The sequence below is a fragment of the Oryzias latipes genome, chromosome 1, assembly GCF_002234675.1.
Source record: "Oryzias latipes chromosome 1, ASM223467v1".
Lineage (NCBI taxonomy): Eukaryota > Metazoa > Chordata > Actinopteri > Beloniformes > Adrianichthyidae > Oryzias > Oryzias latipes.
The window spans coordinates 15,344,609-15,488,787 of record NC_019859.2 but is presented as its reverse complement, the minus strand read 5'-3'; the positions used below and the strand labels follow the sequence as shown (position 1 = coordinate 15,488,787).

The 144,179-nt window shown below is 38.8% G+C and overlaps 5 protein-coding genes and 1 long non-coding RNA gene across 8 annotated transcripts; 4 read left to right on the top strand and 2 right to left on the bottom strand.

Moving 5' to 3' along the window:
* The first annotated feature begins 5,273 nt into the window (after positions 1–5,273).
* Positions 5,274–19,872, top strand: LOC101164703 (programmed cell death protein 4). Its single transcript, XM_023957232.1, has 11 exons — positions 5,274–5,621; positions 12,252–12,536; positions 12,749–12,846; positions 14,215–14,328; positions 14,410–14,631; positions 15,479–15,576; positions 15,685–15,799; positions 17,246–17,353; positions 18,253–18,363; positions 18,457–18,596; positions 18,835–19,872. Exons 1-11 carry the CDS (start codon positions 5,576–5,578, stop codon positions 18,884–18,886), a joined length of 1,389 nt encoding a protein of 462 aa, XP_023813000.1. The 5' UTR covers positions 5,274–5,575; the 3' UTR covers positions 18,887–19,872.
* An 889-nt stretch (positions 19,873–20,761) lies between these two features.
* mogs (mannosyl-oligosaccharide glucosidase) lies at positions 20,762–26,908 on the top strand. 2 transcript variants are annotated; one of them, XM_004065889.4, is made up of 5 exons: positions 20,762–20,872; positions 22,409–22,766; positions 23,355–23,578; positions 23,807–24,000; positions 24,633–26,403. In XM_004065889.4, the coding sequence occupies exons 2-5, from the start codon at positions 22,418–22,420 to the stop codon at positions 26,401–26,403; spliced, it is 2,538 nt and encodes an 845-aa protein (XP_004065937.1). In that variant the 5' UTR covers positions 20,762–20,872; positions 22,409–22,417. The 2 variants fall into 2 exon arrangements, with proteins under 2 accessions (XP_004065937.1, XP_023812992.1); XM_023957224.1 differs by lacking the exon at positions 20,762–20,872 and having other exon boundaries at positions 22,418–22,766; positions 24,633–26,908.
* An 11,060-nt stretch (positions 26,909–37,968) lies between these two features.
* On the top strand, positions 37,969–41,166 carry LOC101169519 (early growth response protein 1-B). The gene is made up of 2 exons (XM_004065908.4): positions 37,969–38,361; positions 38,595–41,166. The coding sequence occupies exons 1-2, from the start codon at positions 38,208–38,210 to the stop codon at positions 39,920–39,922; spliced, it is 1,482 nt and encodes a 493-aa protein (XP_004065956.2). The 5' UTR covers positions 37,969–38,207; the 3' UTR covers positions 39,923–41,166.
* A 16,594-nt stretch (positions 41,167–57,760) lies between these two features.
* LOC110015156 lies at positions 57,761–58,662 on the bottom strand. Its single transcript, XR_002290279.2, has 2 exons — positions 58,408–58,662; positions 57,761–58,298 (listed from the first exon to the last, which is right to left on the bottom strand). It is a non-coding gene; the product is annotated as an uncharacterized LOC110015156 (long non-coding RNA).
* fbxo41 (F-box protein 41) lies at positions 58,272–105,128 on the top strand. Of its 2 annotated transcripts, none has more exons than XM_020703410.2 (14): positions 58,272–58,390; positions 68,229–69,018; positions 69,142–69,371; positions 84,447–84,654; positions 90,974–91,047; positions 94,669–95,048; positions 96,301–96,539; positions 96,626–96,741; positions 97,177–97,329; positions 98,638–98,733; positions 98,837–98,955; positions 99,866–100,024; positions 100,228–100,343; positions 101,859–105,128. In XM_020703410.2, the coding sequence occupies exons 2-14, from the start codon at positions 68,470–68,472 to the stop codon at positions 101,919–101,921; spliced, it is 2,502 nt and encodes an 833-aa protein (XP_020559069.1). In that variant the 5' UTR covers positions 58,272–58,390; positions 68,229–68,469; the 3' UTR covers positions 101,922–105,128. The 2 variants fall into 2 exon arrangements, with proteins under 2 accessions (XP_020559069.1, XP_023812963.1); XM_023957195.1 differs by lacking the exon at positions 58,272–58,390 and adding an exon at positions 58,822–58,939.
* Positions 105,129–114,327: 9,199 nt separating this feature from the next.
* Positions 114,328–126,889, bottom strand: smox (spermine oxidase). Its single transcript, XM_004065888.4, has 7 exons — positions 126,685–126,889; positions 120,708–120,942; positions 119,718–119,944; positions 119,132–119,305; positions 117,645–118,377; positions 115,973–116,133; positions 114,328–114,899 (listed from the first exon to the last, which is right to left on the bottom strand). The coding sequence occupies exons 2-7, from the start codon at positions 120,913–120,915 to the stop codon at positions 114,747–114,749; spliced, it is 1,656 nt and encodes a 551-aa protein (XP_004065936.1). The 5' UTR covers positions 120,916–120,942; positions 126,685–126,889; the 3' UTR covers positions 114,328–114,746.
* Positions 126,890–144,179: the final 17,290 nt, after the last annotated feature.

The window sequence follows — 144,179 nt, the reverse complement described above, 5'->3', positions numbered from 1 at the left end:
AGCTTTATTGGAACAGATCTATTATTTCAGTATCAGGTTTTTACCTGTTATGACTGAATTACACGAGAAAAAAGTCTTTTAGGTGCAAACAAATTAATAAAACTACGTTTCCTCTTGTTTTAGTGCAAAACAGCAATGAAACAAATCTGTTTTTATTTAAAACAGTTACATGAAATTAATGAGAGGATTCTGTATTTTCTGCATTTCCACAGAATGATCCAGATCATGTCACATCCTCTCTATTTAGGTAATTCTTCAAAAATATTGAGTCTTGTTATCCTAAAAATCAGTGTTTTCTTGGACTTCTCTGCCTTTTGCTCATGACTACAAAAGTGGGAAACTACTACTTTTACTGATTTGTTGTTTGAGAGAATCATTTATTCCTTTTTCTGTTTGTTTTCTATTGAAATGTGTGTAAACAGGTGGTTTACAGAGTTTTGGAGTGGTATTAGAGCAGCTCTGATGTCCTTGTTTTATACTCCTACATACCCGGTTATCACATTACCGCTTAACCAAGGACTGAATGTGTTTTAACAGGCGCCTGGCTGTTTGTTTTAGTCACGAAGAAGAAGGCGGGTCGTTTTCCTCCATAGATGAGCTATGGTTTCTGCCAGGTAGTCACTTTAAGCTCGTTATAAAAGATGAGTACCAGTATATAATGAATGTTATGTGTAGCAAAAAACAATTATAGACTTGTACTGTTTATTGAGATTTTTCTCCTCTGCTTGACGTTGGGCCAAAGAAACCTCCTCAGCTTAAAGACCCACTCCGATAAAAAAATTGTGTTTTTGCCTTTCTGAGTATTTCTTTATTCAAATCACAGGAGCAGACAAAAAGATGCTGTTGAAAAAAGCTTGTAAGTGTGACGCAGAACTTGCAACGGTGAGCCACAAGCTCCCTGCTTTACTCCGTTCTGATGAATCCACTTGTAGACAGATAGATCCACGCACGTCTTTATTTTCCTCGTCTGACCTGGGAACTGGCTTAATACTGTACGCCTGGATAGCTCCAATATTGCTTGCCATTGTTGTTGCACTGTTAACGTTTTGTTGGGGTGTGAGGGCCTGTAAGCTAGCAGAAGAGCATGTATACAGATAGATGATGGGAAGTAGGGGTAGACTTACTCGGCACCAACAGTCCCGCCCACAACTCAGAGGCAAATTTCTCATGAATTGCTGGGACTCTGTAGAAACTATATCCTAGAAAACGAAACAGGTTTACTGATTTTGGCTAAGAATGGCATTGTCGTAAGAACGCTTTGAAAATAAATCAAAAGATAATCTGAGTGGGACTTTAATGTGAGTCTGGGGCGAGACAGGTATGTTGGATGCTGCTGGGGGCTTGGAAGGAAAGTGTTTGGTCTTTGTACTGTGAGGAATGCTAAGTAACGATAAGATTTATAGTTTTATTGGTTCTGATCATTTGAATTAAATGTGTCTCTGGAGATTGACTGTTGTCTTCTTGATCCAGACCTGGTTTTGAGGCACATGCAGAATGCACTGCATCTTCTCTGTAGAGAAAACTCTTTGATTGTGGATTAGTATCTTGTACAGTTGAAAATGTCTCAAAGCCCTTTTTGTAGAACATTGTCAACCACATTCATTGTTTAGAGATCTTCAATGAAAATTCGACGTAATTACCTACTTGAAGCTCTTGACAGAAAACTTGGCCATGCTTTGCCGTGTGCCATTCGTTTTCCATTTGGCTTCATAAGTCGAAGGTTTATTCTTTGGTTTTGTGAAGGTCATACTCTAAGGTCATGCTCTAAGTTTTGTGCAATGGCTTACAATTACTGTGGATATTTCATCCACATTTGAACATAATTTGCCTCTGGCAACTATGTGTAATTAGCTCTAAATGTGTTTTCGTTGGTTCCCACTTGTCTGTGATGTTTTTCAAGGTGCCTAGATAAATGCAGACACTCTGTGAGGCATTCTGAAATATGTTTGCCAACATTCTTTGAGTGTACATGTAAGCGGTTCTATATGTTTTAATTCAAACAGTGCTTATCAGTAAAGAAAGCATACATGAGGGTTTAAACTGTTGTCTTTAGCAATAGTACTTTTTCCTTGTTTTCATTAACGCTGGTTTAATGAAAAAAGAAACTGTTGTGCAATAAACATTTACCTCTTTCTAACTCATCCATTAGCTGTGGTGGGTGGAGGCTCCTGATTGTACAAACACAGCACTGTAAATATGTTTGTCTTATGTCTTCTCTCAAGTCCACACTTAGACGATCTGGTTTAGCCTCAGCTCCAGTTTGAACCATGCGTTTTTCAAAAAGCCAAACTTCACTATTTCTGAAGATTTTGTCCCGATGGACAAAAAAAACAAGAGGCCTTTGGGACTTTGACTGTGTCGTCCAAATAAATAGAAGATTATGGAAAAGAAAAGCACTCGTCCTTACATAAGTCTGCATGAGCATAATAAAGTAGTAAAAGCACAAACTGGAGCCAGGTCTATCCAAACGCTGCTCTAAATTTCAAGCCAGTGTTTTTTTTTGTGGAGAAAGAAAATGTAAAATTGTTTTTCTGCAGCTACTGTGTACAGATGAAACGCCTAATCTGAAGACCAAGGCCTGAAGACTGTTACCTTGCTGGAGTTTTGACGTAGGACTGTTTATTTCTTCCTGTAAAGAAATTGTTCACTTTAGATTTTTACTGTTTTATATTGTAATGCAAATAGTTTAAAAAGGTCCTGTATAGACTGTTGGGTGTTTCACTGTATCTCCGAACCCCAGAGCCTTTCAGTCATTTGAGTTTTATTTCAATGTAAAAAAATAAAAGAAAAAATTAGTAATATACGTACATCTTAGACTTAGACCAACTAAAAAGTGTTTCTTATGGTTTGATTTGAAGTGATAAACCTTTCTTCAAGCTGCTACAAGGCAACAGGACAGAATATTTAAATGAGATCATATGTAAGGTCAATATTTGTGCAACATGTTGTGCTTTTTAAAGAGTATCTTTGTGCAATGCTCCCTGCAGCTCCTCAGTGTCGTCTGCATGTGTGAAAGATACTGTCAGCTTTGTTGGTAAAGTCATTGTTGCTTATAGTGAAGCCAAAGTTGAATGTTGACATACTGATCGTAGTTAATATTCAAACACGTCATTGAATTTTTTATTTTTTTTATTATTTTTCCCTCGCTGTAATTCTGTTGGAAAAATGTATGCTTCCTAACTTTAAAAAAGCAAAAGCTTTGAAATTTGTTACACAATAAATGTGCATTCAAGTAAATGTCTTTGTTTGGTCAACATGATGTATAATTGCAGTTTTGGTAAATGTAAACTGTTTCTTCCTTCGAAATGTGGAAAGAAGTTAAACTATTTAATATCATGACATTTACATCTGACCTTCAAGCCTATGTCACTTAAAATGGAATATATGTATACAAAAAAACACCCCTCTCACACTTCCGCGGGTGGTTTCTCACACAAGCTCGGGTCCTCTACCAGAGGCCTGGGAGCTTGAGGCTCCTGCACAGTGTCTTAGCTGTTCTTAGCACTGCGCCACTGGTGTGGATTGTTGATCTTTTACCAAAACTGTAAAATATGTAAAAAAAAAAAAAAAAACAAAGTAAAAATGCATAATCATCTTGTCCACATATTAAACTGTTTAAATAAAGAACGTAACAACTGAACAGGTTCATAACCTTCTGAGCTTCAGGGCTGTTGAATCAAATGGAAAAATTGTAAACATGACTTTCACATTAGTTGAGGACTGAAATTTGTGTGCAAATAATTTTTCATTAGATGTCACTTTATATTGGATTCACTTTTGCTTTGCTTTTTGAATAAATTATTAGCTTGTCTACATTTAACCCTTATTTGTTTTTTTTTATTAAACAACTTTTCGTTTTATGCTTTAGAGATTAATTTAATTTGCAAATGTTCTTTGCTACTTTTAAGAATAAACAAGATTGTTTGTCAATGCCAATTGTTAATTTACCTATAACACATTTTTTTAAATCCCAATTTACTCCTGACAAAAACAGAAACTGGAGAAATTTGAGCAACGCCAGAACTTTTTACTAATAAATTGCTATAACTTTCAGGTTCAGATTCTTAAGTATTTCATTATCAGAGTGAGAATTCTCACAAAACAAATATTTATCACTACTGCACCACAAAATAAAAAATTAGGCATATAAGGTAAATATAAAATAAAAATGTATTTTTTTATTAATTATTAATCCCTAATATCTTTTTATATGTTTTCAAGATTTATTTTTTACGTGTAAATGATATTTTTGACTAATTTACACTTAAAACATTTCCACATCTCTGCAAGTTGTCTATGTTGTGGGAAATTATGTTTTTTTGTCTGATAAACATAAAACATTTAGTTTGACAACATTTCTGGGTTTTAAAGTTTTGAGGCATCGATGCATTCCTTATTTAATTCTATTATTTCAGTATGTATTTAGTAAGTTGAAAAAGTTATTTTAGAATGAAGATCAATTGTTGTTTAAGCCTCAATGCTCATGTAGTTTATGCAGAACTGTATTTTAAAAAATGAAAATGTACCACTCCAACTAACTTCCTAGTAAATTAACTTTGAAACACAATAATACACTCTGCTGTTGAATATAAAATATAAAAGCATTTATGTCATCTCAGTGGTGGTGGATTCCTTAAAACCCTTGTGCTGTCTTAGATGACCCCACCCTTACATTGACGTGTTCTCCCTACCATGACAAAGGTGGATAAAGGTGGAAAGATTTCATGTAATCCATGGACACCAGTGAGGTTCACAAATCATTAAAGAAAAAAGGTTCAGCGCACTGTCTAGTGGGTCTAGATGACTCCCAATGTTAAAGTGCCTAGGATAGCACAAGGGGTTACAGGCAGTTTGCAGTAAAGTGTGTACAGAACTTGCGCCTTTAGCCCCACCAACTGGTTAAAATTGGAATGACATAAACATTTTTTTAAACATTGCGTGAATCTGATCTTCTTCAATGGTTCTTGAAATTAATATTGTGAAAAAAATTTACCTTACAATAATTCACAACCAAAAAACACTACACCCGTTTTTTTGTTTTTTTAAGTACATTTTTAACTGGGCTGTGACAAGCAACCCCTGAACGTTCCTCTGATAAAAGAAATGTACCATTTTATTTATTTTATATTTTCAATGTGATTTCATTCATTCTATTGTTAATCTGAGATAATTTACAGAACTAACGGCATTTTCAGTGTGACATGGACGTGCCACGCTTCTGATTGGTTCCTGCTGACCACTCCCCTCCCACATTTCTGACCACGTGACTCCTCTGCGAACGCTCTGGCAAAGTTAAAAACAGACTTTGTTTATCTTGCAAGCCCTTTGCTGAAATCCAATTCGACCAGCAAAATCGTCGAATTCGTAATTTGTAATCTCCCCAGCTCCTGGGATTGAGGAAAGTTCTGACAATATCTTCTATGCTCTTAAGGAATTAAAAGGATTATACGGGTCTATATATATTTTTTAAAAACCCACACCTTTTTAACAGTTTTCGAAGGGAACCTACTGCAACTGACAGCAGCCTGACGTGAGGAGGGGTTTATTCAATTGAACTGAGCACTTGAAGAGAGCCATGGCTAACGAAGTTGACGTGTGGTCAACGGCTGCTCCGGCGGACGGTGAGTTTGTGGTTGCAGCCATGCGTTGTGCGGCTTTATCGGGGCCCGCAGACGTGCACCGAGATGGCTATTGTGTGTGCAGGGGATGGTCTGCAGCGCCAGCCACGCTCCACCATGTGGCCCGTGGAAAGCCCACACAAACACTGAGCACACAATACAAACGCCGTGTTTTGACGCACATTTGCATTGCTAATAAGTGTGCGCGTTGTGCGAATTCAGGCTGAGTTGTTGTGTTTTGTTTTGTTTTTTCCTCTCACGGAGTAACCATTTTGACACGAGTGTGGTTTAGCTTGTCCACATTTAACCCTTTCGTGCTTTTGATTGGTGGAGGCCACACTTCCGCTTTAACGAGGCGGTCGTGTGCTGCTCCGACTGCAGATTTTTGTTTTTCTGTCGGTCTTGGACGTTAAACATTTAAAGGGATCCGTTTTTTCTTGAAGTCCGTCGTTTACGCATGCATTAATCGATCACAACGTATTTATTTTCACGCCCCCCTGCAGCAATTTTGAATTTATTGGCAAAAATGTCACCTCTTTAGCTGTCTACAACTGTATTTTCACTTTACCTGCAAACGCATTTGACCTCAAACTTTATCTCATACGTGTAACCGTGTAGAAATACTGGTTTTAATGTGTACACTCATGCAAGATCCATGTATGCGTTACGTGCTCTGCTTTTAGGCTGCTGGTGACGTCAGCACGTAAAGCCCTAAACCAGAAGCTAGCAAGAATATTTTTGCATTACACGTACCATTAAAATAGCCATTATCTTAAAGGTTTTCAGTATTTTCTTGCTATAAACTCAATATTTTCCCCCACATACATGTGTTGGTTTGTTACCGTACTTGAACAATGTATCTTGAGTTTGTGTTGAAGGAATTCCGTGTTTTTAGCACACCACGTGGTGTGTTGTGCTATGCATAATAATAATAATTATTAAAGCACTTTATTTTAATGTTACTGTAAAATTAATCAAAACCTTTTCACTTGTTTCCCTGTCATTTTGGCCCACTTTTGTCTGATTGCTAGACGTGGGTCATTTCAAACTTCGAGCTCATAATGCTTCAGTTTTTTTTTTAACCTCTAAACATTTTTGATTCGGTGTATGCTGGGTAATACAGAAGGTCACAATCTTGTGCATTTGGGGGGGCTTATTAATTATGACAGAATTGCTGTCTTCTTGGTGGGTTTAGGGTCTTTAGTTCTGACCAATGCAGTGTTTGCATCCAGTGCATGCAAACACTTATCTGACCAAACTGCAGCGCTTATGCATTTTTGCACCAAACTGCAATTTATAAATGAAATTGCTCACAAATTCATGTAAAACTGGCATCTAAAGGAGAAAAATCACACTTTACAAACCCTTTTTCAACCGTTTAGGATAATTTAGAGTTATAGATATATAAGTGTTTGCTAACATTGACATTTTGTAAGTTCCAACACCCAAAGTTGGTCAAAAACCTCAAATTGGCATCATGTTCTTGATTGTAAAAATTCAGTGTGACCTAATTTTTGCCACCTTCTAATAGCATCACAATTATATTTAATTGCACATATATCTGCACTACAGCAGTCAAGGCTGGAATAGCCTAGCAGCAGCAGTAGTAGTAGTAACTGCATGCATTTGTAGCTCTCTTGTGCATGTGCCTGGTCTGTTTTTAAGAGGCTGTGTCAGCAGTTTTGCAGTTCTCCACACATTTATTATCTTAAGGCCTGCAAATGCATCAAAACAAAATCTTTTCCCTGTGAAAAACTTTTTTTTCACATATCAGAAAACTGTAATATTCTAATATTTCATCTTTATGTGAATGAACTGATGATTTGCTATGACTGGAGTTGACATAAGCAGGGGTTTATTTAATTTTTCTTACAAGTAGAATTTTATTGTGATTTTCAACTGAAATTGGTAGAAAATATTCTGAATAAGCATTGCTCATTTACATCCTCTTTCCTAATTTGGGTTTTTTATGTCTAATGTTTAAGGAGCTTGCAGGAATGATGTATTTTTTGAGCTGATGATCAACTGCTAAGTGGTTCTGATGTCTTAGCGCACACGATTTAGTTTTCGTGCAAGCTTTAACCACAAACGTTCCATAGGTTCTGCATGTTTTCAAAGCAAAGCAGAGCAGGTCTTGAGCACGTTGATCCACATGCTTTTACAATGCTGTACCGGTGCACACGTTACACTATCATTAGGCTGCACGCAGTTATGGATTCAAACCCACCATCCATGCAAAGCGGTTCTTAGTGCTGCAGTATTGGATGTTAGCTGTTGATAAACATGTCATCCACTAAACTGCTTATCTGTGGGGGTTTTTTGTCCTGAACTTTGCCAGTGCTTCTGCTGAGTGTAGTTCTAGAAACTCTGGCAAGCCCATGAAGCTTTTATCTGTGTCACACGTGTGGTCCACAAATTCTACTGTTGTGTATTCAGAGAAGAAGAAAAAAGCAATCCACCACTTATCCCAAAGTTATGGCTGTTTATCTGCAACATGCATTTAAGCAGAATTCTTTTAAGAGTCTCCTTTCATTTAGCATAGTGACATTTCAGATCCCCCAAAAACCTCAACTCCCATTGCAGATGACCATGAAAGGGACCAAACATGGAGACTCTTGCTCTATACAAGGCCTATTTTCAGCCTTTGCTCTGAGGTGAAGTTAAGGAAGGATGATTTTTTTTAGGTGATGTTTGTGAACTTGATCAACTTTCTACAATGCTGGCTAAAGGAAAAAACAAGTTTTACAAATACAAAGCTAATATAAAATAAATGAAAGTACAACAAAGTGAAATTATTGCACCCCCCTCACATAGACCACCAATTGGTCCATGTGATCTTTAGAAGGATCTGCAAATATGTCAGTTTTTTTATTTCCTTGGCAACTGAGGTTTGTTTGTTAACTACACCCCCATATATTATTATATTATTTTGTTCAGCCTGAGCCAAGGATTGATGTATTACATTAAGACAATGTTCCAAAAAAAAAAAGGTGCAAGCAACAGGAGAACGCCACCTTTGCAAGCTCTCCTCGGCAAATCTCCATACTTAACCTCGTGGCATGCAGGTACAATTTTGTGAACATCACTCAGACATACGTTTTTATTCTCATACTTTGGGACAATGTCGAAATTTCACACTGTCATAAAATTGTCACCAAGCCGTAGGTCATATGGCCATACCATAATACCGTAATAATAATAAACTTCTTTCGGAAATCCCCCCGACATGTGATTTAGTTTCATTAATTTATCTATTTTTTTGAACCCCATTAGAAATCTTGGCCATATTCATTTGTTTTCATGGTTTCGCCTTTTGTGATGTCATCAGGTTTTATGTGTGTGTGTGTGTGTGTGTGGGGGGGGGGGGGGGGGGGGGCTTCATTTTTACCAAGTACTAGTTGAATACAAATTTTAATGAGTTTTTGAGTAGGTGGCAGGGATGACAGTTTTGCTGGAGGAGGAACAATTTCGAAATAATTTTGATCTTTGCAGTTCAGGACTGCTGTAGGACATCATGAAAAGTGTGCACAATAACTGTTTTTAAAGCAATTGAATGTACAGTTTTTAGGTTTTTATGTAGCATTTATTTGTGCATGCAAAGTAAACACAATTTACTGACTTCAAACACCCTATTAAGCTGTTAAATAATGTTTTCTTGGGTGGATACATTCTACCTTATTTACTTTACTCAATAGTCTAAATGCTTTATAGACCTTATAAAGTGTGTCCGCCTGACATTGATTAGGCCAGATATGTAAGGTCATTTATGTTCGCCGTAAAGGTGTCTAGAGGCACGACCGTCTTCATTTGGTAAGAGCGGACTTTAAAGATGGTCCGGATACTACAGGTTTAAATTTAGAAGTTTGAAACCTGTCTCTGCCCCCCATGTGAACCATGAGAAGCCTGGCCCACTGACCTGCTTCCTCACATATATGGATACCCAAAGTAAAGCCTTAATGCACCATCTTTTACTTTCAGCTTGCACATGCAACACTGGCAGAGTTAAACTTGTTAACTTTTGGCAACTTAGGATTTGTGTTTTGTTATTAGCGCAGTGGCACACCTCTACCGTTTCTTGCACAATCGGCCTCCACAGTCACAAAGCTCACACTATCTTTATTTGTGGATTTACTGCTTTTTGTTCAGCTTGTTTTACTAGTTTTGTCTTTGGGATAGAGCTTTTCCTTTTCTGCCCTGCGTCCCTCCTTATGTTATTCTGCTTTTGCCGTGCTGCCATTGGTTAGCTCCTTATTTTATGACCTTGGCAGGCTTACATTGAGGAAGGAGGGGGAGTTGAAGGAGAACATGACACACGGTCAGCTGTTTACAGATTTTTGAAAGCCACGGGTGTGGCACAGCCTTTTCTGTATTAAGTCAAGCCAGTAAGTTTACTTTTATTCTCCTTAGTTTTTTTCTTTTCTTTACAGAAGTTTTGTATTTTTGAGCAACATTTTAAAAGCTCTTGTATCAAACCACATTTATGCTTCATTTGTTAGTTATTTTGATTTTTACTTTTTTGGTTTTTCCAGCAGGCTCTTTGAGAGTCCTGTAAGCCAAAACGGACAAAAGTCGCATCCAAATCCTTTACTACTTCTTACTTAGTGCACTATATAGTTTGTTTGAGCTATTTGAATCAAATGTTCCAAAATCAAGTGGCCTAGAAATTTCCTAGAAGTCACTGCGAAAAAGCAGTGTGCGTCCATGCTCACAAGATGGGAAAATACAGACCACAATGCACTGCGTCTGAGCAATTTTTTAATTTATTTTTTATAAACCATCTACGATCTAATAACATAGTGGATTCATAAATAGTCTTTGTCAAATCGCCATATTTATCAATTTTTACTTCAAGAATTTAATGATGTCATATTTGCCGTTTAAAAAAAATAAAAGTAGTGAGCATTGTGTCTGAATTGTTGAAAATCCAGAACACTAAATAGTCCCACACTATATATATATATATATATATATATATATATATATATATATATATATATATATATATATATATATATATATATATATATATATATATATATAATTTTTTTCTTAAAGGAGGGCTTTTCTGTTTTCCCCCTCTATCATAGGTCCAGCCACATTCCATAAAAAAAATCCACTCAGCATGTTTTCCAGCATGTGCCCCCCTCTCCTCTTTCCCTTATGGCAGCTCCTGCATTCCACTTCCCTCCCATTGGTTGTGTTGTTGTCTTTTTATGCACACTTTTAACCTGGTTGCCCAAAATAGTCTGTTTTACCCTCATAGGAAGGTAAAATATTAAGTTCAACGTTTTATATTGGTTACTAGAATGAAGCACTAGACATGGAGTGAAAGTTTTATTTCAGTCAAAACCCGAATTTCTCTAAGTTTTGTCCATTCCTGCTAACACTGCATTAGTTGGTTAAATAATAGGATTTAAAAAACATATATGATTATATTAAAATTTCTGAAAGTTAAGACAAACTGTCATCCTGTTAATGGGACATACTCAAATATCTGTAATATGGAACAGCTGGGCTGAGAGTGGAATTTTTACTTTTTACTCAACTAACAACCTTTTTATGTTCAAGTTCGACGCTCCTTTAAAAATAAGATACTGTAGCTTGATGCTGTTCCTTATGCAACCACTAGAGGTTGGTACCAGAAAGACTTGGCTCAAATAAGCCTGGTTTCATGAACTGTGCAAGAAGACGATTGTTAACCTCTTCTGACTTCCAGACGGCGTCTGCTCACACGCTGATGATCTGGCTCTAATAGGAGATGCACTCTTTTTGTCGGGATCAAAGGCCTCATAAATACTTAAGTTTTAGCCTTTAAATAGGAAACATGCAGTTTGTTCTGAACACATAAGCACGTGTTTTATTCTAACTCTGCAGCCTGTCTTGTATAGACTCTTGCTGGTTGCAGATCTGTTGTGGATCGTATGCCAGGCATCCATTTTTTAGCGCTAAAATTTGTTTATAATTACTTGCATGGGTAGGGTTTGATTGACAGCCAGATGGACCTAAAGGTAAACTCAACAAATCCTAAAAATATACTTTGACCTGACCTTTTGCACTCTCCAGTCAATGTGCCCATCTATTTCAGGCTACCTTTGCACCAAGAAGAGTCCACCCCAAAGGGATGTCAGTGATTATTAGTTCAGTAAATTTATGTTTCATGCTGAGTTACTTAAAATTTTCCACGTAACCCTTGTGCTATCCTAGGCACTTTAACATTGGATAGTTCGGTCATCTAGACCCACTAAACGGTGCACTGAACCTTTTTCCTTCAATGATTTGTGATCTTCACTGGTGTCCATGGATTACATGAAATCTTTCCACCTTTATCCACCTTTGTCATGGTAGGGAGAACATGTCAATGTAAGGGTGGGGTCATCTAAGATAGCACAAGGGTTAATAGGGATTCTTAGCCCTACAGCAGCTGTACTTTACATATTTTTTTTAACTAATTGTTCAGTTTGTTTCTATTTGTTGGCATATTTTTAGAAAGGCCAGTGTTTGGTGGTGTCATATCCTGTTAGAAATATCATTGATATTGTTGGATGGTATTTGGAGCAGCTTTTTCCCAGAGCAATGAATCATAGCAGCACATTGACTGGTCTATTATACAAATGCAAAACTGCTCTCTTTTAGGAGGAAACCTAGGAGATGTCAACGGCCCTTATAGTGATGATGAAGATGGTCTGGATGAGGCAGAGGTCAATGGTAACTGGACGCCCCAGGAGAAAGCCCTCCACGAGGCTCGTCTCAAAGCCAAAGCCAAACGCCGCCTGCGCAGGTCCTCGTCGCGCAACTCCGCCAGCGAGTCCTCCGAGTCTAAAGACTTGGCGGGGGCAGACCCACACAGTCCGAAGGGCAAGGTCGTCACCAACGACCGCAAATCCAGAATGGGCAAAGGCAGAGGCCTCCCGAAAAAAGGTCCAGTTTACTCTAACAACACATAACAAACCAGCTGACACTACATATGTCAGCAACGTACAGTTAGTTGTTGTGTAATGTATATGATCATATTTTGTGCTAAAAATTCTTTTTTAAAATTTAAGATCCATGCATACAAAAAGTCTTTAAGAGAAATAGTGATGGTTATTAATTGTTTGTGTATTTCTACAAATGTTTTTGATCATCTTTAGGTGGGGCTGGTGGAAAGGGAGTTTGGGGGGCTGCTGGAATGGTGTATGAAGATGAAGAACCAGATGTGAAGGACCCCAACTACGATGAGTCTGCTCAGGTGACTGTGTGTCTTCACATAAGACAGATAAATGTGATGTTTTAAGACTAAAAAGTGAAACATTTCCTATTTGATGGGAACCAGACGTTTGGAGGTTCGTTTCCTTAAAAACACGTTTTACTGAGCAGATGGCTTTATCCCATCACAATCAACACAATTTTACAATCTTTAACCCTGTTATCATCTAAGTGCTCCTGGTGATGCTGAAGACCAGGCCTACTTGTGCTTGGTTGTCGTCACATGACCGGGTGGGAACGGAGCTTATGTCTATAAAAGGCAGATAACGGTTTAGAAACTGCTCAGAAGAAAGTGTCATTCGGCCTCGACGCGCAAAATCGGTGCAAATATGTCAGGCATTGAGAGGAAAGTGGGTCAGAGTGCCACAGAAGAAGAGGTGGGACATGTGCAGACGGTGACCTTTGAATCACTCAGTAGATCAAGGACCTCTGAACTGTACAGGTCATCCCGTGCTTGGGAAAATGTCAGTTTGAGAACATTTAAAATAAAGATGACTCATGGTAACACATGCTTTTCTCTTGGTATTTTATGTTGAGATGGATTTAATTTTAAAAGCTTTTAAGTTGAAAGCAAATTCTTCTTGCAGGAGTTCTCGCAAAAATGCTAAATACACACAAGTTACTTTGCCTAAATTTGGCATTCATTTTTTAAAGACCCACTCTGATAAAAATCCTGTTTTGGGTATTTTTAAAATGTTCTCGTAGCTCTTTTCTGATGATGGAGGACATTTATAAAGCAAATAGAGCCTAAAATTGCATTTCTGAGTATTTCTTCTTACAAATTGTTGTGAGCGTGTAGACAGATGGATGACGGGGAGTAGGGGGGGGCCTACTTCGCCCCCACGACTCAGGTGAATTTCTAATGAGTTACTGCCGATCTGCAGAAATCATGTCTTAAAAAGAGGACTTTTTTATTTTTGCTAAAAACCATATAATAACTTAAAAACCACTGAGATTGTTTTTAAATAGATTAAAAGATGATCAGACATGGTCTTTAATGTTTTCTAAAATAAAAAAAATAAAAAAAGACTCAAATCTTACCGATTAGTGGTTCGATATTCTTTTAAAAATATGCATAATTTTTCATTTTTGACTTGCAAATTTCCCAAAGGATTGTTTTAAAATTGTATTTGTAAGGAAGTTTGGTAGCCTCAACTTTATTGGCAGTGAAAGGGAAAACATAGCAAAAGCTTCTGGTGGCAGGATGCTAGCCTCTTCTGCAGGACACTAATGCATAGGAACCAAAGAGTTTGATACATATTTAGTGCTAGAATGTTATTTTTCGTTAGTTCATGCACATTTGTGGATGTCAATAAACCACTTTTCTTATAATGGGTGCGTCTTTTTCCAGGGTGACACTGTTTATGAGACAGTCATGCCAGAAGTGGAAGAGCGGGAAATGGAGAAAATGGTCAACCCAATTGTACAGGAGTACTTTGAACATGGAGACACCAAAGAGGTCCAGGTAAATGACTTTAAAACAACAACAAAAACTTTTTTTTAGGGCTAATGAACTCACTCAAAAAGAACTTTTCCCACTTGTCAGATGTTACTGAAGGAGCTCAACCTGGGCCCCCATAAATATGAGGTGTCCTCCTTGGCTGTGTCCTTGTCCCTGGAAGGAAAAGCCAGTCACAGAGAGCTGACCTCGCTCCTGCTGTCGGATCTGTCGGGCAAAATGTTGTCACAGGGCGACATGTCTCGCGCTTTCGACAAGATGCTAAAAGATCTTCCAGATCTCATCCTGGACACGCCGGAGGCTCCTCAGGTAGATCTCACTCATGCACAGGCGTAGACGAGTGTTTAAGAGGGTGGAGAAGCACTGCAGGACTCGACAGATTTAAAAGATTAAGTATGAGCTTATTTTAGGCTGTATTTATTTGTTTTTCCATGCCTCCATTTCTGAAGCAGATTACATGTTGATTCTACTTTGCGTTTTGGAGAGTTTTCCATCATCAGTGCCTGGTGTTCCCTAGAAAAGACCCCTTTAACCTAACTTTAGCATAAAACAAACTTTTTTTTTTGTCAAGTAGTTCATTATATATTCATACAAATTTAGATATTTATATATGCATGGATATATTTTACTGTTGTGGCTGAAGGATTTTCAAACGATGTTAGTTCTTTGGGTCCTTTTAACAACAAAACACAAATAGTTAATGCAGATACATTTTTGGTTTTAAATTAGAATGGTAACCCATGCATTATGATATGAGATGAAAGAATGATAAATAGTAATGCAGCAAGTGTATCGTAGGTCTGGATTTAGCTCCATTGTCGTTTTCCAGATGTAACAGCAGATTTGACCAAATATATATCACATGTCCTATTTTGATGGAAAACAGTTTGTTGGCTCTATCGTCATTTATATTTTAAGATAGGGTTGTTGGTTCTTCAGCTTTACTCTGTGAAGCGGTACTTTTGTTTCAAGTTGTAACAGCCTGTTTCAAAGTGTTTTTCTATTGTCTGAATGTATCCAAATGATCCAAATGTTAGAGCAGGCGGTTGGCTTTTGATATAGAGTTTGGTTTGATGCCTCTTGTAAAATCGTCAAGTGTTCCTATGTGTTACGGATATTAACTGTGTTATTAAATATCGCTGCTTTTGTGTCTCAGATGTTGGGCCAGTTTATAGCCAGAGCCATAGCGGACCACGTCCTCCCAATGGACTTCCTGGACTGTCATAAAGGCAAAGTGGACTGCGAGCACGCCAGGTGACCCAGAACCAGCAGATTCTCAGTCGCAGACCCGTGCCTTCGTTTGCCTATCATTCAAAAAGTTTGCAGAGTCGGTCGTTTAACCGCCTTTGTTGTTCTTTCCAGAGTGGCTTTGGACCGTGCTGCAGTGCTGCTGTCCATGAAGAGGGAGATGGTTCGTCTGGATAATGTGTGGGGTGTCGGTGGAGGCCTGAGACCCGTCAAACATCTTGTCAAAGAGGTCAGCTCAGGCCTTTTTCTTAAGCCTTAAAAATGTTTTGCTTTTTTTTTGTTTAATTGATTTAAATGCTGGGTTAGATCGTTTTTAAGTAGTTTAAGTCAGGAGGTTTGTATTGACGAGCTCTGCAGGGTTTTTTCCCCTCCTTTATAAATCATTATGTAACATCAACAGAAGGCACAGAAGGCAAAAATGCATTCTGGACTGCTGCACTGCTGTGTCAGCAGGAAATGAACAGCACACATAGCCAACGTTTTTTTTTCTTCCAACAATTACTGCTTTAAAATCATTTTTGTTCAAAAATATCTTGGTTTAATTTAGTAAAAATGTGTTGTTGTTCATGCATCAATGCCAGTGGTCACGCTCCAGAATGAGAATAGTTCCACTGTATACTTCAGATTAACCAGTCAGACCTTCTGGACTCTCCTCTGATTGACTGGCTGGTGCAGCCTGAGGGAAACCTTGAGTCGGGGTTTGTTACAGGATTTTAAGATTTGATTTAGGAACTTGTTGCATTTTTGGTCGGTGCAGAAGTTCGGAATCGGCCCAGCTTAACTTGAATTGTGAGGATGGATCAGATTTTCACTCTATCTCTGGAATCAGTATCTGAGCAACGTGTTCAACATGTTCCTTTTTTGTTTAGATCTTCTCTCTAATCACATCATGTAGGAGTAGTTGCTTCCTCTTGTACTATAAATCATGAAATATGAGTCGACTCCAACGTTGTGTCTTTTAAGTCATCAGTACCATCAGAAAGTCTGTTACAAGCATCATCCCCCGAGCTCAGCATCATCTACACATCTTCTCTCATGTGTTAAGGATGTTGGCCCTCCTTCCTTATTGTGCTGCATATTCTCCAGTTCTGTCTATCCTCTAACAAGCACGCATTCTTGTATCCCCTCGACTTGTACCCAGAGGCAGAGCACCAGCTCAAATGATTTGGAGCACATTGCTTGAAAGAGCCAGTTAGTTCTTAGTTTTCAAAAGGAGCATCAGATGTTTGCATGAAGTAAAGAAGCTGCTGTTTTGGTGGTCAGCAGTGAGGGAAAACATCACCAAGGTTTTAAAAAAAATGAAGCTAAAAAATAATAGAAATGGAAAAAAATGTATTGGTTAGATTTAAAGTGTGCCAGTGTGAATAAATTAGAGGTTTAATATTTTTTTATTTCTTTTTGCAGTCGAGCTATTTTACCTAACAGCATAATTCACAGTGTGAAGCCCTGTGTTGTGATAAGTAAAATTGAATTACTACAGTATTGTTATATTACGATGTAACAGACATCATCCATGCATTTATCTGTTTAACATACAATAGAAGTAATGTCAAATATCAGCCTGTGTGCTTTTACGTACTGTGAATATGAGAGATGTTTATTTGATAGTCTGCTACCAACAATCTTTTTTACATATTCATCTAAAATTCCTTTTGTTGCACTTTGTTTTCCACAGATGAACCTTCTGCTCAAAGAGTACCTGATATCAGGAGATGTGGCCGAGGCCGAGCACTGCCTGCGAGACCTGGAAGTCCCCCACTTCCACCACGAGCTGGTCTATGAGGTGTTCTGCAGTGCATTCTGGGAGATCTAAAGTGTTTTCCCTATGAAGCAATTTTCTGCTACCACATTGCGAACAAAAGTCGGAGTTCTGAGATCCAAATTTTCTAAATTGCAAACAAAATGTTCAGTTTTCTAAACAAAACTTTCAAAGTTTTAAATAGAAATATTCAATGTTTGCTTTCAAAATCTTTTTCTTTGCTTCAAAATCCCTTTTTTTTGTGTTTGCAACACAAAGGTTTTCAGATGCGCTCTCTCTCATCTTGCTTTTGCTTTAATAACAAACAGATCTTAAAGAAAATCAATCTTTTTACCAATATTTTGCTCCAGGGGAATTAAAGATCACACAGGCCTGTTTAGTGTAATGCCAGCAGATAAACTTTACACAATTTATTATAGTTAGATAGATAGATAGATAGATAGATAGATAGATAGATAGATAGATAGATAGATAGATAGATAGATAGATAGATAGATAGATAGATAGATAGATAGATAGATAGATAGATAGATTGAAAGCAAAGAAAAACATTTCAAAAGCAAGAATTTAACATTTTTCTTTGAAAGTTTTGTTTTAAAAAATGAACATTTTGTTTGCAATTAAGTAAAATTTGATCCCAAAACTGTGACTTTTGTTCGCAATGTGGTGGCAGAAATATCACTTCATATTTTTCACATACGTATGACTGCAAGAGAAAAATACGAGTTAAACATCAAGTCCTCCCCTTTGTCCCACTGTAGTAGAATGTGTATGTTTTCCATTATATTTGATGTTCCTGTGCTTCTATAAACATTAGAATAGAATTTAACTTTATTGATCCCATAAAGTTGGACTAAACTAAAACGACATATTCTTCTAGTTATTACTGATTCCACTTTGCTGGTGTGTTTTTATTTTTGTAGGCTGTAGTGATGGTGCTGGAGTCAAACGGAGACACTGCCGGTCACATGATGATGAAGCTCCTTCAGTCCCTCTGGAAAACCGGTCTCATCACTGTGGATCAGATGAACAGGGTTCGTTCTTTTCATTAGTTCACAACCCTCCTATTCTCCAGACAGCGGCGAGAAAACGTTGTGCAGCTTTTGATATTTCACCTTTCTCCACAGGGTTTCGAGCGCGTCTACAACGAACTTCCTGAAATATGTCTGGATGTTCCACACGCCCACTCCATTATGGAAAACTTTGTGGATCTCTGCTACCAGGAGTCTGTAATTACCAAACAGCTGAGGGACACCTGTCCTTCCAGGTGAGGGCTGTATAGCTGTGCAGGGTCACTGTCAGCAACAAAGCTTTTTGTCACAAAGTAATTTTTCTGCTATGCTTTAACTTTTTTAGTATCATAAATGAACATTTCTGTAGCTAATATTCAACACAATTATTTTGGCATTCATTTTGTTCATTTCACATAAACCAGTGCTGAATAGCAATTATTGGAAGAAAAATTAAATGGTTCTGATTATTTCTTTCCCCATTTTTACCACTAGAGGGCGGAAGCGTTTCGTAAGTGAAGGAGATGGTGGGATGATCAAGAACTAATTTCCAAGAGGACAAGCAACAAGCGAGGGATAATGAGGAAGGGGGTGATCACCGTTTCTTGCACCCCGTGTTATGCCTCCCGATGCTTCCCCAAACCGGGGGATGTTCCTGTCTTGAGAATATCAAAACACAAACCAGCATTTCCGTTCAGAGTTACCTGAAGAGTGGCCTGGGCGTTCATCTAGTTAATCGGTTTTGACCATTTTTTTTTTTTTTGAAGAATATTCGTCGGGGTTGACGTGACCTTTTTGCCTCAGTCCTCATACTTGTTAAGAATAATTTAAGTTAGAACGGTTTGGGGACAGGTGAACAGGCTGGCTTTGTGTTTTCTTTTTCTTGTTTTTTTTTTTTTTTGGTCACTCTCTTTGTTCTGGCCTTTTGCCATTTTGCTTTTTCATACTGTGCGCTTTGAATGGGGGGGGGGGAACACTTACAGAACAGGGCATACTGTACCGCCAGCAAGCACTTGGCAATTTAGTGGAACAGCAAAGATCTGAACCCTTTATAGCTTTCTACCACAAAAGATTTGAAGTCACTTCAGACATCTCTGTATGTAAATTCTTATTCGAGCGGCTGACTTTATGACGGAGCATTTTATTGTCTTTTTCTTTGCATCCCGGTCATAAACGTTTTCTTTGTAAAACAGTTGTGATTCAGAGGCAGTTTCTCAAAAGAACAAATTGTGATGAATAATTGTGTGATAATTGACTTTGCTGGTAGTTGAACTAGTGTAGCTAAACCCCAAGGTAAGTGAATTCTGAGCAGGTTATTGAAATAAAAGCAGACATGGAGAGCAAAGTTGCCTTCATATTTCAGTTGTGATTGATTTTCATGTCTGATCAATCTCATTTAAAGTTTCATACCTTGGAAAACAGTTTGTTAATAAGACATTTCTACCCCTGTCAAACTGTTTTACATGTTGTCCAAAGGTTGTACTAAAAATTTTTTCTCATTGTCTTTCATTCAATAAAAAGGCAACAAACTGAGTGAGTAGTGTTTTTTTTTTTTTTTTTGTAAATGTTTTTTTTGCACCAGTTGCTTTGTGGCTACAAAATGGCGTGCAATATTGGAGCCATCCAGTCGTACAGTTTTAAGCCAGATCCCAGCTTAGACGAGGAAAACAAAGACATGCATGGATCTGTTTGTCTGCAAGGATGCATCAGAATGGAGCAGAACAGGAAGCCTCTACGTCATACCTAAAAGCTCTTTCTAATGGCATTTTTTGCGTCTGCTCTTGAATCACGACTTCTTAAATAAAGAAAGACTTTATTAAAGCTTAACGTTTTGCTTTAAATATGTCCTCCATCAAGAGAAAAATGTCACACTAGCACATTAAAACATTATTTTCATTAGTGGGTCTTAAAACTGTGACAAAGAGGATTCAGAGCCCAGCATTAAAAAGTAGCTTTAAAAGCAGGAATAATAATAAAAACAAAAGTGTATTCCTTATGGAAAATACATGAAGTATTATTTTATGGTAATAATCAGTTTATTACCAGATTGTAAATGATGGAAAAATAAAGCAAATGTTTTTATTTTAAATCTTATGTTAAAATGTATCTACATCATACTTTAGGTTTCTGTATTTTATATACGACCTTTGGCCCTGGGCATCCGTTGACATGTTTTAAGACTTATTATTTTTTTAACCCTTTAGCACACTAACAGGGCATTGAAAATCCAATTTTAATCAACTCTAATGTGAGAAAACAGTGCAATGTGACCATGTGTCAACGTTTACGACAATAATTTGGAAAAAAACAAACAAACAATAACGCTGTTCCTACTTAGGGCTGATTTATTTAATTATTTATTTTCACATCAGCATTTTTAAAGCGTTTTGGGACCACGGAGGCAGTGACGTAATCACGCGACGCCACGCAGCGAGGTACACGTCAGATGAAATCAGAAGGAACCCGGAAGTGGCTAGCGAGCGTAGCTAGCTAAGAGCAGACCATGAACAGCTGAGGCTGGTTCTTTGGACAGGTCAGTGACTATTTGCTCAATGAACACGAAGCGGGAAACGTAAAGCGGACCCGCTCCTCACGAACTGCCGAACTATCCAGAAGCAAATGTCGCCAACGGCGCTGGCGCGTGTCTGAGCTACCATTAGCATAGCAGCCTGACAGGACAGGTGGATCATTGGCGAGGCGTTCAGCCACTCACCAACTGAAAGTGTAACCTGGCTCTCAGTGCTTGATCTGCAAACATCTGGCATTAAAAAAAAAGATTAATGCGGAGGCAGTGTTTATTCATTTTGCGCAACCAGAGACTGCAGAAGTTTAATGTTGCCTTCTTTCTTAGCTTAGGACGTGAAATCATAACAAACTCATTGCTGTTTCAGGTGGCTCCATTGTATTTTTTTACTTTATTCCCCAGAACATGTATACAAAATGGCATCAATGCAACCTTTAGCAGCCTTTTTGTTTTTCTACATAAGCATTTTTATTAAAATTAGTATTGTATTGTATTCATAGAGGAAGTGATAACAGTAGCCTACATTAGACTTGAATTGCAGCTTTGTAAAAATGTGATCAAGGAAGCAAATGGAAAGATGTAGCCTGTCAGTATTTTCAGAATAAAAGTCAACACCAGTGATTTAAAAAAAAAATTCAGAATGTCCTTATTGTTGAAATAATATTTTTTCAATTAAGCTTTAACCGTTTGGCACATTAAAAATGATGTAATAGCTACATTAGATATAGAGACATGCAATACAGGAGTAACATTAAAACATCAGCAAGACAGTGGAGAAAAGAAAATTATTTTTTTAGAATTAGCGGCTTTAAAACACTTTAAAGAGACAATAGAACTCCCAAGACATTTGTGAAAAAGCAAATAAACAAGATAATTCAAAGTTTACTATCACATTGTGCCATCTGTATTTAACGTCCTATTATTTGTGTGTTATTTGGAATGTTTGTCTTCTAATAAATGAAAGAGGACCATCCATAAGCTGTGTAATCAAATGGATAAGAATCTGGGATCTAAAATGAAATGAAAATACAGTATTATACTATAACATGTCAGTGGATGTGTGGCGTGTCTTTAAACGAGATTAGTGAATATTTAATGGATTTTTAAAATTACAGAAAGATATTTAAAAAAGGCTCTTAATTAGAACATTAATTTTTGTTTGAATATTTAGCTAAATAGAGAAAAAAATGCATTAATCAGCTGCATTTCATAAAATGTGTAGTTTTATTTCACAAGAAACATTTTCATAATATTATAAAGTGCTTTTCTTACTAAAAGGAAGGAAATTAAGGAAAAGTTGATTCTATTGAAAAACATTTTTTTTCAATCACCTAATTTTTGAAAAAAATGTAATTACCAAGAAAAGAGTTGAAAGGCTGACAAACGGTGCTACATCACTAATTTCTTTTATTTAATTTCAATATTCAGATTTGCTTGTCTAATTCCAAATGGCAATTGAGTAATTATGTTTATGTTTGTGGCACAATATTCTGTCAGTGCCCTTGATGCTACATTGAGCTGATTATTTCCCCCCCAATTTTACAGAAGGGCAGGATGGGCAGGCAGAGGAAGAGGGTCGTGACCGGTGAAGCTCCTCCCCCTCCAAGGAAAGATGACAAACCCGCTGTGTTTCACCGCAAAGAGAAGAAAAAGAAAGTCGACATCGGAAAAGTCTTTATCAACATCTCCATCGGCCTCTGCATATTCAGCCTCATCTGGTTCTTCTACACCATCCACATGCGATCCAGTCTGGCCAAGCGAGTGGTGACTCTGCATCCAGCACCTCGGGTCCTGAACGCCAGCAGCACCAGCGCCAAGGCTTCTCCAGAGAGGTTCTGGGGCTCATACAGGCCCCAGGTCTACTTTGGGATGAAAACAAGGAGCCCCAAGTCGATTGTTACAGGTAGGCAATAAGCATCTAAGAGCTGGTTAAAGCAAACTGTACTTTGAGATTTCATTTTTACAGAGAAGATGAGTGATTTGAATAAATACCATTTCCTTCTAACTAAATCATTTTCAAAAACTTAAAATTTTATGAGAAGAATTACAATTCTTTGTCATCAAAAACTTATAAGCAGTTCTCTATAGGGTAAGATAACTGTCAATAAAAAAGTATGCATAAACACAAAATTATGCACAATTTAAAATAAGAAATATGAATACAACATTTAGTTTTACGTTTGAAATGTGTGTTTTGAATTGTTTTGATTTATATAAATAACCAAAGTATTATACCGGGCAGATCTCCTCCTTTAACATGCTGTGATTTGAAAGAAATTTGTATTTTGGGCAGCAGATATTTTTTATATCTAAGGACTTTTTACATGTATAAACTGTTGCTAAAATACCATCATGGCCAAAAAGTCCTCTTGCAGTTGCACCACTAGAAGTGCTGGAAACTCTTCTTGCAGCTTTGAAGCCAGAATAGTTAAAAAATCAAATGATCTTTTAGTTTATGCTTCTCTTTAAGTCTGTGCTTGTGTTTCTGCAGGCATGATGTGGATGCGACAGTTCTCTGACCTCGACGTGAATCTAAGACACACTTGTGAGCAGGGGGACCATTTGCAAGGATACGGCTGGCTGATGCATGACGGACTCACTTTTGGCGTCCAAGAAATTCGAGATGGCGATTTCACGCTAACCACAGAGTTTGTAAAGAGGGCCGGAGGACATCATGGAGGAGACTGGACCTGGAGGATCACAGCCAAACAACATGTTCGTTTTTAACCGTCTTCAGTCAGCTTTAGTTGCAGATCCAAAAATATCAGTTAGAGTAATTTTCGGACTATAAGTCACAGCAGCCAAAAATGCATAATAAAGAAGAAAGGAATCATCCCCTGTTGAAACTATGGAAATAACCATGACTTATTGTCTGGAAAATACAGTGTTGAAGTTTAATATGGGTCAAAACTGTACATTTTTCCATTTGATTTGATCCCCCAGAGTTCTGCTCCCCAAGCTCCAGTCATATCGCTGATGTTTTACGCTGCGGCAGACACACAGGGCTCACTGCGGGGACACATGGAGGAGAGAAATCGCCTCGGGTCCATCACCGGCGTCTCAGAGGAGCTTGGGAACTTTAAGATCACTTTCAGGAAGCCTGTCACTGGGGAGTTATCCAGCACTAAATATGCCAGGTAGTGGAAAAGACATTTAAAATTACAAACTGTTACATGTAGTCTATTCAGTCGAGCTCAACCTTGGTATAGTTCCACAATTGCTAAGGTTGACCTTGAGTAGACAAAAAAATGTTCAAATAAAAGAAAAATTATATGAGTTTTTCACCTCTAGAATCTGGTGATCTGTAAAGATGAACTTGCAGCCCTGAAGCTGAGAATCGCTCACAATAAGTTAGGTTAGCATACAGCGATTACTGCGGTTTGAGAGAAAATGATGTAGATGGGAGTTTTAATTGTTTATGCATGTTATTGAACAGTTAATTATATGAGGACTTCAACTTTTTCAAACCTAAAGAAAGAGCCGTTCATAAGGACCTCATAAGACATCACAGATGCTGTTTAATCAAGTTTCTGTTTATATTCAGAATAACACTTTTAAAATTAAGTTTGGCATTAACGTGCCAGTCTCCCAAGAGAAACTTTTCATTCTTCTTATTTTTTTAGGCTTTTGTGTGATATAGATAAAATTGAAGGATTTATCTTTCTTCATCATTAGCTTGATTTCTGAGGTTACAGATTAGCATTGCTTTCAAAACACACACAGATTGTAAATGGCACAAGGCGCTAATCACTGGGCTCTTGTTTTCCAGCTACAACCACCTTCAGACGGTCTCTCCTGGCCTGGAGAAGCTGACCGACATTGTAAAGCTCAGTCTGAACCGCAGGTTTGTCTACAGCCCCCCCTCTGGTGAGAAAAGGCATTACTTTGGGGTAGACACCTACAAGCCTCCCCATCATCCAAACCAGCAGAAGCCGGTAGACTCAAGGACAGAGAGCGACTTTGTGGTTCACCAGGTGACCGTCCAGCTACCTTTCCAAATTGAAGTTCTGTTTGAGTCCGGAAGCTTCTTCGATCGTCCCAACCAGCTGGTCGGTTCTGTCATGACGCAGGAGCTAGAGAGGAGGAAAGCTGAGTTCAATGCTAAGCTTGAGAGCATATTTGGGCTTGAAAGCAAAGGTTTCAGTCAGGCGCATATAAAGTTTGCCAAAACGGCTCTCAGCAACATGTTGGGTGGATTGGGTTACTTTCACGGCCAGTCGGTGGTACAGTCGGCCTTCAACGAGTACCCACTTCTGTACCCTGAAGGTGCTCTATTCACCGCCGTCCCTTCGCGCTCCTTCTTTCCCAGGGGGTTCCTGTGGGACGAGGGCTTTCACCAGCTGCTCTTGAGCAAGTGGGATCCTGAGGTAACGAGGGAGGCTATCGCCCACTGGATTGACCTAATGAACATAGAAGGCTGGATCCCCCGGGAGCAGATTCTTGGGGATGAGGCTCGCAGCAAAGTGCCGGCAGAATTTGTTGTTCAGCAAAATGAAAATGCAAACCCGCCCACTCTCTTCCTAGTTTTTCAGGATCTCATTGAGCAGCTCGCTTCTCACCCAGATGACGCAGCGCTACAACCGACGCTGCCTTTCTTCCGTCAGCTCTTCCCGAGGCTGAAAACCTGGTTTGAATGGTACAACACCACCCAGAAGGGGCCTCGACCTAATTCTTACCGTTGGCGCGGGCGTGATAAGGACACCAATCTTTTCCTTAACCCCAAAACCTTGACCTCTGGCTTAGATGACTACCCACGGGCGTCACACCCCTCAGTGGATGAACGGCACGTGGATTTACATTGCTGGATGGCGTTGTCCTCAGGCGTCATGGCTAGCATAGCTCAGCTTCTAGGCGAGGACTACCAAGACTACAAACTCACACACGATGTGCTGAGCGATAACAACCTGCTCGATGAGCTGCACTGGTCTGAACAGCTCAAAGCTTTCAGTGACTATGGCAACCACACACAAGCCGTGTCTCTGCAGCCAGAAAAGGTGTACGTACCTCCAGGACAACCGCGTCATCAGTTCCCGGTGACTCGCCTCGTTCGCTCCGTTCGCAGAGTCCCCAAGCTGCAGTTCGTAAACGCCTTGGGCTACATCAGCTTATTTCCCTTCCTTCTGCAAATCCTGCAGCCGGACTCGCCCAAACTGGAGCACATTTTCCGAGACATGAGAGACCCCGGTAAGCTGTGGACGCCCTACGGCCTGCGCTCTCTGTCTAAAGCTGACCCTTTGTATATGAAGCGAAATACGGAACATGACGCCCCCTACTGGAGGGGGCCCGTGTGGATCAACATCAACTACTTGGCAGTCAGAGCCCTGCACCACTACAGCAACGTAGAAGGGCCATACCAAGAGAAGGCAGCTGCTCTTTATGAGGAACTCAGGACTAACATTATAAATAATGTTTTTAGACAGTATGCTGAAACAGGGTACATCTGGGAGCAGTACAACGACAGCACGGGTAAGGGCCAAGGAAGCCACCCCTTCACTGGCTGGTCTTCCCTGACCGTCCTAATGATGGCTGAGCAGTACTGACTTCTACAGAAATCCTTGTCATCTCAGATAATGGCCTTTATTTATATGGACAAAGTTAATGGCTACAATATGGTCCAACAGACTATGCTAAAAAATGTTCACCATCTTTTCGTTAGTCCCCTCTTCTCTTTTATACAACAGATTCCATTGGGGGTTTGTGGAGGGTAGATTTAACAAGAGTGAAATGCAAAAGCTGTCAACGGTATTACAAGAACTGGTTCTTAGTTTGTTTTGGTTTGTTTGTTTTGGGAAGTAAGTCAAGTCCTACTTCTGTTTGACAAATAACGGTCATTATCTGTAGTTGTGCCATTTTTCCACTCTATTCTGTAATATCTCTTCCCGTCTTGAACATCGGCCATTGTATTGTTTATTGACAAATTAAATGGCAACATATTTTATGTCACAACCTGTGCTTTGACTGGGAGGGGGATATGCTTGTTTCTGTGACATTGGGTTTGTTTTGTCAAAAGAAAATAAAAAAAATTTAAAAAAAATCGTAAAAACCTTCCCACTGGTCTTTTAATTTGATTGTCTTTTTAGTCTAAAAAACCGTGTTGTTTTCTAGGACATAGTTTTTGCAGAGCGGCAGTGTTTCATTAGAAATCTGCCTCTGAGTTGTGGGCTCCTTCCCTTCCCCACATCCATCTGTTTACACGACCTCCCGCTAGCTTACAGCCCTCACAACACCAACCTACAACACCAAGCAGTATTGGAGCTATGCAGCCGTAAAGTTTTGAGCCAGATGCCAACTTAGACGAGGAAAACGAAGAGATTTATGGATCTACTTGTTTGCAAGTGGATTCAATCAGAATGGAGCGGAGCAGAAAGCTTGTGCCCTGCTCTAGCAGCTTCGACATCACACTTGCAAGCTTTTTCCAACTGCATTTTTTTGTCTGCTCCTGATTCAGAATTATTTGGATAAAGAAATACTCAGAAATGCAATTTTAAGCTGATTTTTTTAATGTATGTCCCAGTCGTGAAGAAAAAACCACAAGAACATGATAAAAACATGATTTTCTTTGGAGTGAGTCTTAATATAATTTTGTGTGACATGTATCTGAAGAAGAAGATTTGAATAAATGAAGAAATTCAGCGTGAATTACCTTGTGACTGTCTTTGAAGTTAAGTTAGGCTGTTGACTCTTTCAGGCTGGCAATTACTTTTCTTTAGCAATTAAGCTGTTTTATTGATTAGATGTTACTGAAATATCTCAAAAACTCCATTTCGTAACTTTTACTTAAAGGGAATTTGTTTACTGTATCAACCTTAAAACGGATATAGTTCTTCCCCTGATTCAAGTCCCTCACATTCTGCTCAAAGTAATGTGAGCAGAATGTAGTAGTATGTAGTATGAATGGGTGTGTGATCGTGACCCTGCGTCAGACTGGCGACCTGTCCAGGATATCTCTTGCCTTGTCCGAAAGTGGCTGGGATAGGCTCCGGCAGCCCCGTCACCCCGAAAGAGAAAAAATGGATGAGAATATAAATGAGCTGTGGAATCTTTAAACTGGCAAACCCACAGGGTCCAATTTGGCTGCTCTTTTAATAAAAACAAATTTAAAAAAAAAATCAATTTTTTTATTTTGTTATTTTTATTGCAGCTACCTAAAACAGGAAAAACAACTTAACTGTAAAACCCCAGAAGAAAATACTTGGGTTTTATGGTTTAAATACGCGACCCGTTACATGTGTTTTGGTTAGTATTAGGAACCCACACAGAAAATTCCACGGCCCTTATTTGTTTTCATTGTTTTAATGAATGACATTTTTAAAGAAGCACCTATTCCATTTCAATAAAGTCAAACCAGGATCTCTTCTAAAATGTTCTAACAATTCAGTGTACACTGGTAAATATCTTTTATCAGCCCAGCATAGTGCAGCGATGAACCTGGAGCATCACTGAACATTAACAACCCTAAAGAGCCTTATTTTCTGTTTGCAGCTCTCTTGTTCTCCAGGTGATAAAAAAGTATTGAAGTAGCTTTTAGTCAGCCCTGTCATGTGCAATAGAGACGTCGCCTTTTCTGTCACTCAAAGCAGACGGGAGCTGCAGCACTGTGACCTTAAGTACAACAGCCGTATCATTTTTCCTTTTTCAAATGGCACATTTGAAGGCCTCTAGCTGACGTCAATTTTTTTTCCTTTTTTTTTTTTTTTCTTCACGGTTTCCATGGAGCGCAGTTGTTGTGTGAGAGCCTGGTGCTTAATTACCCCACATCAAAAGGCATGAAGTACATTGATGGCAAATTCTTTTCACTCCTTGACATATGCTGGCATACAATCTCACTCTGGGGCATACAGTAGCAGCGTTCCTGTTAATAATTTTTCCAGAGAACACAAAAAGCTGGTACTGAGATCACTGATGCGGGCACTCGGCATGTGTACATGACCGCTGGATTCCAGCCTGTAGACTTTTCAGAAATCCTTTGAATGGGTTAGATGCGCAGTTGTATAGTTGAAGGGAAAGGCATGGTGCTGTAAGGTTGTGTGGCTAAAAATAGGGACTCTGTTAGCAGAACAGCAGATAGGCTGTGAAGCTGGTGGTTTTACCAGATGCCTTGCAATCTACAGTTGGAGATTTTTCCATGTCCAACAAATGTGGACATTATGATCAACAAGGCCTCTGTAAAGATTGTTAAAAAAAAACGAAATGTGTCTGCAAAAAGCTGCAAAAACATTTGTTTTGCGGAAATAATATATGCAATCAGTATTGACCCCCCCTCCCAAAGCAAGTTTTTGCCATAACAAAATGAAATCTGTGCTTTTGGCACACCTGTAGGAGACTCAAAATCATTGTTTGACCTCTGTGACCTGCTAACGCAGAGCAAAGGATCCAGGGATTTGGGGCACAGATGAGCCATATCCTCTGCCTTGTGTTGCTCCTCTCAGAGGAAATAGATTCCACATCCCCTCAATACAACCGCAGTCAAAAAAGAAAAAGAAAAAATGCATTTATTTCTTTGAAGAGTGAGGACGATCTGTGTGACTAAAGCACTCACTGCGCAATCCATCCCCCTCACCCAAGACCCTTTTTTCACAGGGAGATGGGATAATAGCTAAACACCAGAGCTAACTAATGCGACTGAATAATAAACAGATGAGTCAGTGGTCATTTGCATATCATGTTATCCCATCCTAAACATGATCTCCTATAAGTCTGCTGGGTGACAGGTGAGCGCTCTGGACAGGAATCTCAAACAATGTCCACGTTTTTCCTCTTTACACTTTGAAATGATGATAAATGTGCGGAGTAATTATAAAGTTGTCTCGGTGTGGCCCCCAGCTCCCAGTGCTGACTGCTGTATTGAATGTAATTACCGGGCAGGTATGCTAGAGGGAGCTAATTAATAAGGCATTTGTGAGTGGAAAAGTGGCTTTTTCAATACAACTTAGCTATCATTTTACTTTCAATGGAGAGCTACTTGGAATTAAAGTAGTATAAGAGGATAATTATGCTAATGGCTCAATTTGGATTTAAGATATGTTGGCAGGCTGTATTTCTCTGTGATGGCTGTTCGTGCATTACACCGTTCCTGCGGCTCTCACACGGTCTCTATATTTTATATTGTCTCAGCACAGATGTCAGGGGCCACATCAGGTCAATGTGTGTCCATGTGAAGAATCAGCACAGCCAGACTGACCAGCCGTAATGTTCATTTTGTCACTTGTTTTGTGTGTGCGTTTTCCTCAAGCTGAGTTATTTAATCCTCTTTAAGGAACTCTGTCTTTGACACTATAGTGGCATCAGGACACCAAGACTGACTCCCTGTTTGGAAGCGGTGAGCATCATGATCCACACTGATGGTTGTTTCTACCTAATGTGTTGCTGTGAAATTTTGCTCCAGGATGTAAACACTCTCCACACAGCCTGCTGTTACCCTCCTCGAAGCAAAGCGTTTAGTGCCAAACTTGCCTCAGCCAACATAGGTCTATGTATGTTATGTAAGGCCCACTATAAATAGGTTCACCCGGGATCTTTTGTCTTTACCTGATTCGCTCTTAGCCCAACAGTTTTTGTTTCTGGAGAGAGCTGTGGAAGCTAGTGCAATGTAGAGCTGGCCGTTTCCATAGTTACTTTTGTTAGCTGCAAGCTCTTAACATTCTTCATCTGTTTCCTCACATGTCTACTCTTATGGCTATTTGTTTGGATCTGTTTGCATGGCTTTTTAGTGTAACAGCGGCATCAGCTGCAGCGGTGATGAAAACAATGCTCACTAATTAATAACACATCTTTTCATAAACATTGTCATTCGGTTATGAGAAAGAGCAGCAAATAGAAATTAGTGTGGGTGCAGATGAGTCAGAGACCAGAATATGCAGACCTGTTAACTTCTGCTGGTCAAAAGTGTGTGCAATTAGTCCCATGCTGTTTGTGATAGTGGATGTTTATTGAGCTTTAGAGTAAATGTTGATGTATGTTTGACTCTGCTGCAATCCAGCGTTAATAACTGGGGTGTTTTTTCCTTCTTCTTTTTTTCCATTTGAATGTCTCAAAACAGTCATCAGATCATTAAAAAAAAGAAGAAATATTATGCATCTTCGAAAAATGGCCAAGCAGTTAGGTAACACCAGGTGCAGCAGTTGGAGCAGATCCAAAAAAAATGGACCGGGAGAGCGCTGCGAGCATGGATCGAGCAGAGAAGAGAAGAGGGCAAGGTAGGAGCCGTGCGGAGTGCACTGTGTGTGGAGGAGTCTGGGGGCATGGTTACAAAAACACCGGGGCATTCCGCAATCACGATCAGAGAGCTGAGTATGATTCTCACCCATCCCTGTTGTAGAAGCAAAGAGTACAGGCGGCTGGGGACCAAAGTGGGCGAGCGTGAAAGTATTTTTGGATCGCACGGGAAACCTGCCACACCAGCAGCAGCATCAGCAGCAGCGGTAGCAGCATCGGGGCCTGGTACTGGGCTTCCCTAACCCACTCCCACTCTCAGAGGGAGTGGGTTAGGAAGAGAGGAGCCGGTGAGAGATGCTCCTCCAATGGAAGCACCACGCTTCCGCCTCTTTTATTTTTCTTATTTTTTCCCCTCCCTTTCTATTGCCCAGCGTTTGAATGGTGATGCAGTATATATAACCATGCAGAGCCCAACATGACAGAAAGGGAGAGTCAGGCAGAGAGAAAATAACGAACTTGGCAGCCGAGGCGAGTATCTCATATTTATAGAAAGTCGTGTTTCCGGCAGAGGTTTCTGAGGTTTTAGCTCTTCGAATCCATTTTTGCGGTTTCTTCTGGGCCTCATTGTGTTCAGGTTTAGATTGAAGATGTTCCCTCATCTAACGCCTTCAGGGGGAGATTTGGCTGTGAGACATGTCAGAATGTGATTTGGGGGAGGCACACAGATTTCTCAGGCTCTGTTCAGGCCTGGCTTTACTAGTATTGATCCAAAAAAATGTTCTTCGCGAGACATTAATCAAAAGTGCAGCACAGCACCAGAGGCTAAATGTAAATGAGTCTGCTGTAGGCCTGTGATTTACATTCATTTAATTACTTCCAGGATGCTGGCAAAAGCATGCTTTCCTTTAAATGATTTTCTTTGGAGGTCTGGTAGTGCATTTGGTTTATAACTTCTCAAATTTGCCTGTTTTTTGTTTTTTTTTTAGTGAGCAGCCTCTGCATCTCAGTGGAATTCCAGGTTCTTTATTATTTACCCTAAAACAGTGTGGGCTGCATGGTTGGTTGACAGAGTGCCAAACGTTGAGACATTCAGGAGCAATACTTTAGATATCAAACACATTTTTGAGTAATAATGGGTGAAATTCTTTAGCTCAGTCTTGCAGTCCAGACTTCACACTGGTTCTATACAAAGAAGGAGAGGAAGTTCTCTGCTCGCTGAATTGAATTTTCCTTTTAAATCCATGCATGAGATGAAGCTTCTCATTGGTTGGCAACAAGAAACATTTCAGAAGTCCTAAAGTCAAATTTATCCATCTTAAATGGGCGTGTTATGATTCATTTTAACAACAATTTGTTGATGACGTGGTTCATTTTGAACAATAAGATTCGATCCGATTCACTGACCTGAAATCGATCCAGGACATCTTTAGCCAAAAACTCCACCAGTGTGACTGTTACGGCTGTGGCTGTCATATTGTTTTTTTGGTGAACTTTTTGGAATGTTTTTCCGTCTCTGTTTTCTTCCATTCAGTTCAATTCTATTCAATTTTATTTATATAGCTCAAATTCACAACAACAGTCGTCTCAGTGGGCTTCGTACTGGTAATTGTAAGGTAAACATACAATCAAAAAGGATCATAAATGCATAGAATTCAATAGAATAATACTAAAACTTTAACTAAACAGACTAAACTAAACTGGCATCCCTGCCCTTAGACCCCCTTCCCGGTTTTCTTTTGTTTTCTGCTGCAGTGGGAGGTTCTATCTTTCTTTGTCTTCCCCTTCTAGATTGTGTGCAGATTGGAGCCCAAATTGTTCGGAACGCCTGAGTGGCTGAGGACGTCCAGCTCAGGGTTTAAATACTGCCACATCATCTGTTGGACCCCCGTTTTGTTGTTCTGTGTAGTTTTGAGTTTTTCTGTGAACACATTCCCAGTTTATTTTTCAGCCTGGGTTTGTATGTGAGAGTTTTTGAGTCGTTTAGGTATTTCATTTGTTCCTTTTAACCTTTATGTTACATCCTTTTACAAGCAAATAGACAGGGGTGTAACAAGTGATTTAGAGATAAATACCTGGGTACTAAACAGTAGGTACATTTTCCCCCATTCCTTGTATATCTTGCAAGATAATCAATTGTAAATTAAATATATGTTCAAACAAACAAGTAAACAAGAATTAGTGGCAAATCCATTCACATTTTAGTTTCTTAAAGTTGAGCCCACTGGGGTTTTTCCTTTTTTTTTTTTTTTTTTTTTACTGGGGTTTTTCCACCTAAAAAAATAATCCAAAGGGAACATTATTAGAACATTCTACCAAACTGCATGGTCATATGTCAAGTATTTCCACACATTGGACTGGAATGATAGATTGATTATCTTTTGCTGCCAACATATGTTGTGTATTGTGATGGTACTTGCTACTGTGATTGATCTGGTAAGATCATAGGAATATAAATCGATTCATCGTTTAAGTCATTTAATCGTTACACCCCTAATCCTAAAGCACTGATCAAATATAATGTGGTCCCCTAATAACACGATAAAAAAATAGTTTTGTTACGTAACATCAGTCTAAAGCATGCTTCAGTTCATTTCCTTTAAAAAAAACAAAAAAACAACAGTGTTTTTAAATGTTTAGTTTTTTTTAGTTTAAATTTATCGTTACTTAAATGATTTTTGGTTTATTTTTTTAGTTTTTTTGCTGGACTCTCAGTAAAGCAGAAAAATGTAGATTTTTAATTAAAAGTATTAAGAGCTAAAATGTAAGAAGACATTCATGTTTTCCAATGCTTTACAGCCTCACAGACTGTCACTCATTGCTGCTCCTTCCCCTTCCACCTGCAAAAAAACCCTCTACCTCCCACTCCCTGTCCAGAACTGAACCTGAAAATACCAAGGTCAGTGGGCTACAGTGACACAGACACAGGCTACTTTTCTTTGTGGCACAAGGACTTCTCCACTATAAAAATGCATTTTTACAACAGTTTAACCTTCAAATATGTTTTTCTTTCCTAATAAAAATGAGGTTTGACAAGTCACAAAAATATTTTACAGATTGGTAGAACCTGCTTTTTGTGCTAATTTTAATAGACATTAAGTATGTTTACCGCTTCATCTCACTAAGGTATGCTTTAACCAATAAGAACGGAGACCAATTTTTCCTTCAAAATAAAATTATGTGAATTAATACCACAAAACAAGTGGAACACATATGTTTTTTTGTTACAATGATGTCACCTTGGGTTCCTTTGGAATAATTAAAACAATATTTAATGCCTTACACTGTAAACTTCTGCCAAAGTCAATTTTCTTATTTAATGTAGACTTGGCTTTCTTGGCATTATCTCAGAATTCCCTCAGAAATACCATCATTTTGTCTCCTTAAATATTCAGAAATTAAACAAAAGCCGTTTTTCTGTTAAAAGAAAAAAAAAACTTGTACAACACCGGCCTGGCACTGAAATGTCAGTAAGTGCTAACATTACGTAAATCCATTACTTAGTCAATGACATTTTATGGAGGGGAGGTTAGCCACACTGCAGTTATCATAACAGCATCCCATGATCTGAACTCTGTGTGATCAGATTGGTGTTAATAGATTCTGGATTACTTGAAGGCAGTTCCTCAAAGCTAAACATCTTTGGGGCTGGAATTAGAGTGCACGGCAGAGGTGAAAACGATTTGTTCCGGAGAATGTCACAGCTGCAGCAAAAGACCTCATATGCTATTATCATACCTTGCCTTAAAAAGATGACAGCGTAGCAACTTAGAGATCCTTTGATACATTTTCTGAGGCTCATTATTGATGGAAATAACATAGTATTTGTGTAGACTGGTATGAGCAAGCTGTTTATAATGTTTATCTGCAATAGTGCGGGACTAGACACAGCCTTTTCTTCTCCACTTAGAGTCAAAAGTTGTTTTAATCTGTTAGAACCAGTCAATGATTCTACACCAAAAATCTTTGTATGTAGTTTTTATAAAGGTTTTATGTGAACACAATAAAAATTCTGGTTTATAAAATTCAGCTTTGCCGAGTTGTATTGGACTATATTCACCCCTATTGTAAGAATCCTGGGCAGCTTTAGTGTTGTCATAAAAGGCATATCTAATTTTAACCATTTTTATTATCAGAAAGACAAAACTGTAGAGAGTATTTGGAATTTTACAAGCTTCTAATTAAGAGTTAAACCTTTCTAAAACATGGATGTAATCTCTGGTTTTTTTTTTTTTTTGAGTGTGGGCTTGCACTCTTAAAACATTTACTCCTTCTGGGTTATTCATGTTGGGATATGTCTTTGGGTTACTTTTTGGAGCAATACTAATTTTTTGAGTTATAGTGGCTTCATTTTAACCAAATTTATGTTTTTTTCCTGAGTTTTTTTGTCTTCCATAGTTAAAATAACCCATAAATAATTTAGTCCCTTTTTAACCTTGTAGTGGGGTTAAAAACAACCCAATTGGGTTATTTATAACCATTAGATTTTTAGTGTGTTTGTTTTGTAATGCATCAAACGAATGGTTTCTATACATTTTCCAATCCAAAGAAGTCTTTTATTTTTTAAAACGTTTCAGAGAATAAATATAAACAGCCACCCTGATAAACTGTTTATTGTGTGTTGTCTCCTCCCCAGTATAAAGCTAATCCTCCCCTATTAGTAAGCGTTTACTTTCATATTACTTATAGAGTGAGGATTATTTGTGACAAATATTTCCATGAATTTGATGTTTTGAAAGAATACCCGCCAACCAGCACATGTCAGAGCCTGAAACATAAGCGTGCACAAACTTAAAAGCGCATATTTTCATTTTCATGTCAGATCAAGAGAGAAAGGTTAACATAGAAAAATAAACAGAAAAAAACAACCACATCAGTGTCAGACCATTATATCATGATTATATACGTACAGCAGCATTTATGGATGGAACCGGGTCATCTGTGCCATACATCAGTCATTAAAATGTCTGCTGAATTTCTGTCAGACCTGGTGAAGGAAAGCAAAGGCTGAAATTAGTCAAAAAGCTGTCTTGAAACTAATGGTTGGTCACAGAAGAGGTAGTTTCACTTATGGAAGAACTTTTCTATTTACATTGAAGTTAAAAATTTAAGAGTTGATCAAATGCTGTATAAATTGTATTCTTTCAAAAGATTGTCTGCTATAGTATGTAATTATAAATAAAAATTGATTAAAAAAAACAGGATTTTTGTGTTCCGTTGTGTTCATTTTAGGAGGATTTTCTGCACACCTATGTGTGGTTTCGTTGTTGGATTTAATAAGACTGTTCAGCAGAGAACAGATCTACAGGAAGCATTCAGGATGAAGTCAAAAAGGAAAGGCTTTTGTGCGTCCTCCTGGTTCATGTGTGTTTACACGCTGAATGCGGCGCCGGCGCTGTCCATGGTCCTGAACCTCCAGCCAGAGCCAGAGGTCTGCTGCAGACAGCAACGTCCTATGAAAGAGTATCGACTTTTTGTAATAGGAAGTGTGACCACAGTGTGCACCCAGCAACAGATGCGAAATAGAAAAGGAGGGAAAAAATGCTTTGGGGGTTGAAATGTCATGTGAACAGTTGGGTTCAACCACTGAACACCTCAGGGGTGTTATCGACTCCCTTCCATGCTTTTAAAGGCCAGGAGTTCGTTCAGACTGGGCTTTGCAGTTGCTCGCCTCGAGCGTAAAAGCCACCATCATCTCCAGCTGCAACCTCGAGGGTAAATGAATTTGAGACAGTAAATTTAAACTGTGAGCTGACTGGAAGAGTGCTGGAAAGAAAGGAAACAAAACAGATCCAGACCTTGCAGTCTGGAGAACAGAAAAAGACAGGATGAGTGGAGTTGAAAGAAATGCAATGCAGATGGTTCTCAAATGTATCTTTGACAAAAAGAAAATGTTGATATTTATAGATTGTATTCCGAAGGAGACACTACACATGTTGTCTTGCTTCATTTTTCTGCTAAACTGTAAGACATTCAGACCAAGATTAAGTCAGCTATGGCTACATGCACTGTGGGGTGCATGTGAACCATTAGTCTGGGTGTGCTGAGAGTATGGGCTGTCATAGCCCCTAAAATGCATACCATCATCAAATCACTTAATCTATCCATATATCTAAGTCGTATACGTTTTATGTTGAATGCTTTTCCTGACATATACCCTCTACATTTACCGGGCTTGGGACAGGCACAGGCAGGACACTGCTAAAGCTACATTTTTCCTTTTATGCATGTTTGTTTATCTGTCTGACTGTCCATCCTTACGTTATATTTATTTTTGTTTTTTCTGTGTTTTTTTTTTTTGTCATTTTTAATTTCTTAGTTAATCATGGATTTTTGAGGCCATCAGATCTTTTTTTTAGGTGGTGGTGGTGGGGGGCTGGATATTGGCATTCCCCATGCCTGTATCCAGCCTTGCAGATATTTATAAAACATATTTGCATCAAAATTTGATTTTTCATGTATTTGACGTTTAAACCTTACATTCTCCAATCTTTTAAAAAAAAAACATCTGCTAAATGTTTTATTTAATTGTATTTGCTTTTCAAATAAGGTTAAAAGAAGCTAAAAACAAATACTTGTTAGGTGTCCTTTTTTTCCACAATATCTCGTTTTTCCCCAAACATTTGTTCCTGCTTCATTTTAAACGCACAGAAAATGTTAGTTTTGCCACTAAAAAAAGCTGTGGCATCCACTTAAACCAGTATTTTGTGTGGAAAACGAGCGTTTAATGTGGACAGGAGCGGCGCTCTGCATTGATCGCCACTTGTTGCAACGTCAGTCTCCATCTCTCCAGTCTGGGAGGAGGGGAAGGATTTTTGGAGAGGACGGGACTCCGTCACATCCTCTGTCCATATATGGGCATGAAGTTTACACGCAGCGGGGAATCCTCTCACTGGAGCTGATGAATGGGGAGGAGGGCTGAGGGAGCTGCCAAAGTGTATATAAGGAGAGAAAGGGGAAGTCGCTGCTGTGAAATCCACAGCAAGCAAATACCAACCGAGGAGCAGGGACGAAAAGGATTATCCTTATTTTTTATTTTTTTAAACAAACACAAACAAAAAAGTCATTTCGGATCATCTGGATCATTTATTAAAAGCCATCAGCAGAGAGGGGTGATAAAGAAAACCGGTGCTGTTTGATATTTCCCTTTTACCTTTTTCCCTGGGACGCACGGACTTCTAAGTGCATCATTATGTTGAACAATATGGATTTGAATTCGAAAGATTCTTTCCACCCCCAATTCGAGAACTGCAGCAGTTCCTCGTTGATGGAAAACACTGCGCGGAAGGATAACCAGGAGGTGTACGTCGATGGAGAACGGGGAGTACCTGCCCAGTTCGGCCACGGTGAGTTTCAGCACCATGGATCTTCATGCATGAAAATGATAAAATGTTAAACAACATTGCATGGGAGATTTAACACTTGAGTGCCACTATCAGCTTTGTTCAGTGTCACCTGTGCGTCAAAATACGCACAAATGTTTATGTAACGCATTCCATTTGACTTCACATTGTGAACAGGCGCACTGACAAAGTTTTAACCCCCCCCCCCCCCCCCTCTCTCATTTCTGATTTAACAGAAGGAGCCCCCGCTGCCCTCAAAACCGAGGCTTCAAACTCGGAATTTGCCTTCAACCCATGCGAGTGCCCAAAAGACACCTACACCCCTTCCTCGCTTGCCTACTCCGGCAGTTTTTATGTCGAGGCATCTCAGGGAGCGCCGTGCAGCACGGAAACACTCCTCAATATGATCACGGAGATCGTGGGCATCTCTACGCTTCCACTTTCAGAAGTGCACCAGAGCGGCAACAGTCGGGGAACTTATCCGTCGCCTGCGCCCTTGGAAAGCGGGGACGACAGTTTTGGGGACTCGGGCGTGAAGAGGCAGCCTTACACCTGCTCCGGACCTAACCCCCCAGTTTACTCCCCGGACCAGAATTGCAGGAGATACACGGATGATCAGCCCAGCAGCCAAGTTCCAGATCCGTCCACTTCCCTGCTCAGCTTCGGGTCTCCACGTGCTCCAAACCCGAAGAAGACTGAGCCAAAATCGGAAGCTGCCACGTTCCCAGTGGTGGTCAAGAATGAGTTTGAGAGCAGCTGCTATGAGTGGGGAGCTTTCAGCAAGTCTGAGTGTTTGGAGTCAACTTTCCAAGGGGAGACATTCCCAATGTCCAGTGACTTCCCCCCTGACCAGCAGGTGGATGTTAAGGACCTTTTAGACACGTTTCACCCAATCTGTGCCAACCCAGAAATGGAGTTTAAAGTAGAAGGGGGGATCAAACAGGAGCCCTGTTTCTCCGACACCTGTTCTCAGAGCTACTCCAGTCCCCTCTACAACAATTACCTCCCCCCACCCCCAGTGGGACTCTCCAACATGAAACCCTTCCCCGAGCCCCCTCAGCCATCCAACCAATGCGACTCTTTGTACATCTCACCAGCCATCCCGAGCACAATAGACTCGCTCCTGTACTCTTCCCTGATGCCAGATTCCTTTGCACAAAGTTACAACAACCGTCCGACGAAGCCCCCCCGGGCCAGGAAGAGCCCCGCCGCCTCCCACGGCCCCGCCAAAGAGAAACCCTTCACCTGTCCGATGGAGAGCTGCGACCGGCGCTTTTCCCGCTCAGACGAGCTCAACCGGCACATCCGCATTCACACGGGCCACAAACCCTTCCAGTGCCGCATCTGTTTGCGCAGCTTCAGTCGGAGCGACCACCTCACCACCCACACCAGGACTCACACCGGCGAGAAGCCGTTCTCATGCGACGTGTGCGGCAAACGCTTCGCGCGCAGTGACGAGAGGAAGCGGCACGGACGCGTGCACCTGAAGCAAAAGGAGAAAATGGAAATTAAGCCGCAGGTGAACGGCGGCGCGTGGCCATTTTCTTTACCGGAGGGGATATGAGAACGGGAGCTGTGTCCATTTACGCACGCACACACACACGCACATTTATGGGCCTTCTGGGTCTGTCCGTCTTGGAAGACAAGCCAGGTGACCACCAGTCAACCTCTGAGCAGCTTTTGTCTGGAAATACAACTCACGATGTGTAGAGTTTTTATAGGAGCAGAGAGGAGAAAGGAGCACAGTTCCTGCCTTTCTTGCCGCAGCCGCGCACAAGTTGTCAAAGTGGGGGAACCGCTACACAGAGACTTGTTGCTTTTCAGTGGAGCCAAACCTTAGCTCTGCATTGCATGACTGCAGTTTCAGCACCTCTTCAGCTGGACAGCTCCTCCATCCATCCGCCTTTGAACATGGATGGATTGCACTTACAGAACCATGTTATTATTAACTCCATTTAGGATTCTTATTTTCTGCATTTAGCATTCTTAGAGCAATGGGTTTAGACTATATTTCTTAAGATGCATGTTTATGTTAGTTTTTTAAATTATTATTATTATTTGACTGGAATATAACCTTCTGTTAAGCTTACTCCTTTGCTTCACAGTAAAGGTGTTTGACCATAAAGCTGTCCACCTTTGAACAACAAAACGTTTGTTTTTTCCTCTCCTTCTTTTGGCCGTCAGTGTTTCCTGTCATTAGTCTTTGTGTTGTGTTCCAATCGTTTGGATTATTACAGTTGTGAAAGATTTATCATAAATGGAAAAATAAATAGATTTGTATCACTGTACTGCTTTGTATTTTTTTAGGAGACTGTATATTTTGAAACTGGTATATTCCTAGTGTCCTTTTCTTAAAGTGAAATGTGAAATCAATCATGAATGAGGTCTTTTGGTTTTTATGGAGGGCTACTGTTTCGTAACAATATTTTAAATGTGAAACTTTGATATTTCGAGACATTTTCTTTGCACGTCCTCCCATTTTTGGTGTGATGAGAGTTTTTTTTTAATTGTTGAATTACTGATTTTAAAGGGAACACACTCCAGTTGTGGTACAGCTTTTCAACTGAATGTACAGACTTCTATTTGCTGGAAAAGGCTTGCAAATCACACAAACATTGCTTTTAAGTAATCAGGTAGCACACATTGCTGCGAGTTTTTGTGGACTTTATGTCGGAAAAGGAAAGGGTTTGACCTCGTAATGTCTTTTTGATGGGAATATTGTACACAAAATGTTTTACTTTAGTAAAAAAACAAGTAAAAATATATTAATGTTGGTGAAATTTTTACCAACAGGCCATTGCAAAAAAAGAAAAGAAAAGAAAAAGACGTTATTTGATGCGCCTTAAGTTATATTAACTGTTCAATTCAAGATTTTGTACATAGACACTTTCTACAGTACTTTAAATTATTATTGATGTTGGTATTTTTATGAAAACTTTATGAATAAAATAAACATTTTCTGAAATCGGTGTGTTTTCTGTCTGGTTTACGATGTTTAAAAGTGTCCTTTATTTCTACTCAGTCTGTTTCTGAGTGCTGGAATCTTAAAAACACTAAGTTGGTTGTGTCACTTCCCAAAATACATCTCATAACAGGCCACCTGTAGAAGCTGGCAGCAGCCCTAACGGCATTGTTCTCCCTGTGACTCATCAGGCTCAGGCACATTAAAGGGTTTCCTTTTGGACATTTTGCTCAAGGCACACATGTAGAGGTAGACACCCTGAGTGCCATGGTGATCTTGTTAAAAGGGCCAATTTCTTGTCATGTCAGTGAAGCAATCTCTTCTTCCTTCACTTGTGTGTACCTCTTTTTTTACTCCAAATTTTCTAGATATGGGGATGTAGGTGATTTAATCAAACAAAAGAACATTTTGAAAATAATGAATAGTTAATTTGAAAATGTATTATATCTTTATGCTACTTCAGCGGAGACTGTTAACACCAAGAATGAACTCAAAATCGGCCTCTGTGCGGCTGCCTGCTTCATAGTTGGGCGTCAAGATCTTTCAATCTGTCTTTGGAAGGCTTTACTAGAGGGTCTCCACGGCAGTATGCAGGACATGCATGTGCCCGTGACGCAGTCGCCTGGCAGAACACTACTATGCTTGCCCACGTCAGTGCGTAAGTGCCTGCGTTGCCTGTAGCTGACAAACATACTGTACCAGCGTGAAAATGCAAGCTGCCACATGGAACACTGTGAATAGTATGTACCCATCTTCTCCTGTCTATCACTCATCATCTCATACAGTAATGCAGACCCAAATCGGCATCGGCACACATTCCCTTCTCTATCTGTTTTTTTTATTTTTGGGTGTTTTAGTGCCAAATGGTGTCCAGTGAGGAATGGATGAGACTGAATTGCAGCGATGTTCAGTCACAGTGACCATTATCCACATACTTGAAGACTGAAGAGGTATTGAACTCTGGCTACTGATGGAATTTCTGCAATTGTGGATCTGCAATCTCAAATTCACATTTGCATACTGTAAAATGGTCCTTGATGTTTCTGCAACAGCGGTACATTTTTCACCGGTCTTTATTGAAGATGTTTACCATACGGCAAAACCTTTTAACTGAAGCTATAATAAAGGCAAAAGATGTGCAATAGTTTGTTGTTTTTTTTCTTCTTCCCTGACTGACATTTATGGTTTTTGTTTCTCCTGTGGATATGCAAAACAGCCAAAGCCATTAAGTGATTGTGCAGGGCGGGTACCAAGAACTATGCTTTCTAAGAACGTTGATCACTGTGAATGGTGGCATAGCAAGTCCATTAAATCCTTCCTAGGCCATTACAAATGCAAATATGTTAACATCAATGCTCTGGCATTTGGTTATTTATCCAAGTGAGTCTGTCTGTATGGTCTATAGAGAAAACCATAAACTACGTCACTTCACCTTCATATCTTATCAATTCAAAATGTGGATGGTTTTTGATGACTAATTTAAATTTAAGAACAAAATAAACACAAATTTGACATCAGAGTGGAAAGGAAAATGTCTTAAATCTGTATTAACACACTCTATTTTTCTATTTAAGCACATTAATAATACATTTTTTTCTCCTGTTCCTTTCCGTCAACTGTGGAGGAAAAAAATTCTGACCTCCACAGGTTTTATATGATGCAGGGTAATAAGTGAAGCATATCGCAATCCTCAGTGGCAAGCCTATTTCCAACTGCGCTGTCGTTAAACGTCCACAGCCTGCGAGAGACAAGTTGTCTGTGAAGAGCTCAGTATTTTTTTTTCATGCATCCTTGAACTCTAAACAATTCTTCCTCTACGACAATAATCCAATAATGACTTTCAGAAGGTATGAAAATGAATTTATTTGCTTATATGAATGATCACAGGCAGTCTTAATGGTTCAAGCTTCAGATAGCAGGTCACCTCAAGTGCCTATTAATAATCACAGTTCTACTTGAGACAGTCTATATGGCCACACAGTCTCCTTCGCATGTGAATTGATCTATTGTGGGGTAATCACCACGTAATTTTATGCGCAACTTTGAAATGTTCACCCGGGCACATCATGGTCCTTGGGGTGGGCTCGGTAATCAAGGTGCATAATCGCATGGCGGTAATGGCAATCAGGCTTAGCAGATTAATTCCTCGGATCATGCAGCAGCCCGTCGGTCCTGTATCTGATCATGAACAAGGGTGTAGGTGGTCTGGAGAGGGCAGGTGATTAAAAAGAAGAGAACCACTGCAGCAAGAAGGTGCTCGTTATGCAAACATTTCAAGGACCTAATTTTTTGTACTTTGTGCTCTTGCTCCCAAATTCTTCATTTGTATTGCTGATCAGCACGAGGCTCGGCAAAAACTTTCTCCTTCCTTCTTCATAAATTACAAGTCAACTCTTTGGTCAAGGAGTCCTGTCTGCCACTTTCGTCTTGTGCATAAAAAGAACTTCATCAAATTTAGTGGGAATGCTGTGTCTGACAAGGACAAAAGTGATGAGGTTACAGGGGAAACAGATGAACAAGTGAAATGCAGTTCAATTATTGAGATATTCCTGGGTTGATGCTGGAAAATGGTGTTGTAGAAATGCAACAATTCTGTTTACAACTCATGAACGGTTGTGCACTAATAATTTGTAAGAGTCTGAAACCATTCAATAAAGGGCACATTGATTGGAGTTGGTTCCATCCACTCCAACAGCATGCCGAAAATGGGTGATTGGGCTGGACAAAATGAGAGCTTTAACATGGGAGACGCATGGAAGTTGTGGTTATTTGAAGCTAACCTCCAGTGGTCTTTTAAAAACTGCATCATTTGTACTTTCAGGTTTGTGTCCAGTTTGGGAACAGGAGGTCGTGGCTTGGTCAGTGACATAATTGTTTTAGTTGTAGTGTAACCCTTTAACACCAGAGCTTCAGCTCCATTGGTTACAGTCTTTGGACTACTGTAGCTCGTTAACCGTTTACACAATAAGCTATTGGAGCTATCCAGCTGGAAAGTTTTGGGCCAGATGCCAACAAGTGACAACAAGTGGATGCCATGGAATAGAGCGGAGAAGGAAGCTTGTGGTGTATTTTCTACATCACAAATTCACTATTTGGAAACAGCACTTCTTCGTCAGCTTTTGATTCATCACAATTTGAATAAAGAAATACTTAGAAATGCCCCTTTGAGCTTAATATTCTTTATATATGTCCTCCATCACCAGCAAAATCCCACAAGGACAGGTTAAAATCACGAAGAACAAAATTTTCATCCCAGTGGGTCTTTAATGGGTTAACAGCAAATCCCATCAACAAACCAAAATGGGTCCTTTTATATTAAGATATTTTTTTTTTTACAATAGAGCCACAATCATGATTGACTTTTAAGTTACCTCATCTCCTGAGGTTTAGACATGGATTCTCCTCTAATCAGAAAACCTGCTTCTCTACAGCCCCCTAAAGTCCTGAAAGCTTCAGAATCTGATACAACTGTGACATCAAAAACATTTACTTTGCATATATTAGTAAATACACAACATTGAAATTTGTTTGTTCAAGACATCACACTGATGCTAAATGAGTCTGAATTCATGAACGTTTTGTTGTGCTTCATTACTGAATCTGTTTGCTTTGAAGCACAGCACATCTTTCTGTAGGGGCTTCAGCCATCGGGGAATGTTGCTCAGGATCAGGAAGTGCATGATCTTGACAGTTACGGATGTTGTGTGTCATGTCACATCTGCATGGAGAGTTAGCCTGAGGGTTGCCCAGCACAACATTGCCCTGAGCATCTCAACGCAAGCCACTACATTACCTTCTACCCATAGTGCATCTTGGTGCCTGCTGCTCTTCAGGTAAGTGATGCATCCGCCCATCAATTTGAAGTAAAGCAAAACTGAATTCAGAATCTTTTTTTTTTCTTTCCTCCATGTCAGTTCTGTTGTTTTTGTTTGGACATCTTGCTCTTTTTGTTTGGACATTGGAAAAACTGTGTTTGTTCTGACATGTTTCTGTCATACCCACCATCAACTGCAAGAGAGTATGTGTTGAATCAGACCACACACGCAAGTCCACACTTCACAGACCGGTTTATCACAGACTTGTTTTATTTCATTTTTTTAAATGTTGAACTTTGCAGACAAGAAATGACAAGATTGAATCTTGTTTCAAAACAACATTTTTTACAGCCTGGCTCAGTTCATTAAAGTTCCACTATGATCATTTATTCATCTATTTCAAATGCGTTCCCAGTGGTCTTTGATGGTTATGCCGTTTTTATCCAAAATTAAAAAAAACCTGTGGTGCTCTTCTAGGATATAGTTTCTGCAGAGCTGCAGTCGTTCATTAGAAATTCCCCTCTAAGTTGTGGGCGGGACTGCTGGCGTGGTCGACAAAGATGTACATGAATCAATTTCTTTGCCAGTGGATCAGAGGATGCATCAGAATGGAGTGGAGCAGGGAGCTTGTGGTCTGCCGATTGTAGCTTCTACATGACAAATTAGATCTTTATCAAAAGGCTCTTTTGTGTCTGCTTCTTATTCACAATTTAAATAAAGAAATACCCAGAGCTTAATTTTCTTTATATATGTCCTCCATCATCAGAAAAATGCCACAAGAGCATGTTAAAAACACCAAAAAGTTGGTCTTTAAGTGATCCCTCAGGGCTTGGAAGGACAGCAAAGAGTTTACTATATAAAACATTGGTACTTCCAAGTTATTTTAATTATTTTAATTATTTTTCTTTCACCAGCGCAACAATTATAATAAATATTATATATAATAATAAATATAATATGTATTATTTCTGAGGTCAATGTTAGATACCAGCTGGAAATGATCTTTTAAAGACTCAATATTTGAACATTTATTTGTTTATCTAAATCAATGAGCCTGTTCTATATTGGTCAAGCAATGAAGAAATTTAAAATATATTTTTTAATCAACCAATTAGTTCCCTTTTTGTTCCCTTTTACTGTATAACAAACTAAATGTTTGTAACAAAGATGATTTGAAGCTGCACAATGTTATTTCCTTCACTGTAAGATCTAATTTCTTTTACTTTATAGCCTTAGTAGATTCACCAAGACAACAATATATGTCAATGATTGTGTATGTCATGGCATTTGACTAAATCTAAAAACTGTAAACATACCTGGATTATTGGTGTTTTTAAAAGAAAAAGCATAGATTTTCAATATTTTAGGAAACTAACCATTTTTGATGTTTATAATAGTACAATCAGAAGCAAAACTATTGAGATATGACATAAATCTAAGGAAGACTGTTTATTAGCATGAGTGAAAATGTCTGCGAGCGTCAAAAAGATGATGAGTTGAACATCGAGCACTCCACTCAAGCAGGTGTTCATCCAGAAATCATTGGCCTTTTTTTTTTGATTGAAACTTAATTTCAACATCAACACTTTTTGAGTAAAACACAAAAAAAAGAGAAAAAACAAACCTGTATATAAGTAATTTTAAATACTAGCAAGATTTTTGCACACGGACTTCTGTCCAGTCCGTTGTACCACAGCATGCAATGACAACAGGATGAAATGTAATCAGCTGGCAGCAAAGCAATATATGAGTATATGTATAAGACAGAGACAAGCTTGCATGCTGTTACTTGTTGCAAATACCCGTAAATTTGCTGTCACATTAACATGCAGCCATCTAGTAAAGTGTCTCAAACAAATACGTGTAAAGTGTATACTTATTCATATTATAGCAATTTTATATAGCCTACTTGCAACTGTTAACCCCTCTTACCACTGAATAAATTACTACTGCATATGACCATGCATCCTGTAGAGCTGTGAGTGATTACTTTAGTGCTTTGACATTTGCAGCAGCTGTAATGAGGCATGTCTCTGACAGCCGTGTCACCACCGGCAGCCGATGTATCGGCTGCTCGGTTCAACTCTGGGAAGAAGGCACACTGTGGCCAAACACTGGCACTCTTTCTAGATAATGATGGTTCACCCATAGAGAGGCAGAGGGAACGTGTCGAAGTTTCAGAAAACTGTGCGTGTGTGTTTTAGAGGGAAGTGAATGAGGAAGGCCAGCTGAGAGCCTATGTGAAGTGAATTGGCGACTGTTTGTGTGTGTGTGTGTCTGTGTGTACATGTCGGCTGTTGCCAAGATGGAACCACTGACAGGGATGGGGGGCGTAGTTTGGGATATAAAGACTATCAGCGTTGAAATAACTGGACCGAACGTGCTCATACAGCTCCTGTCAAGTTAAGCAGACGGTGATTTGCATGTGCACACCAGCCCCAGAACCAGCAAACTGTGTGTGTATTGTGCATCTAAATTAAGCAGAGAAATCAAGGTGGCTCTTTGGAGGCTCCATGAAATGTATGCAAAATGTAGCTACTTCAGCCACAGCTCCCTGGCTTTCTTCTGCTGTTTTAATAAAAAGCTGAATTCTGATAGATGTGGATTGGAGCCATTAGTAAAAAGGCACTGGGAACAGAGGGGCTCGTTGGTCAACTCTGCATGAGAGGCTGTGTTTAGGTCAGATGATCTTTTCTTTATCAAAGGGGGAGCTTTTTGTGCTCTTCTTTTTAATTACATTATAGATAAAATATGAGTTTCCATTTTAATTGATTTTGGAAAAACCTCCCCTCTGGAGTGACATATAGCTTTTTTTTTTTGTTTTTTTTTTTGGTCTTTGCTGTTTTTTTTTTTTTTTAGCTGTAGCTGCTTGTGTTGTATTTTTACAACAAAAAAAGGACTGAGTCCATCAATTATGTAATTTGTCTTTCATTTCCTGCAGGTAAAACTCTATTAATTATCATAGTTATAGGAAACACTTATGGAATCAACACTTACTGAAATACCAAGCATTTGATTTTTTATTTTTACCTATTTGCCCAATTAAGCGACGAGCAATTAAGACTGTAATAACCGTTTTCGGTTCACAGTCCCCACATGTTTCTATCCCTATGGGTAGTTGAAAAGCCGGGCTTCTTCATATTAGAGCACTGTTTTCCCTTTTGTATCTCCCCCCAACTCCAGCAGTGCACAACAACAGTTTTGCCACCTCCCCAACAAGGTGGCTTTACTGCTGATTGACTGCTGCTTTCACCCTGGCTGGAGGAAAGTGGCGGAGGTGGGGAGGGCACGCCAGACTGTTACGCTCTTCCTCGTTTTGAGTGTTTGGAGCCACACTGAGGTCACATTGGGCTTTATGTTTCCCGAGCCTGGAAGACGCGCCTGTGCAACAGACATCAGCCGTCTCTGATCTCAAACCTGGGGAGGCTCACTGGAAACCTAAAGAGGCATGTTTTATCACTCTCCATGGGGTTTTCAGCACTTCAAATGCTGCCTTTTATATGGATGAGTCAGATCTGCAAATCACTTTCCCTTTGCTGTCAGTCCCCAAATTACCTGCTCTCCCGTTGTGCACAATCACCATGTGATTTGCAAAATGTGATTTAGTAGTTTTCGGAGCACCATTTGTCGTTGACTTGGCTGAGAAGTGAACAGCTGAAGAAACTGAGACTTTGTGTTGAATGACTGCTGTGATGATCACTGTATATTTTTCAATCCTCTGAATTTCCCTTTTCATAGAGAACTCCTTCTGCAATAAAGCATCTTTCTTTTACTGCAAAGGATTAATGGAGTGAATAATTACCATTCCTGCTCGGAAGAATCAGCTGCACAAATGTCTCAACTAGAAAAGAGTCGAAGGGAAAGAAATGAGTGAGGGCTGCTGTTGTTGGCCATCTGTGATCCTGTCACTCAGTGCTATTGCGGCATAGGGTCTGCTTCCTGTTAACAAGCTATGTTTACAGCATCAGCACCGGGCTCCCGCCGTCTGTATATTTGTGAGTTAATACTCCTTGTCACTCCTCAAGATTGATGCGTCCAAATGTCTGTTACCCATTAACTGGTCAGGATCTGCCATCTTCAGGGAGACAGTGACAGAGTCCACGGCGGCTCGGCAGCACTCCAGCACTGAGGCGGGCCTTGCTTTTACAGGGAAGTGGCAGGATGAGGTGTCTACATTCCTGACACTGAGGTTTACTACTGAAATTCCAGCACAACAGTCGGGGGAAATTTTAACCCCTTCTCAGCCGGGGCTCTTCTTCTCAGGTTCAGTTAGAAATCAAAGAGATGCTGATCTTTTACTCACCATCGGCTTCTCCTTCCTCCCACTCTTTTACTCGCTGTGTTTGTTTCTCTTCTGGCACTACTGACAGGGACGTCTTGTAGAAGATGAAGAGAGGGATATTATGAGAGGTAATGCACTGCTTCCTGCTTTAAGATGAGAGAAGGAGAATATGTACACTCATCAGTCTCAAGATCAAAACAAGACAAACACAAATCTTATTATTGAGAAAAAAATCTTCCTCAAATGATCATTATAGCCAAGTGAAGAGTATTTGACAATAAATTTAGCAGTTAGCTCAGGTGTGATCAAAGGCTTTATTAAAGACACATTACGACCAGCTTTTGATCCACTTCGAAAGCATTCCCAGTGGTCTTTTAATTATGATTTAGCTGTCAAAATGAAAAACCTTTGCTATTTCTTTGAACATAGTTTCTACAGAGCGGCAGGAGTTCATTAGAAATTACACTCTAAGTTGTGGGCAAGACCATTGGCATGCCCCTCCCCTTCCTGTCATCCATCTGTTTAGAAGCTCTCCCAAGCTTACAGCCCCTCACAACCCCAACCTTACATTACTGGTGCAATAAAATGATGAGCAATATTGGAGCTTTCCAGCTGTACCGTTTTAAGTCAGATGCCAGCTCAGACGAGGAAATCAAAGACGTACACGGACCTATCTGTCTGCAAGCGGACGCATCGGAGTGGAGCAGAGCAGGGAGCTTGTGGCTTGCCGTTGTAGGTCCTACGTCTTTCCCATATTTTTTTTCTAGCTGTATTTTTTTCGTCTGCTCCTGATTTACAATGATTTGAATAAAGAAAAACTCAGAAATGCAAAATATATACATATACATACTACACAACTACATAATAACTACTTAAATGCCAAAAGATCATGTTAAAAATAACAATAACACACTTTTGATCAGAGTGGATCTTTAATGTAACACATGGAAAGTCCTCAAACACTTTTTTTAATATATCATTGATAAAATTCCACTTTTATCTAACTGGTTATTAAGTTATAGTTAGCCAATTAGGAAACAACCACTTATTTTAACCTTTACCCATTGCCTTGAACACTTTAAGGAGGTCACTGGTGAAATAAGTATCCTGAGTGGAAGAAGAACAATAGTTTAATGCTTGTAATAGGAAATGAATGTTGAAAAGGCCTTCCATACACCTCCTCATTGTGTTTTTGTTTAGCTAATTTACCTATATGGTTTTTGTTGTGACCTGGTTTACTGGGGGTCATCTTAAATCTAATTACTGCTAAGGTTTACTACTCTTCTATATATTGTTCCTATAATTTGAATGGGAATCACTAATGTGGTCTCATCTTAAATATTACATATCTTACACATTTAACTGCTGTAACTGACAAGTAGTAGTTGTGGTAATATTCATTTGATGTAGAGCTTTTAAAGTAAACAACTTGAAAATTCACATTCCACTTTTTTTTCTAACCAGTATTTTTAATAAATAAATATGATAAAATACATTATTTTACTGGTTGAGGTAAATGCAGATTGCCATCAGTAATGATGAAGAGTAGCCTCAAAGGGCTTCTCTGCTAGATTTATTTCATGATCTCTTCCAAACTGTGACAGTTATCCCAGTTTACAGCTTTGTTCGGCACCTTCAATGGTTGTCAGTAGTGTTTAACATCTCCAAAATAGATTTCCTCCTTTTCCAAGCTGTTAAACGAATGGCAGATTTAACTGTTGCCACTGCCATTAAATCCAGTACCCCTTCATAGAGTCAGCACACCTCCGCTGTGTCTCAGCCTCGAACCATTATGACCGCTCATGGTCCAAATGGACTGAGGGGCTTTCATGTGTCCTGAACAGTCTATTCCTCTCATTACTGCTCATACTGGTCTCACATCAAACAGTCTCATTATTTCCAACGAAAGGGGAAGCGCAAGTGTGCAACGAGTTGCAGCTACAAAGTGACTTCCAAGTTCAAATAAAATCTGCACTTTGTGCGTGTAATATGCAAGCAAGATGCTGCGGAGATTAAAGGTCTGTGTGTCTCCGGTCTGTTGATGCTGTGCCTCCAGTCTTCACTCACTCTCTTATTTACAAAGCATTCGGCTGAAAATTCTCTGAAAGTTGAACTTTTAATGCCTAAATGGGACATTTCAGCTGTTTAATGAACAAAACTGAAGTGATATTCTTTATGCACGCTGAGCCATACTGTGATAATGTTGAATAGGATTAATATTCCACCTCAGCACTTTCGAATATCATGCATCGTAAATGGCTTTTCACAATCTGACCGCTAAAGTGCAGCAACAATGTTTTGATATTACACAGACCGGCATATTGGCTCTCGCTGAATTATGCCTATTTATAGATTTGAAGCATTTTACATGATTTACATAAAAAGTCCCCATTACTAACATAATTTAATATAAGCTGACAACAATTTGACAAGGCAAGATCAAAGGTTAAGCTAACACACAATGGCTGTTAACTCTATTAACATGGAAATGAATGCAACAACTCCTAATAGCCTGTTGTCATACCTACAGTGAACAGCCTAAATAAGTTGCAGTGAAAAATCACAAGGGCTGTACTTGATAAGACATACTCGTGTTACTATGGCAACATCCATGGCTCAAGCTAAGAATGCAGAGATCTGGATAGTCATTGTCGCTGTGATGCACTGATTTATTTCCAGGGGATCAGTGCGTTTCCGTGTTCGGACCTTAGCGTGACTTTTCATTCAGAAATTCAGAACAATTAGAGGCCACACAGGGTTGAAAGTGCAACACAAAAGTGTCATCTAGTCACTGTGGTTTCATTCTCAGGGTTAACACAAATCTGATTTCCATGAAGGCCAACTCATTCCTGTGATTCTTCTTACTGGTTCAAACGCCAGCGTTCTGGCAGTTTCCCCTCACAGCAGATTGTTTTTCTGTACATCTTTTCTAAAAGACATTCACGATCCCAGCTTTGACTTACTTTCATCTTCCGCTGTGTTGTCGGCTCTTTTTTTTTTTATCTCGTAAGTGCAAGGCTGAATGCTTTTTAGTTTGGTTATTTTTCTTGGTATTTTAATTTGACAAATAGATTCAGGCATGAGTCTTTTTTATTTTTGTGAAAATGAAAGCAGCCATTCAAAGAACGGCTTAATGACCTTGACAACAAAAGACAGGAGAAAAACATACTACAAATTCTAATAATTGACTAAATTAACATTTCTTTGCTCATGGGGAAAAAATAAAAAGCTAGGGTGAGGTGACTTAAATACAAGTTGCTGATGAAATTTGTTGTACTTGCCTTAGACTGTTCATTTTGACAGCTGGACTGCTCGGGAAGAAAGGAAACACTCACACTGGACTTTCATTGTTGTGTGCTGTATGTGATAACAACTTTCAAGCTGTTAGCCTGCAGATTTCACATTTTATCCCTTTAATGAACATAACTGGCACTTGAGGTGATATATTGGTACTGGCCACACTCCCACAGGCGTCTCTGTTATTCCACTGTGTTACTCTGAGTGTTAACAGACAGAGAAAAGCCCATTTGACCCACTGATGGAGCAGATATTTCTCCTGCTTTGAGAGGGCAGCCTGTCATTTTGCACAGCGTGAGCTTTTTGAGTCAAGCAACTGTATTGATTTGTCAAAACATCTGCTCAATATTTACATCTTTACAGCTGTCAGAGTGTGCATTAGTGAAATAATACATTTTATATTTAAATAATTATGAATCCATTTTATTTCATGTTGCTGTTTCACATGATTCTAACGCTCTTTTAGCAATTCAGATACTTATGGCCTTTCATCCGTCTGTCCTTACATGCCACTGGCACCCTCTGCTGTTCATGGATGAAAATGAACTCGGTGAGACTTGCAGTCAATTTAAACAGTTGAGCAAAAGGAAGCTGGTAATATTAGCCTTTTTGAAAGTATGTTAACTCTTTCTCAGTAGGATTATATATATATATATATATATATATATATATACATAATATAAATATAGGTGTAATAAAACACATTGACAGTGTGGATTGGTAGCCAGAAATGCCTGCTAATTAAAATCTGATTAGGGAGAAAGCTAATCAGGCAGCGTTGACAGGCTATGATGGAACAAATGAACAGGGAATCAAAAGGTAACATGAGAGTTTGACAGAAAAATGCTAGACTACATGACAGAAAAACTGACATTTAAGTGCAGTGTGATCAGGTAAGTACATGCAGGTTTTCTTTTTTTGAATTTAGGAGCATAAAGTAGGTGAGTTGAGAGGTGAGATGGAAATCCAGGGACTGAAGACCTCCGGTGGATGAAAAGAGGCCAGACAGAAAGAAAGCTGTTTTAAAGATAAAATGAGACAGTCAACGATTGGAACCACTTCAGACTGATGAATCTTCCATTAAAGGAATCAAGAATGCAGGCATTTGCTTTGAATAAACTGTATTCGAATCGATGGGGAGCAGATAAACGCTCAATCAGTTTTCCTTATGTTTATATTTTTCTCAGCATTCTCACAGCCAAAATAAAATAACTCCAGGAAAAACCATTTTTATCTTGCAAAAAATGTCAGACTTGTGCTGTGGTTGCTAAGCGAACAGTAACTAATAATATCTACATGGAAGAGGTTTGCATTAGTGCAGCAAGCCAAAGCACAGCACGTCTCAGTCTCCACCAATCTAAAAACAATGAAGGTTCACCACACTGTAATTACCCAACAATGAGTTTGTCAGTCACTTCTCATACATATGAATAAGGGGGGATGGATAAAGGTGTTCAGTCTAAATTTGCCAGGATTTTTGACGTGAGAACGAGAACTCGGCCCAGCTTCATATTCATCCGATCAAAATCTCCGGAGGGAGAGAATTTTTAAGCTTTTGTGTGTCAGTCTTTTCTTGTCATGACTGGATGAGCGAGGCATGTAGAGGGCGTAAAGAGGGTAAGAGATTGATGTAACAGGTTTAGAGTTGAACTTTTTTTTCCCCCTCTTAAATAATGACAAGAAATATGAAGCTTGATGGTGTCAGCCACTGCTGTGAATCACAGTAAAGCGACAGCATGGCCTGATGACAGCACATACATTAGAGCTTTGGCTGTGAAAGACCTTACAAGCACTACATTTTCCTACATTTACCATGAAAAAAGGCATAATTGTAACAAATTTTTGCCACATATCAAACTTCAATCAAAGAGTTTTGTTAAAAGAAGCATTCGTTGGTCCCACTGATGCTTTTTCAGCTTTAAAACTTTGTTTTTTATAATGTTCTCCTTCAATAAACAAACATCGTCTAGTTCTGTACTTCTCTGTCATTTGGCAAAGTTTTTTAGTCATTTTCTCCATTTTCACTTAATTTGTCAGTCATTTACTCTGTAGCAGGAGGCTGTTCTTCAGGACAAATGGTCTTTCAAAGGTTGATCTGGAGGACGTTTTGCTGTTCGTGCTCCTTCAGTTCTAGCTGCTGCTTCAGAGGTGTGGCAAAAAGTTAAATAACTATGTCATGCAAGCATGTGTTATAGAAAACTATCCACGGGTTATCAGAATGGCTGGCTAATGTCCTCTCACTTGATGTGGTTCAGTGGTGGTGGCGGTCATTAGTGGTTTATTGTTCATGTGTGGGAATGGGCCAGAGGTTGTTGTGGAAAAAATACCAAAACAGGATTGTGCAGGAGAAACTGGAAATATCTCAAACCCCACTCCAGGTGAGAGGAACGCTCTCCATTTTAACATACACTCACTTTCTTAGGTAGACCTCGCTAGTAACGGGTTTGACCCCCTTTTTCCTTCAGAACTGCCTTAATCCTCGGTGGCATAGATTCAACAAGGTACTGGAAACATTCTTCGGAGAGTTCGGTCCATATTGACATAATAGTCTCATGCAAGAAAATATCCCCCACACCATTACACCACCACCTCCAGCCTGAACCGTACAGGCAGGATGGATCCATACTTTCATGTTGCTGACGTGTCGGAGCAGAAATGGAGACTCATCAGACCAGACAACGTTTTTCCAATCTTCTATTGTCCAGTTTTGGTGGGTCTGTGTGAATTGTAGCCTCAGTTTCCTGTTCTTAATGGCCCCCGATGTGGTCTTCTGGTAGCCTATCTGCCTCGAGGTTGGACGTGTTGTGCGTTCAGAGACGCTCTTCTGCAGACCTCGGTTGTAACCAGTGCATATTTGAGTTACCGTTTCCTTTCTATCATCTGGAATCAGTCTAGTCATTCTCCTCTGACCTCTGGCATCAACAAGGCATTTCTTCTCACAGAACTACCCCTCAATTGATATTTTCTCTTTTTTGGACAATTCTCTGTTAACCCTAGAGATGGTTGTGGGTGAAAATCCGAGTAGATCAGGAGTTTCCCAAATACTCAGACCAACTTGTCTGGCACCAACAACCATGCCACATTCAAAGTCACTTCAATCAACTTTCTTCTCTATTCTGATGTTCGGTTTGAACTGCAGCAAGTCGTCTTGACCATGTCTACATATAAATGCATTAAGATGCTGTCATGTGATTGGCTGATAAGAAATTTGAGTAAACGAGCACTTGGACAGGTGTGCCTAATAAAGTGGCCAATGTCTTTTGTTTGTCAACTTTAGTATTTTTTTGTTTTGATCGCTTGAAATAAATAAATTCCAGTGTACAGAGCCATCCAAGAACAGTAAACAATTGTCTTTGGGGTTTATACCTAATGTATGTGTCCATTGCATTGATGTGGTAAGGGATTTCTGGGTCATCTAGGAACTTGAACCACTGTGTGGGTGCAGTTCAGTTCCAGGGAAGGATGACAGGATTTTGTTTCTTCTTCCTCACTCATACAGTTTCACCACTGGGGACACTGCTTGGGTTGGGTTTTTGCCTGTAAAGTTTTCCTTGAAACTGGTAATAATTGATGTTCAGACGAATGTCCACATAACAGATGTGTTTTGGTTTTGGCTTGATTTTTTTCAGGCTGAGTTGATCTTGTTCTTGTCTTCTCCTCACCGGTTTTGTGGATTTTGTGGTGGTAATACAGGTAAAAAGGAAGGTAACATTGAAATAAATCATTGTGCCATCTGTCACCCAGCAACAGACTGAGACAAAAACTGGTCCACCCCAAGGACAAAACACAGAGAGATGCAGAGAAATGTGTTTCATGCCATTCCGTGTAGCCAGGGATGCTCTGATCCGCACTTTGGGGAAACTAAACATTGCTTCAAAATGATGGAAAAGCACAGGAAGGTCGCATCAGCCTCCCACCTGAGGGATTGCCTCTGCTTACATCTACAACACTTTGGCACGCGTCTGAAGCAATCAGCACAGAAATAACCTGAATTCTACATCAGCATTTAGAACTAAAGAAGCAACTCAGATGAGCAGCAAAACATTCTCTGAGTCCCACATTGAAATAAAGTTAATCTGCCTTTTTCTGAAGAAAAGAATCCAACAAAAGCATGATAGATGACTAAGTACAGACCTTCACAGACCCTTTGTGCATCATCTTTGCTTTTTACTGTAAACTTTGCTGCATCTGCAGTATTGATGAACGACACTATTCTTTCAATGCCTTTACTGTTTTCAGTAAACCTACGACAAAGATAACTTCAGAGAAAGGAGTTTAAAAGCAATTCTGTGTATGCATGTTTTCCACTTGTCTTAATGGGTCACCTCTGCATGTTTCAGGTTCATTCATCTGCAAAACCTGGATAATTAGGTTAGATGGTCAGTTTAGGAGTTGATCATGAGCCTGATCACTTTTTATTTGAGCATACCTGTGATAGAGAGGGAATCTGTCACAGGTGTACCCTTCTTACTTCATGTTTAGGGACAAGGCTACACTAAATTTACAATAAATCCCCTTAAATGTTGCTTTTTATTTGCTATATACATGATTAAATGATACAAAAGTATTCCCTTCTATATACAGTAGGAGAACAGTTCCAGTTGCACCTCTTTTCTTCCACCAGGAAGTGGTGCTTAAGCTCCTACATGCAAGTCCACTGATATTTTCATCTCTCTCAGCTTTCTGTGTTGTTTGTGCAGCAATATTCGCCACCCTATACTGACTCCAAGTCATCAGACAGCCTGATGTTGTCTTTAAACACATTTCATTTACCATCTCACCCAACTTTCTTTGGCCTCATTTAGCCAATAACATTGTGTTCACTGCAAAAACTGGATCTAAAGGCACTAAAAAAATACCATTATTTTAAGAAAACTTGTCTTGCAAGAAAAACTTTCTTATCAAGAAAGTTTTTTAATACCTAAATAATTTTACTTTGAGAAAACATTGCTTTGTGACTAGAATTGTTTTCTTAAAACATAAGAATTCCTTTTTTCTTACACCATTGGCAGATCTTGCTTATTTTTTTAATTTATTTTTTTAATCTGCCAATGTGGTAAGATTCTTTTCAAAAAAGTACCCCCACACACACAGTTAGAAAAAAGGAAAACATGATGTAGGAGATTATTGTCATGCCAAGCTGAGTTTTTGACATGATCATATCAAGGGACACAGAAGATTTACTTTCTTTTCACAGGCTTTTATTTATTTTGGGAAGTAAGCATCTGATAATATTTCTTATTACTGTTTTTGTGAAAATAAATCAGACGTCTGAATCTTCATTCATTGGCTGAAGTCAGTAGTTGATCAAACTGATAAATATGGATATGACTTAAACCCCTAATTATAGAATCACTCTTGTATTTTTTTGTCTCCATTTCTGGTTGTTTGGTGTCACCTTTTACAACTTTCATGGGTTTACTCAGCCATTCTCTGTGCTTCAATGTGAATGGATATTTTCTTTTTTCTAAATTTATTTCAGAAGCGAACCTGCGTCTTCTGTCCATCATCCTCTTCTCTCCTCCTTCCGCCCTGTCTCTCCTCCCTGCTCCGGTCTGGTCCTCCACTGCGGGCCCGCTCTCTGCTGCAGAAAGGGGCTGCGTGACGTCACTGACGGCACAAGCGGGTCCTTGATTGGCGAAAAAATAAAAAAAAAAATGGGGAGAAGATTGCTAGGTGAGTAAAAAACGCACCTTTTTCTTTCGCAGTCTTTGGATAACCCCCTCCTCTGCAGCGGCGTGTGCGTGGCCGGTCGTCCGTGCATCATGCCCGCAGCTCACTAACGTGACGCCAGTTCTGCTGCGGTTTCAATTCATGCGCGACGTCGGGAGTCCGGTCCAGCCACGGAGCCACTGTGAAAACAGGGGAGAAACCGGGGATGGGGTGGGGTGGCGGGCATGCCCGGTTTGCCGCTCGTGTCTTGTCACGGGAGGGCTCAGCTGCGTCCGCGCGAACCCCCCGGGCTGGTCCGGTGCGTTTTTCGTTGTCGCTGCGTTAGCGTTGGTCCCCGAATGTCAGGACGGAGATGCAGCCCGTCCACACCCACATGATGAGAACGCCGCGCGCCCATCCATGTGCAGTGCAGATGTGAGGACTGATGGCTGTCAGCGCTGAGGTGTTGGCTGTCCGCAGCTCACCGGAGAAGCTCAGCCGGTCCGCCTGGCCTGCAAGTGTCGGAGGAGGACCTGCAGGCACGTTCAGGATGATGAGGATGCTCTCCTTAGAGTATGCACACTGTCTAACTTTGCATGCTTTGCATTGTCACACTGGTTGATGGTCTGATGTGTTCAGTTGTTTGGTTTGCTCCGAAAGCATCCACTAAAACAAACAGCCAAACAACTGAGGCAGATGTTTGTCACCATGAGTCAGTGGACTTCCACTGATCCACTGGTAGACCCACTTCACTAAAGTTCATGCATTAATTTTGGCACTAGAGAAATTAAGTTTTAATGACATTTAAAATCTAGAATAATTCTCATTATGCAAATGGGCAGCTGAATGCTAAAGTTGCAGCCGACGGAAGCAACGATTCCCTACCAGGGGTTCCCTGACAGCTACTTAGCAGAGCTGGTGGAGTACTGCTCACTCTAGAGCATTTGATAATTAAAGTGCATACCTTAAAAACTTGATGAGGGTGTTTGACATGTTGCAGCAAAGCATGTTGCAGTCTGGGCTGCGTGGGACCTTAGCGGTTAGTGTGAAGGCCCTGGATCAAATCCCGGCTGGGACTTTTCTGTGTGGAGTTTCTCCGGGCTTCCTCTCTAAGTCCAAAATAGGGATGTAACCATTCATTTTAACGATTTGATTCTTATCATTGATTCCCAATCACTGACCTAAAATCGGTCCAGGACATCTTTAGCCAAAAATCCAACCATTGTGACTCAGAGATAAATAAATACCTGGCACTCAACAGTGCTGCTGAAGTTTTCCAGATTCCTTGCATTTTTCTTGCAAGATAATCAAGAGTAAATTATGTGAAGAAACAAACAAGTAAGCAAGAGTAACTGGCAAATCCATTCACATTTTAGTTTCATAAAGTTCAGCCCACTGTAGTTTTTCCACCTCCAATAATCCAAAGGGAACATTATTAGAACATTCTACCACACTGTATTGTCACGCCTCTTTGCTAAATTCAAAGTGTTTCCCTAAATTGGACTGGAATGATGGCTTCATCCTGTTTTGCTGCCATCACATGTGTGTTGTCCGCTCTAATGCATTTTGTCCTTTTTTACGTTATAGTGAAATAAACCTCAAACCAAATGGTATTTTCCAGAATCGATAATTGATTCATCAATTAAGTTAATGAATCTTCACAGCCCTAGTCCAAAAACATGCCTCATAGGTTATTTGGTGTTTGTAATATGGTAAATGGTAAATGGCGTATACTTATATAGCGCCTTTCTTCCTACAAGGACAAAGCGCTTTACAGTCACAGACCCATTCACCCAGTCACACACACATTCACACACACAGTCACACACTGGTGGTCGCTCCGCTGCCAAACACAGGCGCCCGCCTACCACCAGAGGCAAGGTGGGGTTCAGTGTCTTGCCCAAGGACACTTCGACTCATGGGCGTGCAAGGCGGGAATCGAACCTGTGTGCCAGGTGTGCATGTGAGTGTGATTTTATTGGCTCTGTAACAGACTGGCGACTTGTTCAGGGTGTAGCTCACCTTCATCCAATAGTAGCTGGGTTTGCTCCAGCAGCCCTGTGACCCAGAAAGGGAAAAAGTTGGTTCTGAATATGGATGAATGGGCTACAAGTCTCACTTCTGTCAGTTTGAACTCAGGGAAGGTTCAGTTAAATCAGTCGAGCCTTCTCAGCCGTTGTGGCAGAAAACTTTGTGAGGTCACTGCATCAACATTGGCGCAGGCGCACTAAAAAACAGGAAACAGGAAAAGCTTTAAACAAAAGAGTTCATGTCTGAGTTTGAAAGTTTGTTTAGGGATTCAAATATTGATTTCATTGAATAGTCAGTCATCATATGTTTGGTTTATGTCTTTTTAAAGAATCATCAGCACAGAGTCCCACATTGTATAACGAATAAAGTTCCCAGGATACACAAAAAGGTTAAAATCTCTGGTTTAGAGTTGCCTGCTGGTTGCAGGCTCTTAACACTTAACTTTCAGCAAAGAACAGTGTCATTATAATACTAACATTTACATCTCAACGCAGATAGATTGTTTCCATTTGATCCCTCAAGTAAAGGCTTTAAAAGATTCCGTACATTGATTTACTTTTTAATTAAATAGGTTAAGTTTCTCATGCTGACAGTTGTCTACGAGTGTCAGCTCAGACTAGAACAAAGGTGCACAAAAGTTTACACTGATCGCACACAATAGGCAATTATCACATAACCAGGCATCCCATGATGGTTTCTTGGGTCTGTTTGTCCGAGTGTTTCCCATTTCTCTGCCTAAAGTGGAAATGAAATACAAGACTGCAGACAATACTATAAAAATCACAATATTTTAAGACATAGACTGTAGATTGTTGATTAAAAAAATGCAGCGCTCTACTCAACATTTGCATTATTTTATTGTCGCTGTGACTAATTTCGTTTAGCTCCTTATTATGATTTTATTATTCCCTCTCTCTTTTTACTTTAAGTATGACAGAATTGATTTTGAACGCAGCTGGCTCAGGAATCTCCTGACTGCTGTTATAGCATCTGCTTGTAAAATTGTGCTCTCTCAACCGTCACTTAGAGACCAAGAATCATGTTTAATTGTGAGGCCTGCAAGAAGAGATAGGAGTGCTTTAAAAGCTTTGATGCATCAAGACTCTCCCTTTTTGTGGAAGCAGGTTTCAGACAGACACCCTTTCTATCCCTAGTACTAGACTTCAACTTTTCATTTGCAAAAACATGTTTTTTATTTAAAAAGAACATGTGACAGAACCGAATACATTAGCAGAAATAGATGTAGAAATGTAGAGATATATAGTGTGTAGTGAATTGAGTAATGGAAGCATCAAAGACTTTTTTATGAAAACACTTCAAATTCAAATTTATTTATAGAGCACATTTCCTGCTACAGACACCTCAAAGGGCTTTACATGAATAAATAAATAAATAAATAAATAAATAAATAAATAGTAAAAATATTAGTATAACTATTAATCAGAATCATTCTACAAAAACAAACAGTCCATTAAATCACATTAAAACATGACGACATGTGAAAGCTAAGCTAAAAGGATCTCCCAGTGCCTTTGGCACATACTATCCAGTACAGGTCAGTCTCATATTGAATCTGAACAGGTTATTAAAGCTGCTGATAAGCTTACTCGGGTGTTTTCTACCTCTTGATTGACTGAACACACTGGATCAAGGTAAGCAGCGAGCAAGAAAGAGCCGGAAAACTGTCAGGGTGGTAGATCTCCAGGACGAGTGTCGGGAAGCCCTGTTCTTAAGATTTGCATGGTCCCTCAATAAAATCTTTCTAACAGGTATTTGTAATATGCCATATGTACCATACATTCCATATTCAATTTTGACTGTACTATTGAAAAGATGAAGTTGAGATGTTTTGGAGATCAACAGTTTGGACATGTTTAGAGTCAGTGAATGTGGTAAAATGATGCTGAGGTTGGAACTGCCAAGATGAAAATTTGGAGGTTATGAAAGCTATAATTATGAACACGTTTAGTTCTAAGCATCAGATGTGAAAAAACATATTTTCCATTATGCTAATTTGGAACACTTGATTAAGGACTGAGAGTGGTGAAGGTGTAAAGGAATATTAAATATAAAAAATGCATGATCTGTGATGTGCTATTTTCTCAATGTGGACAACTTCTTGCTTTTGGCTTTGGTCACATAACCTTCGTCAACAACAGTGTAGAGCTACGATCACACTGGCCATGTGATGCATGTTCAAGAACACGCTCATTCTTAAACACGTTTCAGCTGACGGTGTTCACACTACTCTGTCACGACCCGATACTAGATCATGTCTGCCACCTACAGATGGAAGAGGCAGGGTGCGAGATGTTGAAGTGGTTGCAAATCTTGCTCCTGGCTTTTTGTTTCACAGCTCTAATATGAAAGATTTGGTGATATATATTCCAACTGGGCGCAAACCACAACTATCAATTTCACCTTGATCAATTTCAAACATTAAATTAAAAGGAATGCCATCCATACGTCATTACCAAATCCAAGTCCCTGATTGGTCAAAGTTCAACTGGTTTAACCTCGGTTGCGTGTTCAATAGCCGGACAATTTGCCCCAAAACTGACTTTCGAGAGTTTTGAACATGGAAGTCCAAAATGTGCATTTACACACTTCTACTTTGACTTTTCATGGCTTGAACACGCGTTGCCGAGGGCGATATAAACACAGCATTAGTGTTTACAGAGACGTGGTTTGTTAAGTTCATTGTGGAAACGCTTCTCTGACCTCTCTGAATCTCAATCACACCCAGCATGTTGGGACATTAAACTCTAATAATAAATATGGAAAAGATGTCTGCTAGACGAGCCTAATAAATTAAAATTTGAAAGTTTCGCTTTCATCCATTTGAACACTGCAGGAACCACACGTGCTTGTGGATTCATCATAATCAATAATCACATTATAATATTATGGAAGAAATTATGTGATTTGTTCTTTACTTGAAGGATAATTTCCCATTTCAAGTGATATAACTTAGAATTTTGAATAAATGAATTGTAACTAAGTTAAGAGACGTAAGGAAGTAATGGAAGCAAAATACATTTTGAAAAAAATGCCATAGTGTGAATCAGAAGAAATTAAAATCTAGAAAAAGTCAGAACATGTTTTGTGAATGGACAAGTGTGGTGCTCTGATAGATAACTATTAGGATCATTTTTCATGTACTATGTACTTTCTGGATTTATTTACACTATACATTTTTTTTAAATCTTTCCTTGTTATTGCTTGTTTTAAGCTTACCCCTAAACTAGTTGCTATTGTAGACGTGGGAAATTGTGCTTTGTTAAAGACAAAAAAGGTGAACATTTTCGACATTCCACATCTGTCAAGTCCTTACATGGACACCATCTGTGAGGATTCTGAGCTGTAGTTTGGTTTTTCAGTTGTGCTCTTGGTTTTGGTCATGTTCTCCCTCCGTCAGTCGCACCAAGTTTAGGTTGCCAATCATTCACAGCTGTCTTGATTTTGTTAATGATACTCAGTGTATTTATGGATTTGGTTTTCAGTTCTTCATTATCAGGTCGTCTGCTCTTCTTTTCCATCTTTTTGGTTCTCCATGGGTTTTTCCTAATGCTTCAGATGATTAACTAGTTTCTGCCAGCAAGCCCAGTCTCCTGCATAATGGGTCCTACACCACCAGTTCCTGACACTATCAGTATAAATCTTTGAACTTTTGCTTTAAGATCTTTTAATACAGGTGCAAAACTCAGACAGTAATATACATGTACTATTCTTTAAATATATAGGATTCTTTATTTTATAAAGCCTAAATTCTTTGAGAACACGGCTTAGATGACAGAATACCATTGAATGGGGTTTAAAGCTGGGTTGAAAATGTTCTTATAGTTTTCCTCTTTGTTGCTGTTTGAATTGAACTTATGACATGGGGTGCAAAAGTGATGTTATGGACAAGGGGACACTTTGCATCACTGCGTTATTTTGTGTATTTGTGTGGAAACAGGCACTAGGCCATATTTAGCATATTTCACATAATTTTGCTATTCCACATTTGGCTTGCTTCATAACACAATTTTATGTGATGTGAACACTTTAGACTTTAAAGGTGGGATTTGACACCTCCCATAAAATCTGGACTTCTTCAGTCCAATCTATTTAGCATGACTCTCACACCTCCAAGCAAAACACCAGAGATTGCAGGCACACCGAAATAAATCTCACCTGACTTTGTGGTAGAGGCACAGACTCTGTGTGAGACTTCCATGGCAAACAATGAAATTATAGGTGACATTTAAAATCATATTTATGGTCAAACAAAAGGCCAACAAAAAGAAGATTACATACATTTAAAACAGCTTATTTTCAGACTAGTGTGTGCCTGAACACAGGGAAAGAAATGGTGAAAGAAATTGTATTACCACATCGGCTTACATCATTCCCAGTTTGAATCTTAACTGGATGACCTATTTAACAGGAATCAGTAGCTAAAATTAAAAAAAGTACCAATAATATCTTAGAGGCCATGATTTGATAGTTACAGAAACAGAAGAGGCACCTGTATGCACCTGTTTGGGACAATTTTCCACATATGTATAGACCTGTAAAGAAATTTAAGCTAAAGTTTGCTAAAACAGAAAAAAAGTAGCTCATTCGGATAATGATGAATCACAATCTACAAAGAGTGAGTTCCTAAAACTGATTGTGATAGGCACTACTGTAATGGAAAAGTAATGGTCAGTATATTTTTACAAATATGCCTTTTCCTGCTGGAAACTGTGTATGTTATACATTTGATTGTTAGGTGTATTGTTACCAAAACGTCTTTTGAAGCCTGGGGACTAAGAAATTAGGTACATCTATATGTATATATATATATATATATATATATATATATATATATATATATATATATATATATATATATATATATATGCATTAGAATATTTCCCCTGATTTGTAATTTTACTGTCAAAACCTTCTCTCAGAGTGATAAAAATGGGCTCAGAGTAGAGATTAGCTCGGTCTTACTGATACAGTTCTTCGGGTTACTGCCCTCATGTAGGAGAACTAGAAAAGGAGTATTTACTGTGGCGCTGACATCAGTGTCACTCATGACCTTGCTGCAGCGAATAGATGTTTCCTTTAAGTCTCTTTATGTCATGCTTTGACAGGTTTAAATGCATCTTTTGTCCTTTAAGATTTTTTTTTAGTCTGGACCATATATGTTATGGTCCATTATTTAAGCTACAAAGAATCATTCAGGAAGCAAAAATGATTGGATCTTTACTGATTTACTTGTGTTCTTGTTATCTTTAAGCAAACATTAGGCAAAAATAGGGAAGTTTTGTGATGCATCTTGATGTTAACTACCACAAAGTGATTTGTTGCCAGAGTGCCAGGTGGCTACTATGCGGGATTGTTCGTAGAGAACCATTTTGTGTTTGCTTGCTTCCCAAAATAGCACCTCAACCAAACTGCGGCTTTGACGTCTTCACAAATCTGATCAGTTCAGAGCAGAGACTGAATTAGCCGTGATGTGGATTTTACCTGATTTTAAAAGACCCAAACTGACTGGAAAAAGGATGTAATAAAATAAAGTGGTTACAGTGCATCTGTAAACCCTATCATAAAGGCTGTTGTCGAAAGTAATATCTGAGATGTACTTCCTCATTGATTTTCTATAGCAGTTTGTGTTTTAAATAAGCTAAATGTAAAAAACAATATCTGTGGGGCAAACATACAAGTCCTGGTTTGGTCTATATCGACCCAGATATCTGTTCATAATGCCCATATGCTAAATAGTGTCAGTTTTTGTATAAGCTGCATCAGTCAAAATATTACCAAGCAGGCTTTCTTCCTTCCATTACCATCCTCTCTCAACACCTCATTCAGTGTACTTTTCGGTAGATGGGATTGCTTTCTGTCTGCACTGTTGTGACTGAGTCTGTTAAATCCCCCCTTGTTTAATTAGTGGGCAGGACTTGCCAGTAAACTCCTTGATCCAGCCTAACCAGACGTCTAATAACAGCCTCTGTGGCTTCAGGGGATTGCCAGTGTGTGAGCCCAATGTGGGTCTGTATTTGTGATTTGTCATTACTGCTCCATTGCCTACTGCTTCCCTCATTATCAGCAGACGTGGAAAATCTCTGAAAATTAATAACGTTAGAGTCTGCAGCAGTTTAAACTCTGGTCTGGGATGGCCATTTCCAGCCAAATATGAGTCCAAGTGTTTAAATAGACACCATAAGTACATGTTTGATAACACGAGCGACTATTTAACACCAGAGCGAAGCTATCTACAAATCAAGCATGTGTGACGCGTTCAAGAGCGTGCTGAACGTAGGTTATTGAATGTGCTTTTACCTATGGTGTTTTCAGACAGGTCTGTCACTACCCGATACTAAATGATGTACCAGACCATGTAATACCTTAAATACATTTTTTATGCTAACATTGGCTGAGAAACACAAAATAATTGTGGAAGTATTGGTGCCCATTTCTTTGGATTCCTAAAGGTTGTTTGGGTTCCTTGATTAGACTTGTGAATTTAATTTTCTCTTATGTTAATCTGCTAGTAATAACTGCTAGAACATGTGTTTCACGTGTTTCATTAGCCGCGTTTGTCCTGGCTAATGTCAAATAGCTCTCATACATTGGTAATGCTGTGGAACTACTGTAGAAGGTTCTGTTTCTTCTTCTCTGACTGATGTGAATGCAAGACAAATCTAGTTGGACAATCTGATGTGGGAGAATCAATGCAAGCCTGTCAAAATTCTATTCCACTGGGAGTTTTACATGCTGGCTAATTGGATAGGAAGGTCCTGCAGTGTTCTTTACACAGACTACTGTTCAAACAGCACAGAGAAACGAAATTATTTTTATTTATTTATTTTTTATAGGAGAAAGGTGTACCTTTAAATTGAAAACAAGATGTTTTAGAGCCTAAGTGGATTTAAAAGAGTGTGACTTCTTAGATTTAAGACTGAAAAAGGGTTCTGGCACTAACATCCACTCACCCTAATGGATGGATCACTGCTGTTGCCAAACCAGACTTTCCACTTTGTGTCTGGGGAGTGCAGGGCTTTGCTTTTAACCCTTACTGGTGGTCTCGTGTTTCTGGCCCATTAGAGCTGGAGATCCTTGTTACTGAATGATAGATAGGACCGTGGATTGTGCTGGACTAGAGTAGACAGTAAATACTGAAGGCGGCACCTTTGAACATCTTCAACGTCATGTATGATTCTTTGTCTGGATTTAGATGTTTCAGTATTTCTTCTGTATTTCTGGAGTCATTTATTGTTTGTGCTTATTTTGGTGTACTGTGCGTTTATTTAAATGGGATTATTTCTCATAGAGGTGTCTAAATTAATCCCAAAATTAGGATATACAGATAATCTTGTTGAAGGTGTTTTGACAAAGATATAACCAAATGCTGAAATAAAGAGCCTCCTGTATGAAAATGTAATGTTTTGACTTTTGTTGTTGTTGCATCTTTTAGATTAAAGGTGACATCGTTTGAAGAAACTTTTAGGATGAATACCTACATATTTTAATGAACTGTTTTTGTTTAGTGAAGGTCTGATGTTTATCGTACATCCTTTTTTGAAATGAAGCCTGTATAGCTACGTACACACTGGCCTCTTGAACGTTTGTTTGGCCAATGGTGTTCATACGGGCAAATAGGATGGGAGGTTATTCTTCTTTTTCTACTGTTTACTAGCGCATGTCCATCACCTGAGAGGCTTGGTGTTAAATGCCAAAATGTTGCAAATCTGAGATTTGAGCACAAAACGGTTCATTGGTTCATTGCTGAACACTCTGTGTGACCAAGCGGTGTAAATGCAGCTTCACAGTCGTTTTCTCTTCCTCTTTTCAGGACCTGAGGTGGAGGAACCATGGGAGATGTAGTAGGGGACCAGCTGAATGGCTCTCTGTGAAGTCATGTAACTAATAAGCTTTCCATTACACATGGGATTTTTCCTTCACTGACTGACGTCCCCCATTTCCATATTCTCACCATGAGAGGGTCTGTCACGAGCCTGACCTCTGTGCCCTCATACTGGCGCTGTCACTGAGCCACGTGAGCGCCGCCTATTCCCCGGCAGTAGCTGCACGGAATGGCCTCTCTGGACCTTCCATACCGCTGTCCTCGCTGTGGGGAGCACAAGCGCTTCCGAAGCCTTTCGTCCTTGCGTGCCCACCTTGAGTATAACCACACCTACGAGACTCTCTACGTCCTGTCCAAATCCAACAGTGTGTGTGACGCTGCTGCTCTGCTGCCCTTAGTTGCTGAGGGAGCTCTCCTCTCACCTGCCAACAACAACGACCCTTTTGAGCCCCTAAGGCCTTCAGCCCTGAAAGAACGGCGCTTTCCTTGCCGTGAGCTTCCTTGTGTGGATGACCTAAGTTTGACCCCAGCCAACTCCAATTCTGCAGCCAGGTACATTCCTAATGTGGAATTCCCCTTGGGGGAGATCTTCAGTACGAAAGCTATGACATCCACAGACCCAGGTCCCCATGGAAACCCCAGCACTGCTGTAGCGGTTGCAGCGAATGTTGCAGCCAGTGCAGTGGAAGCAGCGTATGAAGAAGGCCTGGCCAGGCTGAAGGCCCGAGCGTTCGAACGTCTGGAGCTGGATGAGAGGCTGGAAAAGCTGTCAGAGGAGGTGACCTAAATACATTTCTTTTCATAAACTTTATTGATTTGTCCAGTGTTTGATCAAGATTAATTGATTTTTCAAACTCTATTATGACGGAGTACAGTGTTTGAGTTTCTCCCTGCCTTCCAGGTGGAGCAGAAAATAGCGTCCCGTGTCGGGCGTCTCCAGGCGGAGCTGGAAAAGAAGAGCTGCGAGTTAGAGCGGGCCAAACAGGAGAGCGACCGGCTCAGCCAGGAGAAACAAGAGCTGGAGGACAAGGCCTCAGAGCTGTCTCGACAGGTGGACGTGTCTGTGGAAATGCTGGCCAACCTCAAGCAGGACCTGGTAAACAAGGAGGCAGAGCTCAACCAGAAACAGCAGTAAGTGAAGCCCGCCTGTTCCACCAAGTTGAAGTGTTTAAAGACTTAGTACAATCATATTTTGATCTTTTCCCCAGTGGTCTCTTAATTATGATTATGTTATTTTAGCCCAAATAAAAAAAAAATCTGTGTCGTTTTCTAGGACATAGTTTCTGCAGAGCGGCAGTAGTTCATTAGAAATTGGCCTGTGAGCTGTGGTCGGGACCGTTGGTGTGGAACAACCACAACCCCATCTTTCCTTCTGCAACCTTACAGCCCATCACACCCAAAGCTAACATTACCAGAGGATCAAAAATGACTTACAATATTGGACATATCCAACAATTTGAATAAATGTAATTTGAGCTTAATTTTCTTAATATACAGTGTATGTTCTCCATCATAAGAAAAATGGACGTGACTTTTTGCAGGTGCTTTTTTTTAATTGTCCTTTCACCTTGTGGGCCTATGATGTACTGCTGACCTTTACGGAACGTAAACTGGTCTTGGCCAACCTAGGACTACAAGAAAAAAGCATGAAGGGTTATTTGTTGTTTAAATCTGATGCCCTATAAATTTAAGATAGGTCTCCATTCATGGACTGTAAACAGAAAGAAAAGCCTTCATGGCATCTCCTACTGTTTCATTAACTTTAGCGTAAAGCATTGAGTTCAACTTTTTTATATAACAATCTTGATCACTTCAAGAATAATAATGAAAAACCTAGAAATATGTAAAAATGTAAAAGGCTAAGTAAAATCTACATGTTTATAACTGTTTGAACCAGTATTGCCTTGTCGTGGCCCACATTCCCTCCAGTTTTAACACTAAAAAAACGAGACTATTATAGTCTCTGACATTACTTTAAATCAGACTGTATAAAGTGGCTCCTCCTTTGTAAGGAATTTGTGAACAATTATTCAGATAACCATAGCATAAAGAACATGCTAACTAAATACTTTACAGACAAACACTATATAGTGCACGGTATAGTGCGTTCACCATTTTGTGGTGCTGTCCAAATCAACAATTCCAAAAGTGCCCTAGAAATTTCCCAGTGTTACTGGACCTTGCATGTCGTTTCTGCGGCAACAAACATACAAAATTAAGGTTTTAGTTCTGTGAATTTGGCTTTACATTTTATTCAAAAACCTGCAAGGTGATATGCACAAAAGCATTAGCTGCAATACTGAATCTACATGCCAACATGTCGTTTCTACATGAGCTACATCCAATTTTAACAGATTGTCTGAATTATCTCAGAATATCAGTAGTAAGTATGAGACTTCAAAGGTCAGTTAGAATCTCACCAGAGCATGAAGATGGAGAGTTATTTGGATGCATGTCATTCAAAGTCTCTTTTACTATTGACAGAAGGCCGTGGGCTCAAATTAATGCAACATACTGAAAACACGTTATCCTAAACATAACAAAGAAAGAACAGATCAGTAGGAGTGAGAAGTTTACATTTGGCATTTATTTATCTAAACATTTAACTATCAGCTGCTTTTCAAGATGAGTATGTTGCTTGTAAAATGAAATAATAATTTAGCATTTTAGCAAATGACAAAACAAACTAAATTTTCTAATACACTCTTCTTTTTAATCATACTTTTTTGAAATGATCGTTTGCGTCTGTATTAATTCTAAGGTAAATTTTGCTTTCACTGCAGAAATATCAAATGTCTATACAGACAATTCTTTTTTTCTCTTTCTTCATCCTGTTCCTGTCATGTATGCTGCCATCGTGGTTATGGTGTAGCCTCTGACTCCCTGTCTGAGGTGTGACAGCCATGTATGTATGTCAGCAGCTGAGCCTCCTTTCTTCTCCTATTGCGCCTTTCTCCCTGCATTTCTGCCTCTCTGAGAAGTTGGCATTCAAACAGGGAGCTCATTCACGCTCGGCACCGAGCAGGTCTGAGGTGGAAAAAGAGCTTCAACAGCTCTGATGACTAAGCAGAGACAAAGCAACTTAGGCCTCAAATAAGTCAAACTAACAGTCTGTTACTTTCAGCAGGAACGTGTTCAGTTCTCAGGGAAGCCAGTGACTGTTCAGGCTTTGCAAACCTCTAACAACGAGGTGTCAGAGCATAAAAATGTGAGTCACTTAACTGTGAGTTGCTATGCAACCAGAAAGAACTACAGACAAGCTTTTGCTTCTCGGAGTGCCATGAATAAAAATATGATTGACCTGATACATTATCGAGCACCAAGTACCTCTGTAAGTGATATCACACACACCATCTTAGTTGTTTTTTTTACTCCCTTTGAGCTTAATTAGTCCCTGAGCACGCAGCTCAGTTTGTTTAAAGTACATTCAACAAATAGTCGAGTTAATGGCATCCTACTTTCAACAGGCACAGACCCTTTAAACCATATTTTAGCACCTTACATATTCACTCATTCTAGACTAAGTAATCCAATCCATGCATGTGTGTCCTTCATGGCTGAAATCACAGCCAGAGTGCCCAGTTGGAAACTTTTCCTACAGTAAGGCACTCCACGTTACCACTTCCTCCACCCACCAAACTAAAAATAGATAAATATCGTATTTTTTGGAGGATAAGCTGTTTTTTTTCTTTTGCATTTTAAGAATTAAGCTAATATTTGACCTAACAGTACATTAACATTAACATTAACATTAACAGTAGGACCCCCACAGGGCCCCAGTTAAGCAGAAAAAAATCCTGAAAGTTCTTTGCTTTCTCCACTGGGCTAACTTGAAAAGGCCTGGTTGCTAGAGGACATGGAATCTGCTCGTTCACTTTTTTTTTGTTTTCATATTAGTGAATTAAGTTAGAATGTGTGGTTATTACCTTAAAAAAAGAAGATGGTAGTATACCGCAAAATACGATGTCTACACGTGGACCCATGTGGCCCAGGTCTTAAGAGGAGACTAAGGGAAAGACTTATGTGATTTTTAAAAATAAACGGTAATAACCGTTAGAGGTTTCTGTATCAGTATTTGCTACTGACAGCAACGCAAAAGAAGAAGGACCGCTCAGTCTAATGCTACGTGACACAGAGGAGGAAACATTCAATGGATTTAGGGATTTTAAGTGATTATAAAGAGTTCAGTTGACTTGTAAGCATGTTTGTCTTGGTTATCTTAATAATTGTTCACATGTAGCACTAACATACTAAATTCCACCTATGTTTTATGAAGCTAAATAAGCATCAAGGTGTTACGGTTGAGAAGTGTGTATATATTCAGTCATGATTTGCTATTTCAAGATAAAATGTTTGTTCTTGTTCCTGTTTTTTTAAAGCAAATATCTACCAAAAGTGCAGCTTATACTCGAGTGCAACTTATAACATTTTTTCTTCTTTCATATGCTTTTTTTTTATGCTGCGACTTATACTCCAGAGCAACTTATACTCTGAAAAATATGGTAAGCCCATTAAAATTTAAAACAGAAAGAAAAAAGAAAGAAAATTGTGAAGAAAAAGGATTTTAAGACCTTTTACTTTGTAAAGTAATAAGACATTCAGGGGAATATTATGCAACCTTGACCTTCAACATCTAAAAGAGGCGCTGTGACCTAAATTTTAAACCACCGGATGCCGCCCTGGCCTGGACTTCAAGTGGATGCTATCCGGTCGGACTAAAACAAACTAATTTGACACCAAGCTTAAAACAGTTTCTACATTCTCCAATCTTTCCCATTTTCAAAAACATTTAAGAAACTTATCTTCACCTGATTTCCTTTTGATTGTGGAATTTTTGTTAAGATATGCAATGAAGCTTTAACCAACACATACGTTACTTTTGAGTTGTTATTAAGTGCACTACAACTGTTTGGGCAGATGCAAACGAGAGAGGTTGAGGAAGAACCCAGTAGCAGGCAGAGGATTCCAGGGGAACAAGATCTTTAAAACTCAAAAACTAAACAAAACTACAAACCAAAAACCACTACTGAAGGAAGGCAAACTCGAAACACTAGAAACAGGTGATAAACACAAAACGGGGGGCAGCATAATAACAGACTATGGAGCAGCACAGGAGGACGGGAAGGACATGACTTCCAGAAAAGACGAGACACAGGTGGAAATAATGAGGGCAGATGGGGACCAAAAGTAAACTAGAAAACACGACACAACACAGGAAACCTTAAAAAATAAAACAGGAAACTGAACTCTAAACATGACAGAAACAAAAGACAACTAGTATACAAGACCGTGACAATTTTTGCTTTTTTGTCCAAAACTGGATGCAATTTCAAATAGGAAAGTAAAAGATTGAGCATAAAGCCCTGTACCACTATAGATTGCACACACTGTGTGTGTTTGTGTGTAAGAGAGCAGGCCTTATTTCCAGTGACATGTAATTCTAGCTGCAGACTGGCTGCAATGGCAGAAAGACGTTCATGGTGTTAACTGCAGTCTAAAAAAAAGGAAGGAATTACCGATGGAGACTGATAAAAGAAATCACACATTGTGCTGCATCTCTATCTGTTCAGTCAATGAAAATAAACTTTCTAAAAAGGTTTTTTTTTTCACCCAAAAACACATGATGTCATGGTTTGGGTTTCTTTGTATTAGTTTTTTGCTTCCATTATGTCACCATCATGATTTGAGTTTTGCTTCCTGTTTTATTTTGAAAGGTGTCCTGTTTTGTCATGCTTTTGAGTTTAACTTCATTGTTGCCAGATTGGGCGGTTTTCCGCCAATTGGGCGGTTTTGGTTCTAAATTTGCGGGTAAAAATGGCTTTGGGCGGGTATGCATAATTTGGGCAGTTTTAGTGTCGGTTCGGCGGGTTTTTCCTCGCATGAATATATAATAACGGACTACGTTAGGCTGTTTGCCTGTTGGAATCTTATGTACTGAAGCTCCGTGTACACACCAGGCAGAAACGATAATGGGCTCTGTCATTAGAACCTGTTGGGGGTGTGCAACTTCTCTTAGAAATTGTTCTTTAAAGGATGATAACGCGGTTGCGTGTGGGCGGAGCTAAAGTTATGGTCTGATCACTGCATGGAGCGATGTCTGTTTACTCAGGGGTGTCAAACATATGGCCCTGGTTTAGTCCGGCCCACACATGAAGAGTAAAAATCATAAGGATGTTTAAAAAAGAAAGCAAGTTTCTAGTCCATTCCTGTGGCGAGTTATGATTTTTTAAATAAATAACCGAAATGCGCAATTCCGCCACTAGGGGGAGCAAAGGAAAAGCTTAACAGGTGAAACAACATAACTCTGCATGTGCCAAAAACGAGACCTAACAGGCAGTAGTTTGGTTCCCTGTGAGCTTCATCACTGAAGGATGATTAGTAGTGACACCCTAATGACCAAAATGTTGTCAAAAAGAAAAAAAAGGTTGAAGTGAAGTCCTGAGCTTTCCAGGAAAATGGAAAGTGTTTTATTTGTTCACGGAGCTGAATGCAAACCTGCAAGCTATGTATGTCATCAACAGGTTCTCCAAGACTATAACATTCAGCACCACTATGAGACTCTCCACAAAGAAAAGTTTCACCATTTGCAGTTAAGAAAAAAAAGATTTAGCAACTATTAGCTGGACCGATAAATAACCATCTGGATTTACTGCAGCCGTGACGTCAGTGATGGAGCAGTGAAAGCTGGCTACCTTATTGCAAACAAGTTGGAGCAAACATCCAATCCTTTTTCTGATGGGGAACTTATTGAAAAATGCTGAAGGCTGCAGAAGTCTTGTGCCCCAAAAAGCAGTCGACCTCAAACATGAGTGTCAAGAATTACGACTCCAGATCCAACATGTCTGAGGAAACATGGGCAGGCATATGAAGGAATCCATCATTTATTGTATTTTCAGTCACTATTGATGAAAGCACCAACATCACAGATATGTACAGATGTGCATATTTATTAGAGGTGATGAAGAGACCGTCACAGTGGAGTTGATGGACACAACAACAACTGATGATATAGTTAGCCCTTAGTTACTGTGCTGGACAATGTTGGAGTGAACTGGTCACATTAAGTAATTTTGGTCACTGATGGTGCCCCATTAAAGGTCAGGAAGAAGGCAGGTGTAGCCACAAAATTCAGGCAGCAACCAGCAACCATGAATGATAATAATAATGGACATTTCATTGTGTTTTGCACACTTGAATGACAGTAAATGTGTTTCTGCACAGGATTTGAATCCTGATATCTATGGACGGGTGCAGTTTCAGGAGAGAAAGGAGGTTAACTCCAAACTCTTATGTTCACAAATGTTTGCAATTTTAATCTAGTGTAATTTTGTCATCGTTTGGACATTTACATTTTAGGAAGATGTTTCATTTTTTTCTGTAGCCCCTCTTGAATTTATTATCAGGATTGCTTCAGTGTCAGATTTAAAATATTCAGGCTGTATAAAATTGAATAAACCAATATTTTTTAAAGTGAAATTAATTTAATTTCAGATCCATTGGCCTCTGTGAATGAACGTGTAATAACAAATGATTAGGCTACCATGTTGGTTGAGGCATGTTTTCCAATTAACAAGAATAAAGCTGTTGTTTTGCCTTTACGCTACTGGTCCGGCCCACTTGAGATCAGACGGGTTGAATGTGGCCCCCGAACCAAAATGAGTTTGACACCCCTGGTTTACATCAATGCATTGTAGACACAGAGAATGTGGAGAGATCAAGTTTATTATTTTGAAGAGTTCTATTTGATAATCATGTTTCCATGTTTGAACTCATAAAATCATCACAGAGAAAGTCTCTGCTTCAACTTCCGCAGTGAAAGCTGGGTCTTAATCTGACGCCCGTGTTTCCATCTCTGACAGTCTGAAGCCAAATCCCCTCCCCCCGTCTACCTGTTCACCTGTTCGTATCCTCTGCAGCTGAGAGTTGTTTTTCCCCCGCGCTCCTCATTTTGTCCTACACAGAGAGCTCAAAATACGGTCATCATAGGTTGACACGATAGTCGGGGCGCTCCAGCGCAGCACAAGGATGAAAGAGCCGCCCGCAGGTTATAGCGGGGATAGAGCGGGTTAATAAAATGAATGGAAGAAGGCAGTCCACTGAAGAAATATTCAATACTTTACTCATTTTATATACATATATATTTATTTTATTTTATTTATGTATATATATATGTATATGTATATATATATATATATATACATACACACACACACACACATATATATATATATATATAAAAAACGCCCCTCTCACCCTCTTTCTCCTCCAAGTTCGGGTCCTTTACCAGAGGCCTGGGAGCTTGAGGGTCCTGCGCAGTATCTTAGCTGTTCCTAGCACTGTGCTTTTCTGGACTGAGAGGTCTGAGGTCTTTCCAGGTATCTGTTGTAGCCACTCCTCCAGCTTGGGGGTTACTGCCCCGAGTGCTCCAATTACCACAGGCACCACTGTAGCCTTCACTTTCCATGCTTTCTCCAGTTCTTCTCTGAGTCCCTGGTATTTCTCCAGTTTCTCATGTTCCTTCTTCCTGATGTTCCCATCGCTTGGCACTGCCACATCCACCACAACGGCTTTCCTCTGTTCTTTATCCACCACTACAATGTCTGGTTGGTTCGCCATTACCATCCTATTAGTCTGGATCTGGAAGTCCGACAGGATCTTTGCCCTCTCATTCTCTACCACCTTCGGAGGTGTTTCCCATTTTGACCTTGGGGTTTCCAGTTCATATTCTGCACACATGTTCCTGTATATTATTCCAGCCACTTGATTGTGGCGCTCCATGTATGCTTTCCCTGCCAGCATCTTACAGCCTGCAGTTATGTGCTGGATTGTTTCAGGCGCTTCTTTGCACAGCCTACACCTTGGGTCTTGTCTGGTGTGGTAGATCTGAGCCTCTATCGCTCTGGTGCTCAGGGCTTGTTCCTGAGCTGCCAGGATGAGTGCTTCAGTGCTGTCCTGTAGGCCAGCCCTTTCTAGCCATTGGTAGGACTTCTTGATATCAGCCACTTCAGTTATGGTCCGGTGGTACATCCCATGCAGGGGTTTGTCCTCCCATGAGGATCTGTCCTCCAGCACTGTATCCTCTGTTCTCCATTGCCTGAGACATTCACTGAGCACACTGTCATTTGTGGCCTTGAGCTTGATGTACTCATGCATCTTGGATGTTTCATCCTGGGTTGTGGCTTCTACACTCACTAGTCCTCGGCCTCCTTCCTTGCGGCTAGCATACAGTCTCAGGGTGCTGGATTTGGGATGGAACCCTCCATGCATGGTGAGGAGCTTTCCTGTTTTAACATCCGTGGTCTGTATCTCTTCCTTTGGCCATCTTATTATTCCTGCAGGGTATCTGATAACTGGCAGTGCGTAGCTGTTTATTGCCCAGGTCTTATTTTTGCCATTGAGCTGGCTTCTCAGGACTTGCCTTACTCGTTGGAGGTATTTAGCTGTTGCAGCTTTCCTTGTTGCCTGCTCCAGGTTCTGTCGACCAGGAGTTGGTGTTTGGCTCCTCTGGAGTCTCTACCAATGCCCTTCTGTGTGTTACTCATGAATTGATCCATGTGCCTATTTATTTTTATTTGGTTGCAATGATGCCTGACATGAGCTTCCATGTTGTGGACAGACAGGTTATTGGCCGGTAGTTGGATGGGACTGCACCCTTTGAGGGATCCTTCTGGATCAGGATCGTTCGCCCTTCCGTTAGCCATTCAGGGTGAGTCCCATCTCTTAGCAGCTGGTTCATTTGTGCTGCCAGGCGCTCGTGGAGTGCGGTAAGCTTCTTTAGCCAGTGGGCATGTATCATGTCAGGGCCCGGTGCTGTCCAGTTCTTCATACCTGAGACTCTTTCTTGGATGTCTGCCAGTGTGATGGTTACTGGATTCTGTTCAGGGAGGTTGCTATGTTCTTTTCTCAGAGAGACCAGCCACTGGGCATTGCTGTTATGTCTTATCTCACATCTGAGATAAGAGATGTGAGATATATATCCCTCAAGCTCCCAGGTCTCTGGTAGAGGACCCGAGCTTGGAGGAGAAACCACCCGCGGAGGGTGAGAGGGGCGTTTTTTTGAAATGCAAAATAAATTACACAATGATAAACACAAACTTGTCACGTGACAAACCCCCCCCCGTTAGGCGGTTTTTGGCCGAGTCTGGCGGTGTTCAGATGACTTTTGGGCTGGAAAACTGTGACTCTATCTGGCAACACTGTTAACTTCCCTGGTCCCAATCTCTCCTGATCATGTTCACCTGTGTTTTGTCTGTCCTTTCTGTATTTCAAGCCTTGTCTCTGCCTTCCTCTTGTGCTGGTCCATTAACTCCCTTCTGCCATGTGTTCATGCTATGCCCACAATAAGTTTAGTTTTGTTTTGTTTTCCTGCTCTGCAGCGCTTTTCGTTAGTTGAATACATCCCTTGCCCTGGAACTGTGTGCCTGCTGTCTCTGCATTTTGGGACCTTCAAGCTCACCAGCCCTCCCTACCTGACACAAGATCATAAACTGATTGAAAATTTTGTGTCTTAAGACCATGGGGAAATATTTGAAGCACTGAAATGGGTGTTGAGTAAGCATAAAAAATGACTGCCTTTTGATTTTAGCCATCTTTGTTTTCACAAACGACTGCATGAAGACCTTTATTCCTCGTCTACATTTTGATCTATCTAGGCTCCATTATATGTGCAAAAGATCTGCAGTTGTGCCAACTTTGAGGGAGTTATGCTCCGTGAATACCAAATATGTCTGTCTCGATACTGCATTCATGTTTCCTGGAGTGAGATGAGGGGGGGGTTCCAGCCTGAGTGATTCTGAACGATGGATAACAAAGACTCTAGTGTACTGAGGGTTTGGCCAATGTTGCTCCTTATGTAGATGAAGATTTATGAGTGGAGAGCTCTTAGTGTCTGTTACTAGATGATAGAAGCTGACAAAAATGCTCTTGACATTGGGCGGAATGATTTGAAGAGGGAGGAAAAAGGAGCAGAGAGGCTGCTGCACCCAGATTTTTTTAATGAAATGGTCCTGTTTCCTTTTTTTTTATAGGATTTAGACAAGAGAAGGAACTATCTATTTGTGATAAAAATTAATTCTAGGGTCATGTTTTCCTGAGTTGTTTCTTTGTAAAAAAACAAAAAAATTCTACATTTTCATCTTTAAAATTTGTAATAACAATATAGCCCCGCCTGAAAAGCGATCTGATGTGCTTTAAAGAAAAAAAAAGAAAATAGTTTTAACACACTTAAAATGATTTTAATGAATATTTTATCTGTATGTGAGATGCTGGAAGAATAAGAAAAACTGCATAACCTTTTTCACTTTTTTTGGGGGGTACGTTTTCGCCAGGGATTGCTCATTTTTTTGGATGGGAACTACACTTGTTGGCTTATAGATGAAACATAAAGATGCCAGCTTGGCTTCAAATGCTGACAGCAGTATTATCTGTGCTCCCCCATTCAAAAGCTCACATTTCCACAAATCTCCTATGTGTCATCCAATCTCTTTTTTTGTTCCATGCACCTTTTTTTCTATGAAAGAGGACATTAGAAACAAGTATCAAGCACATGTTTTATTTATATTTCATTAAAACTCACATAGCTGAATTTATGGTGGCCTTTTTTTCCCAGTAATGGATCTTTTTCCTTTCATACTTTGAAAAAATCTTTACATCTCATCACCTCTACACTAAATCTCTGAGTGGCAGAACCTAGGATGTTTTTTGTGTTTAGTTTCCCTTCAGTGATGAATAAACTTACTTTTTAGTTGAAAATTTACATTTAAAAAGGGCTGTCCATCCACAATGGCATGTTTACTCCCCCTAATTGATAAAAGAGAAGACCCGGATTCACAATTTCTTTGGAAACAGGTCCTTTTGAAGCCGCACATATTCAGCTCGCATCACCCTGTTCCCTCATCCTTTCACCTCTAACCCACACTAACCTTCCGCCACACTGGAATTGCTTCCACCATTAGTGTGTTTTGGCAAATGTGAACAAACGAAGAAAAAAATGAGACGAAACCACTTAAATAATGCTGATCACCAGCCAATCCCAGTATGATCAAGTATTAAAACTGGAGACTGGCCATCCTGTTTCTTTAGTGGGCAAAACGATGAGCTAAATCAAATATGGCAATTACCCATATTTGTGTTTTATATATCAACATTTGCTACTGTATGCAAATGTATTAGTTATCATTATCAGTTAGTTGGTTTTGAACAGTTTGTTTCATAAAAATACTGTTTGATGTTTAAGACCACTTTTAGAACTCTAGCGGGTCAGCTCTACAGCAACAAGAACAGGTTTTTTAAGCTAATTGTCTCATTACAGGTTCAGTTTTATTCTGTGGAAAGATCCACATCATTTAAAGATGAAACATCATGGAGAAATGTGCATGTATTTGAATTATTTGTGGTTATTATGCATGTTTTTTGTTATTATTGTTATCTATGCAAAGTAGTTTTTTACAGCGTTAGGCTATGAACCACAATCCTTGCAATTATCTCTCAGGACCATCAACTAATTTTTCTGTCTAGCAAGGCAAAGATTGTCAACTTATTGCTGTTTTCATTGAATTGTAGTGTTGTTCTTGATGGATGAAGGTTTTTCAGTGAGGTGGAAGTGTGTGCACAGCTCTGTTGGGTGTGTCAGGAAATGAATGATACAAGGAGGTGACAAAGTTTGTTTTCCTTTCGTCCTCTGTCAAACCCCCTTTTTTCCCCTCAACTACACATTTGTAGTTGTAGATGGTCTGACATTTTAGTGGGAAGAACTGTATGGTTTTTTTTAATGTAAAGAAGTTCTCCTCTAAATACGATGTGTGTTGTTCAGAGGATGTCCAAGTTTGTTAAGGTTCTCCTCTGCAGAGTTGTAAAGCTGCCGGGCAGCTGTGTAGATCCTCTCCGTTCCTCCTGATGTGGTTGGTGTTTCTGCCTCCAATGAGCAAAAAAATAGAAACTATTATAGCTGAATAATTTAACAAGACAAACTGTATGCTTATGCACATCTCAGAACACAAACGACCTAATTTGAGTTTTATACAAATACACCTCTACAATGATGTTTCTGAAGGTTAGTATTATTATTTCCACAAGATTAACTGAAAAACTTCTCTCTGTTTTCCTTCTTTGTCAAACTGCATGGACTCCAAATAACAAATTTACCGCTTTAAGGTGGTTACAAAACATTTTTTTAAACCTTTGGATCAAACTGTTTATCCAGTCTTCTATTCCTGGATAGTGCTTTGCAGGGTCATTGTGGTTGTTGGAGCCCATCCTAGCTATTTTAGGCAAAGGCGGGCCACACACTGGGCCACACACACAGGCTAGCCAGAGTTTAAACCAGAGCTATCTTTCTGAGGTTAAAATCTAAGGAAAAAATTAATGAAAAGATCTGTGACACACAGAAAAGTCACTGAAAGCCCCTCTGGACACACCTGAATTTGCCTGATTTCTGCCCTAAGCAGTGTTGGACCTGGTTAATTCCTGGATGGGGGACTTTACACAATCAAATGGAGACACCCTCCAGCAACACCATGTTTGTGTGGGGCATCTACTTTAAAGCAATAAGCAAAACCTGATGTGGTAATTTGCTGTAGTGATTTGTAGAAGGAAGGGCTAAAAAATAACAGCTATACACTGAAAACGTCTTTATTCTTTTTTGCACAAAATTAGGAGAAGAAATTCCTGTTTAGTATTTTTCAAAAGAATGCATGTCCAAAGCTTGTCTTCTGATCATTAGTTTGCTTTATATCATATTCATTCCCTTTTCTTCAATTATTAATCTATTTTTTTCTTTAACTTGTATCACCTTAAGCCCATAAATTTCTGCCCTTGTCATCACATCATCTTTCTTTCTCTATCTTTTAGCACAAATAACTGAATGAGTCCAAATCTTAGGTTTGCTATTCAATAATTCCCAAAACCTTTTATCAATTTTTTCCCCAGATAATTTGATGCTGTCTCAACAAATTCAATAGTACTGTACATACTTCTTTTTTGCTTCCTGCCTTTTTCTGTACCTTATTGTGCCTTTGTAATAGGTTCTAAATTTGAGTCAGGAGAGCTTAACAATGCTGTTTAGCCAAAGGGGGAAAACCAAAGAACTCAGAAACATTCATTAAAAACATAAAGATGTAGAATTAGGACAGAAAGTTTGTCCACTCGGAAAAGAATGTATCCAGTAAACATCATGTGACCCAGACCCTCTACGGAGCCGCAAAACCCCACAGAACATTGCACTGAAGCAGGGACATTTATAGATAAAACTAGTTTGACTTTCTGAACTTTTCTTATCTTAAGGCAAATGCCAAATACAAAAATTCTCAGTTCGTCAAGGTTGACTACATTAAAGATACATTTCCATGTTGTGGGATCAATTCAGTTCTTTTCTATTCTACTAAAAAAAAATAAAAAAGAAAGTATTAAATCTGCTCAATTGTCATGAGAACTTATCCAAAAATAAATGTGAGAATGTGCTCTGTAAAAGTTGATAATATGAAGGAAAGAAAGATAAAAAAAGGATTTTAATCATGAATTTTCTTTTTCTTTCAGAATTTCACATTGGGCTCCTTTAAATTATCTACCTCTATGATACATGTGGGAAATTTGTATCACGCTGATCCATAATAACTCCTAATAAGCAAAAAGACTAAAAACATAATGAATGTATTGTGTTTGAGATGGTCCACATATTTCTTGTGTATTTCTCTGTATCTGAGTAACTCTTTGTCCAGCGAGTTGAGAGGAACTTGGCATTACTGTGTTGGCTGTATACAAAAGCATCCCTGACCCTTCTGGTCACTGTTTGCTCTGCTTGTATTGTATTTTGGTTTATGTCACTAGACCAGGGGTCGGGAACCTTTTTGGCCAAGAGAGCCATAAACGCCACATATTTTGAAATGTAATTTCGAAAGAGCCATACAATAATGTGGTGTCCTTTTCCCACACTGAGACTTAACCTCTTTTAAGGTTCTTTATTCTGGTTAATGCTGGCTGTAACAAATGCCGTAAATTAATTCAGCAACTCCTGGATCTCTCCCGCCGAGACGAGAGCGCTTCTCCCAACTTTATATTCCCCTGCTCCCGCTCCAGCCCTCCCATTTCCCTTATTCGGCCCATAGCTGAACCCCATTGGTCCAAACTACCTAACAACAGGCTGAGCGACAGAACTGGGGGCCAATCAGATCACTGCATGATGCGTTCATTGAACTCCAGAACTTTTAACGCGGCCCAACAGCCACCCAGTAAAACTCAAGCCGCGACAATATGTTTAAAACTAAATATACAAGTGAATGTGTGCATTTGATGTAATTTCAACACTTCTAAAGTACAATAAGTCTGTGGATTCTTTTTAATAATATCGTTATGCTGTTGCTAATGAATGATGAGTATTTCTCGTGGTAGTTTTGCTGATGGTCTAGTCTGGTTGATACGTGGTGAGTTTCTGCTTCATGCAGGCGTTGAGACTTTAAAAGTGATCTTAGGTTGGTATGAATGTTCTTTAGATGTGAGACAGACTGCTCACATGCAGACGGGGAGCCAAACACACACTCACACGCTGCAGTGAGTGACGGGCAGCAGGTTTTACGTTTTTACAATCCCTGCGCGATTCACCTACTGGCCGTGCCCACAACCCCACCCTCACCCTCTGCTTTCTTCCTCACACCTCCCGTCCCCACAACTGCGCGCTCTTTCTCAGAGACGGGAGCGCGCAGTTTTAGGCACGGCAATTCACAGGTTTCCGGGTGGTACAAACTCTGTGAAATAATAGTAAACTGATCATGCTGGCGCTGATCCTTCTCTCCAAGCACCGCTACTACTGCGCGCCTCTGGCATCGCATCGCGCCCGAGAAGGACTGGTCTAATGAAAAAAAAAAAATTGAAGATTTGTCTGCGAGCCACATGTGACCATCAAAAGAGCCATATATGGCTCGCGAGCCATAGGTTCCCGACCCCTGCACTAGACCTTTTGTGTGTTTTGCACAAAAACTGAACGGAAATGTGGCATCAATGTCAGAGGAGTGTTTTGTCGTCACACAAAGATGGTGTGGCCTTTACATCACTTACATAACTAACAGCCGAAAAGTGTAACTTCCTGCCACAGCAGGCATTCATCAAATCTGCAGTCCTCCTTCTGGCAGTTTTTTTTTTTTAGATGAATTTTAAATTAGAGCATGAAAAAAACAGATTTTTGCTCATTTGTTTCTTGTTGTGTTTTGTCTGCAGGGAAGTTGCCCAGATTGATCAGTTCTTACAGGAGACGGCAGCGCGTGAAGCCAACGCCAAGGTGCGCCTGCAGCAGTTTATTGAAGAGCTCCTCGACCGGGCTGACCGGGCTGAAAAACAGCTGCAGATCATCAGCAGCTGTGGTACCACACCGAATGGCAGTCTGGGACGCTGCAGCCTGCAAGCCTCGAAGGGCAGTGGACGCCAGGTTCGGCATGACTGTATTTGTATTGTTTTGCTCTTTTTCTGGTCTTGTAATGGAAACACTACACTAAGAATGCATAGATGTAGGATTTTAGTATCATCATGTTGATGGGGAGTCATTTAGGTGGGACAAAGTTAAGACATCCCCTTAGAGACCCACTCCAATCATCTTTTGATCTTTTGTAAAATTCCTCCCAGTGGTCTTTAGCAGCTAAAAAAAAAAGGGACAACAGACAGTTCTATCGCAACGGCAATTTAAAAAGGAATGTAACAAAGCAAAATTTCAGAAACTAAACCTAAAATACAAAAATGAAAAATATTTCAGAAAACAAAATTAAAGCCAGAATTCTGCGGAGCATCACTGCGGAGCAAATGACTGATCTCAGTGGGGAAATCCTGAACTTTTATCCGCTCCATGGTTTTCAAAATGTCACATTCTTGAAAGTCATGAAACGTCAGTTACTGACGGTAGTCTTCTCAAACCTTTCAGATGTTTTTCTGTCTCAGAAAAGGAAAAACTTCTCATCATGTGTCACGGCTGTAGGGACGGAAACCCAAGTGCAGATAGGAATCAGGCTGAGACTCAGGAATGCGCTTAGGAGCGATTTAATGCTAAAAGAAAGCGCCACAAGGTGGGATCACAAAAAAACTCCTCAAGAGAGGGAAAACTGCAAAAGTCAACAAAAGGGAACAACTAAGCTCAGAGAAAATGCCAAAGGACAAAGCAGACCTCAGTGTTGGCTGAGTAGGAAAACCACTGACTTAACAGGGACGCACCGACACTGAGGACTGAGTAGCATCAACTTAAATAAGCATGATTGCAAAGTGCAGGCAGCTGTGCACTCCTCCACAGAGAAGACCAGGCAGGAAAGGGAGGGGCCATCCAGGAGGAGTGACAGCTGACCTGCAAAACACAGAGGCAGTCAGGAAACAGAACAAAAAAACACCACACTGTGTCATCATGAGCAGCTTACTGTTTTGTTCGTAGAGTCTCCTAGATTGGAGTTAGTTTCATTTAATCTCATTTTAAACTGTTGGGTTTTGTTTAACTGAGACCTAAATCTGTACCATATTGGACATGGGAGAATGTTGGGGAAAGGAGATATTCAACCTGGCCGAATTAACATTGTCTTCGTTTGGATCCAGATATGTGAAGACACTTGAAGGTATTGTGCATTTTCTCATTGTAATTATGATTATATTGTTTTTAGCCAAACTAAAGAAAAAAAAGTTGTTTTCTAGGACATAGTTTCTGCAGATTGGGAGGAGTCCATTAGAATATTGCCTCTGATATGTGGGCGGGACCGTTGGTGTGAAGCAACCCCACCCCCTTCCTCTGCCACCAGCTTAGAGCCCCTCACACCCACACATAACATTACCGGGGCAAAAAAAATGGTGAGCAATACGGGTGCTATCCAGCTGTATAGATCTGAGCCAGATTCCAGCTCGGACGAGGAAAATGAAGACTCACATGGGTCTATTTGTCTACAAGTGGATCCATCTGAATAGAGCAGAACAGGGAACTTGTGGCTCTCCCAGTATATTTCCAACATCATAAATAACCCCTTTCTAAACAGCTTCCTTTGTCTGGTTCTGATTTACATTGATTTGAATAAAGAAATAGTCAGCAATGTAATTTAAGCTTAATTTTCTTTACATGTCTTCCACTATCAGAAAAAAGCCACAAGAACATGTCAAAAACACAATTTTCATTTGAGCGGGTCTTTAAAACAACATACAGCTGTAATATTTCTTCATGAAAATCACTGGTAAATTGTTCCAGATCTTTTGAGGAGCTGCAACATCTGATATTCCATACATTCATCAAATTTGGGAATGCAAAGTGTGGATGCTTTCAACCACATTTCAGCATTTAAAAATTAAGAAAAGATGTCACAGTGTTTATCAGTCAATCAATCAAACTTTATTTATAGAATGGCGCTCCTCATGCAGTTGCGCAGCTCGAAGCCCTTTAACATTAAAAACAGAAAACACACAATATCACAGTAAAAACCCAACCCACCCTTAAACCCCCCATTAAAACATATGACCCATGGCCCCCACGTACAATGAATAATGACTATGTAACTGTAAAGTAAAGTAAAGTCAAATAAATAAACAAACAAGTAAGGCTTGGCTCTGCTGTGAGGAAACCGTACACGGGAATCTCTTCATACCAGGAGCCAGCCTGGCCAAAGGAACGTCGCCACAGTGCCCACCCAGACTGGGACAGCACTGGAGTCCACTTTACAGCCGTGAAGCTGCAAAGTTAGACTCCAGTCGCCCCAGCAAGGGCGACAACTGCAGCAACAACCACCGACCAAGCCGGCAAGCCCTGGAAGAAAAGATCCCCACAAGAAACACTGGGCCTAAAATCATGATAAGATGCTAAAATTAAAGACATGAGATGTATATAAAAACATAAAATTGAGAATAAGATGCATAAAATGAAAATAAATACATACAACAGCCTATCCTAAAACCTAATAGAATAAATTAGCAGTTAAAATCAACTAAAAGCAAAATTAAAAAGGTAGGTCTTAAGCCTCTTCTTAAAAACCTCTACAGTCTCTGCGGCCTTGTAGAGGTTTGTAAACTTAAAACTGTAGAGGTTTACAAACTTATAAGCTGCTGATGTTTTTTCAATTTATTCTAACAACTGACTTCATCAGGATGACATGATATTATAAACAACCCGTCTATTGGAATGTATTCCATTTGGCGTTTTCTGCTTTTACACTTTTTATCATCCGAATCAATACAATTATGTAAATTTGTATTTTTCCTGAGACCCCTCCATCTACCAAACTGGAAAAAAAAAATTTGTTGATGATCTGTACTTAAACTTTTTGGTTGTGAAATGACATCGTAAAGCACCACACACAAGAGCTGGATATCGCTGCCATAATACTGAACTACTTTAACTTTGTTTCATAAGTTCAAAATTTAAATTAGTTTACTGTTCAAAAGAATTAGTTTAATATAAAAAAATTTTTTTGTTAAGGAAAGGTGTGAGCAATTTTACATCGGCTCCCATATTATAAAGCCCAATTTACCCCAAGATAAATATAATGGTCTTAAACGTTTTTCATGCTTATTGCTTTGTTTTCTGGTCATAACAACTGTGGGGGGGTTGATTTGTTTGTGTGTGATATATTGTTTTGGTCTAATCAGTGCTCAAATTTGGGCAACATTGGAGGTGTATGGTTACTTTGTGTGACTGGCTTTCCTTTTGCCCCGCCCAATCACTCTCTTTTGGATTGTTGTTCAGATAGTCGGATCAAACTTAACTCAGTATGTCCGACCCGATTTAGGCTTTTAGTTTTATCATTTAGAATCCTTTGAGTAACAATTCAAATCAAGTCAAATACACTAGGAGAATTGGAAAATTGCCCAAATAAATGTAAGGGTTTGAAATGTCTAAAAGGAAGGAAAAAATATGACTCATGTTTTTTTTTTTTTAAATTGTAAGAGTTGATCCACACTTTCTGTCATTTTTTTCTACCTCCACCCAAGTCTCCCACTCATGCATCTGCTGTGTGACTGCATGCAAATCTGACTCTCCTCCTCAAGAATGCAAACTACAGATTTCTGAGTTTCTGATGTCTGGATTTTAATTTATTTAAAGATTCTCGGAGCACCTGAAATACAAATATTAGTTGATCAGATAAATATTGATGTGATCGAGTCTTACATGTTTAAAAAAGGGTCTTTGGACTTTTTATAAATTTACGGTATGTGAAACAGGAAGTGGAGTTTTCGTCTGATCAGCATTCAGCATCCAACAATAAAGGTCTGTAACAATTTGCCCTTTCCAGATGGTGTGTTTTACATAAAAACTAGCCTCTTGTGTCTTTTTCTCCTGGCTGGGTACTACTGGAACTGTGATACTTCTCCCCTACTCAGTCTTATATCACACAGCAAGAAGAAAATAATCTAATGGTAGGCAGAGGTGTCCTTAAAATGCCCAACATTCCTATTATCGAGACCTGTAGAAAAAGAGGTGACCTGTTTCACATTTTAAAACCGTGTGCTGCCATGGAAACCAGTTCCTTCTCTCCCTCAAGGTTTTAACATGATTTTTAATCAGATGTGATACTGTTTTTTTTTCTTCCTGCAACACTTGCAGCAAGAAGCTGTGTCGGCGTTATGGGTTGCTTAACAATTTTCATCAAAAAATACATCTTCCAAAGATGCTCCAGAATTTCCTTCATCTTTCTACAAATATATTTCAAAATTGGAATGACGTGTCGATTTACACATTAATCAGTGTGAAGGGATAAAGTCTGCATGCTATGGAACGCGTGTGGAGTCACACTTGCATTGATTGACGCCATGTGATGCTGCCAAGGGAAACCCAGAAGTGTCACCGCACCCTCCACTCACCTTTAAGGCCTGCCTCATCATCTCCCCATCTGGGTTTAGCAAGGTTGCCCTCGTCTCCTGAGGAGACAGGCTTCAGAGCTGCAGAGGTATTTTTAGGGCTGACGGTGAGGAAAGGGATAGATTGCTTGTTTCCTGCTAGCACGCTTGTTAATATCTAGCTGAGTAACGGGTGGAAACAGGGGGAAGAACAGCTTTGGTGTTACATCCCCTCAATTCTGCCCTCACTACCGTCTGTCCCGGAGTGAACCTTTTTTTTTTTTGCCTGTTTCCGTTTTCTTTTTTCCGTTAAGTTAAAAGGAAGGGCAGAAAGGAATGGGGCATGGTGTGGGTTTCTGCACATTTTTCTTTCTGTGGCAAAGGTCCACCTGCCGCAGCTTCACACAAAGTGTGTGTGTGTGTGTGTGTCTGCACTTGTGCAGACAGTTGGCACTTCAGTGCACAGGCACATTGTGTGAAATAGAGAAGCAAATAAAGTGAGTCCGGCTGCACATCAAGGACCACAAAATCTTTGAAATCCTGTTTAAAAGCCAGCAGGTGTATTGTGTATATCAGTTTATGCTCCAAAAAATGTCCTTTTCAAAACAATTTGAAAAATATTGAATTCCGAATGTTGCTATGAGTGGAAAAAAATCTGCCAGGGGAACTAGTAGAATTTGTCTTGGTAAGCTTTCCTAATAGAATTTGTGATGTCTTGCCCTTTTAAGACTAAATTGAATCTTGAAAATTAGCTCTAAACACTCATATATGGGTGTACTGTTCTGGTTATTGGAAATAATGTCTTATATTAAGTGTGTATTGCTGAGAAATAGTTTTGTATCTTTAAAGTATATATGTTTATGACAAATAATATATACTATTTTGAGCAGTAAAACAGTCCAACTATCTGTATTTCTAAGCATTTTAAAGACTAGAGTTACACATTTTAGGATAAATCTGTCTTAAAAAATTACACGTAAATGTGTGTTTACTTACAAACTTCTGTCCAGGTGTTGTAAAATGCATTTCTTCTGTGTTATGAGTCAAAGTAAACTTTCCAGTTTCCCTAAATCAAGCAAGCTTGTCTCTTGAAGTGTACTCACCGTTCACCATTGTCTGCATAAAAAATATGAAGTAAGGTCAAAACAACTTGCTTCTTTAGAATTCTGCTTTAAAAAATATGTTTTAAAATAAAAGGATTAAACATCTCACTAAATCCTCTCACTAAAAAAGTTATGACGAAGGTAGTTATGTCTTGCGTGTAAAAAGACATTAAAACTAGAAACTAGACAAAAATACTTGGTGAGATTGCATGTTTTTGCAATGCAATCTTAATTTCTTACTGTAATATTTTAAAAACAGTTAAGCATTTATTGTGTTTTTTAATTAATTTTCCAGTAATGTGCGTCATTTCTTGGTGTTTCAAAGGGAATACTTGAGTTTGTTTCACATTTTCATGTCAGTTTATGATCAAAGGCAGCTGAACACTGAAGCGCTGAAGAAAGGATAAGAGTTTGTGCATTCTGTGTTTCTTTTGTCAACATTACGATGGCGTGATGCTCTCAGTCCTGATAATAGTCGTCTTCCATGCCACGGACAAGTCGTTGTCAGTCTTCATTTCCCTGTTGCCCTGCTCAGCTACAGACCTCAAGTTTAAATCTGATAACATGATCCTTAAATGAAGTGTAACGAAAGCAGTAATGTCTGTAATTAGATGAGCAAAGTCAGTTTTTCATTTTACTTTCTGCCTTTTAAAAAGCTTGTCTGTCGAGACACATTTAGGAAGATTTCCAATGATTGCAGCAAGCAGCTGTTTCATGTCAGATAATGATTCAATTAAAATAATGGGAATTCAGTTTCACTTTTTGCTGTACACTTATAATCTGTCAGGAAGTGCATTAAAAGACAAAGCCTTCAGTGTTTGTGGGTATTGACAGCATTTTCTGCATTTCTTTCTCCAGAGGAACTCCAGCCTCTCTGGAAGCACAAGAGGAATGTACCAAGTTTCCGAGAGACGTTCTTCCCCCAGCACTGGGTAGGCTGAAAGGAAATTGAACATGGTCCATCTTTTCACCTTAGCAGTATAGTGAGTCATTTGAGCAATGTTTTAATTCATGTCATAATTTGTGGTTGCCGATTTGATTCATAGTCAATATTGGTTCAATTAGAACGACGCAATTCGATCAGATCCACTGACTTAAAATCGATCCTGGACATCTTTAGCCAAAAGGTCAACCAATGTACCTCAGAGATGAATACCTGGATACTGAGTGGAGCTGAAGTTTTCCAGATTCCTTGTATTTTTCTTGCAAAATAATAAAGAAAAAATGATGTGAAGAAACAAACAAGTAAACAAGAATTAATGGCAAATCTATTTACATTTTAGTTTTTTTGTTTTTCCACTTCAGAATAATCCAAAGAGAACATTATTAGAACTTTCTACAACACTGTATGGTCACGCCTCTTTGCTAAATTCAAAGCGTTTCCACATATTGGAGTGGAATGATTGATTATTTTTTGCTGCCATCACGTGTGTATTGTTAATTATGTCACCTAATCATTACACCCCTATTTAAGACTTTTATGTTGTTGTCTTTGGCCTAAAGAAAACTTTATTCAGAAGTTCACTGTGAGTGTGAGGACACATATATGCAAACGGTAGGACTACTAAGTAACTCCTGTTCATTCTTTTTCTAAATGATTTTAAACCAGTAAGTGGTCTATATCTTGTATCTGTTTGTTTGTTTTATATTGCTGGAGTCAAGGATTCCTTTCCAAAACCAAAGTTTACGGTTTTGTAAGACTGAACGGAAATGCTTTATTTCTTGTCCAGGCTGTTAATTTTTTGCTGCTTTGAGCTAGTTCAAGGTTGTTTAAGACATATTTAAACTCTCTTAAAATCTAACTTGATCAGAATTTTGAGGGGAAAAAAATAACTTCTGTCTCACTTTCTGTTTTTTACTAATACTTCTATTTCTATTTATTTTTATACCCGAGTTTTATTCATATTCAACTTCAATTTTATTTGTATAGCGTAAAATCACAACAACAGTTGTCTCGATGGGCTTTGTGCGAATAAATGTAGGGTAAAACATAAAATAAAAAGGATCATGAGTATATACAATTCAATAGAAAGATTCTAAACTGAACTAACTAAACTAAACTGGCATTCCTGCCCCTAGACCCTCCTTCGCAGTACGGAAAAACCCCCCTGTGTGTTTTGTAATTTCATTTATAATTTTCTTAAGTCTGCAAAGTACTTTGCGTTTCTGTTGTATAAAAGGTGCTTTATAAGTAAAGTTTCATTTGATTAAATTTGTTGGTAAATCAAAATGCAAATGAAAACGTTTGAACCGAAGAGCCAGTTGCTGCACTTGATTTTGGTTGATGGTTTTTGCACCTCAGATGCCTCATTTGTAATGGTAAAAATTCATGACACACAAAAGAATCCTAAAATGTTGTGTAAATCACACATAGATCGCTAGTCTTGTGAATGAGTCAATTACAGTTGTGGTCATGAGCTCTCATTCAGCAGCAGTTCCGTCATGTAATGTGGATTTCTCACTCGCTGACATCCGACCTCAGACACATGGCTGTGCCCTTGCAACTCTGACTAACCCAACTGTCATCCCCTGTTGGTGTGTGAATGTGTTTCTTGTTGTGACGTCACACAAACCCTGTCAGGCCTTCCCCTCTGAATCACAGACACCCCACACACACACACACACAGAGGGTTGCCAAAAACCCGCCTGTGAGCCGTCTGCCTTGGAGTTAAAATAAGAGCTTTATTGCTTTATCATGGATCAGTAATTCTAACCCTTAGTTGGAGAAAAGGTCAGGTTCTGAACAGACTTATGATATGATGTAAAAGCTTTAATAGTTGATTAATTATAATCACCATGAATGATGCAACAATCTGGAGACTAATCTGGTAATTAATCTGTAATCAATCAATAACTTTATTTGTATAGCACTTTTTATGTAATGCAACACAAAGGCTTTACATCACCCAAGTAAAAGGAAATAAAAACATATGCACAATATAAATAAAAGAAAAAACAAAATAAATAGGAGAAGCACTCAGAGGGCTTTATGAATTTCATTAAAATCATAATAAGAGGTAAAAGTGGAGATAAAATAGGAAAATATAAAACAATACAAATGCTAGAAAGATTTATTATCTTTATATTATTTATTAACATAAAATAAATTAATAAAGATTAACATGAATAAAAAATTCAGGTAAAATAATAAAAAATATTTGTAATGTAATGCATGTTTAAAAAATGTATAGGTTAATTTAATTAGATTAATAAGTAAAAAAAATTGAAATTGATATTTAAAAACTAAGTGTAACATGAATGAGTAAAATGAATAAATAAATTACTAGAAGATGTAAAACACCCGCCCTACATTAGGTAAAATATATTTTAAAAAGATAGTTTCTGAACTTGTGTTTTACAACTCTTAAATAGAAGCAGCTCTCAGGTCCTCAGGGAAACTGTTCCACAGGTGAAATGCAGCCTGTGAAGATCTGAGACTTCTAAGGGGTCTGTATGGCAAAAGAAGATCTGAAAGATAGGTAGGACTGAAACCATTAAGAGATAAAGATAAAAATATTCATTCAGAATTTTGAAATCTGCTCTGGAGCTTCTCCTCCACGTCTCTGTCAAGAAGAGAGCAGCCGAGATTTGAACTAGCTGTTAGTTAATCAAGAGCTTTTATACATTAATACCTTTATCCATTGTCTTTGGGCAGGGCTTTCAGGAGTCTAAATGTTCAAACCTTTGGCAGATATTTTTACAAAACGTATTCCCTTCGATTTTTAGACTATTTTAGCCCAGATTTGACTGGTACCTGTCAATCAAAATACCTTGCCCTGTGTGTAAAATTTTAGGATGTAAGCTTTATTCTGAAAATCAAAAAGGTGATTCATACTTTAAGGTTTCAACTTTATTCCTTCTTTTAAGGTTTTTAAAGATCCAAATAATATACATAAACATAAACACTGAATCCTTACAGTTTCTCTTTTTGTTGTTATTTTTCGAGCTGCTTAAAACCATAATTCTTTAGTGATTTAAAGTCTAACATAATTAAACTGCTCAGTTTTACTTAGATTTTTCGTCGTAGGCATGATTGCATAAATCAGTCGAATTCGACTTAAAGATTTTTCCCATAAATGCAGCGTTTGTAAATATTCAGATAGTAATAATGGTCAAGTATTTTGATGTAATTTTATAAACACTACACTTAAACAGATATAAAAAAAGTGAAGACAACATATGTTGAGTATGTCGAGTTGAGAATTTTTAGTTGTATAAGTCTGAGAATATTCTGCTTGGATTTGGCTTTGGGGGATCTCAGTTTCTGCTGGTTGCCTGGCAACCCCATGGTAGCAATGTCTGGCAAACAAGTAGTCTTTCACTTGAGGACTGTTCAAACCATCATCTGTGATTGTTTAATACTTTTTTTAAGAATAACAAGCTTTTTACAGCTGCTGTTTGATGAATTTAGTTACTTTATGACTTGCCAGATTCCAAACTGATTGAAGTTATTGTTTTTAATTTATACTGTCATTTGTTCAAACAATTTCCAGTTTAGCTTTATGTTTCAAAATGACTCATTTAGCTGTCCGATGCCCCTGTCTCTGCTGCAGTGCATCGGGGAGGATCAAGTCCGTCTCCCAGGGCTCTGGAGGCTACGACAGTGACAGTGTCGAGATGCATCCCATGGAGGAGTGTCCAGAGGTGCAGTACTATCAGATGCAGTGCCGGCTAGGTGAGGGAGGGTATGAGCGCTCTCCTGGATGCGGCTCGAGAAACTGGGGACTCCGGAAGCAGGCCATCCAGAACTGGCAGCGGCGACCTTACAGGAACAGCACCGAAGGGGATGAGGGAGACATTTCAGACGTGGGCTCTCGAACTACGGAGTCTGAAGTGGAGATGTGGGAACAGGAGAGGAGAGCTGTGGCTGAGGTCCAGCAGTCTGCCGCACCCTATCCCCACCACGGCAGGGCCGCATATCGCCCTAACGCAGGTAACAGATGTCTGAGACGTCGCTGGGAGTAACTGAAACTGTTGAGCTGCGGACACACCAGGCTTGTGACATGCGTTCAAGAAAACTCGTTTAGAATTGTTTTTTAAATGCTCCATCAGTATAAATAGAACAAAATGTTATTTTTAAAGTGTGTTTTGGCATTTTAATATCACATATATTTTGTACCAAGTTACAAGTAACATAAAATGGGAAGAAATCGGTTAAACACTGACTTCTCTGGTCTTTAAGGATAGACAAACAGTGGGCTCACAACAGGAAATGCCATGATTGATGGCAGCAGACCTGGAAAGGTGATCAGATTTTTTCCCCTATCCTGACTAGCACTAAAACTGATTACCGTGCATTTTCCCATTATTATTTCGTATAACCTGATCACCAGCAGGATTTGGATTACAACAAATGTATCCAAATGACAGATTTTCGAAACTTTAGTGACCAAACTGGCATTTACTCAGAACTGGGACATACAAATATTTTAAATCTTTCAGAGAAGAGCTGACATAGGTTTACATGACTTTCTTATAAAATAAAATAAAATATAATCAACCCAGTGGTAGTAGTATAGTGTAATAATTTTTAGAAAATCGGTTTATTTGACAGTTTGTGGTGCATCTCAGACAGATATTTTTAAATCTAAGAAAACCAAATTCAATCAGAGCTAATTAAGTGACCCTTTTTGTATTTTTTGAACCATAAGAGACTCTTAAAATATTTGAGTTTGTTTAAAAACTAAAAAGACATTTTTTTTATAATCTGGTGTACCTTAATTCTTGTTGTGCTTACTGACCTTCTATTTATTTTCCGTAATAAATAAGTCAAAATGTTTTAGTTCAACTTAATGTGTCTTTCAACTGTTTGTTAAATAAAGTTTCTAATTAGTTTACTTGACTTACTTTTTACTTTACTACTTGCTTATTTTATAAAGTTAAACTTTTTATTTTGCATTATTTAGAGAGCAACTATGGAGGGGTAAAAGATCCACATGTCTCTGGAGTCTGAGGTTGCAGACCCACATGGTGTAGGAAGAAAATAATATTAAATTTATATAAACTTTTTCAAACAATTTTGAAGTTAATATTACAAAATTGAAGTTCCGAATATCTTGGTATTTACCGTTTTATTAAACTAAAGGGTCTTGTGTACCAATTAGTGAAACTAACACAGTCCAATAGAGCATCATAAGGGCAGCATGGTAACTGTATTAAAGGTTGAAAGACATCTCTTCCTACAGGGCGGTCTGAGGGAGTTTACAGCAAGTCATGCCGCCATGAAAAGAGCCCCTCCAAATCCAACGAGGTCATCAGTCCTGAAATCCTGAAGATCCGTGCAGCCCTCTTCTGCATCTTTACATATCTGGACACCAAAACCCTGCTGAGGGCAGCCGAGGTCTGCCGCAACTGGAGGTTTGTGGCACGCCACCCAGCCGTGTGGACCAGGGTGCTGCTAGAAAACGCTCGTATTTCTTCTAAGGTGAGATGTCAAGGTTTGCTTTTGAGTTTAAGTGCGGGAGAACAAGGAGCAGTATGCTTTAACGTGTCAACATTTTGCTTTTTCAGTTCCTGTGTACATTATCCCAGTGGTGCACTCAGACGCACTCTCTCATTCTGCAAAACCTCAAACCGAGACAGCGGGGAAAGAAGGAGTCCAAGGACGACTACCTTAAAAGCACACGGTGAGAGCTGTAGGCAGGGATGAAGCAAGTGTTCTCTTCAAATGTTAGTGCCAACTTCCCTTTGCACTCAAGTTTTTATATTTTCTATCAGCTAACAGAGTTTAGTGAACACATTTATATCCACTCTAGAAGGCTAAGAAACTTCTGGGCTTCACTGTCAAACTAGCTGGAACTTATTTGTTTTGCCAATGAATATTGTAGTAGTTTATTTCAGGTGAGTTTGGAAACAAATGGTGCAAAAATGAGTGATATAACAACCCCTTTGTGTAATAGAGCATCCATGTTTTCTCAAAATCTGTGTTTCATACAAATGAAATAGTTTATAATGTATGCTGCTCTAAAAGAAAAAAGAAGCAAACTCTTCATGATTTAAATGTTCTCAAAAACAGTAGAGTGTGTTTTTCCTCCTGACTTTTCTCTGAATGTATTTCCCAGTGGCTGTCTTGAGGAGGGTCTGGAGGCCTTGTTAAAAGCCACAGGAAGTAACCTCCTCATACTGAAGATTTCACACTGTCCCAATCTTCTGACTGATCGCTCCCTTTGGCTGGCCAGCTGCTTCTGCCGAGCCCTTCAGGCCGTGACGTACAGGTACGACACCGCACACAAGACCGTCAAGATGAATAAAGGTGTCTATAACTTGTAAGTCATGATCAAAACTGAAAGACCCACTTTGATCATATTTTGTTCAATTTCAAAAGTGTTCCCATTATGATTAACTGAAATCACAAGAGCCTGTGTGGTTTTCTAGGACATAGTTTCTGCAGAGCGGCAGTAGTTTATTAGAAATTTGTCTCTGAGTTGTGGGCGGAACTGTTAGTGTGATGCAACCCCACCCCTCTTCCCTTCCCCGTTGCTGAGAGCTCAGAGCAGGAGGCTTGTGGCCTGCCCAGTGTACTTTCTATGGCTTAAATAAGCTCTCTTTTCATCACCCTTTTTATTTGCTCCTGATTCACAACTATTTTAATAAATAAAATATTCAGAAATGCAATTTTAAGCTTCCTTTTCTTTAAATGTGTCATCCATCATCAGAGAAATGCCACAAGAACATGTTATAAACATCAAAAACATCATTTTCATGGAATGGGGCTTTAGGAGTTGTATTTTATTTCTTATACATTTAAAAATGTCGTTTTTAGTGCTGCCATGTCTGTTCACACCGCTTTCTTTGACACGCTATTTTGTCTCATTTTTTTTCTGAAAACGCATTTGATTGTGTGAAACTATATTGGGTCACTGTGGCTTTTTGCTCCCAACATTTCCCATTAAACAAAGGTCAGACCTCCTCTGTACCATTTTGTTTCACAGCAGTGGGTTTGTGCAGAGTGTCAGTCTTGTTTAAAAGGCAATGCACTTGACAGCGTTGAATTTTTTCAACTAAATGATGCTTTCATTCATGCTTTAGTTACAGACAGATTTTCTCATTTGCTCAACAAATGTGTGACTTTTGGTGCATTGCTTGACTAAGGTTTTTCTCGTCTAATGAATTATTGGTTTGGATAAATGACACTTTCTTTCAACAATGCTCTCCTTGTTTCCCCTTATGGCTGAATTCTCCATACACCTTGAATTATTGAATGGCTTGCACACTCTAATGGAGGGAATATGTAAATGTGCAGTGTTTCTTGGACCATTGATTTTAAAGAATACATAATTTCACACATCTTTCATGTACAGCCTCCTGTATATGAAAGCTCATTTTTGACCCATTTTTAAAAAAAATTGTTTTCTGTTTTTGTGGCACAAAAACTCCTCCATTTAAACCTATTTTAATGTGTTCCAGGTATAGAAAGGCAAGAAAAGGCTAAATAGGAAATGTGAGGTTAGTGTGATCTTTGGTGAAAAACATTTTTTGATTTTTCTTTTTTCTTTTTTTGTACTTTTGCTGTTTTGTCCAAGGAGTGCCACAGATCCAGTGGGTCAGGAGGTCATCTGGGCCCTTGGTGCAGGTTGTAGAGACATTATTTCTCTGCAGGTGGCTCCATTACATCCATGGTACTATATGCTTTAAAAACTTATAATACTTTTGTAAAATGTTGCTTATATATGGAGTGCTTTCTTTAATATGGCTTTTTGGTGGATTTTTGGTTGGTTCCAGCCAACAACCTGCTCGCTTCAGTAACCGATGTCTGCAGACCATTGGGAGGTGCTGGCCCCACCTACGAGCTCTTGGAGTGGGGGGAGCTGGATGTGGCATTCAGGGACTCGCCTCCCTGGGTAAACGTAGCACAATATTGTGGCTGTACTTTTACTCTGGTCTAATTTATAATACATTGAGGTGGAATACAAACAGCATAAAAGAGGGGAAAAAAAAGCTAAGTTACATAAAAACAAATATATTCCATGTAAGTTGCTTCTGCCTTATATTGTTATGAACTTATCTTGCTCTAACTTAAGTTTTGATTTGATTTGGAATGGTTTGTTTTAAGCAATCAAGGAATAATGCACTAAACAATACAATCAGCATTCATACATTCATACAAAGACATATCAAACTTAGGATAATTAGATATTAAATTAAAGATTGCTTGAAAGGGAGTGGAAAGAAGGGAACTTCTAATAATCCCATCCCTATTCTACAATAACTATTTTTTAACATAATTTATCATGATCCGGTTCATCACTTTTCATCTGATATCAATGCCTTACCAACTCAGTTTCAGGTCTTTACGTATGCTAAAGAATCAATAAATCACATGACAATGATGAATTACTTAATAATTATGTAAAGTAGAAATAACTATTTTGTATAATAACATACCACATACAGATCAGTTATCTAAAATGTATTCAGATTATTTTCATTAAAAATATCATGGTTATGATTAAAAATAACTATCAGAAAATAAACATACACCAAATGATGAATGTTGTTTATCTGGATTTAAAAAATTCTGTGTCTTTATAATTTACCCTTTTGTGGCTTTTTAAATAAACTACAGTTACTATTTTTAGGCTCCTTTTTACTCCAGTCTTTTGTTTTAACATTTTAAGTCCGGAATTGTTTTATAACAAACCTTTGAATCCTTCTAGCCCATAAAAAAGACAAACAGAACACAATGTCTTTATGCAAGTCTGCAAAGTTTTCAATCCTACCTTTACATCTCCATCTCTTCTGTCTGTGCAGCAAGGAACTGCATGCGCCTTCAGGTGTTAGAGTTAGACCATGTGAGTGAAATCAACCAGGAGGTGGCAGCAGAAGTTTGCAGAGAAGGCTTGAAGGGTCTGGAGATGCTGGTGTTAAGTTCCACACCAGTCACCCCAAAAGCCCTCCTCCACTTTAACAGTAAGTTTATAAAATCCTTAAACAAATAGAGATGTACCAGTATTTCTCTTTTTTTGTCTGTTTTATTAAAGAACTCTAATCTAAAAGTAGAAAGGTTGTTGTTTGTCAAACTTCTGTCATTTTTTGCTTTATATATTTTGACACTATGTAAATCTTTCTTTTTTGAAGTCACCATGCATCTTAAATCTTTTAAATTTCAACAGGTGTTTGTCGGAACCTTAAATCTATTGTGGTTCAGATTGGAATCGAGGATTACTTTGAGGATCCCAACAGCCCAGAGGCGAGAAAACTCTTTGATGAGATGGTTAACAAGCTGCAGGTAAACAGCCTTGTGTCTCACAGAACATTCACAGTATAGATATGTTACATGTGTAACAGGCTGGTCATGCAGAAGTTGTGGACATGTAGCTGCTCTGCCAAGTGAGCTTGATGTTCAGAGAAGATTTTACTGTAAACATTTGAACAGAAGTGTTATGTTTCTCGTCATTTTAGATTCTCGACTAAAGTGAAATACATTCTTCTTTTGCTGCTTCTTTTGGAGCTGAACAGCACATGATTCATCTGATAGGAGTTTTATTTTACAAAGGTTAGCTTGGATTTAAGCATTACCTCTATGGCAAGTCATAAGGGCAAATGATCATCAGTTCTGATCACTGACTATATGAGTACTGGACAGGACTTTTCCTTACCGCGAAGGGGAGTCTAAGGGCAGGGATGCCAGTATAGCTTAGTCAGTTTGTTAGTTCATTTTAATATTTTCCTATTGAACTCTATGTATTCATGATCCTTTTGAGTTCATGTTTCACTTCGAAGCCCATCGAGACGACTGTTGTGGTGATTTTGGGCTATACAAATAAAATTGAATTGAATTGAATTGAATTGAATTGAATTGGACTGACTCCTCCCCAAACACGAAGTACATGCTGGCTCCAAATAGCAAAAATCCCATCTATTCAGAAATAAACAACAATTACTCTGTCATTATATTTGTCAGAATAACCATTCTTGCTCTGGTTGCCTTTCATGATTTGTTTTCTGTAGTGCAAGTTATTCAAGTTATAAACTGGCCAATTAGATGCTGTTACTGGTCGTAATGCCCTAAAAAGTTGTCTTTTAACTTCTAAAGGCACATTTTTAACAGTTAAGACATACTGTCAGAGGCAACGCCTGTTTCATTTTCCATACCTACCAATTAAACTGCACTCTGACATGACATACCTGGTGGCAGCCCAACTTGAAGTCGGCCATCAGTTGGAACAAAAACCTTTTGCCAATGCCACATGTCAACTGCATGCCCTTCTTTCTTCTTTCACTGGATACACTCTCATTCATCAACAGAGACGTTGAATTATCGGTTTAATTGCTAACATGTATTAGCTGTTTAAATACTGTTTAGTTGGGCTCTTTTTTTTTAAGTTGGTCTTGTTGGATTCCTGGATCCCTTGTAGCAGCCAGTGAAGCCTGGTGATTGTTTGTGTATGTGTCCCGCTATTAATTCACACCAGGAGAGTTTTATTCTGAGCTATTCCAATGCTGACCACACAAAATCTGAGATATGAAAGGCTTTGGAATGTCCACTTTTGTTTGTGAGTTGGGATGAGTCAGACTCCAGTATGTTTTTTTGGAAAGTGAGAGGAGGCACACTGTAACAAGCCTTCCAAAAGTTGCAAAGAGATGTGATTCGTTGGCTCTTCTTTCTGCAAAAACGAGCTAATGAAAAAATAGGTTTGCTAGAGCTCAGTCATTTTAGCGCATCAACTGAAAAGTTGAAAAGATTGCTTAGAATATAATAGATCCTACCATTTTTATCAATACACTTCTTGTTTTCTTTCAGGCTCTGAAGAAAAGGCCTGGATTCTCCAAGATTCTCCACGTGAAAGCAGACAGTCTCTGCTAACCCTCTTGGTGGATGTCTAAGTTCTTGAGAGGGCAAATCTAAGCTGCCGTTACTCAAAAAGGGTCCACCTGCTCAGAGCTTATTTCCCGGAGTTGAATCCATGTGCAACAACAGCACAAACAAGACTTGGTCCAAAGCTCTGAGTCCTTTTGTCGAGAGGTAATGATCTAAATCTAAAAATGTGATTAAGGCTAACTTAAGGTTTCTGTTGCCATCAGACTCGCAGCGGTTACGTGTTTCAAATAAGAAGACAGTTTTGAAATAACAACTCCAGAACGACAGCAACTCTCGGACTCCTTTGTGGTGTTGGTTATTTCAGAAAAGGGGTCTGTCGTCGCACACAGCATCTGGAGCTGCATTTCCTCTTCCTGCATACATCAAGTACCTTCAGTCTCAACAGCTAAGAGGACGGTTGTCAAGTAAATTTGAAAAGATGTACATAAAAACAGCAGCTTTCCCAAGAGCTTTGACCTCACATACTCAATGGGTTAGCTTCTTTTGTGCGGCTGAGGAGGAAAGTGAACACAAAGGTCAACTTAATGAGCTTTTTAGGCTTCCGCCCAGAAACTCAGAAGTGCTGCAGCCGCTCCATGCACGGAGGAAGTAGAGACAGCTTCTCTGCAGCGTTGCAGCCATGTAAATCACCTCTTTTAACTATCCTCTGCTTCCACATGCGGACAGAACCAAGTCTCTCATCTGGACTCAGTGTTTTTGGGTCATCGGTCCTGTTGGGACGTGTTTATGTCAGAATACAGAAGGCAGTGTTATGTTTGTAACTGTGTATGTCCAGTGAACGTTTTCTTCTGTGCCAATAACAGGGAAATGGGGGAGGGGCATGCAATATATGGGACTGATGTGAATGGAAACAGCTCTCCCAGAACATAATCCCACTCTGAATGTGTTCCTACATGGTTTGAGTTTCCAAACACACCAGGGCCAATCCAAACACAAGTCTGAGATCCTCTGCCTCCATCTGCTGGTATTTCCATGTAATGACATCTCTCATACAGATGCAGACTCATCCTTTGCAACCTGAAACAAAAATAAACACACACAAAAAAAGCGTCCACAAAATGATGACAGTGATCTAATTATATCTGCAGAATGTCAAAGGATGATTAGCAATACCCTCTGAGTGTGACTGCTGTGAGTCAAACAGGACAGTGCCGTGACACGCTGTTTCCTTTTTAGGAGTTTAATCCCTGTGGGTCAGAGATCTTCTCACATCAGATCACCAACCAGACGTTTGTTGCAAATCATTATGGTTGTAAAAATTACACGTTTTAAAGCAGAAAGACACAACAGGGAGCTAGGGACATAAACAATCTTTTAATGGGTAGCTGTTTCCAGCATTTTTTGTGAGATTTACCTCACAATGTGGACCAAAAAAAAAGGCTAGAATTATTTTGCACAGCTTTTTTTTTTTTAATTATCTGTCTGGAAATGTTCCCCCTAGTTTTAAAAACAAGTGCAATATTCCTTTACCGTACTGCAATTATACTAAAGGAAATCTTGCAGACATGATTGTAATGATTACTGTAAAAAAAATAAAAAATAAACACGTCGACTTTCTAAAAGTGCTAAGTGAACTCTTTAAATTAAATATTTAAAAATGTTTATGTAAAAACAAGCCAGCTTCTGATTATGGTCTTGTAAAAACTATTTATTTCTGGTGAAATGATGTTCTTCCATTAATACCCCACACATAAATACTGACAGTCCATTGGGACAATCTGGACAAAAGCACCTGCTGATTTTAAGTTTTTGACAATCTTACTTACGTTATCAGCAACTCTGTACAAAAGGTTTGCATAGAAAAAAAAATCTATCAACATGTAACGTTATATACTATTTTAATGTCAAATTCTGAGTGGGAATGTTGGACGTTTACAGGTCTTCATTATATACAAATTTGTTTTTTCCAAAGGTGAATGAAAGATAAACATAGAGAATTATATTAAGTATAACAGTAGTGTTGAAATTGCAGTTGAGTAATAGATACTTTATATTAACTGTGCATCAGAGTCATATAGAGATGGAAATTATTTAAGAAGAGGTAAAAGATAATTCTGCTATTTATTTCTATAAAAGAGCGCTGTGTATAATGTTGGCATGTTTGTGTTCATGCATCAATCATTGAGTTGCCTTCCTAACTGTTTTGCTTCTGTGGCAAAAGAAAATGTAAAAACTTATTAGATGTTTAAAGAGCTTTGATTGCCTGCAGATTAATATTAGCATTCCCCCTTTTTTTATCCGTCTGTTGTTGCACTATATCAAAAAAAAAAGATATTTAAAGATGTTCGCTATAGGAGTGTTACTTTTAATGTTTATTGATATAAAAAAAAAGAATGAAGCACTTTTTCTTGGACACTTCTCGGTCATCGGTTTGTCAGACGTTTCTGTCTGCAGGACGCTTTCCAACATTGTAAAAAGCTGAGCTTACGTCGCACTTTTCATGGAATAAAGATAAAGACACTGAAAACAAAGTGATGGCTTCGAAATATCAGTAAACGGATGTACACCTTTTGCCCTCATGAAGTGTCTAAGTTGATGAGAGGTCAAAGATGTATCTGACACAGATATGTTTTTTTTTTTTTAAATAGAAATTTATTCCCATTTTTTGTTTATGTCTGTCATTATTTAATCAAGTCATTCCTCTGTAAATAACAGGCTCTTTCTGACAGTGCTCCAGCTGTGTTGTAACTGATCTGCTGTAGATGCTGCAGGACTCTGAATCTGCAGGCTAAAAGTGCCAACTACTCTGGGGGGGGAAAAAAACAAATTCCTGCTCTCCATCTACAGATTTCTGCTATTTAAAGTCCAAAGCATCACCTGAAAATCATCTTTACTCAAGTGTTAATTACATGTTCTTATCAAGTGTCCTCTTTTGCAGTGATGATGCTGTGCAATAGAAAAGTCATGTGGGTGCTCATGTACATACTTTATGTTAGAATGATTGTAATATGCCCATTCATGAACAGTGTTTTACACATTACCTCAACACTTAAACGTAAGTGTGTTTATTAATATTTTTTTGACTTCCACCAAGTTTATTCAAGAACTTCATCCATTTTTTCTCATGCAAAAAATAGATATTTGCTGTTAGAGGACAAAGGTAAAACCCTGCCTTCTCTGATGACTGCAATAGATGGAAAAGGACAAGTTTTGACTCTTTTGTTGTCATGAATAAAATTTCTTTAATTGTAACTGCCTGTACAGAGTTTTTCGTTACATTTGTGTAATTATAGGATCACTAAGTTTTTTAGTACAAAAAGGTCAGATGTTCCAAAATTATGATGGGAAATGTTTTGATTTTTAGCTTTCGACCAAATTTGATAGCTGGAGAAAGAAAACATGTCTTTTTTGTATTAAAAACGAAATGCAACAATCATTAAATCTGTGAATCTCAATTGCATCTGGGCATGTCAATAAAAATACCCTAAACTTTAAAAAATCTATAGGAAGAGTTACCAAGTAATCAACATGTAAAGCAAAGAACACAAATATATTTTTTATTTTTTCCTAAAAGACTTTGGAGCCAGAGTAGGTAAATTAATCTAGAGCCCTGTCAAATCTTTGATTTTTGGAATATATTATTCTTGTAAGTAGTGGTGCAGTCCTTTTATATACACCTCAATGAATTGTAAAGATTCTCATTCATCCGGATCATGTTCTCACAGGATTTCAAGTCTTCAAAGGTTCATCTAAATCTGTGTTTTTCAAATTTTTTTGAGCCAAGGTCCACTTTTTCCTTTGAAAGAAATCCTGTGGCACACCAGCAACCAAAACAAGCAGCTATTTTTTGCGATAATTTTCAATAATCCTTTTCAACTAAATTATTCAAAAATATGCCCAGGTAGTTGTAGTTCAGTTTATTATTATGCAATTTCACGTAAACCTCAAAAAAACTAAGTAAAATGAGATTCTTTCTAAACTGTAATTTATTTTTAAAATATTTTTTATTTGTGTGCAAGAGCAATATATAATCACAGCATGTTTTAAGTTTTAGGCAAAAAAGACCAACATTATATTCATGTTTAAGTTCAGCTTCAACTACACAAAAACATGAACACGCTGAAGTTTTATTAGTTTTTTATTAATTTATTTTTGTCTAAACTAAAAATGGAACTTTAACAAAAATGTTTTATTTCTTTTTGGCTGATCAAATTGTTTCAGTTTAGTTTAAATGTTTCTGTGGCCACTTCACCTTAATGCTGTTTCTTTTATATTTTGTTGTTACTTTTATTAAAATTTAACTTAAAGTTTTTCAAAAGTGAATAGTTTCAAATTGAATTTGTCATTCATTTCATTGCAGTTCTTTCTTTTATAAAGATGACTTGGACCAAACACTGGAATCTTTGTCTGTTGATGATTCATTTGCTCTTCAACACAAACCTTGAAGGAGAACCAAACTGCTCTCCTACTGTTAAAACAGATATTTGTGTTTGTTGTGCTTTATGACAGTTAGCATTGCAGTAAGTGATGCCATCACAGTAACCCAATGAATCATGGGAGTTACATACTAACATCTTTTAGCTTTATTATTTTGTTCACTTTTTACACAGTTTGACAGCGGATCCCGCGGGAAGCTACTAGGGGAGCACAGATGATTTGTGATTCGTACCCGGTTCTGCACAGACGTGTGCCACGGATCCCCCCTCCCTCCGCGTGCTTCATTTAGATCAATTATCTGTTCTCATCAGACGGAATTCACGCATCAAAATGTGTGTCCTCCGCCTTCGTTTTTAAAACGCGTCAAAGTCGCTGCTGGATGCTTGTCCAAAGGTATGTTTAGAAACCAGACGCCTCCAACGCGTGGGGGAGGAGCTACTGTCAGACGTTTTTCTCGCCCTCCTTATGGAAGATGCTGAGAAGAGGCTTTTTTTTTTAAGAGCTCCAGTAAGCTTTCGGCAAACTACTCTGTATGAAAGCTGGGCCAATTTTGATTATGATAAACTGATATTCTGGTGAAAATGAATGTTTTTGGATCAGTGATTCATAGTAATTTCCTGGTTAAAAAACACTGATCTAGAGGATTCTTTGCTGGTTTTTCTTGTAACTTCTCCAGCTCTACTTTCAGGGACTTAAAGGTTATCATCAAAAATAATATTTATTTTCCTATATTAATTAAAATAAAAGTGAAGCTTCCAATTATAAATCAAGCTGATTTATAACATCCCATAGTCACACCAGTATCAGGTTTAGTATGATTCACAGCTTTCTTCTATTCATTTACAAACCCTCAGTCTATTTGAGTGTCTGCTTTTCAGGTTGTCTGTTCAGCTTTGTCACCTTTTTGTTGCTCACTTGAGTTTGTCATGTTTAAATGTATTTCTTATAGGTAAATTAATGTGGCTGTTCCCTCTTGATCTTGACACAAGAGTGACCTCACACATGTGATGTGATGGTTGAAGTCCACGCTTTAGATAACACTGTGATTCATCTTGAAGCTCTGACTCCAGTCGAAGTTCACAGCTAAAGATTCCCTCTATAACCTCTCTAGTGTCCTAAAACATTTTTTTTATCCATTTAAGTTTTCATTAATAAGCTTGAATGCAGCACTTAGCTTCTTTGCCTTTTGCGTGTTACAAGCAGCTTTTCAATGATTGTCTTCTTAAAGGAAGTGTTGTGGCTGGCTGATAAAGGTCCAGAAAATCTTTGAAAGTGTTTTTCATTTAATGATATTATTAGACTTTAAAGTTTTGATAAATTTTAAATGTTCTGAAATACTTATTTTTGGAATTTTGTTAACTGGAGTTATAATATTTAACCCTAATAAAAAAATCACATTGCAAATTAATTTTTCACATGTAATGGTCTCACTTTTTGAAAGGACTTACAAGAATTAATAGTGTCTTATCACATCAGATTTCACCTCATTTTAGGCCTATCCTAACAGATACAATGGGAAGAGTAAAAGTGATGAGGATTTAGTGAATGTGCAGCAAGATCCAGAAAAACAGGTATCCACTCTATGTGAACAAAATTATTTACTTGTTCTCTGTAGTTTGGCAAAATCGGATAGTTTATTGTTCTGTCGCTGGAAGATTAAAAGTATTTTCTGAAAATTCAGATACGGTATTTACTTCCAGTTTATTAGAAAATGTGATTTAAAAAATGTCAAGCATCCTTTTGATTGTTTGGTGTGATTTTATTGATGTCTACCTTTTTTCTACAGGGTCCTTGTGCATTTTATGACTCAAAAGATTTTTTACAACAATTACCTAAGATTAATTGAAGAATCACAAAGAGAAAAAGTAAAGAAGAGGAGATCAAAAGCCATAATTAGGAAGATTAATTAGTCAAAGCTGTAATCTATTAACTGGAAGTCTGACCTTTAAGCAGTGAATGAACAAAATCAACTTTAAAACTAATTTCTTACCTATTTCTTTACATTTCTTATGTACTTGTTTAACTAAAACACTAAACAGTCTCTACTAACAATAGTAATATCATTCATTCATTTATTAATTCATTCATTTATGTATTCATTCATTCATTCATCCATCTTCTAAACCTTCTCTGTCCCTCTCGGCTATTTGTGGGCGAAGGCAGGGGACATCCTGGACAGTTGGTCTCAATCCTTCTCATTTGTCATTAACCTCAGCGGTAGCTCATTGTTGTGAGGAAGGCATCCAGTCAGTGTACCAGTACATTTTGTCCCTCTGGAAAAATAAATAAAAGCAAAGCTGACAGAAGAGCAGGAAGGTGATAAGACCTTTTCTCTGCTAATTTATTTGGTAACCATTTTTAGGAAGGTCACCTGCACACTGAACAGATGTAGAGACGTAGCATCTGTGGATGGAAGAAGGAATGGAGTAGGACAAGGAGCTTTTTAAAAATGTTCTGGAGGTGGAGAGAGTGCCAGATAGAGTGATGAGCCTGAAGCTGGAAGTTGAAGGTGTGATGTTGAATGTTTTTGCTGGTCATGTCCTTCAGGTAGGATGTGAGCTAAAGCAGCAGAAGTCATTCAGAGGGGAGATAGATGTGATAGGGAATCCCTAGAGGGGAGAAAGTGGAGACTGGAACAGACTTTAACAGACATGTGGATGAGGGAAACAGATGTGATAAGGAAGTGATGGAGAAGTTTGGTTCTCAGGACAGGAATTCAGAGAGACAGATGGTGTTTTTGCCAAAGGAATGGAAATGTCAGTGGTGAAGTAATTTTTACCAAGAGGAGCATCGGGTGGCATAAAAAGTGGAGGAAGGACCACACAAGTTGATTACATGATTCATTTACATGAATGAGGAAAGCATATAAGGAGACTTAATGATGGAATGAAAACATTCAGCAGTCTGTGGAAAAGTATAAAAGGTTGCCCAAGATGTGGGACACAGAAGACAGCAGTGAATGAGTAGAGGGAGATGCAGCACAAGGGATGCATGAGGACTTGTTTGATGAGATAGACAGAAAGGAAGGAGAGGTGATCTGTACATGTTTATAATGCAGATCAACAGAGGCTGAAGGATTTGCAGCAGGTTATGTGTTGACTGGTCCTACAAGTATAATGGAAAAATTGAAGGAGAGCTCTGAAGAGCTGATAAATGAGGAAAATGTTAGAACAGAGTAGAAGAGGTGGCTGTGGAATGGAGTGTTGTGATGCCCAGGAGGAGGGACAGGGGTTGTGCTGGTAAAAGGGTGATGTATTTGGAAAGAGTTCTAGAGGAAGACAAAAAGGAGATTTATTGAAGTAAGGATGCAGAGGAGCAGGATGTGAGCATGGTTGCTGTGAAGGAGATGGATGCAGATGAGAGGCTTACATGACGCAATATGCCAACGCTCGAAGGGAACAGCTGGAATACAAACATTTCAGATGTCATACAATGCAAAAGATTTCATTTGCAACCTTTTGTCAGTATCATGTAGTTTCAGTTCTATCATCTGTAAAGTTTAAAGACCCAACATTAGTTTATGTCAACTTTGACCTTAAAATGACCCAAAATTTAGAATGACATCAAAAGTTTTAAAACCTTAAATTGTATAAAAATAATCTTCATCTGTTCCAAAATACTAAATTTAAAAATATTTTATGCAAAAAACGTTTTTATACATTGAGAAGTAATACATTATTTTGGACAACTAATAATTCAGAAACACTGGACAAAGGATTAATGAGCTTTATATTAAAACAAAATAAAAATAAACGCGAAAAAACTTTTAATTTACTCAAAATATAGTGTCAAAGTAACACAAAGTAAAGATAGAATAAATTGGTCACTTTATGTATATTATATCAACACTGAAAGGACTGGTGCTAGTTGGCCAATAGTTATTTTCAGTACTGTCAAGGTTCATGTTATGCTCTGCTGTTCTGTTTTCAGGATCTGTGTTTACTCCGTAGTAATGTGTCACCTAGTTTCACTTGCTAACTACCCACACCTCCATTAGTTAATCATTCTCAGCGTCTTCAAGTTTGCTCAATTAGGTATTCTGCTTTCGGGTTTTACTATTGTTTTCCGGTTTCAGTCATTTTAGTGCTGATTTGTTTTTGTTTTTTTTTTGTTGTTTTTTGTGCCTCTTGCTTCATCTCTTTCAAAACTATTGACATTTTCACTCATTCAGGTCATTTTTCTCTGTGAAGTTTTAAATCCTATCACCGGGGAACCTGCAAGTGGGAACTTTCATCTCTACCTTTCCAGGAAAAAAAAGATGAAATTATTAGTTTTCTTTTCCATTGCACACCTTTGTGTTTATCCAATGCTCAAGTAGGGGCTTCCTGCATAAAAAAAATAAATAAATAACAAAACAAAAACCAACCGTCCTGGACAACAAAATTAAAAAAGTAAGGAAATGTAACAATTTGCATTTTTTTCAGAGAAGTCAAATTGAAAAAAGGAAAAGTTTTTTTGAGGCTGATAAATTAATTCAGCCGCTCGTGTTCTGTTCCTTTAAAAACTGTCTCCTAAAGTACTGAAGCACAAAGCTGTCTCTGAAAGCTGCAGCTGAAGGGTTAAGTCCAAGGCAGACTCACTGTTCTCTTGCCAGAGGAAGACTCCTGCCAGGACTAAGTCCCAGAGTTTCCCTCTCTGCTGTCTCAATAATGAGGGACGAGGGTGAGTACGTACACTGCCAGCAGAAAACAAGGTTTCAGCTTACAAACATTAACAATATCAATTAGTCTACATTCACCTGTGAGTCCGCGCTCAATTCAGGGAACATTTACTTTTTTTAGTCAGTCAGATCGTCCGACCTTTCTATTTTTTTAAAAGGACTTACAAAGAAGTAATATAAGTTCCAGAAAGCAAAGTGTCAGGTCACAAGAGCCAAAGAGGAGAGCGTAATGACGACAACCAGGTCAAGTTTCAGAGGCAGAGGTAAAGGGATACAGTGAGCTTAGCAGTGCGACATGGTAAGTTGGGGCAATAAAGAGGTGCATCTTGACAATTTATAACAGAGGAAGGCCCCTGTTATTAATCCCTGGGAGAGCATCATTCTAAAAGCATGAAGAAACATGGGAAAATACTTTGTGGTTTCTGATTATGTCTGACAAGGTTATTGTGAAGGAGACACAGCACCAAATTGAATGCTATATTAAAGTCAATAGATCAACTCATTAAAAACAAGGGTCATCTCAGGGCTGTCTATCCTGCATCATCCTCAGGGGTATCTGCTCTTTATTTATTTATTAGGAATGGCATTTTCCTTGGTAAGTCTGCCTAATAAGGTGGAGAAACAAGAAGTCATTTTGGCCAGGTTTACATGTGTTTACATGACATTGTTTTTTTATTATTATTTATGTACAGATGTCAAGAAGCAAGGCAAGTATCTTTGCCAGGAATGTGTCATCATGTGGGTGAAAGGGGGCTGAGCATCAGCCCAAATTCTAATATTTAATTTTTTTCTTTAATTAAAGAGTTAATGGCAAAAAAGAAAAAAGGAACACTAGTGCAGAACCCTGAGGTACACCAATAAAGATCCAAGGAAATGTATGTTAAAGCTAAGCTTATTCAGGAGGATTAGTATGCCTTTGTTATATTTTTCCCTTCTTTTACATACTTGTTGTCTTTGGAACAAAGTCATGACAGACAGCAAATGTTTTTAACCCTTGTGCTATCTTAGATGACCCCACCCTCATATTGACGTGTTATTCCTACCATGAAAAAGGTGAAGAAAGGTGGAAAGATTTCATGTAATCCATGGACACCAGTGAAGATCACTTTTTCAGAAAAAAGGTTCAGCACACTTTCTAGTGGGTCTAGATGACCCAACTCCCAATGTTAAAGTGCCTAGGATAGCACAAGGGTTACATGCATGTTTTTTACATTAGGAATCAGGAAGATGCTGTAATGTTGATGCTGCTTTGACTATCTATCAAATTTAGGATAACATATTTTAAATGACCACACAAACTCAATCGTGACAAGTTTTTAGCTACAATATGTCTGCAAAGAGAATTTGTAATAACACAGCCCAGCTTTAAATGTATTTTTCATACTTACTTGCAATCCTTTAACTTTATTTATTTCAAAGAAAAAACAATTACGAGTCATAAGTACATTAAAGTGTCACATTGCTGGTAAAAGCTAAGACATTTAGAGTTTAGTGGAATTAAAAATGTTCCAAGGACAAGGCAGAAACTCAGAGGGGATAGAGCCTTTGCCATTGCTGGCCCCAGCTTGTGGAATGCACTCCCTATGCAGGTTAGGGAGGCCCGTTCAATGAATGATTTTAAATCCAAGTTAAAAACTCACTTTTTCTCCCTGGCTTATAACACAGTGTGAGTTGATGTTTTTAATGGTTTTTATTTAATTTATTGATTTTATGCTGTTTGTTTTAGTTTGTTGTTTTGTTGTTATCCTGCATTGTTAAGCACTTTGGTCAGCTTCTGCTGTTTTAAAAGCGCTTTATAAATAAAGTTGACTTGATTTCTAAAAGTATTTTGGACATATAACTGGTATAAAGTCATTGTTGACATTTAAATCCACCCGTGTTTTTGTTTTTTACTAACAGAGGTCACAGACTCCTGCATGTTAAAAAATTCAGACTCTTTCTTGTTGATGGCAGCTGCAGTCCACAACTATTTATAGTTGAACAGACTAGTCTGTGGGGGGGGGTGCGGGCCCCTTGGCGATGGTGGCCGTGTCCCTTGGGTGCCGGCTCCCTGGGCCCGGCGGTGCTCTCTCCGCACGGTGGGGGGGTTCATATTACACCTGAGCCGGGGGTGTTCGTGTCCCTGGGGGGTGGGTCCTGGTCCTTGCCCCTGAGCGCTGGGCCCCGCCAAACTTCCAACATGGCCGAGCCTGGTCGGGCCATATTTATAACACCCCTTGTGGGCCACCCTTTTTTCCCCGGGGTTCCCCCCTCCTGGGTGGGGGCGGCGGGCCCCTGCCTTGCTCCTCCCTGGACCAACCGTGGGCCGGGTGGGTGGCTGCCTGGAGTGCGGAGCGGGTCTCCCTTGGGGGTTCCTGGCTCGTACCTGGGGTTGGGGCGGGGGGATGCCCGGAACTCCTGGGTGGTGGTGGGGTGCTCCTCTGGGGCTGTGGGCGTCCTTCTCCGGTGGGGCCCTGCGTTGGGCAGGTGTGTTGATAATATTTGAGTGTGTGTGAACAGGCCCCGCCCTTTTTGTACTACATTTGAACTGTACCGTAATGATAAACAACCAGTAAACCTGTCTGCTTTATGCTGCTTCATGGTCTTACCCCCCCCTCTCACTATCACACCCCCCCCCCCGACATCCCTCCCTCTTCTTCCCTTCTTTCCTTTTCCGTCCGGTCCAACACCAAAGATTTTCAATCATGGTTGAAATGAATAAAAGTTTGGCCTCAATTACAAAAGGGGTTTATTCAGTCATACCTTTGGTTTGTCTGAAGATGAATAACCCCTCTTGTTAAAGTAAAATATGTCCAACACAAGAGGCCCTCAGCTCTCATCTGCCTGCCTAGCTGTTGGACAGGACAAGTTAGAAAAAAATAAAAATAAATAAAATTTTTAAAACAATTATAATCAAGCTATTTTTCTACCAGGAAATATGTGAAAAATTATGTTTTTCCAAAGATAAACATAAAATAATTCCATGGGCTACAAGCTCAGAACAGTGTGCCAAAATAAAAATGTAATAAAAATGATTTTATTTTGCTGGAATGAATCCCAATTTGAAACAGCAGTCTAAAGATTGATTGACTTTTGAGGACTGACTGCTCCACCCAACAGAAGCTGAGGTCTGTTCAAACATAATGTGTTACTTTGGAATGACACTGCACAGCGTTCAGCCACTTGGCAGTTTTTTCCTTCAATATCATTTGTGCTCAATTCCTGTTTTCTGTCAGAAATTCTTCCAAATGCCAAAAAGATGGTCAAATTCAGACATATTAATTGGAGTTTTACTGTCCTCCAAAATATTATCCAGCATAGCAGAAATCCAATCTACTGTCGGCCTTTAATGCTAAATTAATTAAAACATTCTGGTATGATTTGTAGATCAAACGTTTATTGTTTATTTTTTTGAAATGTTCTCAGCTTGTGTTATTTCTCTTTAACATTTTCATCATTTTAACTAACATTGACTTACATAAAGAAGGCACTTAAAAAACAAGGGAAATTACAGATGCTGCTTTTATGAACATGAATTTACTGATTTATAAAAAAAAATATAAAGACAAATGAAATAGACATGAAATAATAGCACCGTTGGCAAATTTAGAAGCTCATTTAAAAAAAACAAATTAGCATAATTCCTGATCTACAGCATGTCAGAAACAAAACTTGATTATCAGTATAATGAAGGCTATGCTTTACTTGGGTATAAATTAATCATAATGACAGAAAGCATTAACTCAATGTTTCATTTTTAATATTTTCACAGGTCAGAGGTTTTGGGTTCTATGTTATATGGTAGGCTTTGTGGTTTCGGCTTTGTGCAAGTCCTGGTACATGTCTATCAGTCGCGTGGCCTCTCTCTGTCCTGATAGCAAAGCACCATGCGTTGTGGAATAGTATTTTCTATGAGTGGCCTCTCCAGCAAACAGGACCTGCAGGGGCTGCAGAAAATGAAAAAAAAGAAGGGGGGGGGGACAAAACAGTGTCATCATCTTGACATATTTTTGGCTTCTGTCAAATACTATTTTCTATTCCTGCTTCCCTTTGTGCCACACACGAGAGACTGCACTGGCTGTCCTGGGGTCTGATGTGTGATTTGTGTTTGACAGGGCTGAAGGACTCCCAGGAGAGGGGTCTCGCGGTTCCTTCAGCAGTGTCAAGCTTGGTCTTAAACCCCTGGCAAGTCATGAGTGCTCGTTGCCATCCTGACAGGGTCATGGCATTGATGATGACATTTATGGGCTGACTTTGAGCACTTAAGCCTGACTAACAACAGCGCTATAATACTTACATCTTTCATTTCTATACTCACTAAAATATTGAAAAAAAATCTGCAACTTTTGAGCAAAAATATCTTTGCCTGCTTGAGAGATGACTGCTTACAGCAAAATAATTAAAGGACTGTAAACAAACTACACACACTTTAAAAGTTATATGAAAAACACACTCTGATCATATTGTGAGCTATTGTCAAACCATTCCCAGTGGTCTTTTGGTTATAAATTTTTAGAAAAAATCAATAAAACTGTAATTTTCTAGGACAGTAGTTCATTAGAAATTCACCCCTGAAATGTGGGCGGGACCATTGGCGGGTAGTAACTCCGCCGCCCATCCCCTTTCCGTTGTTGAGAGCCATCTGTTTATGTGCTTACTCGCTAGCTTAAAGCCCCTCACAACCCCCAGCGCAAAATTACTGGAGTTACAAATTGAACTAGCTAAATCAGAGCTTTGCAGCCGTACAGGTTTGAGCCGAATCACAGCGCCGACGAGGAAAATTAATCTATTTGTCTGCAAGTGGATGGTGCGGAGCAGGGAGTTTCTGGTCTGTCTAATGTATTTTCTGTCACAAATGTGCAACAATTAGAATAAAGAATTCCTCAGAAATGCAATTTTAAGCTGGATTTTCTTCATACATGTCCTTCATGATCAGACAAAATGCCAGAAGAACCTGTTAAAAAGCCCAAAAACACAATTTTCATGGAGTGGGTTAATGGGTCACCCTCTATGTTCTTACAGGAGCCTTGGTGCTGTTGGCATAAGGCAGCGGCATTGACAGCCTCTCACAGTCTGCACCACTGGACCCAACCCTGGTGAAGGAGTAGGAGCCTCGGATGTACGGGTTACTGCCCCATGACGAACGCAGGACATGGCGGGGCTTCGGAATGTCAGGGTTCCCTGCAGACAAATGAAAGAAGGGAGTCAACGATGGGGATGGTGGGACTGGTGATTAAAAAATCAAAAACAGGGCAATTATCTGCCACTATGATAGAATTCATCTCCATCTGAAGTTTGTATTCCACAACATATTCACACAGTTAAATGCAGTGTTACACTGAGAAACATGTTTTTCCCCCCAGTATTTTTAAAATCTAATTTTGTCAGTGTCAATTGAATGGCTAAGTTATGGGGAATGGGAAGACCCTTGTCACAAAAATGTTTACTTGCATAATATCTTGTTACGTCTTATTAGCAATTAATGACTTTTTTATAGTAAAAAAAGAAGTCTATATAATCCATCAACATAAACCTAACAAGCGTGCTTTGGAGTTGTAGAAAGAAGCTAAAATACTCTTAAAAGATCACGCATAGTAAGGCACAAACACTACCATAATTTAGCATCAAAGTAAAGCTCATAGTTTGGATTAAAATGTCTTCACAATATTGACGCAGCAAAATAAAAAGATTTTTGCTGATTTATGTTAAACAAATAGATCATAAAATTGAGAATGTAAGATGTATCTTTAACTGAAACTACAGGATTTGAGGTCTGGCGAGCAATTACAGCATTTTGTACTGAAGAAATAAGCTTTAATAAATGTATCCTTGAAGTAACCGGAGGTATGTAGGATATGCTGACTTTTTTTTCTACAAGTGCAGCACTTATGCATCTACAAAAAGGTTTCTAAATCAACGAGTCTTATTATTTCCAAGTAGGAATGCAGCAACTGTGCATTGAAGTCTTTCACCTGCGATCCTCTGACAGCAGCGAGCTCCGACTTTACATGATGAAGCGGAGCTAAGTGAGGGCGGTGTGGGTTTCACAGTGACTATTGAGCAAACACCAGTCCACTGAAGTGACAGTCTCTGCCTCTGTAGTCACACTGTGACCTACTTGTGAGCCAGACACCAGCCTTTCACTCTCTCCTCCTCCTTCCTAATGTGTGACCAAACAATACATCAGACCACACAAAGAGCTCACATTCTGGGTGTGCACAATTCTGTGTTTTATGTGTTCTCTTCTCCTGAAGAAGCAGTTAATAGATATCTTGGTTTAAAAAAAATTAAAAATAAACGCCCCTGTTTACTTTGTGCTGCCTCGCCTCACAGAACAAGAAAGGCTGGAAATGAAAAGTGAATAATTGAGGATGCTTTGTGACGATGACAGACCAGTTAGCTAGTATTTTTATAACTCACAAAAAGACATCTAAGTCATTCAGCTCCTCAGTATTCTTTTCTTTCTTTTTGAGAAGGATGTGGTGATGCCACATCCTCATGTCAGTTGACTTTCTGAGAAGAGCTGACTTATTTAATTTCCGCCATCCCACGGTTACTCTAATTCTGATGTTTAAACTAAAAACTCTTAAAAGTGTTCAATTTATTAAGATATATATATAAATATAAAAAATCTCATAGGATGTGAGTACATTTCTAGTGCTTAAGCTTAGATGATGTGATTGTGCCCTGACCTGTAAAACGCCGCAGCAGCTCAGTGCAGGTTTCAGCCACGGTTTCGTCATCGCAGCGCTCCATGTACAGCGCCTCCTGCCCACAGATCCAGCCACTCAGCATGTAGCCGTAGCGCTCAGGTGGGTAGAGGACATCAAAGCTGCAGATCTTTTTGTACCACAGCTCCTCGGGGTATGCCAGCTGCTCAAGCTGAGCTTCATCCTCCCACACAAACTGGATGCTGTTGCATTCTGGACTCCAGAAGGGCTCTTCAAACTCTAAGAATATCTTGTTGGTGGTGCTGATGCCCAGCTTCTCGATGGCCAACACTTTGTCCTCTGGAAGAGATGGGAAAAACATGGCCTCGTGGTTCTGCTTCAGCACACCGAGGGATGCCGTTACTATCACATGGTCAGCCGTGATCCACTCCTCATCTTCACACTCCACACAAACAGGACGGCCCAAGCTGAAGGGCTCCTCTCGAGGTTGGCGGCCGTAGTTGTTATCATTGTGGTTGCTGTCGCTATTCTTGGCAATGACCTCCTGATGCTGGGCTGAGTAGTTCCAGTGAATGTGGCGCACTGGTTTGCCAAGACAGATGGTATGGGATGGGATGTCTTGGGCCAGGAGCTCCACGATCTTCATGAAACCTTCAGGAATGACATAATGTGCACCAGGGATCTCTGTCCACTCTCCAAACTCACTCAGAGATACTTCATCCATGCTGGGAGAGCTGCTTTCACAGCTTTCCACCTGAGACAGTTCACCACATTGACACAGATTCAGGTGAGGAAGCTACACTGTATAGTTAATATCAAAAGCTGAGTACACAAACTCGATTGCACATGTTCAAACAGCCCGGGGCAACTGATTGCATGTCTTTTGTTATCATTTCTTGGAATGCATCACTATAGTACATTCTATTCTGTCTATACGCCCACAGGGTGGGTTTATACAAGCTGGGGACGGGTTCTGTTTACAGCAGTTCTTATAATATGTGGCGTCTGTGGTTCAATAGGTAATTAGTCATTGTGGCTTACGCGTGACCTGATTTGTCACCTGTGCATTTTGCAACATCCTTTGTTTCCTGTGTGTCAATGTGTGAATGGAAGCATAAAAGGGAAAATATGAGAGAGTATAAAGGACATGCATTTGTTATAGTGACACACATTTCAGCAACAATAGTAATACTTTTGCAGGAATTTCATTGTTTTTAACTTTTTTTTTGCTAATTTAAAACTTAGTTCTACTTAACAGAATATACAGTTTTAGTAAAGTTTATTTAAAGGGAGTTTAGAAAATCCACGTTGTTTTCAGTTTTATAATTTTCGTAATCTTTTGTGGTTTAGGAATACATTGCAAACAGAATGATTGTCTAAAAAAGCTCAAATAAAATAATGTATTTGAATGTGTGTATTTCATTGTCCGTTTGCAGTAGTACTTCTAAAGTTGACAAAGAAAAACACAATACAAACAGAGAAATAAAATAGAAAAAACAGACACACACCTTGAGGTACTGTTGAAGCATTGACAGCTTGAGCTTCTTGATAATCTCAGAGTCATCTGGATCCACCGTGATCTTCTTGCGCACCACATCTCGAGTAAAAACGCCAACGCTGTTCTGGCTCTCAGCACAAACCGGCTTCCCATTTTGGAAGAACTCTTGAGTCAGCTCGTACACCTAAAAGAAGGACAAAAAAAGAAAAACGCAAACAGTTTTTCAAGGGTGAAGGGAGAAAAAAAGGAGAGGAAGTGTATGAAGAAACAAAACAGTGGTGAAATCGCCCAAGAAAAAAGAAAGTCAAAGGGCAGAGACGCCGTATAATGGTATGCATCAGGATGTTTCACATGAAAACAGCTCACTGTGTTGCTCATGTTTCACAAACAGTTCATGAAGACACCTTTATATTGTTTCCATATGAAACAATATTTCCTGTATTATTTACATAAATGATAAGAAACATTTAAAATCTCTTGCAGTGCTCAAATACATTACATACAGTCTGCATATCATTGTGATCATGCAAACTGCGACCCAAGATCAAAGTCTGCATGGTCGCTTTTCTCTATCTGAAATGGTTGTGTGCTCTGACCTCGTTGTACAGATCACTGAACTCCTCCACCAGGTCCTTGGGAATCCTTTTGCCCCCGTTGGTCTGGTAGTGAGCCACGCCGTTCTTGGCGTACAGGCTGATGCGGCCGACGCTCCTTTCTCCGTCTGTGGTGTGCTCCAGCAGTCCATTTTCCTCTGCCAGGTGATACACCGGGTTACCGTTGGCACCATGGATCCAGGTAGCTCCTAGTTCCAAGGTTGTTCCTCCTGAATACAATATAATAAAAAACTTTACATAGTAGTACAATTCTAGATATTTATAAATATAAAAATGAAGTAGATAATGTATTTTTTGACCAAAAGAACTTAAGAATTGTTTAAAATGAGTAAAGTTGAAGAAAATTCATGACTGAACAGCCAACAAGCTTGACAGTGAAACTCATGTAAATGTTGAAGTTTTCTGCTGATTTTGTTAAAGCACTCTTTCACATTTTTTAAAATCAGGTTGTGCTTGTAGCAGACAGTAGGGGCTACCTCCTGTTTTCCAAGATCTAGTGTTATCTTACATTCAAATATGTTCTTGATTTGATCCACAATAAAAAATGTTCTGGTTCCCAGTTGAACATCTGTTTCTCAATCTGTCATAGTCCCTTTGTTAACAGGACTTTTTTCTTTTGTGATTCATTAATAAACAAACTAAAAGCTTATTCAGCGCATAAATGTAATTGGATAATTGTATAGCTTTAAATCCTAATTAAAGCCTATTGTGAGATGACAGGATCACTGACACTTCACTAAAGTTAGCTAAGGATCATATGTTCTGAAGACCTTTACCCTGGGGTGTCAGATTCACCCATGAATGCTATTTGATTAGAAATAAGAGAAGGGAAAGCACAGTAATCTGCAGTTTCTCTAATGGAAAGGCTGTGTTGAGTTTTCACACAGTAAGTGGGCCCTTGCTTTTATCGAGCCATTTATGCCGTAAAATGTAAAAACAAAGAAGAAAACAAACAGGGAAGCATCATCTGACCGTGATGAACACTCTGAACTCTCCCACCGATGCGGTCTGATGCCTCTAGGACCGTGACATCTGTGAAGCCGTTTTCCAGTAGGAACTTAGTTGCAGCAAGGCCAGCCAAGCCGGCACCAATCACTACTATTCGAGGCTGTCGATGAGGGTGTGGGCCACTACAAAGAGGATCATCAGTGCTGTCTGAGGAAATTTCACAACTTTGCATGCCGTCCAAGCTTCTCTTCGATGGAGTCTGAAACAGATCAATGGCATATATATTGTTTATATTCTCCCCTTAAACACCACAAAAGGTGATATACACGATTATGTAGTTTTACTTTGAAAAGAATTTTTTTTAAGGTTTTCCAGATAAAGAATACCAGAAAACTGAAAGAGTTTTGTCCAAGCTGATGCTGGGCAAGAATACCCAGTGGTGACAAATGCCTTAAACCCACAGTAAGCTCACAAATCCAATCCATCAAGAATGGTATTTGTTTTAAAAAGCAGGCTGAAAAAAAAAAGCTATTAAACAGCAGAATCTTTGACACTTAAAAAATGTATAGCAGACTTTTAAATATTCTCTCTGAATGTAGATGGCAAGAACACCAGTCAAAGTAAGGAAAGACGCTGATGAGATGAAAAAGAAATGCAGGTTGACCAAACTTATAAAAAACACCTTTTAATCTTCCTTAACTGGCTGAAATAATCATTTTGCCATGTTTCTGCCAAAACGCCTGCTTTTTACTTCACCTCATGCAGTTGTGCTGCTAATTAAAAGCCTTTTTTTTTACAGCTGATATACGCTGCTTTATTGGTATTCTGTTTCCAACAACCCACATTTACAGCTATGTTTATGACTGTAATTAACTGAGATTGGGGCTTATTTTCCATCACGTGTGTACATTGGTCTGTCTACTGACTTTGTATTAGCATTTACTAATGGGAAAGGCCAAATTGGACAGGCAAGAACAGGATTTGTTGTCACAGACTCTTGGATTCAGGTGGATTCTTCTCAGTGAGCGTGGAGAAAAGAGAACTCCGCCTTGTGATTTCAACGCAAACATGATTGGTAGTTAAAAGGATATCTGTGTTGGGTAATAGCACGCAGGCGCCATGCCAACAGAGGAAATAGAAGTCTGTACTGTAGTATTTAGATTGTTAGTGCTACTATTCGAACATTCAAAAGGAAATCAGTCAGTTTAAGAAAAAATCCGTCTGTGTCTTGCTGTGACAGCTTGACTCCTCGCTTTGTTTCCACAGCAACACTGGACACAGGGCAGTAGATTATAATATGGAGGAGACACATGCTGACTTTCCCTCATGGAATTACTGATGTTAGATCTGTAACGATTCATTTTAACAACGGTTCTATTCATATCGTAATTTGTGGTTGACAAAATGATTAATATTCAATATTTATAACCTGATAACCCATCAGGTGGTTTAACTGATGCTGTCATTTTAAATGACTACAATGTGAGATCAGACCAACAAGCTGCCAGTCTCAGGACAAACCCTTTCCCATTAGGCCACTGAGCTGGTTTGATCTTGTCAGAGCTGATGAGTCAGCTTGATGAATCATCTGAGCATTCAACAGCTGACAATAGTCTTAAGACAAACACCACAAAAAATGGGAACAGGTTCACCAACATGAGGACGTAGGGGGTTTACAGTAAATCTGCGAATGTTCTGGATTGACAGCTGACCTCAAAAGCAAATATGGGTCAAAACTGTTAATCTACAAGTGTCAACATGCATCATCTGACAGCGGGAGCATCATCCCAGATGTAGGTCAGGCACCTCCTTCAAAAGTGGGAAACAAGCCTGAAAAAAATCATCATAAGGTTGTGTTGTGTCCTTAAAATATAAGCTGCACTGCGTAGTTTAAATGTTAATGGTTTTTTTTGCTGCTTATAGAAAGCTGTCATAAAAGATTAAAGGGATTTTTATATGTCTTATTATGAAATGGAATAATTTAACTAAAAGGAAATGTTGTTTTTTACATATTCTGTCATAAATTTGCAAAATGTATTGGTTTTGTTTGTACTGAACTCAAGAAACTTCACTTTGCAGAAGCAGCTTTGAACTCACAGCTGCTAAAACCGCTGATTTCCGCTGACTTATGTCTGTGTTTCAGAGAACAAAACGTTTCAGTTCCACTTCTGTAAGTTTCTTTGAAGCTGACATACAGTCCATCTATGCGCAGAAAACCTCAGCCCGGCTCCAGCTTTACTAACAGATTCTTTACTAACAGACAAATTACATATGGGATAATGCTGCTCTTTGAATTTTTAGAACAGTATACAGATCACTTGAAAGATCAGGACTATCTAATTTTTTTGAAAAGAATCTGGGGCATAATTTTTGCTAAATGGGAGTTTTTGATCTAGTTTGTGATCTCTAATTATCTGTAATTTGACTGCGCTACTAGTTTGGGTGGTTTGTCTGGTGCCGCCTGCAATTAGCGGCAGCATGTAGTTGATTTCACGTGGCAGTTTCCACTGTTGCTGCTGCTCTTTTACTTTAGATCTGTTACAGACCAACATGTCTGAATGACGGTAATTTCAGGCCAAAAATAACAAAAAAACAAGGAGAAAGTGTGGGTTTTCTTCTTGATGTAACTTACCGTATTGTTGTGTACGTGTGATTAAGTCTGATAGCATAATTGTGGTTTTTTAATCAAATTTCACAAAGCTTACATGATACTAAAATATTTATATGCTGCAAACTGACTGCAAGCGCATTAAATATGTATGATTTAATCATTATATAATAAATGTTCGGCGCCTTCTGACAGATCTTGGGTTTATTTCATTTTAGTCCAAATTTATGAATGATATCTGTAACAGACATTTCTCGAAGTTTAAAAGGTTGCTATAAGTTTTGTACACATTAAATATTATAGGTGACTCCTATGATGGGCATCATTAAAATCATGTCTGTCATGTTCTGCCTGTAACCTCTTTTCCATATCTGATGGCAACTAACATGAAAAACTGTATTATATCTACTTTTATTTTATTGTTTATTTTATTATATCTACTATATACATACTACATACATTTATTTATTACTGTATTATCGTTCTTCAACAGGCATTTTTAAAGACCCGCTCTCATGCAAATGGTGCTTTTGGATTTTTCAACATGTTCTTGTGGCCTTTATCTGATGATGGAGGACAGATATAAAGGAAATTAAGCTCAAAATTGCATTTCTGGGTATTTCTGTATTCAAATTATTGTGAATCAGCAGCAGACAGAATAGTCCAGTTTGAAAAAGTGCGTATTTATGATGTAGGTAAAAGCTCCCTGCTCTGAGCTCTCAGCAAAAGGGACGGGAAGAGGGAGTGGGGTAGCCCTGCACCAACGGTCTCGCCCACAACTCAGAGGCGCATTTCTAATAAACTACTGCCACTCTGCAGAAACTATGTCATAGAAAACACCAGGCTTTGCTGATTTTGACTAAAAACAGCACTTTGAAAATAGAATTTAAAAATATGATCAGAGTGGGACTTTAAGTGGACGCACTATTATTTTCTAAAACAAGTAATATGGTTAACTTCCTATCTTAACAGAACTACTAAATAGATAAACTCTGAAGATGTCGGTCCCTTTCGCAAAAGATTTTGATGTTTTAGGATATTACACACCTTGATCAAAGGTCTAAGTGAGGTTTTACAAGAATGGTTTTCCCGTTACAGAAACAAGGTGACCAAGCCATCGTACGTTCTGAAGTAAGTAAAGAAGTTAAATAGCTGTGGCGTTTTTCCCAGAAAAAATCTTTAAGTACTGAACAAACCAGGTCACATTATTATTTATTCCTGGATAAAACCAGGAATAAAATGTATAAGAGATAAAAATAAAAATAAAACCCATACAATTATGAAATTGCCAACACAACCCACATTTTGCTGAAAGGCTGATAAAATAAAAAGATCTTCAGGTGTCTTTTGCTTCTCAGGAAATTGAACGATGGTCAGGCAATTGTGTTGCAGTGCTGCAATGCAGGAAACCGGGGATTTCCATGTGGAAATCACTGAAGATTTCCTCTTTATGAACTATCTGAAGAGCAGCGAGTTTGTTTTTGAGTCACAGATTATTGTTTGGGCTGCTCCTGGTTGGAGGAGAGTACATTGAGGCGAGGGGTTACCACTGACCTAGAAATTGCAATCTACAGAACAATGCTGACTAGCCAGCAGCGAGGTTTACTGCTGCCCCATGTGCTGCAGCAACAGTTCAGAGCTTTTGAACTTCTACGTTTCCAAGACAAAATATCAAGTCATGCTGCTTAGCCTTTTAAATGTTCTTTTTCTATACATTCCTTTTATTTGATATGTACATTGAATTTCTGTACATGACGACGGTGCTGCAGGTAACATAAAAACATGGCATTTGGGTCCATTTTTCTAAAATTCTGTGTTGTAAGATCACTCCCAGTTTAAAGGAAGTCTTATGGATTTAGAGTTTGATCTGTTTCCATGAAAGCAAACACTTTCACACACACAGCTTTGGGTAAGAATCAACAAATCTGATCTTTGGTTGTAAATATTTTTCAAAACGTTTTTGCAAAAACCTCTATCTGTCATTAGATTGTTGGAGCAAAAACAATCTACATTTTATTATATATATATATTTTAAAAAAACTGAAATGTGGAAGATGTAAATATGAGCATAACTTTTTCCTTTTCTTTGAGAGTTTCCACATTAGGCTGACCTTGAAATAATAACAACGCAACCACAGCACGGTCGCTGATCTGGTTGCTCATTGTTTCCTGCACCGCAGCATCCGAAGGACACAGGTCTAAGATCTACAGAAATGATGTCGTCAGACCAAAAACCGGAGCTTTGGTGGTTAAAGCTTAAAGTACAACACACTCTGAACCACTTTAATGAAAAAAAAAGTCTTTAGATGACCAGATGAGCTCCTGTTTCTCCACTTTACCCACAGCTTTAACTGTGGACCGGTCTTTCCAGCTGCCTTTACACTCAGATTTGCATTTCCTCTATCTGTCCCATGAGAGAAGTAGCATGAAAACAGACTTTGCTAGATTCCTAGATTAATTGTTCCAAAGTACAGTCTTAGAAATTCGAGCCAAAGGCCAGACATTCCACACTTCTCTACAAAGCTCTGGTTTTCCAAAGCTGAGGTGATGGAGTGGAAGAAACCTTCTATAGATGCAGATAAAAGCATAAACCTGTATTAAGAGAAATAATCACATCAAATCAAATCAAATAAAACGACTGCCTGCAGCTGAACTTACATAAAAATAGCCACCAGATAAAATAACAGTGTCTAATCTTTAAACCAAACAGAAATACGTTTAAAGCACTTTTTTAAAATTTTGTAATAATCCATCTATTCATTATTTTATTTTTGGTTTAGGCAGGGAAAGCTGGAGTTTAACTGAACAATCAGCTGATTAGAGGAGGAGTGGGAAATGATGAGTTGCCCTCCTTTAGAGGCACTTTTCTGAGAAGAAACCCCATCAAACGCGCTTGGAAACTTTCAGAATAAAAGCATGAAAAAGAACGAGTCAGTCTTAAAGAAGGCTGACGGAGGAAAGTTGGGGAAACAGCTGGTGTGAAAATCAGCTGTGTGGCAGCGGTCTGCCACGTATTACAGGCAGGAGACAGCTGTGGGACTACAAACTGGGAAAGTGGAACTCTTAAAACGTATATAGTGGGGAGAAAAATAAACTCAAAAGAAAAAAATAATAAAATATTAAATAGAAATAGATGTGTATACGGATAACAAATGAGTGATTTTCTCCGAAACGGCGCCCCTTTTTCAACCACACACGACGTCTTTGTGTGACTGTGAGTCATTTCAACACAAACACCTGTGTGTGACATTTATTACATTGTGTGCCGTAACGCTCACTATCGACTAACGCTGACGTTACAAACGCACAACACACTGGTTTCCGCGAAATGAAGCCTCGCGCTCCCGGTTCGTCATCATCGTAACATGAAAGCTCGTAGAGAGGAACCGTTACCTGACTCTCTTAGTCTTCAGTTTGAAAGCAAAGACTGCTCCGTTCCGCGTCCCTTTGTGCCGCTTCTCCCTCAGACCGGCTACGCTTTGTATTTATGCCTGGAAACCAGCAGCAGCCAGTTTTTCCGAGGCCGCTGCCTCCTCGTGAATTAAACATGAGCCGCGATGACGACCGGGACCAGCCCACAGCCGAGCCCCGCCGCGGCGCCACGGGCCAAAGCCCACAACGGCACGTGCCCACCTGAAGCCCCAAAGACAATATGTGATATAACAAATCTTCCTTTTTCCCTTTTAGTCTTTATTTTCCCTCTCTAAAAAGTAATACAGAAACAAAAGGGAGAGAGAAAAAAGACCTTTCCCAAGAAATCACAGACACTCTATTATTTTGTCATTTACGTTTTTAAATGATTTCTGCACATTTTAAGTAATATAGACAAGACTAAATTATTTCTAAAAAAAAATTTGTTCATATAGTAAATATACTAACTTATATATTGCATTTTTTCTGCTTTCACGTGTTAACACTTTTAATTCCTGATTAATAACTCTGTCAATCATAAATGAATTACTTTACTTGTCCACTAGTGGCAGTTAAATAAGGGGGAATGTAAATTAGCATCACACTGAATGATAATGTTGTATGGAAGCATTTCTGTCTCAATATTCCAAAATAAAAGTCAGTTGGCCGGTCTCCCCCTGGAACTGCTGACTAGAATTGAATTTCGCTTAAATTATGTCACAATGTGAGTGGTGAAAATGAAAAAGCATTTTGGAGGATTGATTTTTTGTTTTATTTTTGAGTCAATTGATGCAGTTGCATTGTGAAAATGAAAAAGCATTTCTGTTAATCTATTTTAATTGTCAATTAAAATTGTATTTCTAATTGAATTTTGGTACTCATTTACTCGAGAACTTTTTGAAAATGAAATGTCAAATACCATTTTCCATCTCAATTTAGGTTTTAATTCCTGAGTTAAAATCCCTTGGGGAAAATATAATTTTAACCCTTATATCTTACCCTTACATTGACGTGTTCTCCCTACCATGACAAAGGTGGATAAAGGTGGAAAGATTTCATGTAATCCATGGACACCAGTGAAGATCGCAAATCATTGAAGAAAAAAGGTTCAGAGCACTGTCTAGTGGGTCTAGATGACCCAATTCCCAATGTTAAAGTGCCTATAGGATAACACAAGGGTTAAACCAGATCTCAACAAGCATTCTCTTAGCTGTGAGGGTTCTGTGGTTTTGTTTGGTTTTTGTTTTGGTGATGTTCTGAGTTGCCCTGTTAGTCACACCTGGAAGTTGTTTAAGGGTGTGTTCAGACTGGACACATTTGGTCCGCTTAAAGTGAAACCAGAGTTTGTTTTCCCTGATGATCCGGTACATTTGTTTCCAATCGGACTGAGCTTCGGTTCGCTATAGGATTCCTTAGTCTGAATACAATACGTCCTCGGAGCGGAACAACTGGACAAAACGGACACCGAAGCTGACGTAAACAAAGTAGAAAAAGAGCAACAGATGAGACGCGGACAAATGTAAAGCAAGGATTGTCGTGTTATCAAACAGAAAAAGAGTCCAACTGTTTGCTTTTTAGAACGTTTATTTTGACACAGCTGAAAACATGTTTAACATACTCTTTTGTGTCTCGTTACACGGCCTAAAGGCCCGTTCACACCGGGACGAATTTCGCCGTCGATTTTCGCCGACGTTTAACGCCTCGTGACTAAACAAAGGGCACCAATGAGAGTGTGCACACCGAGGCGAAAAAACGCCACGCGTCAAAGCGTCAAAAAAAAAAAAAACGCCTCGGGTTCGTTTTTTTTTTTCGACGCATCGCGTCGTAATCTATTCGACCAATGAGAATGGCGCTTTTGCACACGTGTCTGGAGCTTCTGAAGTTACAGTAAAACACAACTTGGGGGCGCTCAAACACAAAACTGCCTTGCTGAGCACACATACCAGCGAAGAAGACAGACGCCAAGTAGCGTCTACACAGCCGCGAAGAAATAATGACAGACATTCTATAATATCCCCGAACCAAGCACCAGTTGGAGCTACTGGTGCTTGAAATATTCATGTTTTCTTTGTATTATTCTGACAAGCGCGTAAATACTTGCTCTCTTCTTCTGAGTGAAAAGCGAGTTTAAGAAGCGTAAAGTTGCGCAGCGCCACCTTGTGTACAGGAGTATTTCTGTTTACATTAAGCGCCATCTAATGTCAGGGAATGAAATTGCATGTTCGCTCGGCTCATCGTCAGCGAAAATCGCCTGGGTGTGAACACAAAAAACGTGGCGAAAAACGCTGGCGAATAACGCCTGGCGAATATTCGTCCCGGTGTGTACGGGCCTTAACACTGTGACACTTTCATCCTGAAAGCTACCTTGTAGTTTCCTTTACAGAATTCTCTTTAAAACAATGCCATAACACTATGACGATGAGACACAGCAACTCATTGAAGTGTGGTCGGATAAATGCAGGCTCATTAGCCCAACCTTTAATGTGACACATATTGCTTCTCATTGTTTTCCAGACAATATGTCATAAACACTTAGCAGCGTACCTTCATACTCGACGTCTCCTCATCACTGCACTTACTAGTATCCTCCGAGTTAAAGCACACACGGCGCGTCTTCTTGCCAGTAACCGCCTTGCAGCATGCCTTCGCTGTACCAAAGTAACAAGTAAAAAGTGTTGTTCCCGACGTTCAAAACTGGTACTCAAAATATAAAGTTTTAATAAATGAACTGTAACGACAGGAATTGTAAAGTGCATTGTGTGCGTCTTTCTATTGTTGTTTTGACCCGCCCTCATAGTTCGTGGTCAATGACTGAAGAGATATTTAGTCAAGTGGTTTTGTTTACAAGATTTGTGCCCAAAATGGACCACTTGATGCCAGTCTGAATACAGACCAAATGATTATAGAATGATTAAATCCCATTCATAAAATTTAAATTTCAAAAAGTTTGTTTCTTTTTACAAGTATTGTTGATCCACAAGGGGGCACAATCCAGTCCTCCTGTGTGCCAGTCCCAAGTCTAGGTAAATGCAGAGGCTCATGTAAAGAAGGGCATCTGATACATCTGATACAAAACCAGATCTAATATTTGAATCACAAATATAACTGTCTTGCCAAATCTACTGTGGTCTAGTCAACAACAATCACCATTGATGCTGTTGATCTACAAGGACACATGTACTGTTCTCTTTCTTTGTCCACCATTCCTCCTTTCCTCTTTCCCTCCAACAGTACATGTGTCCTTGTAGATCAACAGCATCAATGGCGATTGATGCTGTTGATCTACAAGGACACATGTACTGTTGGAGGGAAAGAGGAAAGGAGGAATGGTGGACAAAGAAAGAGAACAGGGTGGGAAGATGGGAACTTTGAATGTAGGAACTTTAACAAGGAAACCTAGAGGGTTGACTGACGTGATGGAAAGAGGAGAGATTCAGGAAGGGGATGGATCAGGTGATTTTGAATCTCTAGAGGGGAGATTCTGACATCACAGTTCAGATTAACAGCCACAGTGTAATCAAAGAACCATGAACAAAAGATCTTAAGTTTTAAAAAGTATCATCAAATGGAACCACTTAAAAAACACACGGCGCCTGAGGACGGTTAGTTAAATGTTTTTAAGCAGAAAACTGTTTGTCTTGGTCACCTGACCTTTTTACCGACTTCAGTTTACAGATTCACCCACACATGAGCCAGAAGGAAGTTCTGTGGATGATAAACGAGTGTGGTGCTTGAATGTCTGTTTTCCTGTGAGATGGGTCAATAGTCATCACTGACGTCCATGCTGTAGGTTGCCTCCCTTCCTGTTCTGTCCTTTGTCTGGGGCTTTGTTCAACTAAGGAAGTTTGTCCTGAAATACAGCCTGAGAAAAGTAAAGTTAAAAAGGACAAGGCCATCACGTGATTTTAAAATTATAAAAAATAATTTAAGTATACATAAAAAGAAATATAAAAAAAAGTAAATACTTTTAGGAGTAAAGTTTTTTTAAGAAGCTGTGAAGCTGTTTGCTGCACTCACTCACTGATATAATCAAAATTTTGGGAGGAAGCAGTGTGATGATATGGGGTTGTTAAAATACATTAAAAACTGCCTAAATGTCTTGCTCCCTTAAATTCCATTTAAACTACCGAACACTGCCATCTGTCAGAGAAACTGTGTGTTGTTTAAATTTTGGCTATAAGTCGTTTTACAATATTTTCAAGGCCGACACCTTTGTTCCATCGTGAGGACATAAACTCGCACAAGATAAGAAAAAGTGCAATCTCTTGCATTTTACTGCTATGAACTCATAGCACTCACCCAGATTGGGTTTCTTGAGAAAATGAGGCATTAAAAAGGGGAAAGTGAAATCCTTTAAGGAACTGATCCCAATTAAGATTACAGAAAAATATAAGAAACACACAGCCTTATCTAATATTAGAATACAGCGGTCAAATCCCCAAAACTTGATGTTTTGCCAATAAAAAGCCAAACAATTACATTGTAGTTTGGTCTTGAGGACTGTTATTTACAGAGATCCCGATAACAATTCCCAACAACTAAGCCACTGTTACCAGAAACACGACTCCCTGGAAACCTTGGATGTGGTTGGATGACGTGAACACACTGTGAAATAGTCTGCACGTAATACAGAAAAACAAGTCAAAACAAGTTTCCAGAATGTGAGAAACTTGATCTCCGCATACATTTTAGTCATAAGCTGTAAATGTAATCACTACTCATTTAATACCAGTTCATTCTGCAGTTTTGTTTCAAATTAGTTATGCTATGTGCAGATAATTTGTCTTCAGATATTCATGACATATCATGAAATTTCAATGTCCCTGTGGGGGAAACAAAGGGAAAAAAAAGAAGTGTTGTTTTAGTCAGATTGATACATTTGTAACTGAGCTATTTTATAAATGCTCTGTTAGTGAACACCAGAAATCTGCTTAGCAAACTAGCTATAACAAATTATGATTTTTTTTTATTTAGTTTTTTACTAAAATAGATTAAGCAGACCTTCTAGTGGACTGCTAAAAAGTTCATTTCCCTGTAGAAATAGCTAATTACAGCTCAATTTTTCTGACCTTACAAATGTTTTACTGCTGTGTCAGCTAAGCTGGAGAGGAAAATGTAGCTTAGGGTGCAATAAATGAACTCAGAAATCCACCCAAATCTAGAAAACCCAATCTAGGTCACAAAAGCTCTAACACTTTTGCACACTGAATTTAAAAACCCACTCTGGTGAAACTCCTGGTTTCATCATAATTTTTTTTTTCAGAGTATTTTTTTGTTGCATTTTTCTCATGATGGAAGACATATATAAAGAAAATCAGATCAAAATTGTATCTCTAAGTATAAGCAGATAAAAAAAGGTTATTTGAAAAAGCCTGTAGCAGTTACGAAGGTACTACAGTTGGCGGGCCACAAGCACTTTGCTCTGCTCCGTTCTAATGCATTTACTTGCAGACAACCGGATCATTAAGCGTCTTTGTTTTTGTCGTCTGAGCTGGCATCTGGCTCAAAACTGGGTTGTTCCACTATTGCTCACTACTTTTGTTGCACTGGTAATGCTAGGTTGGGGGTGTGAGGGGCTGTAAGACAGCAGGAGAGAGTGTAAATGAAGGGATGATAGGGAATTGAGGTCACGCTTACTCCGTTGTTGAAGTCCTTACGCGTGTTCCACCTGAGACCTATGAGTTTAATTGATTGAACTTTATCCTTTGTCTTCTTTTACATTTGATCTTCCAGCTATTTTGCAATGATTTATTCATTCAGAAACACAGCATAACTTTCAAGAGGGAGAAGTAATGCTGAATTGTAGAATTTAGCTTAATTGAGCTCATCATGGAATTCAACACATATGTCTGGAGTTTCAGCTGAGGTGATGTGATCGGCAAGTTAACATTATCTGCAGAATTCAAGTGCGGAGTAATGCTGGCGTGGGATCGATGAGGCCGTTGGATCGTGAGAAAAGCCTCTCTGTTAGTGGCTCCACCAGGGCACAGAGAGCTCACATTGTGTGCCCAGCCAACTCTGGGTTACTGTATTGTCCATCGTTTTGCACACCTCCCTCTCATTCTGCTGCCCAGCCACGGACCACAAAGGGGGAAGAAAGTGGCTTTTCATGGATGGGTCAGTCAGTGCATGCACAGGAATATATATGCATACACTGACTTTCTTCCCCAGTGAAGAGGGGAGCAAGTCAGTCAGCTGCATATGCATTGAATGAGCATGGTCCATTTCTCAGTAAATAGAAATCTCTCCTAACAAAAATATTGAACCAACATAAAGTAATGAGGATGGATTACGTAAGTTTCTTATTTTTAGCCCTGTGTAAACTGTTCTAAATGTTTAATGTTGGCTATTTTAACCCTTGTGCTATCCCATGACCCCACCCTTACATTGACGTGTTCTCCCTACCATGACAAAGGTGGATAAAGGTGGAAAGATTTCATGTAATCCATGGACACCAGTGAGGTTCACAAATCATTGAAGAAAAAAGGTTCAGAGCACTGTCTAGTGGGTCTATATGACCCAACTCCCAATGTTAAAGTGCCTAGGAAAGCACAAGGGATACTGCAGTGGCTGCAAACAGCTCTTACTTTACAACAGTTCCCAAATAAAAAAGGGATTTGGGTTCCTAACTGATTCACAGCTGCTTCATTTGAAAATGCATAAAAAACGCTTCTATAACCTCCACGCAAGGCTTTGCTGAATACACTGATTTTCATTTTCTCTGTGAATGGACATTTACTCATAACAGCATATTAGCATAGTGTTGAATTAGGGTTAATATGTATATTTTTTGGAGCAGTAATTTACAAACTTTGGATATTTCTTTGAATTTAAACAGTCAACAATTAGAGATAATTTTCTAATTTGTTAAAAAAGAAAAGAAAGTTGCAATAAACATACTTAACAAGCCATGAAGCATCATGAAAAGACCTAAAGACATAATCCTCTCTGACTAAAAACTAAAAAGAAAAAGGCAACTTAATTAGTTCTCAACGATTCTTTGAAACCTCTGGGGCACAAAGTTTAATCCAGCTCAATTCAAATTTAGAAATGTTACAGGAATTCATGTTTCAACAAAGCAAAAAATTGTTGAAGGCATAAATTCATTAAATGGCTTTCGTTCCTTGTGGGTCCCGACCATTTCATGATGTCAACCCATAGCCAGCCTGGGCAGCCTGTCTGCGTCTCGCCCACGAAAACAAAAAACATTCAAACATTTGCAAAAAACGAATGTGCATATTGTGCATTTAAAAGGAAAGCATTTTTGTCGAACACCGTTAGCTCCACGGAGAAGATAGTGGGTGTGTGTGTTAGCCTTTGGGTGGTACTGGCAGTGCAGACTCTTCCTGGAAGGGGCTTTTCCTCACTTTGTGATATCAAGTTTTAAGAAACACATTTTTGTGGACTGGTGCTCAGAGCAGAGGTTTTTAGAGGAACACTAAAAAATGGATCAAGATACCGCTTTGGGGTTTCTTTTTGTGTGGAATTAACATTACAATGCACCCAAAAGCTCAAAAAAGTTAATTTTGTATGAAATAGGTCCTTTTATATATTTTATACCTTCAGACCTTTTCATGTAGAAAAATAATATTTTAAACTAAAAACAGTATCTCTGATGTGGAACAGAAAAGTTTTCCTACATTTTTAATTGCATTAAAAATTAAGTAAAGTGTAGTTTTTATTTTTATTTTATTACAGATTCTACATAAAAATCTTGTGCTGTTGAATGGAAAGCATTTTGGTTCACTGCTTTGAGAAAAAGTTGGGGGGAAAAAGTCATCACCTTTACTGAAAAGCAAGGTGAACACATTTAAATGCTAATGAGAGCAAGTGGAGTTAATTGCAATGCTTGAGAGGTTTTAAAGTTAGTTCCAGGTCACGTTTTCCTCTCCTGCCCTTTTGTTTCTGTTGCCCCTGTCTCAGTTTCACTCTTCTTTGTATACACTATCACACTATCTGTTGCGCAACAAGTCCTGGTGGTTGGAGGTCTGCTGATGTAACAAGGAGCCTTGTTAGTGTGTTTGAGCCAAATCTGTCCTCCCTAAAACTCAAAGCTGCAACATTCTCAAAGCTCTCTATCAAACGTGTCCACTCACAGGCTGCCATTTGTCTCATCTTTAAAGTGGCTCATCAAAAAGCGAAGCCTTACTTGCTTCTTTTTTTTAAGCTTTCAATATAGTTTTAATGCAAAATATTTGCATTAAAAATGTATTGAAAAGTTCTAAAGTAGAACGTTATGTTCTACTTTAGACATAACGTCAAAGTTCTGGTTAGTTGTGTTAAATAATGTGTTTCAATGTATTAGTGAAAATATGTATTACATTGATTTACATTTTATAAAAGTATGTGGCTGAGAATGATAATTATATGTAATAGTATCTCCAAACAGATGAATGCAATGACAAGAAGGGATAAAATCCTGGGTTTCTATTGTTAACATGAATTTCTTTGACTGTTTTGATCCGCACAACAGAGACCACTGGAAATCATTTTCTACTAGAAAATTCACTTTCATATACCGGTACTTTGGGTTATTTAGAAAGTTATAAATATATTATAGCTAAATGTTAGGAAACACAAGAACGGCCTTTTTTTTTAGTGATGCTGCTTTTAGGGATGATGACAATGTAGAATAGGACAAAAACACATCCCTAAACATATTCGTACATTGCTAAATGATTGTTGTTGAAATTAAACCCTCATCTTGTTCAAGACAAATATATTTGGTAAACTTAATTTGCAAATCAGGCAATACTTCTTTTTGATACAAGTGTGAAAAATCTTAGGAATTCTCTCGTAATTTGTCCTTTTTGGTGTTGTTGTTTTAATCCAAATTTTCAATTTTACTGTGTTTTCTAGACAGACGTTTTTGGTTTTCTGTTCTAATGGTGCAACAAAAATGCCTTAATGTTAAAGAAAAATGCTGTTGTTTTCTTTGTTCAAAACAAGGTCTTGGCTTTTTGTCAGTTTTCTTTTTTTGCCAAACTTGTATTATCTAATGAGGCTTAACATTCTTAAAAGTTAAAATTTAGAAAGTAAATTGATTAAAATGTACAAAAAAGTGACCCAGAAGCTCATTCTTCTATCAAATAACACACAAAAGTGGAGATTTTAGTCACTTGGTTAAAGTCTTTGGTTTAAATAAACTATACGTCTTAGATAATGGCACAGACCTGTGGCTCTGTGCAGAACCAGGAGCTGGTTTTATGCATTTTTTAAAATGCATTTTATGCGTATATGCATCTTTACCGAGATGCATATACGGTAGGTGGGCCAGCGGTTAAGGCAGTCTAAAGCATGTCCAGAGGTGGAGTGTCCAAACAAGGTGAGAGGTGAGGTGCAACCTGGAGAACAGGTCCAGTCTGTAACATTTTAACCCTTGTGCTATCTTAGATGACCCCACCCTTGAATTGATGTGCTCTCCCTACCATGACAAAGGTGGATAAAGGTGAAGGGGATTTCATCTAATCCATGGACACCAGTGAAGATCCCAAATCATTGAAGAAAAAAGGTTCAGCGCACTGTCTAGTGGGTCTAGATCACATCTGCCAACCTCAAGGCCCGGGGGCCAAATGTGGCCCTCCATGTGATTTTATGTGGCCCGCGAGAGCATAAAAACTTTTAATTTTTTTAAATAAAATTAAAAATTGGTGTGTATTTAATCATATCTAGGGGGAATTGAACTTAAACTATCGGATTGGGCAGCTATACATTAGGACTTAAACACTTTCCATACAACGTAACCTGACAGAATCAAATTTAAAAGGATTTATGCTAAAGTAACAAGCAAACATATGTTTTCCATGCAACTGTAATTGTCACTTCAAAAAGTTATAATAAATAAATAATGAGTTATTTAACATTAAGGATTAGTTACATTTATTTGTCAGTGCATTTAGTTACATGTATAAGTCAAATCTGGCCCTTTGAGGACAGCTGCTATGCTGATGTGGCCCTCAGTGAAAATGAGTTTGACATCCCTGGTCTAGATGAACCAACTCCCAATGTTAAAGTGCCTAGGATAGCACAAGGGTTAATAATGTTTATGTCTGAATTCTTTTCCCACTCACTACACAGTGAACAATATAGTGTGTTCACGATTTTGTAGTGCTGTCAGAATTCAATTCCAAAATCGAGTGCCCTAGAAATTTCCCAAAATTCTGCGAAAAACCAGTGTGCATTGATGCTCACTATATTGGCAAATACAGAACACAATGGCTTGCATTTCAATCATTTTTGCAAAAAAAAAATTATTTAAATGTATTTTTCTTTTAAACTATCATTGTTTCCACCTGAACAAACTGAACATTGATTCGATTTTTATTTCATGTCATATTCGCACTTTAAAAAAAGAAATAGTGAGCATGGTGTTCGAATTGCTTTTAAAATCCAGGGTATATATATATCGTTTTTTTAAGTTAGGTATTAGGGTGGGAATTCGGACACATCCTCTGTTTATATAATAAATTGTAATATATACCTATTGCAGTATCTCAGAGTAAAACAAGGACATTTTGTGTGCAATTTGTGTTCTGTTATTTTCACAGAGTTTAGACAGAAGACACCGTTGTTTGAATTTAAAAAAAAGTGTTATTTTGATTTTTTTGCTTATGAGACTTTCTCTATGAAATGTTTGGTCTTTCATATCCTTTATGTAGATTTAACAAACCAGGTCAGCCTAAATGTATTTACATTACTGCAATGAAAGGGAAAATAGGACTAAATTCTTAAAGCAAACGGCTCTGTAAATTTAACGAAGCTGTTTTTTTAACTCTTGTGCTATCCTAGGCACTTAACCATTGGGAGTTGGGTCATCTAGACCCACTAGACAATGCGCTGAACCTTTTTTCTTCAATGATTTGTGATCTTCACTGGTGTCTGGATTACATGAAATCTTTCCACCTTTATCCACCTTTGTCATGGTAGGGAGAACACGTCAATGTAAGGGTGGGGTCATCCAAGATAGCACAAGGGTTAAACTAAATAAAACTTTGATATAGTTTAAAAACCAAACACCAATCTCTCTAAAAGTAATTTTAAAAAATCATTTTACGTTAAGTGTTGACAAGTTATTATTTGAAAAAATGAAAAAAGGAGTTTTAAAATGTTCATGTAAATGCACAAAACCTCCACAGACTGTTGTTTTCATCAGTGTAGACACAACTATGGCAAGCAGTCTTAATAAAAGCAGGATGTCAACCTTATCTGTAACGAAGATAAACGTCATTGCATTTTTATTCTATTTTTATTTATTTCATAAAAAATAAATGCAATTTTAATGCATTGACATAAAAAAACATTATTTGGAAATTGGTCTCACTAAGCAAATCCTTCAGTTTTAATTACTGAAAAGAAAAACGACAATAAGACGGATGTTAATTGTTCCAGACATAGGAAGCAGACAGAGATAGGCAGGGAGTGGCCTGATAACAAATGAAATCCTCTGTTTTATCTTTTTCATGGAAGAACAAAGAAATGATTATTAAACTCATATCACAGTTTCCCTTCCTTTAACCCAGTGGTGATGCTGTGAAGAAAGACAGAGGAATGATAACCCTTTGGACTCAAGTGGGCAGATCTGCAGGTTATTTTAAAAGTTCAGGAAGAGGATGAGTGGCCAACACCCTGACACAGGCGGTGCATGACCCAGATCCGCAAACATCTATTTTAAGCACTTTGTCATCAAATAAACTAAACTTTCCCTGACAATAGTTTAGCCATCCTGTCCACACTTATGAGCAGAGACACATTTTCAAAAAACTGGCACATTTAGTAGCTGTATGCTCCACAATTTTCCAGCCTATCAAGGTGTTTCAGTCACATGGTAAACACAATAATAATAATTTAAAAGTATTTTAAAGCAGAAAAAGATGGTTTTTTGTTGCAATGTTTACAACCAAAAGCCTTTTACCTAAAAAAGAAAAAAAGGTATTGCTTATTTACGAAGCCCCTGAAGGAACATTGAAGCCCTGGAAGTTTAAAATAAATGATTAAAAGAATTAACTGGTGCGCACCAGTTAATATTTTTTTTTACTTGAATTTTTTTCTTCTTCTTCAAAGTTCCTTTAGGGGCTCCATACTTAATAAAGATGAATGAATGCAAACAAGCCCAGCGGAGAACTGCAGAGAACTGATGTGTATTCGTCACAGTTAAGTTCAGTTCAAACTTTCAAAGACTCTCACGTCCATCTGGCCTGTGTTTGTTACTGGATATTCCGCCTCGTCACGGGCCAAACTGCAAAGCTCTCCTCAGTGGGAGACCTGGCAGAGCCCTGAGACTGTGGACCTCTCCTGTTACAAAACATGCACTGCAGCTGACGGCTGACTCTAAATGTCACGCAGACTGCAGGAGATGCTGACTCTCTCACATACGCGACATGCAGGATGTCCTTTTCATTTTCAGTCAAAGCAGATTGTAAACATTGAACAAAGTCTGGACTGTGGCTGATCTGTAACCACAGCAGCAGGAGTTGACTTGTGGTGGAAAGAATGCTGGCCCTTCTGACCCCATGTTAGGCAGGTTTAGAGCTTCAGCAGTGCAAAGACCCACACTGTAATGACATACTGGGTCTTTAAAGAGCATGGGAAAACTCAAGACAGGGACAGCCGTGCAGGTTTCCAAACATGTATCAGATGTATCATGATGCATTTCATATGCCAAATCTTCATATGCCAAATCAAGTGCCCCAGAAAAAATAAATCTCTTTGTGAAATTACAGTAAATTATTTGGCACCTGAAATAAACATTCTAATTAGCTTTCTTTTTATCCTTTTTTTTACTGAATTTAACATGTTTATAGACCTAAAGACTTGCAGGGATTTGAATACATTTGTTTTAATGAATTTATTCACCAAAGATGAATGTCAAAATCAACCTTCTCAAAAGATTTTTTAATGAAACCTCCTTCACAATCATGACAATCGTGAGATATTAAAGGTTACAAGGGGTCCAAATTTCTATTGTGTAGTTATGCATGACTTGGTTTAAGTTAGGAGAACATTGACATCATCTAGCATGAATTAGGAAATCAACAGAACTGCTGAAATATAATTTGAGAATTTGTGAAAACAATTTCAATTTAAAAAAAAAGGTTTACACTGCATCGTATGACACCAACAAGCTGCATTGTAGTAACAAGAAGCTGTCTTATACCACCAAGATGTTTAATTAACACCTGAAATGTTGAATCTCAATAAAATATCACAGAATTATGAACCATGAAATGGCTGCCATTGTTTCAAAAATCAGGAGCATGAGATCCCAAAGAAAAGTCTACCATATAGGTTGATATATTGATTTATTTCAAGCATGAATTTTAAACAATACAAGAATTTCACAAATAAAGAAATACATTGGGCAGCACGGTGGCGCAGTGGTTAGCGCTCTTGCCTCACAGTAAGAAGGCCCCCAGTTCAAGTCCCGGCTGGGGGACCTGAACCAGAACATCAATGTGTGGAGTTTGCATGTTCTCCTAGTGGATCTGTGGGTTTTCTCCAGGGACTCCAGCTTCCTCCCACTGTCCAAAAACATGCTTCATAGATTAATTGGTTTATCTGAATTGTCCCTAGGTGTTAAGGTGAGAGCGCATGGGTGTGTGATTGTGGACACTCTACCCTGCAACAGACTGGCAACCTGTCCAGGATTGGCTCCAGCAGCCCTGTGACCCCAAAAGGGAATAAACAGAAGAAGATGAATGAAAAAAAAGAAATGCATTGAGTATAAAACAAAGATGTTGATGCCATCCTCTTAACTGTCACATCAGTCATCAAATTTAATTATTAGTAATTAAAGTCAAGAGTTTGATTTATTACTCAAAAAGGAGAGGGAAGAAATGAACAATATGTAATCACACTCCTTTTTAATTTTATATTTTTGCATAGTTGTCATAGTCAAGTGCAGATTGTTTTGTCAAGTAACAAAATAGAGTGCTGTTGATTATCCTAAGTAAACATTTTTTCATCATTTCAGTCAACAATAATAAGTATTACACATCATGTATTAGATATATGGTAGTAATTTGAAAATAATTGTAGATTTTTGCTGGTTATTTCAACAATCTCATAAAATGCTAAACAGTCCTTTTCTGTGTCAAGAGACACATCAGCCTAAAGCGAATTACCACCTACGTCTTACTCCATTAAAAACTATGCAGAAATGCCTTTGAAAGCAACTTTGGCATCTTGTTATCATTACTCAGTGCCATCATGTCTACTTTTCTATGTGAGATGCAGTCCTGTCATGTACCTTCATTTTAAGTTTGACTGCTTGCTGGATCAATACTGAACTTCTGTGTGTGCCGATCAGCAGTCCAGCTGACGGATCCCTTTACCTTTATCAACTAACTACCCCTTCTAAATGTCAGACAGTTTCATGACAGTTACCTCGCCAACATTTACAAAATAGAAATGTCACGGTGTCCGAACTGTCAGTCTATTTTATCTCATTCTGATGTCACAGAAAAAGAACACCTGTCTGAAGAACACCTGAACTGCATAATATTTATGAAAGCAATGTCCAAGGCTTCTTGACAAAACAAGTTTTTCTACTATATTATTTATATATCTAATAGGATTAGGTGAGGGTTTGTAAGTATAGCCAAATTAAAATAGTGAAAATTGACATTTATTGATCTCCTGGATATTTACCCCTTGTGCTATCTTAGATGACCCCACCCTCACATTCACGTGTTATTCCTACCATGACAAAGGTGGATAAAGGTGGAAAGATTTCATGTAATCCATGGATACCAGTGAGGTTCACAAATCATTGAAGAAAAAAGGTTCAGCGCACTGTCTAGTGGGTCTATATGACCCAACTCCCAATGTTAAAATGACCAGGATAGCACAAAGGTTACAAGGTGGATGCAGTTTGAAAAAGCTACCACTAGATGGAGGCAAATACACATCAATGTAAACCAGTGCACTCTAGAGAATTTTCCAGAAGAGAAGTGGAGGCTTCTAGTGTTATAGTTTTTCTCAGTCGCTTAATTCTCAGATCAGAATTGAAGTTTGCAAATACGTGTGTGCATTTCTCACTATGGATTTCTTGCAAAGCCTGTAACTTTCTCAAAATCTTTAGTTCATCTCTCAAAACTAAGTCTTTATGTCATTGAACGTGTCAGTGCCATCAGAATGTCAAGTCCTTGTGACATTGTCTACGAACAAGACAGTCAAATTACTTAGTCATGTTGTCAATATAACTGTGTACTTTAGAGGGAGGTTCTGATGTAAACTATGGCTAAAGTTTGGATGACAATTATTGTAAAATGTAAGTTACACCTTTTTTGTTTGATTGCAAGAGACTGGACAAGATTCACATTTACACTTTACAGTTTTTCTCAGTCGATTTAGTACAATTCTCAGATCAGAATTGAAGTTTGCAAATACGTGTGTGCAATTCTCAAAACAATTTGTACAAACAGCAAAACACTATGGATTTCTTGCAAAAGCCTGTAACTTTCTCAAAATCTTTAGTTCATCTCTCAAAACTAAGTCTTTATGTCATTGAACGTGTCAGTGCCATCAGAATGTCAAGTCCTTGTGTCATTGTCTACGAACAAGACAGTCAAATTACTTAGTCATGTTGTCAATATAACTGTGTACTTTAGAGGGAGGTTCTGATGTAAACTATGGCTAAAGTTTTGATGACAATTATTGTAAAATGTAAGTTACACCTTTTTTGTTTGATTGCAAGAGACTGGACAAGATTCACATTTACACTTTTATTGTTCATGTTGTAATTTTTTGACAGACCATGTCATACCAACATAGAAAAAACCCACTGCAAACAGTAACACAAAGGGAGATAGGACAATATTCTGTCCAACAGTACAGGCAGTGCAGTAGGAATTGGTGTGGTCTTCCTACACCTCTTGTCGTTCCTGTTTGTTAGGTCACAAATTCTCATCCACATCACAGCGAATATCCTCTCTTGCAATGCAGCGAAATATGTTTGTCACATTACGACAACTTGGTCAACCATTTTGCAGTTAATTACTTTTACGATGAACTAATGACTAGGTGTTTTGAGGAGTAAGACTTTTGCACAGTGAACTATATAATACATTTTGATCAATATAACATAAACAATTGATAATGTAGCAAAGAGCAGAGAATTGTTCATAATCATTTGCATGGATGTACCAAAGCAATTGCAACTTGTTCAAAGAAGTGAGAAACTGCTTATATGATGTGCACAAGTGACATCATGATGTGAAGATTGAACAAATAGTTTTGGGAATTTCATTCTGATCTGAAAATTGTGAAAAACTTTAAAACTAGACAAACTGTTGAAACAGGTTGGGCCTGTGCTATAAGTCTATTTGAAATTACTGGAACTGTTTTAACACAGTGCAATGAACAATGAATAGACAGGACATGTTTTATTCTGCACTATTAATAGATGAAACTACAGTGTTTTTAGTATTTTTATTTTTTTTTACACGCTGATGCACAAGCAGATTTACTTTTAGGGACAAACTTTTTTAAATTGTAATTACATGACTTTAACCTGTATGGGAGACAAATATGTAAAATAAAAAAAATAAAAAATAAAGCAACTCTGAGATCCAGCATACAAACTAAAACAAGTATGGACTGTTTTCATTTTGAAATTTGCTGTTTCTTTCTTTTCACAGATTAATTTTTTCTATATAATAGCATCTGAGGGGTTCTTTTAAAGATTATACAATACTTGCATTTTAATTAATTTTTATATTTATGCCTCATTGACACTAAACATGTAAAATTTTTTACTTCCAAAATAAGACAGAATTAACGTTTTGATTGAACTTAGAAAACAGTCAGAGGTTTTCTAAGATCTTTTTCAAAATCGCACAACATAAGATGTTTTATTCAATAAAACCCATTTTCAAGACTTGAAATTGTTTAATAAAAACGTTTAATGATGCAATGAATTATAAATAACTGAGATGGAAACAAACTGCTTTCTTTCTTTCTTCTAGTCTCTGGCAGAATAAAGCTCAGTTTGCCCAAAGAAATCCTGCAATGTTGGCACAGAATGAATGACTGTCATATTCTGAGCACAACCTCATTGTGCATTTATGTGAAAAGTGGTGCTAAAAGCACAATGGCCCAACATTTTCAGCCACAAGAACAAGACAAAGTTGCAAATAACAAAAGACATGGTGACATAATGCTCATCAACAGAGTGGAGGAAGTGATAATAAACCTCCTCTCTCCAATTCAATCAAAAATAATCCCTCCATTCACTCAGTACCAAGCAGTGGCCTCCTCCTGCCATACCATGGAAGGGAAGGAGGACCAGTGCCAGTCTTGTACCTAGTCTGCAGCCTTTCAATGGGCCTTTGTAGATGCTACCATCCTCTCCCCCCAGCCAGCCCCGGCAGCCCATTCAGGAGTGTCACATGGCACTCCCACTCAGCGCTCATCTCACAATGCACTCCTGTCATTTGCACCTCATTGACATGCACTCAAAGTGACGTTCAACGGGGGAA

Excerpts from the sequence above, each read along its gene's own strand:
- fbxo41 (XM_020703410.2), top strand. The coding sequence starts at position 68,470 with ATGGCCTCTCTGGACCTTCCATACCGCTGTCCTCGCTGTGGGGAGCAC. Across the intron at positions 95,049-96,300 it reads CGCATATCGCCCTAACGCAG|GGCGGTCTGAGGGAGTTTAC; the intron begins GTAACAGATGTC and ends CTCTTCCTACAG. Across the intron at positions 100,025-100,227 it reads AGCCCTCCTCCACTTTAACA|GTGTTTGTCGGAACCTTAAA; the intron begins GTAAGTTTATAA and ends AAATTTCAACAG.
- smox (XM_004065888.4), bottom strand. The coding sequence starts at position 120,915 with ATGCAAAGTTGTGAAATTTCCTCAGACAGCACTGATGATCCTCTTTGT. Across the intron at positions 116,134-117,644 it reads GCTGCTGCGGCGTTTTACAG|GGAACCCTGACATTCCGAAG; the intron begins GTCAGGGCACAA and ends ATTTGTCTGCAG. Across the intron at positions 114,900-115,972 it reads CCAACAGCACCAAGGCTCCT|CCCCTGCAGGTCCTGTTTGC; the intron begins GTAAGAACATAG and ends CATTTTCTGCAG.
- LOC101169519 (XM_004065908.4), top strand. The coding sequence starts at position 38,208 with ATGTTGAACAATATGGATTTGAATTCGAAAGATTCTTTCCACCCCCAA. Across the intron at positions 38,362-38,594 it reads ACCTGCCCAGTTCGGCCACG|AAGGAGCCCCCGCTGCCCTC; the intron begins GTGAGTTTCAGC and ends CTGATTTAACAG.
- LOC101164703 (XM_023957232.1), top strand. The coding sequence starts at position 5,576 with ATGGCTAACGAAGTTGACGTGTGGTCAACGGCTGCTCCGGCGGACG. Across the intron at positions 12,537-12,748 it reads CAGAGGCCTCCCGAAAAAAG|GTGGGGCTGGTGGAAAGGGA; the intron begins GTCCAGTTTACT and ends GATCATCTTTAG. Across the intron at positions 18,597-18,834 it reads AGGGACACCTGTCCTTCCAG|AGGGCGGAAGCGTTTCGTAA; the intron begins GTGAGGGCTGTA and ends TTTTACCACTAG.
- mogs (XM_023957224.1), top strand. The coding sequence starts at position 22,418 with ATGGGCAGGCAGAGGAAGAGGGTCGTGACCGGTGAAGCTCCTCCCCCT. Across the intron at positions 23,579-23,806 it reads GGATCACAGCCAAACAACAT|AGTTCTGCTCCCCAAGCTCC; the intron begins GTTCGTTTTTAA and ends TTGATCCCCCAG. Across the intron at positions 24,001-24,632 it reads TCCAGCACTAAATATGCCAG|CTACAACCACCTTCAGACGG; the intron begins GTAGTGGAAAAG and ends CTTGTTTTCCAG.